The sequence below is a fragment of the Leucoraja erinacea genome, chromosome 1, assembly GCF_028641065.1.
Source record: "Leucoraja erinacea ecotype New England chromosome 1, Leri_hhj_1, whole genome shotgun sequence".
NCBI lineage: Eukaryota > Metazoa > Chordata > Chondrichthyes > Rajiformes > Rajidae > Leucoraja > Leucoraja erinaceus.
This window is the reverse complement of record NC_073377.1, coordinates 25492135-25636313: the sequence shown is the minus strand read 5'-3', so window position 1 is coordinate 25636313 and position 144179 is coordinate 25492135. Positions and strand designations below refer to the sequence as shown.

Here is a 144179-nt window from a genome sequence, read left to right as displayed (position 1 = left end):
AAAATAATATATAACTTTATTTTCTGGAACACAGAGATGAATAGAATCTTTGGTTTACTTAAATTATGCAAATTATTTATTGTTTAATTGTGTATCTTAGACTTGTATAATGAAAAACAGTTGCAGAACCTAACAGTCTGGTGGAGTTGTACAATTTTGAGCCCTGATAAGTTGGTCAGGCCCTTAACTCTTTCCTCAGATGCTGTCTGACCTGTTGAGTTCTTGCAACATCTTCGGTTTTTATTGAGGTTTCCAGCATCTGCAATTTATTTTGATTTTCATTTACTGGGAAACTTGACAAGCCTGATACCATCAAACCTGGACACCAGAGATACTGCTGAACTGATGTCAGAAATATTAAAATCATCATTAGACTTTTGAAAGACACTGTCGTTGAGGTCCCTCAGAAATACTTTTGATTTATTGCAATCTCAGCCCTACTACCATCGCGGACTGGCCGGGTTCGGAGCGGGAGGAGCTGTGGTGGCGCGCTGCTGCGGCCCGTCCTCAGAGATTCGGAGGCTCCGGCCCCAGGTCTGGTGGACGGTGACACCGGGAGCGCGTGGGTCCCTGGTGGGAGACCGCTTTTCAGAGCTTCCGCAACGGCGACTTCTCCTGCCCGAGTTGTGGGGTTGAGAGTTATGACTTTTAAACAATATTTGGACAGATATATGGATAGGACAGGTTTATGTATATGTATCAGTGTTGTGGGTAGGTATTTTATAATTTAAAACAAATCACAATCTCTATTTTGAGGAGACCATTTCTAGTTTCTCCAGTACCTCCGGATAGCCCAAGCCCCTCATTCTTGGAATCATTTTGGTAATGGGCCTGTGTGCCACTTACACGACTTTTTATGTGACTACAAGAGACTATGAGTTCGCTGGAGGTTGCCGGGGTGTTGCCTGCGTGGTGAGGAGTAGTTCCCGCATTCTCGTAACTAGTTGCGGCGTCATTCTGGTCACCGCTAATTTTTCAACATGTTCAAAAATTGGCGGCGACAGTGGTTTTGATGCCATAGGTTGTTGCGTGTGGTTGGTGCTGTTGTGGTAGGTGGCCATGGTGATGTCGGCTGTGGGCTGGTGAGGTAGGCTGACGACGGTGCTCATTGGGCAAAAAAACGTAAATGGAAGTTTTCAGAACAAGGATAACCTACCGGTAATGTTAATGTCCGCCGAGCTTCACAGCCGTGTATCTCTTGCTTCTTAAAAGTTGTCTCCACTCCTCCCTACTCTGTCTCCCCCCCCCCCCCCCCCTTTTAAAGTGAACCCTTCCCGTACACTGTGCTTTCACTGTCTTAATTACAGTGCCAACCTTCCTGTTCATCGTGGTTTGCGTCGTGCTTTGCTCCCGGTGAATTTCACTCAGACAGCGCTCCTCCCACTTGCCCTGTCCCCCTCCTGCATAACCGGCTGGTGAAGGAAGCGATGTGTGTGTGTGTTCCACTCTGACAGTCGCTGTTCCAGTTGCCGTTTTTTTAGCGACCTGCTACGACTTGACGACTTGAAAAATCTAAGTGGGACATGCCCATAAATGCTTTCTGAACTCTCCTAAATCTTCACATTTTTCGAAAGGTGTGGTACCAGATTGGGACACTATTCTCCAGTTGTGGCTGAACCAGACTTTGATAACGTTTCGTTATGTCGTCTTGCTTTGTACTATCCATGTCCATTTAGAAACTTCAGTGTCCACTTTCTCAACCCACTACTCATTACTTTAGAACTATCGTGTTTATTGACACTTGATTTGCATTAAATGGTTTGAATAGTATAACAATTTATATGAATAACGTAACAACATGTTCAAATGTTTAAATTGTCAACATTTGAGTTTGTTTGCAGGAGAGTAATGTTGACAGCTTGGTGTAACGGCACGATTCGTTTGTCATTAATGTCTTGGCATTATCAACACCATCTAATCCATACGTTTGTATTTAATGATAATTTGCACTTTAGTAATTATGCAGCTGTAGATGATAAAATCTTGTACTTTGAATTAATTCATTTGATAATAAATGCTATCATTTTAATGAACATGATTAGGCATAACATGCACTGTTTTCAACGTAGCCATTCAACAATTTATAAAGAGGTAGATGGGTTTCTACCACTGTCTACTTGTGTTGCCACTTTCAGGGAGCTGTGGACATGGACACCCAAGTTCCCTCTGTAGATCAGCGCTATTTAGGGTCTTGCAATTAATTGCATACTCATCCCGTACATTTTTACCTCTCAAAGCGCAGTGCGGCACACTTAGTCGAACTAAATCCCATCTGCCTGTTCTCCTCTCATTTGTCTCGCTTGTCTATATCCCGCTGTATAGTTCAACAGACTTCCCCACAATCCTCAACTCCTTGGCGTCGCCTGCAAACTTACTAATCAACCCGTCTACATTCGTGTCCAAGTCATTTATATAACTTGTATACTCACAAATAACAGAGATCCTAGCACAAATCTGTTTGTAACTTCTCTGGTCACGGGTGTCTAGCTCTTCTATCATAACCCTTTGTCTTCTATTAGCCATCTTTTCCTGAACAATTATATTTTAAAAATCACTAAAAATATTTAATTTGCTTATTCTACTCTTTGCTTCCTGTCTGCCAGCCAGTTCTCTATCCACATCAATACTGAACCCCCAATACCGTGTGCTTTAAGTTTGTATACTAATCTCTTATGCGGGACCTTGTCGAAAGCCTTCGGAAAGTCCACATATAACACATTCACTGGTTCTCCCTTATCCACTCTACTAGTTACATCCTCGAAAAATTCTATAAGATTCGTCAGACATGAATTACCTTTCATAAAGCCATGCTGACTTTGTCCAATGATTTCACCACTTTCCAAATGTGCTGCTATCCCATCTTTAATAACTGACCTAGCAGTTTCCCCACTACCGATGTTAGACTAACTGGTCTGTAATTCCCCGTTTTCTCTCTCCCTCCCTTTTTAAAAAAAGTGGGGTTATATTAGCTACCCTCCAATCCTCAGGAACTACTCCAGAATCTAAAGAGTTTGGAAAAATTATCACTAATGCATCCACTATGAATCCACTATGAATCAGTGAATTTTCAGAGCTTCGTCTTAAATGTGCTGGTTATCTGCTTCAGCAGACCTGGTGAGCTCGGATGGTTCAAAGTTGGGGTTATTTGATTGACCTCTATGGAACAATTAGTTTCATCATGCTATGTCATTTTTTGTATTTATTTTAGATGCAATACCTAGTGCAGATCAAGTCAGGATAACACCATCACTGAAAAGCCAAAAGGGATCTGTTTGGACAAAAAGCAAACTCACCTTTGAAAATTGGGAAATTGAAGTTACCTTCCGTGTGACGGGTAGAGGAAGAGTTGGAGCTGATGGACTGGTAATGACATCTTAAAATATTTGATATTTTTTAATTACTGTGATGTTCACAAACTTAATTTGCTTCCTTTCATATCAGGCGATCTGGTACACAGAAAGTCAGGGCTTGGATGGTCCAGTGTTTGGAGCATCTGACTCATGGAATGGCCTTGGAATTTTTTTTGACTCCTTTGATAATGATGGAAAGGTATGTATAAATAGACAATTTCAGGGAAGATGTTATTTTGACCAGTTGGAGTAAAATCTTGCAAATACAATCGTTGCCATTTTTCTTCCTCTGATCTAGCCTGAAATGTACCATTTCAACAGGGCTTCATAAAAGAAACCCTGAATTACCTTCAGTTATACAGTGCTACCATTCAGTTACATGGCATTTTCCCATCCCACCTTGGTTTCCCTCAATTTTTGTGGTGTCCAAACTATCATTTGCGTTCCCTTGAGATTATGAATTCAATAATGAATGTTTGTTTTCACTCATAATTGGTACAGACAGTTTTACAATCATCCAGCTTTTCCAAAATTTCTGCAATTTTCATCAATTTCACATTCTTTTAGATAAAACAGTATGGCGCTAGCACGTGCCCTTCGGCCAACAATGTCGGTGCCGAATATGATGCCAAGACCAATTCTTATCTGCCTGCACATAATCCATATCCCTCCATTCCCTGCATAGCCATATGAATAAGTTTAAGTTTATTGGCCAAGTATTCACATACAAGGAATTTGCCTTGGTGCTCCACCCACGTGACAACATGACATACAATGACAGTTACGAATGACACATAAAACACTAAACATTTATAATAAAACGCCGTTGATCAAACATGCCAACCAAACAAAATACCAGAGCAAAAGGAGGCTACAGATTTTGGGCTATTGAGTAGAGCTACTCATGAATAAAAGCTGTTTTTATGTGGCAGCTTTGACAGTCCAGATTCGCTTTCCAGAGGGAAGTGATTCAAATGGTTAGAAAACAATGTCTATCCAAAAACTAAATGCCACCATAGTATCTGCATCAACCATCACCCCCGGCAGCACGTACATTATTAATTTTCAAAGCAAAAGTTACTCTTATTGTTGCAGAATAGTTATTGTGCAAAGATAAAATGAGTTTGTTTTGCAACTTGCAGAAAAATAACCCAGTAATACTTGTCGTTGGAAATAATGGCCGTCAACTTTATGATCATCAGAAGTAAGTTTTTAGCCTTTTCCAAGTTTCATCAGCAATTTAGATCATATTTGAATGGAGACGCATAATGTGATTCTGCTGGTAGGTTTCAATGACTCGCGTAACAAGAGTTCAATTTTTCAATATGGGTATATCTCTTATGTAAAAGTAATGTCATATAAATTTGTTTTAATCTGTCCTTTACCTTGACCTTTAATATCTACTAGACCTTTAAACATAACAAAGAAAGAGGGAGGAATTTGAAATACAGTGCCCTCCATAATGTTTGGGACAAAGACCCATCATTTATTTATTTGCCTCTGTACTCCACAATTTGAGATTTGTAATAGAAAAAAATCACATGTGGTTAAAGTGCACATTGCCAGATTTTATTAAAGGGTATTTTTATACATTTCGGTTTCACCATGTAGAAATTACAGCAGTGTTTATACGTTGTCCTCCCATTTCAGGGCAACATAATGATTGGGACACATGGCTTCACAGGTGTTTGTAATTGCTCAGGTGTGTTTAAATGCTTCCTTTATGCAGGTATAAGAGAGCTCACAGCACCTAGTCTTTCCTGCAATCTTTCTATCACCTTTGAAAACTTTTATGGTTGTTTTCATCAACATGAGGACCAAAGTTGTGCCAATGAAAGTCAAAGAAGCCATTTTGAGACTGAGAAACAAGAATAAAACTGTTAGAGACATCAGCCAAACCTTAGGCTTACCAAAATCAACTGTTCGGAACATCTTAAGAAGAAAGAGAGCACTGATGAGCTTGCGAATCGCAAAGGGACTGGCAGGCCAAGGAAGACCTCCACAGCTGATGACAGAAGAATTATCTCTATAATAAAGCAAAATCCCCAAACACCTGTCCGACAGATCAGAAACACTCTTCAGGTGTGGATTTGTCAATGACCAGTGTCTGCTGAAGACTTCATGAACTGAAATACAGAGGCTACACTACAAGATGCAAAATACTGGTTAGCTGCAAAAATAGGATGGCCAGGTTACAGTTTGCCCAGAAGTACTTAAAAGAGCAACCACAGTTTTGGAAAAAGATCTTGTGGACAGATGGGATGAAGATTAACTTATATCAGAGTGATGGCAAGAGCAAAGTATGGAGGAGAGAAAGAACTGCCCAAGATCCAAAGCATACCACCTCATCTGTGAAACAAGGTGGTGGGGATGTTATGGCCTGTGCATGTATGGCTGCAGAAGGTACTGGCTCACTTATCTTCATTGATGATACAACTGCTGATGGTTGTAGCATAATGAATTTTGAAGTGTATAGACACATACTAGCTGCTGAAGTTCCATCAAATGCCTCAAACCTCATTGGCCGGCGGTTCATTCTACAGCAAGACAGTGATCCCGAACATACTGCTAAAAGCAACAGGAGAGATTTTCAAGCTAAACAATGGTCAATTCTTGATTGGCCAATCACCCGATCTGAACCCAATTGAACATGCCTTTTACATGCTGAAGAGAAAACTGAAGGGGACAAGCCCCCAAAACAAGTACAGGTGCACAACCTTTTATCCGAAAGCCTTGGGAACAGACACTTTTCGTAATTCGGAATTTTTCGGCTTTCGGAATGGAAGATTTTTAGCATAGATTGTAACGGCTGGCTCAGTGGTAGAGTGCTCGGCTCATATCCGCAAGGTCGTGAGTTTGCGCCTCGATCCCGGCAGTGTCTTCAATATAGTTTTTTTCTTGCAGAATAGGAGAGAATAGGGAGGGTTAGGCTGGGATCATTCTCTGCGAGATGATCTTAGTGCGGGAGACAAGTGTAGGAGAGGTGTACTGACTGTGGGCAGAACTTTGGAAGTGATTGCCCACCATTCTCAAAAGCTGCTGTGTCTCCCTGTCCCTGGCATAGCAGGGGGCGATCAAACAGCACAATACCCTCCTCCCCCTCCAACTCCAGAGGAATCCGCTCCCCGATGGGCCGCTACGGCGACAAGTGGCAGTTCACCCACACCCCAAGCTGCGCCACCCCAAGAACAAGACGTACCTTGCACACCATCAGCTTCTGCCCCTACGTGTTCCTCTGGAGTTGGAGCGGGGCTGGGCTGGAGTTGCTGATCTGGGATCTCCGTGCTTGCAGTGGGCCTGGGGGTCGGTGTCCCGATGAGGGGGCGCAGCTCGGGCTGTGGGCGAACTGCCACTTGTCGCCGTAGCGGCCCATCGGGGTGCGGCTTCTTGTGGTCCTGACGTATCCGGCCAGTTTGCAGTTTTCCTCTGGAGTTGGAACGGGGCTGGGCTGCTGCTGGCTGTGGGTCTCTGGGATCTCCGTGCTTGCAGTGGGCCTGGGGGTCGGTGTCCTGTTGGTCCTGACGTCTCCGGTGACTGGCACTGACCTGCTGGCATCGCTGACGTGAAGACAGTGCAAAGCCCCCACGCCAGTGCAATGGGCGGGGAGCTGGAGAGGGGAGGGATGGGGTCACACACATGGCCGGGAAGCAGAGGGGTGTAGGTGGGGTGAAACTGAAGGGAACGACAATCTGCTGCAGCCTGCCTGCTGAGTTAAAAAGTTCCCACGCAAGACTCACGATACACTGTGTATCGTGAGTCTACCGTGGGAACTTTTTAACACAGCGGGCAGGCAGCAGCAGATTGTCAATTATTAACCCTCCCGCGCAATATACCCTCACCTTCTCTTTTATTAATGGGGATTTAGTTCCCCTTTCTTCGAGGGCCGACCGGAGGTTCCGCTGTCACCTCTGCGGGCCGCCCTCGGTGAACATCTTCAAGGACCTTTCTTCAAGGACCGAAACAATGTCCGCTATTCGGAGCTTTTCGTTATTTGGAATTTCGGATAAAAGGTTGTGCACCTGTATAAGCTAAAGATGACTGCAATACAGGCCGTGCAGAGCATCACCAGAGAAGACGCGCAGCAACTGGTGATGCCCATGAATCGCAGACTTCAAGCAGTCATTGCATGCAAAGGATATTCAACAAATGAATGAATGAATGAATGAATGATTAAGTTAATTGACCAAGAATTCACATACAAGGAATTTGCCTTGGTGTTCCGCCCACAACTGACAACATGACATAGTGACAGTTAAGAATGATACATAAAACATTAAACATTAATAATAAAACATGTGAATTAAATAAAATACCAGAGCAAAAAGGAGGCTACAGATTTTTGGTTATTGAGTAAAACTACTCGTGGGGAAAAAAAGCAGTTTTTATGTCTGGCTTTGGCAGCTTTGACAGACCGGAGCCGACCTCCAGAGGGAAGTGATTCAAAGAGTTTGTGGTCAGGGTGAGAGGGGTCAGAGATGATCTTACCCGCTCGCTTCCATGACCTTACCCGCAAAATACTAAACATAACTACTTTCATTTACATGACATTACAGTTTCACAAACATTATGGTGTCCTGAAATGGGGAGACTATGTATAAACACTGCTGTATTTTCTACATAGTGAAACCAAAATGTATAAAAATTACCTTTATTAAAATCTGACAATGTGCATTTTAACCACATGTGATTTTTTTTTCTATTATAAATCTCAAATTGTGGAGTACAGAGGCAAATAAATAAATGATGGGTCTTTGTCCCAAACATTATGGAGGGCACTGTACATTGAGAATAATGTTAAATAGTCAACTTCTAAAGGGTATCAATTAACTGAGTGTGTGTATATATTCCAAGAGCTAATTCAGCATAATTGACAAATATCTAATAGATGTAGACTTGGACTTTGAGCTCATGGTTGAATCATTGTCACAAGTGCTATCACTTTGAGTGGACTATGAAACCCACACTCAATCTGTTTCATTGGTTTCAATGAATGTTAACTATTCTATATCACGGTTGGTGAATAGATGTTTTCATAGCAATCTCCAACAAATAAAAATGAGAAAATGACCAGAACATGTTGTATTAAAGTATTGCATAGGCTCATAGGCTTGGTGCAGTGAGCCTAACATGGTTGCTGTTGATGGTGATCTACATGTCACACTAAGCTATGATGCATCACCTGACAGTGTCATTCTAACAGATGATTAAATCATGCATCAAGCAGAACCAGTTGTCAGAACTTTTGTATGTTTAAAAATGTAACATTCATGAGCATTCCAAAAAATGTAATTTATCATACGATTCAAAAACCTCCACTGTGCATAGAAAAATGTGAGCAAGTTATGTCAGGCAACACCTCAAACCTGTATTAAGAAAATCATGGCTAATCCAGTCTTAATCTCAAAGTCACTTTCCCATTACCCCTTGGCTTCTTGCAGTTTAAATGTTACCTTGAAAATATCAAATGACTGCTTCTGCAGCACATTAGGATATGGAATTCTAAAAGAGACAAGACCCTCAATAAAAAATGTTCTTGTAGTAGCCGTTTAGCTTAACTCAACTTTATAACCAGTAATAACCAGTTATCTTTACATTTTATCTGCCTGTAGTTATGTGGGTGGGATTTATACGTAGTCTGAGGCATGTTTGCGGCTGGGATTCTCGTGCAGACTCCCATGGTTTTTAGTTTATTTTGTAGAAGATCGGGGAAGAGACATAGTTGTTGGCCATGCAAGAGCATTACTACGAGTATGATTGAAATGTGTTTATACAAGAAGAAGCCTTTATGATTATCTTACTGTTTAGAAACATAGAAACATAGAAATTAGGTGCAGGAGTAGGCCATTCGGCCCTTCGAGCCTGCACCGCCATTCAATATGATCATGGCTGATCATCCAACTCAGTATCCCGTACCTGCCTTCTCTCCATACCCCCTGATCCCCTTAGCCACAAGGGCCACATCTAACTCCCTCTAGTTTGTACTACTACAATAAAGAAACTATTAATCAAGAGACTGTGTTTGGAAGATTTATCTTTCGATGGCATTGACTGTCTCATGGAGAGCTTGTGAGTGCGTATTAATTACCTTCTGATCCTCGGTCATCAATTAGAGTGACTTTTGAAGAAAGAATCCTTGAGTATATAAAATCTGTCACTACAGTTCTCATCTCACTTATTCTGAAACAACGCCACTTGGCACTCAGTGACCCCACTCAACGAAATATAGTGTCAAAATCCCCCTCAATGTTCAGTGATCACTTGTATTCCAATGAGCATAGGTCTAACTTCTCAACCTTTCTTCATATGTCACATCCCTACTCCCAGCAACCTTAAACTCGGGCACACCCTTCATTGTACGTAGGATCAAAACTCTGCAGTGCTTCTGGTGTAGTCTGGTGAAGTTGCATCAAATCTTAACTGCTATTATATACCACACCCTATTGCAATAAAATCTTATTAATCATTTGCCATATATGCATGATAACTTTGATTCATGTTGTAGGACCCCTGGGTATTGCAGCATTTTGTAGTCTTGCTTTCTTTAAATGACTTGCATGATCTACCAACTTGCCTGTTCACTTAATGGATCTTTAACCCTTTGCAGTTGTTTTGACTTCCTAACAACTTGCAAGCCTATCTATATTTGTATCATTAGTGCATTTGGCTACAGGTCACAATCCTGCTGATTCAGTTTTATCATTATACATTGTAAATAGTTGGCCCCAGATCACTAATTTTAAAATAGAACACGAATAAACACTCTAGTATAATTTATTTTTGTTAACTTCAGTGCTGGCTTGTAGAGCTGCTGCTGCCTCACAGCACCAGACACCCATGTTCAGTCCTGACCTCTACTTTGCATGTTGTACCTATGACTGCATGGGTTCCCTCTGAGCCCTTTGTTTTTTCTCCCACATCTTAAAAATTTGTGTGACTCTGACTCAAATTTTAATTAAGTGAAATTTGCATATTTCTCTTGATGCCATTACAGTTTATTGATACGAGTTGATGAAACTGTTGTGGATTCAGCACCTAAAATGCTGCAGACACAAGTTTTAGATCATACAATCAAAATTGCAGTACTTGGGCAACAGAACAAACAAGAAAATATATAGACGCAAGTGACTGCAGATGCTAGAACCTTGAGCAAAAGGCAAAGTGCTGAAAAAAAAACAGCTAACCAGGCAGCATCTGTGGAAGGCAAAGCAGATGACGTTTCAGGTCGGATCTTTCTTCAGACTGGTTGGTGTGTCTTTTTTCCTCCAATGATGCTGCCTGGCTTGCCTCCAGAAGATTTAATTTGCACAAGAAAACCAGACGTAAATGTTTGGTTAAAAATTCAGAATTAAGGTAACATAAAACTATATCTGAATGTGATCATTGTATGACATTGTGTTTTATGTTTTGATACCAAAATAATTTATTTCTGCAGTGATGGTACAACACAAGCGTTGGGTTCTTGTTTAAGAGATTTTAGAAACAAGCCTTATCCTGTGAGGGCCAGAATAATCTACTACAAGAAAACGTTGACTGTAAGTCTCCTGTGCTTGGACATGTTCCAAATATATTGTAACCTTGTGAGATTATGCACTTAATAGTTAGATGGGAATAACTAACTTCTGTTGTCAACAAGTATTTGATTATTTTTCTAAATATATTGTTCAATAATATGCCCGATTCAAAAATAAATTTAAATGTTTTTTGTAAAAATCTTTCCTCATTTGGAAAATCGTTCCATAGTTGGAGGAAATAACCCTGCAAACTGCTTTTCAGTCCTATGCGTCTTGCACAATGTTCACCTCTTTTGTCTGTTTACAGTTGAAGTTCTGTTATAGTACTGAATACCTAATTTCCCACCTATGTTCTTTCTCAATGTCATTGTTTGCCCTCATTTATTTTTTCATGTTTCAGCATTTTCTAATTATCCATTCTTGCCTTTAATTTAAAGCTGTGAGCTTAATTTGATTGTCCAAATGTTTTATACCTTGACTTTTCTCCATTCTTTGGATGTAAATGTTTACTTTTGTTTCCTCATTTTTAACATTTATATATCTTAAGCTGTTCTAAATTGTCCTATTAAACGTCATTTTTCTTATGACATGGAAAAAGGCCATTCGGTCAACTGAATTTCCAAAGTGTAAGATCTAGGTTTTAAATGTAATAGTTTTCATATTCATCCCCATGCATGTCAATTTGTTGCTGGGAGTGGGAGCGTGCACAAAAGTTTAATCAGCTAAATAATCTTGCTCCAGTCATGCATTGGTACGCAACCTTAAAATATCTTATACATATAAAAAACGTGCTTTTAAAAAAAAAATTCCCCAAGGTAAGCAGTAATGTTTATTTTTGACGATGAATTCACCGGGTAATGTACTGCTGGAGAATGCTTTAAAGTTGTTTTTATTTGGATAGATTCTCAGTGATACATAGTAAGATTCCTAAATGTGTATTTTTTCTTTTGTAGGTCATGATACATAATGGCTTTACACCAAATAATGATGATTATGAACTTTGTGCCAACGTAGAAAATATGGTACTTCCGTTGGAGGGTTTCTTTGGAATCTCTGCAGCAACTGGGGCCCTTGCAGGTATGTTTGTAGCAAACGTGTATAAAATGTATTGCATTTATAGCAAAGTCATGTTAAAGGTGCACATAGCTTAGTTGGTCATAACGATTGAACAAGTTGGTGAAAATATTCAATTTTTCTGTTTCTTGACAGATGACCATGATGTTTTATCGTTTCTGACCTTCAGACTTTTTGAGCCTGGTAAACCAGTGGTGAGTTTTTCTAGTTAATGGGGATAATTAGATGACAAAACAAAGCATATTGTTTAGGAAGATGCTTTTTTTAAAATGAATTCATTTTCAAGCACTGGCAAAATGTAAAATTAGATACTCACGACAGATACTCTTCTTTCCATGCAACTAGGTGATTTGCAATAATACCCTGTTGTTTTTTTAAATGTGTGTGTTCCCAAAGAAGGAACCTTTCACTAAAATGTAGTAGTCTTTTATAAATGAAATATCATGAATTGCCCACAGGAAAATGCAGAGACTATTTTTGATACATTTGTTTTACTCTAGGAGCAAAATAAACCTCTTGAGTGCCAGCATTGATGGCAGCAAGCATTTTAACAGCCAATCTCTTCTTATAAAATGTAGAAACTAGGGAAAATTGTTACGGTTGGATAGCCAGTGGTATGAATCAGCACTGATCCAGCACCTTACATTAGCAGCGAAGTTGCTACTTGTTCATTAGATTGGTGGCAGAAGAGCAAGGAAATATTTTAGTGACGTGGTGCATTACTTGTGCTGAATAAGCTTAGTCACACATGATTGCGTATTACTTGCTCATTAACCTTATTCTGCATTTGAAGTGGTTGTGGATGCACATGATAAAATATCAAATTATATTATTGGATTCTCATTCTGTTAACCAGCAATAAGAAAACAACATTTTAATTAACCTTTGAGAGTATTGATGGTTGATATCACACCAACCTTGTGCAAAATAAGTAATGTATTTTAAAACCTGTTATTTTGAAATATTGATTTGAAAACCATAGTGAGCATAAATTTAGTTTTTTTCAGGCCAAGTATTTTGTTAACTATGCTATAGTTAACCGTTATTTCAAATATTGCACAAAGTGAACGACATCATAGCTGAAGTTGCTGTTGGTTTTTCATAATCCTGTTGAATGCGGATAGTTTCATTGTAACTGGTATCTGGCTGACGGGCTCACTAAAGTGTGAGCAGCTTCAGAGTTGAAACTTGTAACTAAAGGACTATCAATAATGTTTACTAAGCAGCAGTACATGTTCATACATTTCTAGTTCACGTGATTTGAAAAGGTTTAATTAAGAGAGAATTCAAAGCCAGCAAAATAACCTGACCTTCAAAACATTCAAGGCTGACGGGTCTTAAATCTGTGCCAATGGGCAAAGTGTATGCTGGCTCCTACAAATGCAATGTAGTAGGTAAAATGGGTTGACTGCTTCTGATGATAATTGAATTTGGCAAAGTAGTTAATTATTTTTGTTTGTTAAATTTACCTACCACATCGAACAACTCACCATGAAGTTAGACAGATTCTTTACTGATGTTTTGTCAGGGACAGGGGAGTGGGGGGCAGGAGGGATACACAGCCAGCGCGGAGAAGCAGCGCTAGCTCCACGGCTCCGGACTGGTATCCCGTCAGTCCAAGCAGGGCTGAAGATTAACCGGCGAGACGGGCAGAGTTGATCTGGATTTCCCACTGCTTCTCCGCGCTGGCCGTAAGCCTGGGCCGTCGTTTCCGTAATTACCATCCACAGGGCCCACGGCTGAAGCCTCGTGTGTGTAAGTGTGCACATGCGTACGCGGCCGCCATGAAATTGTGGTCCCCTGGTCCTCACCGTGTTTTGATAGCGATCTCCATGCCTTGTGATAGTTTAAGCAGATCCATACCACAACCTATTGCGAGAACTTTATGCAAGTGGTAGATCAATCAATCAATCAATCAAATCAACCTTTATTGTCATCTTGCAAGCAACAGTTGTACAGTGCAAAATTAAAAGACGTTTCCCAGGGAATAGCGGAGCATCGCACATGAAATTTAAAATATTTCACACATGTTTGTGGATAATGTGGATTTTAATAACCCTTTTTGACTATTGCTGTTTGGACATGTACTGTACATATGTAAGCAATGTAAAAGTTACTATAATATTTGCACGCAATATATGAGATTAATTGCATATGGGTAGAAGAACATTTTCATCAATTCTTCTGTTATTGTATTTCAACTACTGTTCCATATTCACAAGGAAGGGTACAAATAACATGGTCTAGGAAGGAAGTAGTATGGAAAAAGTATTAGGGAAAATTAAATGATTTAAAAACCCCAAAATCTGGGGTTTATAAACCTGTATCACAGAGTGCTTAAAGAAATGGCCCAAGACTGGTGTGTGTATTGGTAATTGTTTTTCAATATTCTTTAGACTCTGAAACACTTCCAATGGGTTAGAGTGGAACAATTGTAAACCCACCATTTAAAAACAATAGGGAGAAAACAGGGAATTCTAGACCAGTTTACCTGATCTTGGAGGTGGTGAAAATGCTAGAGTTCATCTTAAAACATTCAAAAGATGCAGAGCATTTAGACAAAGTCCACAATTGACAGAGTCAAAAGAAAGTAATGTTTGACAAATCTACTGGAGTTTTTGAGGATGTAACCAGATGAAGGAAAATAATGAATGTGATGTATTTTAACTTTTCAAAATGTTTTCAATGAGATACCAATACAATACAATACTGTTTTATTCGTCACATTGCACATAAAGTGCCAGTGAAATGAATTAGCCAGCAGCGGTACAATGAGAAAGAACACACAAAAACACCATAAAAATGTAACACAAACATCCACCACAGCATTCTTCGCTGTGGTGGAAGGCACAAAAATTGGCCAGTCCTCCTCCATTTTCCCCCATGGTCGGGACCTCAACCCTCCGCAGTCGCCGCTGCGGGCGTCCAGATGAATGAAAGTCAAAGTAAGTCCTGAATCGGTGCCTCCCCCACCGGAGACCGTGGCTTCAGATTGGTGTAGGCCCCAGGCCATCGGTCGGTGATTTAGAGTTTGCGCCGCTGCCAGAAGCACCACAGGTAACGCAGGCGAAGTCGAAGCTCCCCTCCAGGGATCCCCAGCAAGGGATCCCACTCCTGATGGCAAGTCCATGCCGCGCCCGCGGTTAAAGTTGGCCGCGGGCCGGCAGTCAGAGTGGAAGCATCTTCCTCTCTGGGTCCCCAGCGAGGGATCCCAGGCTGCAGACGCCGCACCAGCTGGAGCTCTGCAGACCACGGCTTTCAGGCTGCCGGCTGCCGCGGTCCAGCGAAACTGAGCGCTCTCCTCCGGCTCGCCCGCTCCACCCATGAGCCCGCACTGCGCCCGCCCGCCGCCGAAGCCCCGGACGTGTCTCCAAGAAAGGCTGCCCGATCCTCGCTGTTAGGCCACGGGGGAGGCGACCTGGAAAAAGTCGCCTCTCCGTGGACGAGGCGACCAAAACCGTTTCCCCCACACCACCCCCAACACCAAACACACAAAGAAACATTAAAAACATACACTAAAAAAATAAAAGTTGAAAAAAACTGACACGCAGCTGGCAGGGCGCCAGGTTGCAGCGCCCCCCCACCGACCTCGACATGAGATTATAGTGCAAAATTAAAGTATATGGGATTGTGCCTAAATTGCTGTAATGGATAGACCAGGTGTCTGATTCAAAACACAAAAGTAAGAATAGATTGATCTGCCTTCATATGCCTCAGCACCTCCTTGTCCATAATATGGACTGTCCTCAAGACATCGCCAGTAACTGTTGAAAGTTCCTATGTCTGTGTTTTTTTTCACAGTAAAAACAGAAACAGAAATACTCGGAGGACCTTGCCCATCTCCTGTGCTCACAGGAGATGGGCGCTTTGGTTTCTGAGGAGCCCTATTACCTCTCTAGTTACACTCTTTTCAGCCCATGGAATAAGCCCAGGCCGTTCTTGCACAAGAGTTTGGTACACAATCAACAAGTTCATCTTGTATGTTAACTTGTTGCATGTTACATGTTTTACAGAACTATGTAACTATTAAAACACTTCCAGTGATGCTTTCTAGATGTTGGCATAATGAGTTTGACATTCCTGCCTTTTAAATTGTGATTGCTAAATTGCAGTAACATACTTTTGGTTTAAACGTTAATTTAAGCTTTATTTGGTATAGGAGCCTGATGATACAACAATTCCTCAAGAAGAAAAGGAGAAATATAGAGAGCAGTATGAAAATTTCCAACAAGCACTTGATAAAAAGAAAGAGGAATTTCAAAAAGATCATCCTGATATGCAAGGGGAACAAGGTTGGTGGAAAAAATTGCCTTACAACCGTTTTAGTTATGTTGTAAGGCTTGGTGTGGGGGGAAAACATCTGACTGGTAAAATTATGGAGCCTCAAAACTTTGCCAACTTTGCCATACAAAATTTGTGGTTTCTTTCATTTTTGCTTTAAGTACCATATCGAGCTTTGTAGATGTGGATGTTGACAACTGAACAGGTACTACGGCCAGTAATATGATGAATATGGTTTGCTGCTAAATTTTTGCATAATGGCCTGGTGTACTTCTGGTTATACCAACTTCAAATTTATTTATATAAATTAAAAACTGGTATACCTCTTCAGTATTTTTAATAGCCAAAACATTGCCAACAAAAATAAAAAACTATTAAACTGAATTAGAAATGATAACTTCAAGCAGGTTTTTTCCTCCTTTGTGTACAGGAACTCAATCATTGAATTACATTCAGTGTTTAATTTCTATTTGTCTTCAAACTAGGTTTGCGTGGATTTAACATTCTTACCTGGGGTTTAGACTTTATAAATTGTATGTTCACTTATATTGTCCAATCCAAGGCAAATTGCAACAAACCCATGGCACAGCATCTTTAATAAAATTTTAAAAGTGTGCTTACAGTTATTATTGATGAACTTTTCGACCATGGGGCCATGTCAGTCATTTGTTTGATCCTTCCTCAGATCAAAATGAAGTACTTTTAAAAGGAATAATGATCAGGAGCACAGAACAATTATGATACTCCTCTGTCATCGCACGTAATTGGGTCAAGATGCCCAAGCAACGATGAAGACAAAGGGAAAACACTGCAATGACTGGAAGCATTCCTCACACAAAGGAAGATGATTGTAGTATTCAGAGGTCAATCAGTCCAGCCCATAATTTCACTGCAGAAGTTCTTCTAGGCAATGTAGTTAATCCAAGCACCTTCAGTTAACTCATCAATGGATCATCAAGGCAAAGGTTCACTGATTTTTACAACATTCAATTCCATTCACAACTTGGCAAATGACCTAGTCCAAACCTGCATACAGATCCTTGCAGCGATTTTTTCCCAAGAGATTATCTAATCACCTATCCTTGTTATTCAGCAGAATTGCTTTTGCAACCACGCCACCATTAATTTCCTGGTAAATTTGAGTAGATCATAAGTGCATAAGCTTTTTGGTGCAGGGCCAAGGCTGGGTACTCTATGGTGGTGACCTGACACCCGCCTGACACCCGCCTGAATGATTGTGGCACGTACAATGTTCAAGAAGCTCTGTCAGGACAAAACAGCCTACTTGATTGACATTCCATCAATCGTTCTGAAAATCGCCAATTTGCAGTGACTCAAGTTGGTTTCATTGAAGTTTTTTGCCATGGTTACTCTAGCATTTCCCAGAGTCTACACTTAGAAATATACCAGTAGTCCTTCATTGTATGGGTTTTACATCTTTTGAACTCCATGCCCATCACCAGTGCAAAATTATCTTTATCAGAAAGACTGCAGTGTTCAAGAAAACAGCTTGCAACCATATTCATATGGGCAGCTTGTATTTGTTTATTATTATTGTCATGTGTATCGAGGTACAGAGATAGGCGATAAATGTTGGCTTTGCTAGCAATGCCCTGGTCCTAAAAATGGATATTGAAGACAAAAGAATTGAATCTGTTTATCACAATACAAAGTAAAGTCGGTTAATACTCCATATCCCACAGAATCAACTTGGAAGTTGCTTCCTCTGTTTAGATTTTTACTGAAGTGAATTCACTGCGAATGAAGGGAAAGTTAATGGGAATCTCTTTCTCCTTCCACTGACCGTTGGCCAATGTCGCCGTGCTAATTAATGAAGAGCTTTCATGTTGTGTGGAGGAAGACTGTGGTCTAAAATTTTATTTTTCCCATAATTTATTATTTAATTTAAGGAATAATTTTGATATATATATCTCTCACACACACACACGTGTGTGTGTGTGTATATAAAAATTATATGCAATCTTATTTTTCGTAATGCTGCGTTTCATAATGGGTATATGTTGTTATGTAGCTGGCCAATATTAATATCAAAAATTATATAAAGACCAAATGGTTTGCTTGCACTTCAGCGGATGACTTATTTGAAAGTGTGAACGAGCAAGAATTGAGACAGATCTTTGAAGGCCAGAATCGAATCCACCTTGAAATTAAACAATTGAACAGGCAACTCAACATGATTCTGGATGAGCAGAGAAAATATGTCTCTCTAGTAAGTGACGAGCTGTCAAAGAAGGGAACTAACGTTGTGCCACAGACAGGACAGGTGAGTACCACATCTGGCTGACATAGTTTTTCAGTTAAAAATCAGTGCCTTGATTTCATTTTTTTTTTTACTTGGTATAAAATGCAATGACTAATACCATAAATGTGAACACACTCCAGTTGTATTTATGTTTTGCTAATCATTTTCAACTCTTAATTAAATAATTTCCAGGATATGGATAATAAAAGATTATTTTAAAAAGGATTAAGGATTAATTCTGTTGCAAACGTACAAGAATCTTCACTCTACATATTTGTAGTCTAGTCTAGGTACTAAATATCATGTCCTGTTGAATTGAGTCACTTAATTTGAACTTAAAGTTGCAAAGGCAAATTGTGGTTGGAAATTATTTTGATGTTCAAGAAAATTAGACAGTGGAATTTACAGAACTTCATTTTAATTTTCAGGAAATAAACTTTAATATTTTAGAAAATAAAAAAAATAATCCCTGTTCTAAATTTTATTTTTATTTACCTTTTATTTTTGAGTGTTAAATATTCCATTTGACTCTTTCTCTATTACGATTAGAATAAGGCTGAACCCAGCATGTTCTAGGTACCATCCGATTCCTTTGTTCATGCTTATCATTCTCACTCATCAACTTGACGACTTCCTATTTGAACAGGTTTGTTAACATCAGTGAGGCATTTGCATTTGCAGGCAAGATATCCTTACAATCGCTGTTCAGCTTTCTAAGGTTTGCAATATTTGGAGCTTTTTAAAAAAAAATAATGTGAATCAATCCTCATTTGGTGGGATGTTGCAATCATCTCAAGTTTTGAATTGCAGCAAATATGAAATGCACCTAAAAGTAATAAAGCAGCTAAGATTGAACCTGGTGAGCTACCCTGTCGTAAATGGGGGTGATGGACATGCCTGAAAAATTGGGATCAGAGTAGGAATAATCTGACAAGAGTGCAGAGCCTTGAATTTTGAAATGGTGAATTCTAGTTGGACTTTTTATTCTATTATCTATTTTCATTTAATTTTATAACAAAGCCTATCAAGTTAAATATTACAGTATTTTTCTGGTGATGTCTGCACTAATATGAGCATTATATGTTTGAGTTTTTGCTTGGTGTAATTTAATTTACTTTTTAAGAAATTGTTCATTGTAGAAATAATATCGTAAATAATTTTGCAGAATTGATAAGTGTACACGTACAAAAAACTGAAGACAATATCAAAGCATCTTATCCGTGTTTATTTTTTATTTGGGTTTATTAATTGATGAATATTCGAAACAATTGATTGTTACATTTCTGTCCTAATTTACTGTAAACCAAATTTCTGTTTAGTTACCCCAAGCAGAACTGGACAATATTATGAGATACCAGCAAGAGGTGCTGAAGCATGTTGGCGAATTGAAGTGAGTTGCTAATCCAACCTTCTGAATGTGAGAGTTGGAAGATACTGTTCAGAAAAGTTGTAACTTTTGAAATCTTTGAGAAATGCTTTTTTAAAATGTTTCTGTGGAGTTAAAGCCTGCCTGTTCTCTAGTCACTCTACCCCAAAAATCAAGATATTTTTAGAAAAAGGTAATCTGCTTGACTTGGTTTTAAATTTGTCCCCTTTCAGCAGGAAGTTATTCTACCAAGATTGGAAATTGGGGAAACCAGTAAATAAATGGATCAAATTCGGAATTCCTCAAATAACAGCAGCTTAAGGTGTTATGAATCAATAAATGAAAAAACAGAAAATTATGCTTAGCTTAGAGATATAGTGCAGAAACAGGCCCTTCGGCCCACCAAGCCCGCACCAACCAGCGATCTCCGCACATTAACATTATCCTGCACATACTAGGGACAATTTAGAATTATACCAAGCCAATTAACCCACAAAGCTGTACATCTTTGTAATGTGGAAGAAAACCAAAGATCTTGGTGAAAACCCATGCGGGGAGAACGTGCAAACTACGTACACACAGCACCCGTAGTCAGGATCGAACCCGGTCTCTGGTGCTGTAAGCATGTAAGGCAGCAACTCCACTGCTGTACCACCATGCTGTCCAAAATGTTTTCCCAAAATTATTGAGGCATTCACTTAGTTGAATGTGAAGCTCTGCTGCAGCAGAGCATTCTGACACCTGCTTGTAAATCAATTCCCTCAGAAATTTTGTGTGCATTTTTCCTTTTTATTGGATAAACAAGACGCATAAATTATCCCAAGGAATTTATTTTTGGGTTTTGTCCAACTTTGCATTGAGCTTCAAAACATGCACCTTTTCAGTATTCATGGTGCTCTATTTGCACCTTTCTGATAATTCCTGTGTTCATCCCTACCTCTTAATTTGCTGAAACCGCTAATATTTTTTTCACCTTGCATCCATCATGGAAATGAGGCCATCCTGAAATGCCTTGACTTTCTCTTGATCCTGTTCACCCATTATATCCATGGACATTGGTCTGTATTGGTTCTTAGTAGTTCAATTATCAATTTTAACATGATGTACATTTTCAAATTTCTACAATTCTGTATCCTTCTCCAGTCCCAAGATCTTGATACTAATTTGATTGTAGCTGCTTTGGACATAAATGTTGTTTAATACTTTGTCAAGTACTTTGGGACACTTTATTACAGGTGCACAACCTTTTATCCGAAAGCCTTGGGACCAGACACTGCGAGATGATCTTGGTGCGGGAGACAAGTATAGGAGAGGTGTACTGACTGTGTGGGCAGAACTTTGGAAGTGATTGCCCACCATTCTCAAAAGCCGCTGTGTCTCCCTGTCCCTCCAACTCCAGAGGAATCCGCTCCCCGATGGGGCGCTACGGCGACGTGGCAGTTCGCCCACAGCCCGAGCTGCGCCACCCCAAGAACAAGACGTACCTTGCACACCATCGGCTTCTGCCCCCCTGCGTGTTCCTCTGGGGTTGGAGCGGGGCTGGGCTGGAGTTGCTGATCTGGGATCTCCATGCTTGCAGTGGGCCTGGGAGTCGGTGCCCCGATGAGGGGGCGCAGCTCGGGCTGTGGGCGAACTGCCACTTGTCGCCGTAGCGGCCCATCGGGGAGCGGCTTCTGGTGGTTCTGACGTCTCCGGTCACCCCCCTGTACAGGAGCTGAGACTGGGAACTGTACCGCCCTTGCAGGTGAGCAGGAGAGTGGGGTTGTTTGCAGTTGCAGAGGGAGGGGGCAAGGGCGCTGCAGTTCCCAGTCTCAGCTCCTGCCCAGGGGGGTGGCCGGAGACGTCAGGACCAACAGGAACGCACTCCCCGATGGGCCGCTACAGCAACAAGTGGCAGTTCGCCCACAGCCCGAGCTGCGCCCCCTCATCCGCAACCCAGGTTCCTCTGGAGTTGGAACGGGGCTGGGCTAGAGTTGCTGCTGGCTGTGAGTCTCCGGGATCTCCGTGCTTGCAGTCGGTGTCCCGTTGGTCCCGACGTCTCCGGCCACCCCCTTGGACAGGAGCTGAGACTGGGAACTGTACCGCCCTTGCCCCCTCCCTCTGCAACTGCAAACAACTCCACTCTCCTGCTCACCTGCAAGGACGGTACAGTTCCCAGTCTCAGCTCCTGTACAGGGGGGTGGCCGGAGACGTCACAGCCCGAGCTGCGCCCCCTCATCTGCAACCCCAAGAACAAGACGCACCTTGCACACCATCAGCTTCTGTCCCTACGGGAAGCGTGTTCCTCTGGAGTTGGAACGGGGCTGCTGGCTGTGTGTCTCTGGGATCTCCGTGCTTGCAGTGGGCCTGGGGGACGGTGTCCCGTTGGTCCTGACGTCTCCGGTGACTGGCACTGACCTGCTGGCTGGCATCGCCGATGTGAAGACAGTGCAAAGCCCCCGCGCCGGTGCAATGGGCGGGGAACTGGAGAGGGGAGGGAAGGGGTCACACACATGGCCGGGAAGCAGAGGGGTGTAGGTGGGGTGAAACTGAAGGTAGCGACAATCTGCTGCTGCCTGCCCGTTAAAACGTTCCCACGCAAGACTCATGATACACTGTGTATCGTGAGTCTACCGTGGGAACTTTTTAACTCAGCGGGCAGACAGCAGCAGATTGTCAATTATTAACCCTCCCGCGCAATATACCCTCACCTCTTTTATGAATGGGGATTTAGTTCCGCTTTCTTCGAGGACCGACCGGAGGTTCCGTTGTCACCTCTGCGGGCCGCCCTCGGTGAACGTTCAATGACCTTTCTTCAAGGACTGAAAAAATGTCCGCTATTCGGAGCTTTTCGTTATTTGGATCTTCAGATAAAAGGTTGTGCACCTGTATATTAAAATAACTTTTCAGTTCAGTTTTACTTTTGTTTTGAAATTATAGGAAAGCGTGATAGGAAATCCACATAAGAGATTAGTATACAAACTTAAAGCATACGGTATTGGGAGTTCAGTATTGGTGTGGATAGAGAACTGGCTGGCAGATAGGAAGCAAAGAGTAGGAGTAAACGGGTCCTTTTCAGAATGGCAGGCAGTGACTAGTGGGGTACCGCAAGGCCCAGTGCTGGGACCCCAGCTATTTACCATATATATTAATGATTTGGACGAGAGAATTGAATGCAACATCTCCAAGTTTGCGGATGACACTAAGCTGGGGGGCAGTGTTAGCTGTGAGGAGGATGCTAGTAGGCTGCAAGATGACTTGGATAGGCTGGGTGAGTGGGCAAATGCATGGCAGATGCAGTATAATGTGGATAAATGTGAGGTTATTTAGTGGCAAAAACAGGAAAGTAGACTATTATCTGAATGGTGGCCGATTAGGAAAAGGGGAGATGCAACGAGACCTGGGTGTCATGGTACACCAGTCATTGAAAGTAGGCATGCAGGTGCAGCAGGCAGTGAAGAAAGCGAATGGTATGTTAGCATTCATAGCAAAAGGATTTGAGTATAGGATCAGGGAGGTTCTACTGCAGTTATACAGGGTCTCGGTGAGACCACACCTGGAGTATTGCGTACAATTTTGGTCTCCTAATCTGAGGAAAGACATTCTTGCCATAGAGGGAGTACAGAGAAGATTCACCAGACTGATTCCTGGGATGGGAGGGCTTTCATATGAAGAAAGACTGGATAGACTCGGCTTGTACTCGCTAGAATTTAGAAGATTGAGGGGGGATCTTATAGAAACTTACAGAATTCTTATGGGGTTGGACAGGCTAGATACAGGAAGATTCCCCGATGTTGGGGAAGTCCAGAACAAGGGGTCACAGTTTAAGGATAAAGGGGAAATCTTTTAGGACTGAGATGAGAAATACATTTTTTACACAGAGAGTGATGAATCTCTGGAATTCTCTGCCGCAGAAGGTAATTGAGGCCAATTCATTGGCTATATTTAAGAGGGAGTTAGATGTGGCCCTTGTGTCTAAAGGGATCAGGGGGTATGGAGAGAAAGCAGTTACAGGACACTGAGTTGGATGATCAGCCATGATCATATTGAAAGGTGGTGCAGGCTCAAAGGGCCGAATGGCCTACTCCTGCGCCTATTTTCTATGTTTCTGGTCCACGTCATGATTTCTGCTGCATCCAGGGAGCCAGCGGCGAATATTTTCATGGCATGCATTCAAGGAATCTAGTGTACTTTTTTTTTTAAAGCAACTGGTGGGTGTGCATTCTATCCAGAATTAGGCAACATAGATGGCCAAATTAGATAAAATCTAAGGTACAAAAGTTTTTAAGCTTTCACATGATCATAAGGTAATCAGATGTGGCTATACTTTGTGAACAGGTTCTATGAAAAATAATGTTGATCAATTGCACATTAAAATGCTCGGGTAGACTAGATTGCCTGGATAAATTAATGCTGTAAAATATATAATAGCACAATTTTTCTTAAGGGCTAGTGCTACATTAGTTTTTTAGAGTCATAGAGCCACATATTTGATGTGGACAAGCTTTTCCTTTGAGAATAGGGAAGATTCAAACAAGAGGACATGACTTCAGAATTAAGGGACAGAAGTTTAGGGGTAATATGAGGGGGAACTTCTTTACTCAGAGAGTGGTAGCGGTGTGGAATGAGCTTCCAGTGGAAGTGGTGGAGGCAGGTTCATTGGTATCATTTAAAAATAAATTGGATAGGCATATGGATGAGAAGGGAATGGAGGGTTATGGTATGAGTGCAGGCAGGTGGGACTAAAGGGGAAAAAAAATTTGTTCGGCACGGACTTGTAGGGCCGAGATGGCCTGTTTCTGTGCTGTAATTGTTATATGGTTATAGAGGGAAACACGCCATTTGACCCTTCATGTTCATGCTGACCAGAATGCCCCTTCTAAGCTAAACCAATTTGCCCGCATTTGGCTTGTATACCTCAACATTTCATAGCCACTAACCTGTCCCAATGTCTTTTAAATGTTTAAAGACACAAAATGCTGGATTAACTCTTCGCTTTTTATTATTATTGCCACATGTACTGAAGTACAATGAAATACTTTTGTTTGCATTATATCTGATCAAAATAAAGACTACATTATTACAATCAAGCCACAGATAAAGGGACCAACATTTAGTGCCAGATAAAGTCAGATTTTAAAAAAGTTCAAATGTCTCCAATGAGGTGGATGGGACTCTAGCTAATGAGAGGATGATCGAGTTGTCTGATAATAGCTGGAAAGAAATTGTCCCTGAGCTGTAGTTATCTATTATCAAAAGTCTGTAACTCTTGCCTGATGTGAGAGGGAGAAGAGAGAATGACCAAGGTGAGATTGGTCTTTCATTATGCTGGTGGCCTTGCTGAGGCCATATAAAGTGCAGATGGAGTCAATGGAAGGGAGGTTTATTTGCGTGATTGGCTGGGTTATGTCCACAACTCTGCAATTTCTTGCGATCATAGATGGAGCTGTTCCCAAACCATGTAGTGATGTGTCGTGATAAAATGCTTTCTACAGCACATCTGTAGAAATTGGCGAGTTGATGGGGACATGCCAAACATTCTTCTTTCTCTGAAGAAAGCATAGGAGTAACTCTGACCTTCTGAAAAAAGGTCTTGTCCCAAAAGATCACTTATTTATGTCCTTCAGGATGTTGCCTAATGCGAGTTGATCCTGCACTTGGTCTTTTTTTTAACCAGCATTTAGTGTCTTTTTTTGTAGGCCTGTATCTGCAGTTCCGTGTGTCTGTCTTTTGAATGTTATTACTGTCAACTCGCATCAAACCAATTCTATTGATTGCATTCCCCTTATTTAATGGTAGGTTTGAAACTTGCTCTTGCGCACATACTTGATCACTCCCTTTTTTGACTCGCTTGCCTCTTATTTACATCAAGAAATAATTTAAAGAACACAGTTAACCTAACCTCTGAGAAATAAGAGGAAAATGAAGAACTTGGTGAAAATGCACAAAATTACTGTTGCAAACTTCATACGCCCAAGATCAAATTTGTGTAATTCATTGTTAGGGAATTTCTGTTCCTCAATTATAAAATGCTACTTTTCAAAATAAGACATTTAATTTTTTTTCTAAAGTTCTGTTGTTTTATTTCAATTTAGATAATAGACAAAAGGTGGAGAAGTAGGCCATTCTGCTCATCAAACCTGCACCACCATTCACTGATCATGGCTGATCATTCACAATCAGTACCCTGTTCCTTCCTTCTCCCCATATCCCTTGACTCCGCTATCTTTAAGAGCTCTATCCAACATTCTCTTGAAAGCATCCAGAGAATTGGCCTCCACTGCCTTCCGAGGCAGAGAATTCCACAGGTTCACAACTTTCTGGGTGAAAATGTTTTCCTCCTGTCCGGTCTAATAGCTTACCCCTTATTCTTAAACTGTGGCCCCTGGTTCTGGACTCCTGGAGTCCAGACCAGGGGCCACAGTTTAAGAATAATGTTTCCTGCCTCAAGCTTGTCCAATCATTTAATAATCTTATATGTTTCAATAAGATATCCTCTCATCCTTCTACGTTCCAGTGTGTACAAGTCCAGTCGCCCCCTCTGCATCTGCCCCCTCACCCAATTTGTCCACGTCACCCTGCATCCTTATCGCATCCTTCTCACAGATAACACTGCCACCCAGCTTTGTGTCATCTGCTAATTTATCTATGTTACTTTTAATCTCTTCATCTATATCATTAAGTATAGTGTTTGGGACAAAGACCCATAATTTATTTATTTGCCTCTGTACTCCACAATTTGAGATTTGTAATAGAAACAAATTGCATGTGTGTTAAGTGCACATTGTCAGATTTTAATAAAAGCCATTTTTATACATTTGGGTTTCACCATGTAGAAATTACAGCAGTGTTTATATGTAGTCCCCCCCATTTCAGGGCACCATAATGTTTGGGACACGTGGCTTTACAGGTGTTTGTAATTGCTCAGGTGTGCTTAAATGCCTCCTTTATGCACGTATAAGTGAGCTCCCAACACCTAGCATTTCCTCCAGTCTTTCCATCACCTTTGGAAACTTTTATTGGTGTTTATCAACATGGGGACCAAAGTTGTGCCAATGAAAGTCAAAGAAGCCATTATGAGACTGAGAAACAAGAATAACACTGTTAGAGACATCAGCCAAACCTTAAGCTTACCAAAATCAACTGTTTGGAACATCATTGAGAAGAAAGAGTTTATGAGCTTGTGAGCTTATTAATCTCCCTTTGACTGGTAGGCCTAGGAAGACCTCCACAGCTGATGGCTGAAGAATTCTCTATAATAAAGAAAAAAACCCAAACACCTGTCTGACAGATCAGAAACACTCATCAGGTGTGGATTTGTCAATGACCACTGTCAGCAGAAGACTTCATGAACCGAAATACAGAGGCTACACTGCAAAATCACTGGTTAGCTGCAAAAATAGTTGCCAGGTTGAAGTTTGCCAAGAAGTACTTAAAAGAGGAACCACAGTTATGGAAAATGGTTTTGTGGACAGATGAGACGAAGATTAACTTATATCAGAGTGATGGCAAGAGCAAAGTATGGAGGAGAGAAGGAACTGCCCAAGATCCAAAGCAGACCATCTCATCTTTGAAACATGGTGGTAGGGGTGTTTTGCCCTGGGCATGTATGGCTGCTGAAGGTACTGGCTCACTTATCTTCATTGATGATCCATCTGCTGATGGTAGAGCATAATGAATTCTGAAGTGTATCGACACATCCTATCTGCTCAAGTTCAAATAAATGCCTCAAACCTCATTGGCTGGCGGTTCATTCTGCAGCAAGACACTGATCCCAAACATACTGCTAAAGCAACAAAGGAGTTTTGCAATGTTAAAAAATGGTCAATTCTTGAGTGGCCCGATCTGAACCCAATTGAGCATGCCTTTTATGTCTGTAGGGGACGAGCCCCCAAAACAAACATAAGCTAAAGATGACTGCAGTATAGGCCTGGCAGAGTATCACTAGAGAAGACACCCAGCAACTGGTGAAGTCCATGAATCGCAGACTTCAAGCAGTCATTGCAGGCAAAGGATATGCAACAAAATACTAAACATGACTCTGACCGACCTCCATTGCAGGTGATAGACTTCTGACCGACATACACTATAAACCCACTGACTCCCATGGCTATCTGGACTACACTTCTTCCCACCCTGCTTCCTGTAAGGACTCCATCCCCTACTCCCAATTCCTCCGTCTACGCCGCATCTGCTCCACGGATGAGGCGTTCCACACCAGGACATCTGAAATGTCCTCATTATTCAGGGAACGGGGGTTCCCCTCCTCCACCATAAATGAGGCTCGCACCAGGGTCTCTTCCATACCCCACAACACTGCTCTCTCTCCCCATCCCCCCCACTCGCAACAAGGGCCGAGTCCCCCTAGTCCTCACCTTTCACCCCACCAGCCGTCACATACAAAAAGTAATCCTCCGTCAGTTTCGCCACCTCCAACGTGACCCCACCACTCGCCACATCTTCCCATCTCCCCCCATATCTGCCTTCCGCAAAGACCGCTCCCTCCATAACTCCCTTGTCAATTCTTCCCTTCCCTCTCGTACCACCCCCTCCCCGGGCACTTTCCCTTGCAACCGCAAGAGATGCAACACTTGTCCCTTTACCTCCCCCCTCGACTCCGTTCAAGGACCCAAGCAATCGTTCCAGGTGCGACAGAGGTTTACCTGCATCTCTTCCAACCTCATCTATTGCGTCCGCTGCTCTAGATGTCAGCAGATCTATATCGGTGAGACCAAGCGGGGGTTGGGCGATCGTTTCGCCGAACACCTCCGCTCGGTCCGCAATAACCAAGCTGACCTCCCGGTGGCTCAGCACTTCAACTCCCCCTCCCACTCCGTCTCCGACCTCTCTGTCCTGGGTCTCCTCCATGGCCACAGCGAGCAGCACCGGAAATTGGAGGAACAGCACCTCATATTCCGTTTGGGGAGTCTGCATCCCGGGGGCATGAACATCGAATTCTCCCAATTTTGTTAGTCCTTGCTGTCTTCTCCCCTTCCTCAGCCCCCCTGCTGTCTCCTCCCATCCCCCAGCCTTCGGGCTCCTCCTCCTTTTCCCTTTCTTGTCCCCGCCCACCCCCGCCCCCGATCAGTCTGAAGAAGGGTTTCGGCCCGAAACGTTGCCTATTTCCTTCGCTCCATAGATGCTGCTGCACCCGCTGAGTTTCTCCAGCTTTTTTGTGTATCCTACTAAACATGACTACTTGCATTTAAATTACGTTGCTGTGTCCCAAACATTATGATGCCCTCAAATGGGGGGACTATGCATAAACACTGCTGTAATTTCTACATGATGAAACCAATATGTATAAAAACGGCCTATATTAAAATCTGACAATGTGCACTTTAACCACATGTTTTTTTTTTTTTTTTTTCTATTACAAATCTCAAATTGTGGAGTACAGCTGCAAATAAATAAATTATGAGTCTTTGTCCCAAACATTATGGAGGGCACTGTATATTGTAAATAGCTGCGGCCCCAGCACCGAGCCTTGCAGTATCCCACGAGTCACTGCCTGCCATTCTGAAAGTGACCCATTAATCCCTACTCTTTGTTTCCTGTCTGCCAACCAATTTCCTATCCGTGTCAGTACCCTACCCCCAATACCACGTGCTCTAATTTTGCCCACTAATGTCCTATGTGGGACCTTATATGAGATTAGTGGGCATTTATTTATGAACAATCGAATGGCACTTACAGCCAATTGGTGGCTAATTTGTCACATAAGTTCATGTTTTTAACAACGTATGAAATTGCCGTAACAACGCAGCAAAGATGATCATCTTTTGCAAAATTATAGATTAAACAAATCTGCAACCTTATTACTTCATTCACTAGATTTCGATTTTAATAATCTTGACTTCATTTAAAGAACACAGATTAGATTTCCTTGCTATTACTGTCTTGTCTCATTCCATCATCTTGTTGTACTATAGAGTGCATGGCATAGATGGCTTGTCTTATCGAAAAACTTACTGGGTTAAAGCAATGCCTGATAAAAATATAACATGTTTAATAATGTTAAATCTTAAGAGAGCAGCTTTTTTGTTTGAAATGGATTTGCTTGAATGTCTCAGAATTATTAATCAGTTTAATCAGAAGACCAAAAATATCTGGAACAAGTTGTAATTTGAAAATGAACATCTCATTATTAAGCAAATATCTTTATCAGAAGGATTAGGAAAATTGTTATTGGTAATACTCCTAAATTGTAACTCCATTGTCCAATAGGTTTGCAGCTTAATTTCTTAAACATCCCCTTGGACTGTACATTCAATCTAATGATTTAATTTCTATGTATCATTCCTATTGGCTTTTTTGGTAAGATGCTGTGTACATGTTGAGGCCATTTATTAATCTCAATATCCTCTTAGAAGAACATAACGTAGAATCATACTTTCCATAACTAACATCCTGTCAGAACAATTTTTGTTCATGGTTGAAGGGTTATATGATTAAAATTTCACTGGTTTAGTAGAGAGATAGAGTTTGGTCATAAATCGAAAAGTGGATTTCCTAAACCAGTCTAAAGATGTATCTCGTACTTTTTAAGATATTAAGATATTTTCCCGTTATTTCTTTTGGCCACTTTAAGCCTCTGAATCAAGGCAATGTGTAGAGACATGGCAGTTGAGTATTACTTTAGTAACTGGGACACTTTTTTTTCATTTAATAACATTCTTGTCAAAGTAGCTTGTTTCATCGTATCTGATAATGTTAAAATAATCTTTGTTATTGGGGTAAACAAAAATGCTGGAGAAACTCGGCGGGTGAGGCAGCATCGATGGAGCAAAGAAATAGGTTACGTTTCAGGTCGATTTGTTTTTGGGGTGTTGGTTGCTGGTGAGTTACAGAATAGTTATTTAGTTAGGATTGAGGAGTTGAAACAAAATTAAAGCAGCCTTGGGAATCTAAGCAGCATTTAAGAACGAAAATATGATACAATTATACAGGCAACAATTATTTTGTTGTGCAGGGAGGGTATTTGCATTCCCAAAAAAGTATCCAAAGTATGATTTTCTGCTGTGCAAAATCTTTATCTAAAGAGCAACTAATTTCTGTAAAGTATATGTCGAGCATCTAAGCCTTCTACACATGTTGGTTAGAAAATTCTATTAATTCATTTGCAAGTGAGTGAAGAAATTTCTTCTCATATCTGTTCTGATTGTCTGGATATCCAACTCCATCGACCTTGTCATGCCCTGTACGAATTTTGTATGTTTCAACAAGTTTACCTGTTATTTTACTAAACTTGTGTGGCAGTGCGGTCTGCTTTATCATTCCTCTCCCAGAATCATCCCAGAATCAATTTGCACAACGTTCACTGCACTTCAGGCCAAATCACTGGATGAATTTAAGAGAGAGTTAGATAGAGCTCTGGGGGCTAGTGGAATCAAGGGATATGGGGAGATGGCAGGCATGGATTATTGATTGGGGACAATCAGCCATGATTACAATGAATGCGGTGCTGGCTCGAAGGGCCAAATGGTCTCCTCCTGTACCTATTTTCTATGTTTCCTCTACTACACACATCCTTAAGTAGAAAGACCAGACCTGCATACTACATTCCAGATGCTGTCCACCTAGGACCTTGTGTAAGATACAAAATGCTGGAGGATCTGTGGGTCATGGTTTGTTGAAGGAATGGACGGATGATGCTTCGTGTCAGGAAAAAAGGCTCCGACCAGAAATAGTTTGTCCATTCCCTCCATGGATACTGCCTGACCTGTTGGGTTCCTCCTGTGGTCTGGGACCAGATAAGATGTTTGAATCTATTGAAGTGTTCCAAAGTGACAAAATATTGACACTCAACAGAGTTGAAATGGATTTAGGTAAAGAAACAATGCTGACAAACCTGCTGGAATTTTTGAGGTTGCAGCTAGCAGAACAAATGGGGACAAAGATAAGGATTTTCACAACATTCACTGCACTTCAGGCCAAATCACTGGATGAATTATGAAGGCCTTCAATAAGATGTAAAGATTATACCCACCGCTATTCACGTTCTATTGACGTTGTGTATGCGTAAATCAAGCATGATTTAGTTGGATTTGCTGATGATACAAATGTGTGAGGCATTATGGGTTCTGAGGACAATGCAGGGAGACTTTTTATTCTATCGATTAATTTCCTTATCAATGCAGGCCCTTTGGCCGACAATGTCAGTACCGAACATGATGCCCAGTTAAACTAATCTTGACTGCCTGCACGTGATTCATATCCCTCCATTCCCCACATACCTGATTGCCTATCCAAAAGTCTCTTAAATGACACTATCATATCTGCCTCCACCAACACCCATGGAACTCAGTATTTTTTTTTATTTTTTTTTATTCCTGCACATCTCTTTAAACCTTCATGCTATGTCCTCTGGTCTTTGATATTTCCATCTTGGGGGGGAAAATGGTCTGAATAATTACCATATCTATGCTTTTTGTAATGTTACATTCAAGCTGATCTCACCTCCGGTGTTCGAATGAAATTAATACATCTGTCCAATCTTTATTCTGCTTATAGCTAATACCCTCTAATCCATGCAGCATTTTGATAAACTGCTTCTGCACCCTCCCAAGCTTCCAATTCCTCCCTGTAACAGAATGACGAGAACTGTGCGCAGTATCCAAATTTAGCCTAACCAAAGTCCAATAAAGCTGCATCATGACTTCCTGACCTGTATACTCAATGCCCTAACCACTGAAAGTAAGCATAACATATGCCTCCTTTACCACTCCATTTGGGTTGCCACTTTTTTGGGGCCTCAGGACTTGGAATCCAACATCCCTTTACATAGAATGTGTTTACAGGATTTTTAGCACTTATTATATTGACCTTATGATCAGGATAGTTGTACAAAAGCTGAAAAAATGTTATGATCAACATGGGAGACCTTTTGAACATCCTGCTTGCTTTGCTGGGCATTTTTAAGTTGCATTTAACTCCAGTTATATTACAGTGCTATTAAGTGAAAAGTCCCAATCTGGTTTTGAAGAAAGCTGTTGTCATTATTTCAGTATCTACCAAATTTTACATGTGGAGTTCCACATTTTGATTGGTGATACGTGCAAATGTCGACTTGGTTTCATTTTAATGGGTAATTGCTAGCAGTTCAATCCAGAACTATTGACATTGGTAAACAAAATCCGGACAGACATTTATGGTTTTAATGGCAAAATCTTTAAAGATTTGTTTCTAACCCCTGGTTTATGTTGAATTTGAAAAGTGTAATGAAGAAAGTGATATTTTTGAAAAACAACAAGCGATACTGTTTAGAAGTTGTTTTTAATGAACCTATCTAGAATACAATAAGAAAAGCATGTTCATTTAACTGCTTACAGATTTATGGCAAGCTTTAAGACTGATTTATTGATGTCAAACACAATACCAGGTTATAGTCGTCTATGACAGAATGCTGCTTTTGATTTTAAATTCAATTTTCTTACCGTTGTTTAGCAGTTGCATTATTTTTCAGATAACAGCCGACTACTTTAAAACTTCACTTGAAGTATATGCCAATGCCACGTCAATTGTTATTTATTGCCATTGGAAATTCATTTCTCATTTGCTTGAACACTGCTGTTTGACAAAGTGTGTAGAGATTTATGAGAAACCAATTTGAATGAAATGTATGGTTTCAGACAGATTAACTGTGGAATAGTTCAAAGATCAAATTCATGATTATGTATTACGTTAACAGACAGGGATTAAAAGGCCCAATAAAATTGCCTCTAGCACTCACTTTAATTTACTTTAGACCATTGCACAACCTCACAATGCTGGTATTTGTTAAAATTGTGCATCTTGAAATAAGAAAAAAATTGTTTAATGGGTTTGAACTGTTTAATGCTATAAAATAAACATTTTATAATTCTCTCTGTAGGTAATTGAGTAATAATTGAAGCATCAGTTTAAAATAATTGGATACGGCTTTTCATTTTCAGAATCCGTTTAAGGTAGTTTTCAAACAAAATTGCCCAAGTGAATCAACATTGCAATACAACTTGAGAAACCAAGATACTGTACTCGCTGAAAATACTCAGAAGCTCGGGCATTGTTCATGGAAAAATAAATGTTTTCTGTTTTCAACTTGAAATGTTATTTTGTCGCTTGTTTTGTTACAACGATTAGAAGTTTGTATGAAGATTGATTGTCGCAGTTCATATAGTTGATATTTATCTGGGAAGTCCTGGTCTTACAAAAGTCTCTGTGTAAATTTGAGCTATTTATCTTTGCAAATTTTGAACATTTTAAAAGTGGCCAGCAGTCTTTAACATCTGCTCTGGGATTTGTGTATCTTTTTAGGAATTCGGTAACTAACACTCTGAGTCAAGTAGCTCATCCTCCTGGGGGTGCAACTGGAGGCTATGAAGTGGCTCAACATTTCAATGACATCAAAGAACACCTTCATATTGTAAAAAGAGACCTTGGTGCATTGGTACAGAGAAATGTAAGTTCTTTAAGTCCGATGAACTAACAAAATGTTTTATTGTTCAATGCCTTTTAAATTCTTTCCAAATGTCTAGGTGTAACAATTTTACATAATATAAAAGTTCATACTATAATTATAATAATCAGATGGAGGTGCAGAAAATTATGAAACATTTTTATTTGGTTCACTTCTGGAGTTTAGCTAAAGTTGCAAATTGGTTTGAAATCTTTTAGCATGTGCATATTGTAAAACACCAACAATGTCTATTGAGCAGTTAATTTTCAGTGGAACAACTTCCTCTCTAATAATTGAATACATTGATGATTTATTGAATGGAATTATTTAACTCCCCTTTATACTCCCTCTGTTCGTTTGAATCTTTCTCAATCTTTTGACAAGTTTTATCTGAAGTTCTAGGCAGTAGGACTGCATTCCCCAATTAGAGGGTTAAATAACCTTCTCTTCTTGCACCTGTATATTTTAGTATGACTTCCATCAAAATCCAAAGTATTATGCTGGGAATTGTTGTAAAAACTAGTAGAGCCAAATACCATATAACCATATAACAATTACAGCACTGAAAACAGGCCATCTGAGGCCCTTCAAGTCCGTGCCGAACACTTATTTTCCCCTAGTCCCATCTACCTGCACTCAGACCATAACCTTTCCCGTCCATATACCCATCCAATTTATTTTTAAATGATAAAATCGAACCTGCCTCCACCACTTCCACTGGTAGCTCATTCCACACAGCTACCACTCTCTGAGTAAAGAAGTTCCCCCTCATGTTACCCCTAAACTTCTGTCCCTTAATTCTCAAGTCATGTCCTTTTGTTTGAATCGTCCCTACTCTCAATGGGAAAAACTTATCCACGTCAACTCTGTCTATCCCTCTCATCATTTTAAAGACCTGTATTAAGTCCCCCCCTTAACCTTCTGCGCTCCAAAGAATAAAGACCTAACGTTCAACCTTTCTCTGTAACTTAGTTGCTGAAACCCAGGCAACATTCTAGTAAATCTCCTCTGTACTCTGTCTATTTTGTTGACATCCTTCCTATAATTAGGCAACCAGAATTGTACACCATACTCCAGAATTGGCCTCACAGTACAATTTTAACATTACATACCTACTTCTATACTCAATGCTCTGATTTATAATGGCCAGCACACCAAAAGCTTTCTACACCCTATCTACCTTCAGGGAACTATGCACAGTTATTCCTAGATCCCTCTGTTCAACTGCATTCCTCAGTTCGCTACCATTTACCATGTACGTCCTATTTTGATTTGTCCTGCCAAGATGTTGCAACTAACACTTATCAGCATTAATCTCCATCTGCCATCTTTCAGCCCACTCTTCCAAATGGCCTAAATCTCTCTGTAGACTTTGAAAATCTACTTCATTATCCACAACACCACCTATCTTAGTATCATCTGCATACTTACTAATCCAATTTACCACACCATCATCCAGATCATTGATATACATGACAAACAACAGTGGACCCAACACAGATCCCTGAGGCATCCCACTAGTCACCGGCCTCCAACCTGACAAACAGCCATCCACCATTACTCGCTGGCATCTCCCATTCAGCCACTGTTGAATCCATGTTGCTACTCCACCATTAATACTTAACAATTGAACCTTCTTAACCAACCTTCCATGAGGAACCTTGTCAAAGGCCTTACTGATGTCCATATACACAACATCCACTGCTTTATCCTCATCAAGTTCCCTAGTAACCTCTTCAAAAAATTCAAGAAGATTAGTCAAACATGACCTTCCAGGCATAAATCCATGTTGACTGTTCCTAATCAGACCCTGTTTATCCAGATGCTTATATATATTATCTCTTAGTATCCTTTCCATTAATTTGCCCACCACTGACGTCAAACTAACAGGTCTATAATTGCTAGGTTTCTTATAGAACCCCTTTTAAACAATGGAACAACATGCGCAGTACGCCAATCCTCCAGCACTATTACAGTTTCTAATGACATTTGAGATATTTCTGTCATAGCCCCTGCTATTTCTATACTAACTTCCCTCAATGTCCTTGGGAATATCCTGTCAGGACCTGGAGACTTATCCACTTTTATATTTTTCAAAAGTGTCAATACATCCTCTTCTTTGAATCTCATAGTTTCCATAGCTACTCTACTTGTTTACCTTACCTCACATAATTCAATATCCTTCTCCTTGGTGAATACCGAAGAAAATAAATTGTTCAATATCTACCCCATCTCTTTTGGCTCTGCAGATAGCTGTCCACTCTGACTCTCTAATGGACCAATTTTGTCCCTTGTTATCCTTTTGCTATTAATATAGCTGTAGAAACCCTTTGAATTTACTTTCACCTTACTTGCCAAAGCAACCTCATATCTTTTAGCTTTTCTAATTTCTTTCTTAAGATTATTTTTAAATTCTTTATACTCCTCATGTACCTCATTTACTCCATGCTGCCTATAATTATTGTAGATCTCTCTTTTTCCTTAACCAAGTGTCCAATTTCCCTTGAAAACCTTGGCTCTTTCCAATTTGTACTATTTCCTTTTAACCGAACAGGGACATAAAGATTCTGTACTCTTAAAATTTCAACTTTAAATGTCCTCCATTTCTCTTCTACATCCTTCCCATAAAACAAAATGTCCCAATTCTCTCCTTTTAAATCCTTTCGCATCTCCTCAAAGTTAGCCTTTCTCCAATCAAAAATCTCAACCCTAGGTCCAATTCTGACCCTCTCCATAATTATATTGAAACTAATGTGTTGTGATCACTGGACCCGAAGTGCTCCCCAACGCATACCTCCGCCACCTGACCTGTCTCATTTCCTAACAGGAGGTCCAGCACTGCCCCTTCTCTAGTAGGTACCTCTATATATTGCTGCAAAAAACTATCCTGTACACATTTTCCAAACTCCAAACCATCCAGCCCATTTACAGAATGTGTTTCCCAGTCTATGTGTGGAAAATTGAAATCTCCCACAATCACTACCTTGTGCTTACTACTAATATCTGCTATCTCCTTACATATTTGCTCTTCCAATTCTCGCTCCCCATTTGGCGGTCTATAATACACCCCTATAAGTGTTGCTACACCTTTCTCATTTCTCAGTTCCACCCAAATAGTCTCCCTAGACGAGCCCTCTAATCTATGCTGCCAAAGCACTGCTGTAATTTCTTCCCTGACAAGCAATGCAACACCTCCACCATCTGCCAAGTGTGAAAGGCTTAATGGATGCTTCATACTTCACCCAGCCTGCACCTTGCTTGATCATTGCAGCTGCACAACCTTTTGTGTCACCCATGCTATAGTCAAAATCGAGTTGTGCTGCCACAACTGTCCCACAAAGCACAGTGCAGAAGCCCTTGTACAGAAATAGGGAGCGCTTCCTGAGGACCGTCCCCATCAGGCTCTTTTTTAAGGATTCTGGATGTCTCACATGATCAGATATTTTAATAACTTTTGAAAATGAACGAAAGTGTGACTGAATTGCCCTATGCTAAATCAGGTGATCAAGCAGGATATAGAGCCTATATCAATAGCCTAACTTCATGTTTCTGCACAGTAGTGCTGGAATGCAGAAGTTAAAGATGTGTAGCAGTCCTGTATGAAATTTGCTATCAATGGCAAATCATCATCTGCTCTGATCTCTTGCAGAAATACTATATCTCATCATCCAGTTAGGTATGGTCACACTTGCTTTTGTCCTTTGACATATCTTGAACCAATGAGCACAAACGTCTATATTACTAAATCTCTGTTCTTGACTGCTTTTAGCCTTCTGTACTGCGATTTCCGAGAGAACGCCGCCACCTACGGCCGTCATTTTTGTCCACCTCGCTCAGAGCCCCCCTCCGCCGCATGTGTGCCAAGGATTTTTCCCGTCAATTAATAATGACAGAGATATTAATGTTATTACAAAATTCCCCATTCTCTCTGCTGCCCCTGCTGGCGGCAGGGGGGAGGGAGGGACTATAAAACCAGGAAGTGGTGTGCCTCAATTAATCTCTGCAAGATGGAGTTCTGTCAATTAGTCTCTGTCACTCTGAGCTCTGAATGACACTGCACAAATGTGTACAGCACTGTGAGTGCCCTTAATTTGGTTTGAAAATGAAAATATGGTTAGAGGTAAAAAAGCACTGCCTGCAAATGGTTCTTTGGGTTGAAGTAAAAAGGCTCTCTCTCTCTCTCTCTCTCTCGTCCCCCTCTCTCTCTCTCTCTCTCTCTCTCTCTCGCTCTCTCTCCCTCTCTCTCTCCCTCTCTCTCTCTCTCTCTCTCTCTCTCTCTCTCTCTCTCTCTCTCTCTCTCTCTCTCTCTCTCTCTCTCTCTCTCTCTCTCTCTCTCTCTCTCTCTCTCTCTCTCTCTCTCTCTCTCTCTCTCTCTCTCTCTCTCTCTCTCTCTCTCTCTCTCTCTCTCTCTCTCTCTCTCTCTCTCTCTCTCTCTCTCTCTCTCTCTCTCTCTCTCTCTCTCTCTCTCTCTCTCTCTCTCTCTCTCTCTCTCTCTCTCTCTCTCTCTCTCTCTCTCAAAAGGAGCAAATTAATAATAATATAATATCAAGGGGGGTAATTAGCGTGAGTGCAGGGGGGGGGATAGTTAGTGTGGGACGCTACATGCCGCCTCCCCCCCCCCCCACAACCGCACGTTGGGGGAACAGACCCTTGGGGCTGCACATGGTCTAGTTTTAGATACATTCTATTGAAAGATTTTCAATACAGGCTCTATGGAAAAACAGGATACAAGATTTGTGATGAACACAGCATCTTACAATCTTGACTGGTTTATTTTTCCTTCCAACAAAGGAGGCAGCCATTTGGCTCATTGTGTCTATGGCTGCTTCTGCACATATTGTGATCTCCCACTTATTTCACTTCAACCTAGTCTCATACATGCCCATTTTTAAAAGAAAAACCCAGATTCTCTCTCTCAGCAGCTATTTAACCTTGCAACCAGTTCAACTTAGGAGTGTGTTAGTTAAGCAGAGCACCTGGAGGGAAGCCCATGTAATCACAGGGAACATACAAACTCCTCACAGAGAGCAAAAGTAGGTCAATCAAACTTGCTTCTAGAGCTGTTCGGTATTGACAAGTGCAGTTGACCAGATCATCCCTTAACATTTCATGAAACTGTGCTACCAGAGAATGATTTCACTGTATATTGGCAAATGTCTTAATTCATCACTATTGTTTTTTTTTTCACAGGTAAATATTGAGAAGCCTAAATGCCCAGAATTACCCCCATTCCCATCATGTTTATCTTCAACACATTTCTTCATGTTTGTGGCCTTTCAAACAGTATTGTTTATTGGTTATATAATGTATAGGTAAGTATAAGTTATATTGATGAAGTAGGTTTTATTATTAGCTTGTAATGCTTCTAAGAATGTAAATGGCGAAGTTTAATTAAGTTGAAGAAATTAATGTGAAGTACACAACATTCACTAGCACTAATTTTGTTTTAGCTAAATGCTGATAAGATCGGTATTATTGTTCTAAGTCAGCATTAGATATGCCATTTATTGTCACTATACATGTACAGTGAACATGAAAGCTGCTCGTACTCAGTGCATACATACAATTTAGCACAAAAAAACAAGAAACAGAAAAAACAAAAAAACAGAAGGGAGAAGGGGGGGGGGGATGGGGGCGGGAATAGGTGCACAATTTCTGCGGCGCTACATACATATATACAGATGGAAGTCCGTGTTGGGCAGTGAAGTCAGTGCATGTGTGAATTAGAATTAATAGTAGTTATAATTCTCGGAAAGCAACTATGCCTGAGTCTATTTGTCCTGGATTTGATGCACCTATAGCGCCTTCCAGAGGGCAGCAGGTCGAACAGTCCAAACGCAAGATGGGAGCTGTCTTTGATGATCTTCTTTGCCCTGCTAAGGCAGCGGGAGGTGTAGATGTCCATCAGGGAGGGGAGAGGGCAGCCAATGATCCTCTGCGCTGTCCTAGTTACCCTCTGAAGCCTCTCCCTGTCTGCCATGGTGCAGCTGCCATACCATGCTGTAATGCAGTATGTCAGCAGGCTCTCGATGGACGAGCGGTAAAAGGTCAGCAGCAGGTTAGAGTCCAGGTTGTGCTTCCTGAGGACCCTCAGGAAGTGCAGCCGCTGCTGAGCCTTCTTGATGACCGCTGTCGTGTTGTCCGTCCAGGAGATATCAGCAGCGATATGGACGCCGAGAAACCGGAAGGTGTTGACCCTCTCCACACACTCGCCGTTGATGTGTAGGGGGGCTAAGTCGGTGCTGTGCCTCCTGAAGTCGACAATGAGCTCTTTTGTTTTCCTGGTGTTCAGAGCCAGATTGTTTTCTGAGCACCAAGTTGTCAACTTCATTATTGCTGTTATTAAAGTTGAATATAATGGATTAATCTTTTATCCACACATTTTGTATTTTTCCTAATGGCATAAAGTTAGAAAAAATGTTGTTAAGTAACTAATACTTCATGATCATAGAAACATAGAAAATAGGTGCAGGAGTAAGGCCATTCGGCCCTTCGATCATGATCATGTTGAATAGTGTTCGCAAATCACATAACATGGTACTTTGAATGAGTTGGTTGAAGAATTAAATGTTTGTGTGAAATCTAGTTAGAAACACAATGTCCAGAACATGAGACGGTCAAGTTTGCATTTTCCAAATAACCTTTAAGATCCTGTTTTAGACATTATCTCTACCACTAGTTTGTTTCTTCAGTGCAATTTTGGTCTCCTAATTTGAGGAAAGACATATTGTTATTGAGGGAGTGCAGCGTAGGTTCATCAGGTTAATTCTTGGGATGGCGGGACTGACATATGATGAAAGAATGGGTCGACTGGGCTTGTATTCTCTGGAATTTAGATGGATGAGAGGGAATCTTATAGAAACATATAAAATTCTTAAAGGATTGGACTGGCTAGAAGCAGGAAAAATGTCCCAATGTTGGGTGAGTCCAGAACCAGGGGTCTCAGTTTAAAAATAAGTGGCAGGCCATTTAGGACTGAGATGAGGAAAAACATTTTCACCCAGAGTTGTGAATCTGTGGAATTCTCTGCCACAGGAGGCAGTGGAGGCCAATTCACTGGATGTTTTCAAGAGAGAGTTAGATTCAGCTCTAGGGGCTAAAGGAATCGAGGGATGTGGGGGGGAAAAGCAGGGACGGGGTCCTGATTTTAGATGATCCGCCATAATCATATTGAGTGGCGGTGCTGGCTCAAAGGGCAGAATAGCCTACTCCTGCACCTATTTTTCTATGTTTTCTATGTAAGCTATAGCAGCTTTAAAAAAAAAAAGCTTGCAACCACTTTCTTGAGGGCAATTAGGGATGGACTATAAATACTTGTGATTTCTTCCTACCACAAAATATTTTAAAACTGTATTTTGTGACAAGTAATTTTTGTCAAAAAATCCTGAAAATTAAAGAACTATATTTTCTCTATTACTTCTGTATACCACCATGCAGAACTCACTGACTTCATCAACTTCACGGCTAATTTTCATCCTGCATTCAAATTCACTTGGACCATTTCTGACATCTCCCTATCGTTTCTGGATCTCGTCATCTCCTACACAGGAGACTGACTATTGACCGACATCTACGACAAACCTACTGACTCCCATAGCTATCTACACAACACGTCTTCCCACCCTGCTTCCTGTAAAGACGCTATCCCTTACACCCAGTTCCCTCGTCTAAGCCGCAATGCGCTCAGGATGAGGTTTTCCATACTAGATCATCGGAGATGTCCTTATTCTTTAGGAAACAGGGGTTCCCCTCTTCCATTATAGATGATGCTCTCATTAGGGTCTCTTCGATATCCCACAGCTCTGCTCTTGCTCCCCATTCGCAACAAGAACAGAGTCCCCCTTGTCCTCACCTTCCACCCCATCAGCAGTCGCATACAGCATATAATCCTCCAACACTTTTGCCACATATAATAACCATATAACAATTACAGCACGGAAACAGGCCCTCTCGACCCTTCTAGTCCGTGCCGCCGAACACATAATCTCCCCTAGTCCCATATACCTGCGCTCAGACCATAACCCTCCATTCCCTTCCCATCCATATAACTATCCAATTTATTTTTAAATGATAAAAAACAAACCTGCCTCCACCACCTTCACTGGAAGCTCATTCCACACAGCTACCACTCTCTGAGTAAAGAAGTTCCCCCTCATTACCCCTAAACTTCAGTCCCTTAATTCTCAAGTCATGTCCCCTTGTTTGAATCTTCCCTACTCTCAGTGGGAAAACTGTCCACCTCCAACAGGATCCCACGCTGGACACATCTTCCCATTTCCACCCCTTTCTGCTTTACGCACAGACTGTTCCCTCTACAACTGCCTGGTCAACTCGTCCCTTCCCACACCACCACCTCCCCATGTACATTCCCCTGCAACTGCAAGAGATGCAACACCTGTCCCTTTACCTCCCCCCCCTCGACTCCATCCAAGGACCCTGACAGTCTTTACAGGTGAGGCAGAGGTTCACTTGCACCTCCTCCAATCTCATCTACTGTATCCGCTGTTCCAGATGTCAACTTCTGTACATCGGCGAGACCAAGCGCAGGCTCAGCAATCATTTTGCTGAACACCTCCGCTTAGTCTGCCTTAACCTACCTGATCTCCTGGTTGCTCAGCACTAACTCCCCCTCCCATTCCCAATCTGACTTTTCTGTCCTGGGCCTCCTCCATTGTCAGAGTGAGGCCCAGTGCAAATTGGAGGATCAGCACTTCATATTTTGCTTAGGTAGCTTACACCCCAGTGGTATGAACATTGACTTCTCTAACTTCAAATAGCCCTTGCTTTCCCTCTCTCTCCATCCCTTCTCCATCCCAGTTCTCCCACCAGTCTTGGTGTCTCCGACTACATTCTATCTCTGTCCCACCTACTCCCCTGACATCAGTCTGAAGAAGCCCGAAACGTCACCCATTCCTTCTCTCCAGAAATGCTGCTTGTTCTGCTGAGTTACTCCAGCATTTTGCGATCTCCTGTATTACTTTTCAGCCTAATTTTTGAAGGAGCATTTGAATTGGTTTGCACAGCATGACTTGCTACTCCTAAACTTATCTGACTACCCTGGAAATAATATCAAGCACTCTCTGGCAATGATGGGTATATGGAATGACCTGCCAGAGAAGGTAGTTGAGGCAAGTACGATAACATTAAAGACTCTTGGACTACGAAAGGTTTAGAGGGATATGGGTCTAGCTTAAATTGAACACCTTTGTCAGCATAGGCGAGTTGGGCCATAGTGCAGAGACATAATTGCAAAAGGACCAGGACTGGGAACTGAATATTCAAGGGTGTATGTCCTATCGAAAAGACAGACAGGTGGGCAGAGGGGGTGAGGTAGTTCTGTTGGTGAGGAATGAAATTCAGTCCTTTGCGAGGGGTGACATAGAATCGGGAGATGTAGAGTCAGTAAGCATAGAATTAAGGAATCGTAAGGATAAAAACACCACAGTGGGAGTTATCAACAAGCCCCCAAACAGTAGCCTGGATATACCCCAGAGGGATGACAGTGGAACAACAATGGCAGGAATTTCTGGGTGTAATACAGAAGGTGCAGGATCAGTTCATTCCAAAGAGGAAGAAAGATTCTTAAGGGGAGTAAGGGGTGACCGTGGCTGACAAGGGAAGTCAAGGACAGTATTAAAAATAAAAGAGAAGTGGTATAACATAGCAAAGATGAGCAGGAAGCCAGATGATTGGGAAACTTTTAAAGAGCAACAGAAGATAACTTAAAAGGCAATACGGCGAGAAAAGATGAGGTACGAAGGTCAGCTAGCAAAGAATATAAAGGAGGATAGTAAAAGCTTCTTTAGGTATGTGAAGAGCAAAAAAATAGTTTAGACCCTAGTTGGACCCTTGAAGACCGAAACAGGTGAATTTATTATGGGGATCAAGGTAATGGCAGACGAGTTGAACAGGTACTTTGTTTGTGTCTTCCTTAGTGAAGACAGATCCAATCTCCCAGATGTACTAGTGGCCAGAGGATGGAGGAACTGAAGGAAATTCACATTAGGCACAAAATTGTGTTGGGTAGACTGATGGGACTGAAAGCTGATAAATCCACAGGGCTTGATGGTCTGCATCCCAGGGTACTTAAGGAAGTGTCTCTGGAAATCTCAGATGTGTTGGTGATAATTTTCCAATGTTCTATAGATTCTGGATCAGTTCCTGTGGATTGGAGGGTAGCTAATGTTATCTCACTTTTTAAGAAAGGCGGGAGAGAGAAAACAGGGAATTATAGACCAGTTAGCATGACGTTGGTGGTGGGGAAGATGCTGGAGTCAATTATATCAGATGAAATCGCGGCACATTTGGATGGCAGTAACAGGATCGGCGTGGGTCAGCATAGATTTACGAAGGGGAAATCATGCTTGACTAATCTTCTGGAATTTTTTGAGGATGTTACTACGAAAATGACAAGGGAGAGCCAGTGGATGTAGTGTACCTGGACTTTCAGAAAGCCTTTATGGACCCACATCGGAGATTAGTGGGCAAAATTAGAGTACATGGTATTAGGGGTAGGGTACTGACATGGATTGAAAATTGGTTGACAGACAGAAAACAGAGTAGGGATTAACGGGTCCCTCTCAGAATGGCAGGCAGTGACTAGTGGGGTACTGCAAGGCTCGGTGTTGGGACCGCAGCTATTTACAATATGCATTAATGATTTAGATGAAGGGATTAAAAGTAACATTAGCAAATTTGCAGATGACACAAAACTGGGTGGCAGTGTGAACTGTGAGGAGGATGCTATGAGGATGCAGGGTGACTTCACAAGTTGGGTGAGTGGGCAGATGCATGGCAGATGCAGTTTAATGTGGATAAATGAGTTTATCCACTTTGGTGGCAAAAACACTATCTGAATGGTGTCAATTTGGTAAAAGGGGAAGTACAACGAGACCTGGGGGTATTTGTTCATCACATTCAGTCACTGAAAGTAACAGTAAGCAGTGAAGAAAGCTAATGGCATATTTGCCTTCACAGCAAGGGTGTTGTATAGGAGCAAAGAGATCCTTCTGCAGTTGTACAGAACCCTGGTGAGGCCACACCTGGAGTATTGTGTGCAGGTTTGGTCTCCAAATTTGATGAAAGATATTCTTGCTATTGAGGGAGTGCAGTGTAGGTTCACAGGTTAATTCCGGGGATGGCAGGACTGTTATATGTTGAGAGAATGGAACGACTGGCCTTGTATACACTGGAATTTGGAAGGATGAGAGGGGATTTTATTGAAACATATAACATTATTAAGGGTTTGGACACGCTAGAGACAGGAAATATGTTCCCAATGATGGGGGAGTCCAGAACCAAGGGCCACAGTTTAAGAATAAGTGGTAGGCCATTTAGAACGGAGATGAGGAAAAACTTTCACCCAGAGAGTTGTGAATCTGGAATTCTCTGCCTCGGAAGGCAGTGGAGGCCAATTCTCTGGATGCTTTCAAGAGAGTTAGATAGAGCTCTTAAAGATAGCGGAGTCAAGTGATATGGGGAGAAGGCAGAAACAGGGTACTGATTGTGGATGATCAGCCATGATCACAGTGAATGGTGGTGCTGGCATGAAGGGCCGAATGGCCTACTCCTGCACCTATTGTCTATTGCATATTTCCACGCTCACTCTCCTGCAATGAATAATAGACCTATAAACCACCGATTAACTTAACTATCTGAATTTATATGATATCAATATTTCTGTTAATTTTGTGTTTATAAAGCTCTAAATATACGAACCAAACATCACAAATATCTTACTGCATGACAGCTGTTTGAAATATCCCAATTAGTCTTGATGTCGTGGAATATTTATCCTTTTTATTCACTAACCTGTTTTTCTATGTTGTGGTTATTCTGTTACGACTGGAATCAGTTGGTGAAGATAAATTAATTTGCCATATATAATATCCTATTTTATCTGTAGTAAAGTTACTGTTCATCCTGTTCTTTGACCTTCTTTCCGCTGTGAATAAAGTTGTGGTTTATATCCCTTTTGCTGCCCTCTGATTTTATCATTTTTCCATTAATGCATTTTTTAGCTATCTCTTTCTTTGCCTTCAATATAAATGTCAATGTTTTTATTTTAGTTTCACTTTATCTTTTTAAACTATTTGAGTTAAATTTGCACGTGAATAATTTATGCAGTACTGTAACCTTGTTGATGAAGGATTTTTGTTAAAAAAAAAGGCCAACTAGTCATTGTTCAATAAAAGTTTAAATTAGAACACTAATTAGAAGATTAGTGGAATTTTTTAAATAGGCACCTGTATATATTTTACAAGGGTACTAGCATACACTGACCCAATTTCTAATCCTAAGAAATTACTAATATTATTTACAGAAAATATGGAAAAAATGTAGCAGGTTTGACATCATCTGTGGAAAAAAAACAATTAATCTTTCAGGTTTGCACCTGTCAGATGCACTCAGGGGCTCTGAGTGGTAGAGGAGAAGCCATAGTTAAAGAAGGAAGGCATTTCAGAAGCACCTGTGCGGAATAATTCCACATCAGTCATTCCGTTCTCTTAATTTTTCCATTGCAATTGCTCTGGTAAAATATTCCACACATGTACCTCTCAAATGTCTTAATTCCTCAACTGTGACTTTCCTGCTATTGTAGTCCTTGACCGCCTCCATTGCCCACACTTTGCTCCCATCCCTTCTCCTAAGTGGAGTGAAATCAGAGTTCCCCAGGCGTTATCCTTTCCACCAGACCAGTTTCTGTATTCTACGAATTGCTATTTCAATTTCTGCCAGTTCCAACAAGATTCCACCACAAGGTACATGTTCCCCTCCCCTTTTAGTTTTTCAAAGGGATCACTCACTCCCTCTGCAACTCCTTGGTTTGCTCTTCCATTCTGCCTACCACTTCCCATCAGGTGGCACTTTCTCATGCAGTTGCCAGATATAGAACACTTGGCCTTTCACCTTCCTTTTACCCCATCCGGAATCCCAAAAACTGTTTCCGGGTGAAGCAGCACTTCACTTGCACTAACAACCTATAGGCAACAAATACTCGGACAGAGAAGCTTAATCTTAACTGCCCCATTCATTGCCTCACCCTATCGGATACATTCCCTTTAATCTTTATTCACCCTCTTCCTACCTTCTCTGGTAGTAAACTAACATTTCTCTCTTTCCCCATGCTGATGAAGAACACAGACACAGTGTTACCGGTTTCTTGTTCCATACATGCTGTCTGACCTGTTTTTTCCCCGGTGTTTTGTTTTTCACATTTGCATTTTTTGTTTTGGCGCAGTAGTAAACTTGCTGCCTTACAGTGCCAAAGACCCGAGTTCGATCCTGGCTATGGTTGCTGTCTCTGCATGGAGTTTGTACGTTGTCCCTGTGACCACATATGTTTTCTCCAGGTGCTCTGGTTTCCTCCCACATTTCAAAGCCTTGTAGGTTTGTAGGTAATTTGGCTTCTGTAAATTGTAAATTATTCTGTAGGATAGAACTATTGAATGGGTCTGTATGGACTCCGTGGGCTAATGGGCCTGTATCCACACTGTATCTCTAAAATAAACTAAATTGGCATCTGAAAACATGAATACAATTTAACTAATTTAGGTCACAACGTCAGGAATAGAACAATTCTTCTGAGCAAGTAAACATTCCCCTTTCAAGCAGCTGCAGGGAACGGTGTGCCTTTTTTTTTCCTACATCGATCAGTTCCGTAGGCTGTACAATCTTACATTTGTTTCATGTATTAATGATTATTCCTTTCTCCCACAGGAGCCAGCAAGAAGCAGCCGCAAAGAAGTTCTTTTGATGCTACTGTTCTTAGTTTTTACTTTGTTAGTGTCCTGGAATGAAACAAAGGAAAACTGTAAATGATTTTTAAAACAAAAAATATTTTTCGACAAACTAAGTTATTGGGGTATGTTTTTCCTTGAATTGCAAAAGTTATTTTGTGCACACAAATTATTTTTCTACAGCTAAAGATGAAGCTGTGGGCAGTTAATTTTTTTGAATTCTGCATTATGGAGTCACAATGTTACAGAAGAATGAAATGGATGTTTACATGATAAGTAAAGCAATAACTAAGAATGGCAATTTATGTTTTCTGGAGCTGTGAGTTAATGAAGGCGACATAAAAATATTTGGGTGCTCATAACCATTGGTTCTTTTTTTTTTTACATGCATGTTGTGTCCCTTGTTTGTGCCTTTTCAAAAGCTTCAATCAAATCACATGATTTTCTGACCTTGTTCATCTCGGCTTTATTCCATGAAGTCTGTTTTGTTCATTGTGATCCTTTTTAGTCATAGTCACAGAGTGATACAGTGTGGAAACAGGCCCTTCGGCCCAACTCTCCCACACCAGCCAAAAATGTCCCAGCTACCCTAATCCCACTTGCCTGTGCTTGGTCTATATCAGTCCTATCCATGTACCTGTCTAATTGTTTCTTACACGATGGGATAGTCTCAGCCTCAACTACCTCCTCTGGCAGCTTGTTCCATACAGCCACCACCCTTTGTGTGAAAAAGTTACACCTCCGATTCCTATTAAATCATTTCCCCTTCACCCTATGTCATCCGGTCCTTGATCCCCTACACTGGGCAAAAGATTCTGTGCATCTACCCAATCTATTCCTCTCATGATTTTGTATACCTCTGTAAGACCTCCCCTCATCCTCCTGTGCTCCATGGAATAGAGACCCAGCCTACTCAACCTTTCCCTATAGCTCACACCCTCTATTCCTGGCAACATCCTCGTAAATCTTTTCTGAACCCTTTCAAGCTTGACAATATCTTTCCTATAACATGGTGTCCAGAACTAAACATACTATTCTAAATGCAGTCTCACCAACATCTTATACAACTGCAACATGACCTCCCAACTGCTATACTCTGACTGTTGAAGGCCAAAGTGCCAAAACCCTTTAGACCACCTTACCTACCTGTGACTCGACCTTCAAGGAACCAAGCACTTGTACTTCGAGATCCCTCTGCTCTACAACACTACCCAACCATTTACTGTGTAGGTCCTGCCCTTGTTCAATGTCCCAAAATGCAACACCTCACACTTTTCTGTATTAAATTCCATCAACCATTCCTCCGCCCACCTGGCCAATCGATCCAGTTCCTGCTGCAATCTTTCACAACCGTCTGCATTATCTGCAAAACCTTTTGTATCATCAGCAAACTTGCTAATCAAGCCCTGTCTGTTCTCATCCAAATCATTGATGTAGATGACAAACAATAACGGGCCCAGCACCGAATCCTGAGGCACACTTAAAGTTGCTTGTAATTCAAATTAAATTGGCTTCATTCTTACATTTATAACCTAGACCCAGTGACTTTTTGCCAATAACTTTCATATGTGAGAAATTTGCCTTTTTTTCCCTCAAATTCAGTTCTCAGTAAAGCCCCAAATATTCTGGAAATGATTATTACTCTTGTATCTGGAAAGAACTTCTGGCACATTTTCTCTCCCTTCTTAATGGGATGCAGGAAAAAAACTGCCCAAAATACATTAGAATTATATATATAATGGAAATAAACCAAAAGTCTGCTTGTCTGTTGTCTCTCTCATCTATGCATCCTGGCTGTTTTTAATTGATGTGCTTAATTTTGTTTTTAAACTTTTCTTTACTTTTCAAATCCACAGTCTTCCCCTGCCCTGTGTCCTCATGTTTTAAAGTCCAGATTAATTTCATGTCATTTGTTTTCAACTCTTTCTAGCTGTTAGTTACGACATGAACTTATTGCCTTTCTGTTGTTCTGCAATTTGTTTTTGAAACTCCCTCCTCTAAACAATCAGATTTTCGCTTGGGCCATCTGTTATTCTGAAAGAACAATGAACATCAGTGGTCTGAAGCTTGAGAAGTTGGTCTCAATGTCTGTCCGATATAAAGTAATTGATTTTGATTTCCATTCTTATGGCCACTCGGGTCTCAACATTTTAGAGCATTTGATGAACAACCAATTACTTCAAAATGTTAACTCAAATGTTTGCAAACAGTAAGGTTCCACAATATTGTTCAAACTTTATTCTTATTTAATTTGCATGGAGACTCATTCCAGTAGCGAATGTTATATGCAAGACCTAAAGTATGTATTTTAATTAAATGCATGAAAGAGGCATGGTCTGATAGTCAAGTGTGCATTTGAATATACAGATCAGTATTGAGGTCAGTCAAGGTGAAGACCCAAAAGTAATACATTGGGATGCTTGAATGCACAAAGTTATCTGATGAATAGGTCTTTCCGCCCCAGTGTGCACATGTAAATAATTGTGAGATTTGAACTTCAGATGGGACTCTTTCCTAAGCTTAACAATTGCATGCTCGTTCTGCTAAACTGGGGATGTACTTTGAATTACAGGGGACTAGAGAAGTTTTGCTTCCTAAGTGTCTTGACCTACCATATGCGAAGCAGTGTAATCCATCCATGCACCAGTTGCTTGTATGGATTGTTGGTTATCTATCATTTCAAAGGTAGAAGATAATTGTTTATAATAATAGGCACTTGACAGTCATCAGCAAAGTTTCCTGAAAATCATGTTTTTTATTCGTCTCTACCAACGGAAAGAAAACACAATTTATATTTGAATGTTGAGAGACTTTAATCACCCAGCTATGAATAATGTTTTAATGAAAATATCTTGTCATAGTAAATGATAAAATGGTTGAACATTATTAAAACTGTTTGTTTGAAATTAAAGTTTAACAAAGGCTTCCAAGATTAATTCCTTTTGCTCGGTTTCTTGAATCATTCTCTCCTTTAAAAACCTATGAACTGCAGCAACAATGTCGGTCTCCCAATTAAATTGGAATTCTCCTGTGAACTCGTAATACAAAGGTTGGATGAACAATACATTTGTAAAATATGATCTGCTCTTGAGGTTTAAGAGGAAAAGAACTTCAGATTCTACAGTGCTAAGCATCCTTTTCATCCTCAATGTCTCAAAGTGAATCAGCGGATATCCTACCCATCATTTATTATTATGGCAGTGTGCAATATTCCAATTATTTATTTAAAAATGCATCTAAACAATTTGTTCCTGCATGTACAGTACATATGCATGTTCCTGTAAGTAAAAAGGCAATTGTGTTGCTGGAGGTGTATGGGATTGAGGAGCATGCTTAAGAAATTTGGGAGTGCAATCAGATATTTGGGTTCAGGTCAGGAAAAACGAGACGTGTCAGTTATAGGTAGCTGGGATCACATGGCTCCCTGGAAGAGTATATGGCATTAAGAAGCCTACTTGAGGAAATCAGGAGGACAAAGGGGGGGCATGGGATAGCACTGACAGATAAGATTAAGGAAAATCCAAAGAAAAGTATATAGAGGGGAAAAATAGTAACTTGAGAGAGAAAAGGGAACTTAGAAAAAACTAAGTGGTAATCTATATGCGGAGCCACAATGAATATTTCACCTGTTTTTACAGTTTTTAAACTGGAAGCAGGTCCTTCGGCCCACCAAGCCTGTATTGACCAGCAATACCCGCATACTAACACTATCCTGCACACAAGGGACAATTTACAATTTTACAAACCCAATTAGCTTATAAGCAATTATGTCTTTGGAGTGTGAGAGGAAACCAGAGAACCAAAAAAAAACCCACGGAGGTCATGGGAAGAACGTACAGACAGTACCAATAGGCAGAAGTTTAGATTACATGGGATGCCAGATTACACTGTTGGCGATTGCTGCCTCATACAGAATTTGCTTCACGACAGTGGTGGTGAATGGCTGTTTTTCGGACTGGATCAGTGCTGGGCCTATTACTGAGTCATTTACTACAACAATTTGGAAGAGAATGTATATGGTGTGATTAGTGAGTTTGCAGGTGACACTAAAATAAGTGGTATTGTAGACTGAAGGTGGTTATCAAAAATGATAGCAAAATATGAATCAGCCTGACAAGTGGGCTGGAGGAACAGCTAGGGGTGGAAGATTGCAACCTTCACGTGATCTGCCCCGTTTTGGCGAATGCAATCAACCCAGCGTGCACAATCAAATAGAACAAGTTGTCCTACAACTTTAGGCTGTGCACGCCATACGCAAGAAGAAGAAGAAGAAGGAACAGCTAAAGGAGATCAAATCAAATAAGTGAATGAATGAATACTTCTGTCACATGTGACAAGCCACAATGAAAAACTTTTACCCAAGGTATGCAAATAGTCACCTATAAAGGGCACTTGCAAAGTACCCTGTGCCAGCCCCCCTCCCCCCCCTCCAAATGGCGGTCCCCCCATGTCCGGTCCACCTTTGTTCCTTCTCCCGGCAACTGCGTCCTCACTTCACCATCCTCGTCCGTCGGTCGACACCATCATCGACTGCCCCACTGACCTCTCCATTATCGCTGTCGGGTCCTCTGCGGCGCCGACCCAGGCTCAAGCCGTGGGTTCCGCAGACCTAGTTGGCCACAGGCTTCATCGACTTGCACTGCGAGGCTCCACCTCCGACACCCCAGAAGGCGTCCGGTGAGGTGTTGCACTTTGGGAGGTTAAACTAGGGTAGGATCTTCACAGTGAATAATAAGACCCTGGGGAGTGTTGAAAGGCAGTGGGCTCTCAGAGTGCAAGTACATAGTTCTATGAAAATAGCATCACAGAGAGATAGGATGGTGAAGAAGGCTTTTACAGGGTTGGCCTTTTAGGGACTTGAGTATAGAAGTCAGGGTGCTTATGTTACAGTTGTGCAAGCCATTGGTGAGGCTTGAGGTATTGTGTTCAGTCCTGGTCACCCTGCTGCAGCTAGATGCTGCCTTACCCACTGAGTTTCTCCAGCATTTTTGTCTACCTGCTGTAGGAAAGATTCACTTTAGTGGAAATGAGTGAAGCAAAGGTGCATGAGGATGTTACCAGGACTCAAAGGCATAAGCAATACACTGAACTAGCCCTCTGGCACACAATGTCCCAGCCAAACATGATGCCAAGGAAAACTAATCTCCTTTGCCTGTGGGCGATCTATTTCCCTCCATTTCCTTCATACCCATGTGCCTATTTAAACAGCTCTTGCATGCCACTATTGTATCTACCTCCACCAACACTGGCAACATGTTCTAGACACCCGCAACTGTGTATATCCAGCTGTCTATCTATATATCTATAAAACTCTGGGGCTATCCGTCCGGCTGCCATCCGGATCCGTTTCTGCCTTTTGATTCATGCCCGATACTCGCAGATGTCCAATGGGAATGGCTGATGCTCGCAGATGTCCAATCGGAATGGATCCATTTGCATGTACGGCTGCCGGCTGCATTTCTTCCTTTGATTCATTGCCACGCCCAATCCAGCCACTCAATCTCCGAGATCTTTTCCATTTCGGTCCGCTCCTCATTACATTTCGTCATGTTGAAGTACATATTTTTAATCAAATCCTTTTCCCCCCCACCCCCAAGTATTTCAAAAATGAACTGGCTTCTCCATTTACATGTCAGCTTCCAACACACTTTGAAACAAAGTTGCAAGACAGGAACACTCTGAACTTTTCACTGCTGCAGCAGGCAGGGGAGGTGCCATTGGATTTTTTTGTAAATCCACTGCTGAGGGAGGCAGGGCAGTGCTGGAATCTTACTTTTGAGAACGGCTTCAGTTCCATTGGAGGAGACGGGTGCATGGAGGAATATTGGGTTGGGGGATCACACCATTGGGGGAGCAGACCCAACGGGTCTGCACTTGGTCTAGTTATTATATAAAAGTCTGTGGCTGCCGCCTGCCGTCTGTCCGTCTGGCTGCCTTTCTGCCTTTTGATTCGTTGATGGCTGCTCCTTCCTATCAGCTTCCAACACACTTCAAAACAAAGTTGCAAGACAGGAACATTCTGAACTTTTCACTGCTGCAGCAGGCAGGAGGTGCAATTGGATTTTTATTTAAATCCACTGCTGAGGGAGGCAGGGGAAGTGCTGGAATCTTACATTTGGGAACGGCTTCAGTTCCATTGGAGGAGACGGGTGCATGGTGGAATATTGGGTTGGGGGATCACACCATTGGGGGAGCAGACCCAATGGGTCTGCACTTGGTCTAATATATTTTAAAGTAAATGCCAGACACATCTTTAAACTTTATCCCAATCATAAAGCAATAATCTCATAATTTTATTTACTTCTATCGGATCTCCCTTCAGTCTCCGCAGTAGTGAAATTAATCATTTGTGTCCAAATTCTTACAGCTAATACCCTGTAATCCAGGCATCATTCTAGTAAACCTCTTCTGCACACCCCCTCTCCCCACCATACACCCAAAGACTTCAGTGTCCTTAACTCCTCCAATTTTGGTGCGATGGGCAAACTTTCGAACCAACACATAAGCATTTACATCAATGTAATCTCACTCCCCATTCCCTCTACACGTACCGCGCTCACTCCCCATCCCCCCACTTCTAACAAGAGCAGAGTCCCCATTGTCCTCATCTTCCACCCAGCCGTCTCATACAACAGATAATCCTCCGACATTTTTGCCACCTCCAACGTGATCCCACCACTGGCCACATCTTCTCATCCCATTCGGCTTTACGCAGAGAGCGCTCCCTCCGTAACACCCTGGTCAATTTGGCCCTTTCCGCCAAGACCACCCCCCCCCTCCCCCCGCCCCCCCCCCCCGGTACTTGCCCTTGCAACAGCAGGAAGTGCTACACTTGTCGCTTTACCTCCCCCCCCCCCCTTGATTCCATTCAACGACACAAGCAGTCTTTCCAGGTGAGGCAGAAGTTCACCTGCACCTCCTCCAACCTCATCGATTGCATCCGCTGCTCTAGGTGTCAATTGTTCTACATCAGAGAGACCAAGCGTAGGTGTGGCGAACACCTCCGCTCAGTTCGCATTAACCAACCTGATCTCCCGGCGGCTCCGCACTTCAACTCCCCCTCCCATTCCAAATCTGACCTTTCTGTCCTGGGCCTCCTCCATGGCCAGAGTGACTCCCACTGCAAATTGGAGGAGCAGCACCTCATGTTTTGCTTGGGTAGTTTACACCACAGCAGTATGACCATTGACTTCTCCAATTTCAGGTAGTCCTTGCTTTCTCCCTCCTTCACCTCCCCTTCCTAGCTCTCCCACAACCTACTGTCTCCGCCTCTTCCTTCTTCCCGCCACCCCCCCCATCCCAAATTCAGTCTGCAGAATAGTCTCGAACCGAAACGCCACCTATTCCTTATCTCCATAGATGCTGCCTCACCCGCTGAGTTTCTCCAGAATGTTTGTCTACCACCATTTATATCAAAGTTGTTTATCTACATGACAAACATCAGGGGTCCCAAACTAAATCTCCACTAGTCACAAATTTCCAGCCAAACTAACACCCACCACAACCCTCCTCTATCTTCTATGAATAAGCCAGTTCTGAAACCAAACTATCTATGACACTCTCATTCTGCCGGACAATCCTATGGTTGTACAGCCACAGTTCCAGTTCCATACATGGCCATTCAACAGCTGCAGCTTGGGACACTTCCCACAAGTGCAATCTATGGGGACCTGGAAGTCGCCCTGACTTCCCACATTCCGCAGAATGTTTCCTTGAAAAATTGCAACATCGCCATTAACTCTTGGAAATCTCAGACACATCAAAATGGAGGAATGCAATACCAAAGGAGTACACCATCTTTATCCACCTCATCAGATACTTTCGAGCCTGCACCGCCATTTAATATGATCATGGCTGATCATCCAACTCAGTATCCCATACCTGCCTTCTCCCCATACACCCTGATCCCCTTAGCCACGAGAGCCACAAGGGCCACATCTAACTCCCTCTTAAATATAGCCAATGAACTGGCCTCAACTACCTTCTGTGGCAGAGAATTCCACAGATTCACCACTCTCCCTGCTCCTATACTCAAATCATTTTGCTATGAATGCTAACATACCATTCACTTTCTTCACTGCCTGCTGCACCTGCATGCCTACTTTCAATGTACCATGACACCCAGGTCTCGTTGCATTCAATTCCCTCGTCAAAATCATTAATATGTATTGTAAATAGCTGGGGTCCCAGCACTGAGCCTTGCGGTACCCCACTAGTCACTGCCTGCCATTCTGAAAAGGACCCGTTTACTCCTACTCTTTGTTTCCTGTCTGCCAGCCAGTTCTCTATCCACATCAATACTGAACCCCTAATACCGTATGCTTTAAGTTTGTATACTAATCTCTTATGTGGGACCTTGTCGAAAGCCTTCTGAAAGACCAGATATAACACATCCACTGGTTCTCCCTTATCCACTCTACTAGTTACATCCTCGAAAAATTCTATAAGATTCGTCAGACATGATTTACCTTTCATAAATCCATGCTGACTTTGTCCAATGATTTCACCACTTTCCAAATGTGCTGCTATCCCATCTTTAATAATTGACTCTAGCAGTTTCCCCACTACCGATGTTAGACTAACTGGGCTGTAATTCCCCATTTTCTCTCTCCCTCCCTTTTCAAAAAATGGGGTTACATTAGCTACCCTCCAATCCTCAGGAACTACTCCAAAATCTAAAGAATTTTGAAAAATTACTAATGCATCCACTATTTCTGGGGCTACTTCCTTAAGTACTCTGGGATGCAGCCTATATGGCCTTGGGGATTTATCGGCCTTTAATCTATTCTACTTACCTAACACCACTTCCCGGCTAACCTGGATTTCATTCATTTCCTCCATCTCATTTGATCCCTGGTCCCCTGTTATTTCCGGCAGATTAGTTAACCAAAGTAGTTATTCAATTGGTCTGCCATGTCCTTGTTCCCCATGATCAATTCACCTGTTTCTGACTGCAAGGGACCTACATTTGTTCTAACTAATCTTTTTCTCTTCACATATCTATAAAAACTTTTGCAGTCAGTTTTTATGTTCCCTGCCAGTTTTCTTTCATAATCTATTTTCCCTTTCCTAATTAAGCCCTTTGTCCTCCTATGCTGGACTCTGACTTTCTCCCAGACCTCTAGTAGGCTGCTTTTTCTGGCTAATTTGTAAGCTTCATCTTTTGTTTTGATACTATCCCTGATTACCCTTGTTATCCATGGATGCACTACCTTCCCTGATTTTTTCTTTTCCAAACTGGGATGAACAATTGTTGTAGTTCATTCATGCAGTCTTCAAATGCCTTCCATTGCATATCCACCATCAACCCTTTAAGAATCAATTGCCAGTCTATCTTGGCCAATTCACGTCTCAGTCCTTACATCAACCTTAAACGTTAACTATGTTTCTCCTTTCAAATAAATGAACTTGCGTAACCTGCTGAGCGTCTAAAGTTCTTTTTAACAGCTAAAAATGTATTGTTGTTACTGCCAGCTAAAAATACTAAAAGCTGTTTGTTACATTGTTTAATAGAGTTAAGTGTCGATCGAAACAATTGCTTGTCCATTTCAATTGCATATCACGGTGGCACAGCAGTAGAGTTGCTGCCTTACAGCAAAATGCAGTGCCAGAGACCAGAGTTCCATCCCGACTACGGGTGCTGTCTGTATGGAGTTTGTACGTTCTACCCGTGATCAGCGTGGATTTCCCCCGAGAACTTCGGCTTCCTCCCACACTCCAAAGACGTACAGGTTTGTAGGTTAATTGGCTCGATAAAATGTTAAATTGTCCAAGTTGCCGATATGCAGAGTACTGCCTTGCCGACTACAAAACTCAGAAGGTTCAGAAGGTATCTATTTTAATGGCCTCCGTATTGTGACTAGCAGCATGTGTTCTACAAGAGATGGTCTGTCATAATCAAAATCTGTCAAATTCTGTAATTATATTTTGTAATCTATTATCTTCGATCTCTAATAACGGGATTTGCTGTACTGAAATCTGAAATAAAAACCTGAACAAATTTCATTCCGAATGAATTAACATTTTATTTTTATGAACACTCAGTCATGGAGTGATACAAGCGTTGGAAACAGGCCCTTCGGCCCAGCTTACCCACGCGAACATGTCCCAGCTACACTAGTCCCACCTGCCAGTATTTGGCCCATATCCCTCCAAACCTGTCCTGTCCATGTACCTGTCTAGCTGATTCTTAAACATTGGGTTGGTCCCTGCCTCAACTACCTCCTCTAGCAGTTTGTTCTGTACACCGCAGATTCCTATTGAATCTTTTTCTCTTCACCTTATACCTATGTCCTCTGATCCTTGATTTGCCTTCACTGGGCAAGAGACCTCTACCCGATCTATTCCTCTTATGATTTTATACACCTCTATAAGATCACCCCTGATCCTCCTCCATTCCAAGGAATAGAGACCCAGCTGACTCAACCTCTCCTAATAACTCAGACCTTCTAGTCCTGGCAACATCATCGTAAATCTTCTCTGTATCCTTTCCAGCTTGACAACATATTTTCCAATAAAACAGTGCCAAGAACTGAACACAATACTCTAAATGCCGCCTCACCAACATCTTATGCAACTGCAACATGACCTCCCATCTTCTATACTCAATACTCTCAATAGTGAAGTCCAATGTGCCAAAAGCCTTTTTGACCACTCTATCTACCTGTGACTCCACTTTCAAAGAAACATGCTCCCTGTCCGGGAGACCCGACTTTTTCCCTGTCGGGTCTCGGCTGTCGTTGGGGCCTAGCACCGTGGAGCGGCCTCCAGCCTGAACGACCCGGGGGCTCGGGAGACTGCGGAGCTGCGGAGCTGCGGACTACTCACCATCGTCGGGGGTGGCCGGCCTCGGAGCGTGGGGAGCGGTGGTGACTCGCTGCTGCGACTCGACTCCTGGGGCTCGGAGGCTCCAGCAACGCAGCCGCAGGTCCGGTGGACTGGGACATCGGGAGCTCGCGGGTCTGGGAGGAGAGAGAGAGACCGCTTCCCGGAGCTCCCGCAACGCGACATCTCCAGCCCGTGTCACGGGGTTGGAACAACCCGGACCGGGACCGTACATCACCCGGCACGGCTTCATGGCCGTGGGACTCACCATCGCCCGTGGGGGTTCCAACCTTGTACTTTCAGACCGGGAGCGGGGCCGTAAATCGCCCCGCGCGGCCTAAAATGGCCGTGGGACTCATCATCGCCCGCCTGGGGCTTGGACATCGGGAGAGACACGGAGAACAGGGGAGAGAAAAGACTTGCCTTCCATCACAGTGGCTTCACTGTGATGGATGTTTGTGTGAATTTAATTATGTGTATGTCTGTAAGACAGTGTCTTTGTTTGTATGGCTGTGGAAACAACATTTCGTTTGAGTCTCACTGGGGCTCAAATGATAATAAATTTGTATTGTATTGTACCTGTACTCCTAGATTTCCCTCTGCTCTACAACATTTCCCAGAGCACTACCTGTAGTGGCCATTTGGCCTGTTTTACATGTCATTGAGGATGGCATGTGCCTTTAAATGTTAGACTGCCCGTCATATTGTGGGTGGGATTTATGTGTTTGGAGCTTAGATGCTTGCACAGAAGTTTCGTTTTTAGATAGTTTGGAGAGATGATGGAGAAGGTTAACCCTTCTACCATGTGAGATCATGCGGGTCTTGCCAGTGTTACGGAGACACGAGGAGTTTATTAATGTCTAATGTAATAAGGTGGAGTTCGAAGAAGATTATAGTAACGAGTCGGAAGAAACTTGGATGTATTTCACTGTTTTCTATCAACAATAAAGCATTTATTCATCAAAAGACTGTGTTTTTAAGCCATATCTGAGAAGAAGCTCTGGTCTCTGTGAGTGAGCTTGCATGCGTTTAGAAGACACCCCCTTCAACCATTCTCATCCAATAGCGGCTAGGGTGATAATTACCTGAAAGATATGATAATCTGCCGCTACACTACCATTCACTCTGTATGTCCTGTCCATGTTAGGCTTCCCAAAATGCAACACCTCATGTTTTTCTGTAATAAATTAGAAAGATTAAACAAGAACTTATGGTTTGAAGTTTGATCTTTATTTTATGAGAAGTTTAAGTGAGGGATTACGTGAAGAAGCCTGCCAGCCCACATGCGCATCAATCTTCAAAGCAGCTGTATGAAACCACAGGATAGTTGCTGACCTAAACTGCAGGAAGATTACTGAGATTAGAACTACCGAATGATCTTTGTGAGAAGTTGGGTTGAGAGTGGAGGGCACGTAATCCCTCACTTTAACTTCTCATAAAATAAAGATCAAACTTCAAATGGTAAGTTCTCGTTTAACCTTTCTATTTTATATCAAAGTCACGTGAGTGGCTACGTGAAGACTTCAAAGCTCTGTGGTTTCATGCAGTGATCCAATCTGTGTGGGAACACTTAAACAGATAAACCATTAATGGTAGGAAAAAACATGAATTATTAATATCATGATGCTTAACTTGCATGCATGGCCATTGTTCTTAACTGGACCGTAGTCCTAATAGACTGTTGAGTTTAGACAATGACTCATGCAACACTGTGCAGAATTTTATCTGCAAATATCCAGACATATTTAACCAAATTTTATAATTTACTAACCTGCACTATGTAAACCTCATGCTGTATGATGAAAGGGAAAATCCATTCTATTGGCTGCTAATGAGCCATCAGCATATCTTGAGACTATTGAATAACAAAGGTTTCATAGGTACTAGCAACTGAGTGCACTTAGAAACATAGAAACTAGGTGCAGGAGGAGGCCATTCGGCCCTATGAGCCAGCACCGCCATTCATTGTGATCATGGCTGATCGTCCCCTATCAATAACCTGTGCCTGCCCTCTCTCCATATCCCATGACTCCACTAATAGGACACTTGTATTCCTAATGGCATCCCCGATCTCTGCTCTGGTGGGTATGTTGTCAAATTCAAATGTACGCAATCCTGCTCATTTGCTTATGAGATCATTCCCAAAAAAACAAGCTGCCCGAATGTCAGTTATGACATAGAGACCAAGCCAGAGATTAAGTAAGGGCTGTGTTCTTTATGCTGAGATCAGTTGCTGAAAGCATAATTATCTTAAACTGGTCCCATAAGGAAGAAATGGAAGAATATTTGCATAATAATGTACTGATATACATCGCACACTACAATCAGTGTAGGCTATTAGAGTCATTATATAAAAGACACCTGCATAACGTTAGTGAACAGTGGGTGAATAACCAATCATTTATTGTCCCACATATGGTACTACAGAAAATGACAAAGCAGCACAAGCAATGTCAATTGTGCTATCACATAAACACTTCTCTAGGCTCAAACTGGAAGTCACACAAAACCTCTGTTGCTTCCTTTTAAAATTAACTCACATATGTTGTTTATTGGAACCTGTGCCTCATGTGTATAGATATAGCAGAGTATGCAACTACAAGATCGATTCTCTGAATCAGTAAAATTGCAGAAACCCAATCATCTATCTTAAACTGGGTAAGTAAACCCATGATACGATTAGCCAAATGCTAACTCGATTCGGCCTGCACCATATTTCTATAATTTTGAGAAGTATCAGAAAATATACCCTTCTAATCCTTGGCCAGACCACTCGTCTTCGGATGAGCTGTCACTGGTTGCACTCGGAACCCCTGTCCCTCTATTGATCCTACGGACGGAAATTTTTTGGCTTTTCTACCCACGGAAGATGCATTATCTAGTTATTCATACATTTTGCTGATAACATATAGTCAGAACCTAATGACTAGACCTGAAACCACAGTCTCCCTTTGATGTGGGAATACGAGTTCCCTGTCAACTCTTGACTAAGAGTCACCACGAATATGCAGCGTTTTTCCTTAAAGTGGAAAAAGTATAATGCAAAGCTGAATCAGGAATTACCTCGCAATCCTTTGACTGAAACGACATGTCTAAGTCGCCAGAGTGCACAACACAATCTCTTCGACTCGCCACTCATATACTGGAATACTGGTATTGAGAGCCTATGGATTATTATCAATGCATTGTTGATTCACAACATGAACCTGCAGGTCAGATAAAATTATATTATATGCTCGACCAGCTTCCTGCTGATAACTACCTAGACCAGAAAGGATGGTAATAATGATTCCAATGAACCAGCAACTCTACTAACTGAGGAAAAATAAACCATATGTTGAGGAACACTTCAACTACTTCATTCTACTGAGCAGTATGATAACCTCATTCGCAGATGATGATGCAGTGCTTCCTTGGTCATTATGATCCCCTATAGCCAGTCAGTTCCATGATGGTCTACCCTGACCAGGGTAACCAAACTGTTCCTACTTGGAGCTTACAGAGGTTACTATGCAACCCTGAGCCAGGAGTTGCTTCAGGCATATGTCCATATAATTTGGCACCATCTCCACCACTCCTTACTTCCAAGTGGGAGGGATATTGCAACCCTGAGCCAGGAGCTGTTGCCTGACATGCCTTTGTAACATGGATCATTTCTTGCGCCACCATCAGATGTTCTAATTTAGACAGACGCACAATCATATCTGCCATAGATGTCACAAATCATTCGACAAGACTTGTCCCACAGACTTGGCTTTGACTTTGCCCCGACTTGGGTTGTCAGGCTGCTCCCTTCAGCAGCTAAACCGGGACTTGCTGTGCAGATCGGTGCTCTGTTGGTATCATATTTAACTTACCAGACAGTTTGCACCTGCTAGTGACTCCGAGCCTTACTCCCTTCTGGAACCCCAACGGAGCATTACAGGGAAGGACTGGAGAGCCTCTGGCCGCCATATGCCTCGGATAAGCCGGTGTTATAATCAGAGTCATCTCTACCGCTAGACAGAGTTGGAGAAATACTGCAACCCTGCCAGGTGTTGTCATAGACAATTATGTTCATATGATTAAAAGAAGCATATCCCCATAAAATCAGAGATTCTACTGCTTTATCGATATGCAGATAGTTGGAATCTCCAACAGTCCCCTCTAGTGAGCGGAAATTACCATGAAGCCACCATGTGTAGCTCCCACGGGTCTCTGATAGGCACAGCTGAAAAAATGCTTTCTAAACCAGGAGCTCTGGACTGCAATGGCAAGACCAATTAAACATTCAGGTAAGGACTGTTTGTCATACTCCATAGATAGGTGAAATATTGGGTTGTGACTCTTCAAGAATCCTGACAAATGTTGCTTAGCCATATCCTCCAGTGATGCTGCCTGACCTGCTAAGTTATTACAGCACTTTGTGTTCTACACTAATTTTCCAGCATCTGCAATTTCTTGTGTCTCTCTCTTCTATTCAATATGAACCAAGGTATCATCTATTCATTCCTAGTTTACTGGTTCTGGATGGTCCTTGGTTTCAACTGGCTATGCCATGTGCATGTTAATAGTAAGATTAAACGAGAACTTACCAGTTTGAAGTTTGATCTGTATTTTATGAGGAGTTACGATGAGGGATTACGTGAAGAAGCCCACCACGACGCATGCGTGTCATTCTTCAAAGCAGCGGTGTGAAATCACAGATAACTGTAATGACTAAACATAGTAAGGTTAGAGGAGAGATACCAGTTAAGTATATGATCAAGGGTGGGAGCGGAGGGCATGTAATCCCTCATCGTAACTCTTCATAAAATACAGATCAAACTTCAAACAGGTAAGTTCTCGTTTAATCTTACTATTTTACTTCGGAGTCACGTGAGTGACTACGTGAAGATTTTAAAGCTCTGTGATTTCATGCCTGGAAACGAGTCCATGCATCACGTCTGCCTTGATGACTGTAGGAGGAATTGTGTTAACATAATTTGGACATGAATTCGACATTGAAATCATAAAATTTATTAACACAAAATTGTAACCCCTTTATATGGGTTTAAATTAATTTACAGAACTTAAAATTGTTTCTGCAAACGTTCCAGGTTTCATTACTGGTTTGTTGTAAAATAATTGGAATGTTTTTTCCCCAGACCATCCTGCTGCCTTGAGGATTTGGTCCATTGGTACATCCAAATGTATCGCTGCCGATATAGCTGCAGCCCTGGTGGAATGAGATTTTAAAATATTAGTATCCACCCCAGCCTGTGTTAGCACCTGTTTCAGCCATCTTGAGATGGTCTGGACCGTCACTCTTTTGTTTGGTTGCTTGTGGCTGACCAAAAAGTGCCTTCTCATTGCCTCTTAGGAGTTTCGTTTTCTCCATGTATAACGACAGATGTCTTACTATACACAGACGGTCATCTGTTGGGTATGACCTAATTGTATATTGAGGCCTGCTGATCCCTGTCTGTTCTGCTTTACTAACTCATAGATATGAAACGTAATATTTTCTGTTGAGGAAGTCATGTTGTCCAGTCTTAGTTTATGCAGTGACTTTACCCTCTGTGCCGTGACCAATGCCATTAGCATGACTGTTTTTAATGTCAGTCTGTGTAGGGACAGAGCTGTTGCTGGAGACCAATTCCTGAGCATCTTCAGCACAATACTTACATCCCATATTTGGGAGTACCTGGTTCTTGGGGGATTAGTATTAAAAATTCCCTTCATAAGTTTTGTTACCAGTGGGGTGAGTCTCAACAGAGTAACGCTCTGTCCCCTGCCATAGGTAAGTCGATAGGGCACTTCTGGCGCAGTTGATGGTACTGTAACTGAGTGCCTCATCATAGTGGAGGCCTGCCAGATATTCCAGAACAGACGGGATGTTCATGTCTCTGTAGGTGATGTTGTTTTTATGGCAGTACATCTCCCACTTCCTGATATAGACCAGTTACTGTTTTTTGGTTGACTGTCTTTGGGCCGCCGAGATCATGTTCACTGTTCGGTCCGTCAGTCCCAGTTGTAGTAGAGGTGTTTTTAAATTCTACAAATTAATAAGTTCAAATGTTTATGGCATGGGTGGCTATCCCTTGTTATGGGATATAGCAATAAATCTGGTCTATGTGGGATGGTGATACATGGTTCTAATACCATGTTTAATACCACTGGGAACCATGGTTGAGTAGGCCAATCGGGTACTACCAAAATACCAGATGCAGAGTCTTGTTGTATTTTCCTTAATACCCGACTGATGAGGCAGAAAGGAGGGAATGCGTAAATAAACAATTTCCCCCCAATGCAGCGAAAATGCATCTGTCGCCGCTGCCCCAGAGTCTGGTTCCCATGAAACATAATTTGATAACTGGTGGTTAAGTCTGGATGCGAATAGATCGATATCCGGTGTTCCATATTTTGCTGTAATATCAGCAAATACTTTTTTATTCAACATCCACTCGGTGTTTTCATTAAATTTTGCATCACCTGGTGTCTGCCACTAAATTTAGTCTTCCTGGTAGGTAAGTGGCTGATATCCAAATATCTCTCTGGATACACCATTGCCAAATTGTATTAGCCAGATTGTCACATGATGTTGATTTGTTTCCACCCATGTGGTTAATGTATGCTACCACGGTGGTATTGTCTATCTGTAGTCTAACATGCTGGTGATATGACCCAGTACAATATGACTTTAGGCCATGGAATGCACCCAACATTTCCAGGTAGTTTATGCCCAGTGTGAGTAATAATGATGCCTCCTGAGCAGTTCATCTACCTCCACAGCTGGTGATGGTATTGGTGGCTCCACACCGAAGTGCACTAGCATCAGTTTGTTGTATCATGGAAAGGTTACTGACAATGGTTGGATTGGAACAAAGCCAGATGTTATCTATCCACCATTTTAGTTCCATTTTAGCTTTGATTGGTAGTTTCATAGGTCTGTCAAAGTGACCTGCATTAATTTAGAGTGCTTGGATTTTTGTTCTCTGTAAATTCTGGTAATGTAAAGGTCCAAATTGTATGTCTGGAAAGGCAGCCACCATTTTGCCAATTACTTTTGCTACCAATCTGATGGATGGTTTGCTGATGTCAATGAGGTTATTGCAAGCCTCTATTAAATCTCTAGCCTTTCCCTTAGGCAGAGTCACCGACATGTGAACTGAGTCAATGGTGAACCCCAAATAGTCCATAGTAGTGGAAGGTGTTAGTTTAGATTTAACTGGATGGATAATAAATCCCAGTTTTTCAAATAACTGTTTTGTGGCTGTTACAGTTTGTTTGGCCAATTCCAAAGTTTTGGCCACAATGAGTATGTCATCTAAATATGCCATGACCATGTGTTTACGTTTACGTAGAAATGCTAGGGCTGGTTTCAAATTTTTTGTGAACAGCCTGGGGCTAATGATAACCCATTTGGCAGTGCTTTATACTGCCAGGTTGTCCCATCCAGTTGAATTTTAAGTAACATCTGTGGTCACCTCGTATAGGCACTGAATAGTAGGCATCTTTTAAATCAATGCTGGCCATGAAGTAACCTTTGGAAATTAACTGTTTAGCAGTAACAAAGGTTTCCATTTTGAAGTGAATATATTGTACAAATGTATTCAATTTTGTCAGATCTATGATGATGCGACAACCACCATCTTTTTTGTTTTTGGTAAATATATTGGACACAAATTCTAATGGTTCGTGTTGAGTTTTCTCAATTACACCTTTTGCGTTAAACCACTCCAGTTCAGCTTGCACTTTTGATTTTTCTTTATCAGAAAGCACGAACATTCGGTTCGGTATATGTTGAACTGGAGGGCTGTACTTGTGTATGAACTCTATTGTATATCCCTGGATACTGATTAAGATGTAAGTATAGAAACTTACAAAATTCTTAAGAGGTTGGACAGGCTAGATGCAGGAAGATTGTTCCCGATGTTGGGGAAGTCCAGGACAAGGGGTCACAGCTTAAGGGTAAGGGGGAAATCCTTTAAAACCGAGATGAGAAGAACTTTTTTCACACAGAGAGTGGTGAATCTCTGGAACTCTCTGCCACAGAGGGTAGTTGAGGCCAGTTCATTTGCTATATTTAAGAGGGAGTTAGATGTGGACCTTGTGGCTAAGGGGGTCAGGGGGTATGGAGAGAAGGCAGGTACGGGATACTGAGTTGGATGATCAGCCATGATCATATTGAATGGCGGTGCAGGCTTGAAGGGCCGAATGGCCTACTCCTGCACCTAATTTCTATGTTTCTATGTTTCTATCGGTTGTTAACATGCTCCATGCATTCAGAAAAGAGTGTAATCTCCCCCCAACCTCCATGCTCCCTGTATTTTGTAGGGAACCAGACCCACCTACCTCCATAATTACCAGTGACAGGTTTACTTCTTTTTGTAGGTTCTTCGCTGCTGTTGTTGCGCTGGTGTCTGGATTTTCGGTTTGGTTGGCGTTGAAGGTCCCCGCATCTTCCAAGAAGGCCGGCCTGGGCCATGGCCTAAAAATGACTCATGTTTTGAGTACCGGGCCTTCGAGCTTGCACCAGTTCTGCTGGTGGGTGCGTAGGGGTGCTGTCTTTGGCTGTAGTGGGTTTTTGTTGGAGTCCCTTTTATTAGTCCAGTAGATTCTCTCGTTCCTGCACCCCTTGCACACTTGTCTTTCCTTCTGCGGGCCCCTCTTCCAGGTTAGCCCAGAACTGACCCGCAGTGCTCCCCTCTGATGAGGTAGAAGCACTGTGCAGCCCTTCAAGAGGTACTGCTGTGGGTTTATCATAGGGCCCACTGTGACCCGACTCCATCTCCCGGAGTCTGTCACGATGGAGCAAATGCTCCACACACTGCTCCATCCGGCTCCTGCGCTCACGGTCGCTGGCCGCCCGCGGCTGCTCAAAGTCAGACTCCTCTGAGTCCACGACCTTGTTTGTTTTTGTGTCTAGCCTTACCGCCCGGCCGCGTGGATCTGGCCGGTGCGGAGGCGACATCGGGCACAGCTGATCCCACTATCGATGATCTGAGTGCCACTGGCTGCTGCTGGCTGCCCGCTGCTCCGCGGTCCTCCCTCACCAGCTTTGTCGCAGACCTTGTCTTCTTTGTTTCTCCACCTGTAATCAGCATGGGAAAACACAAAAAGACCGCAGTTCTTACCTGCAGGTCCTGTTTTGAATTATCGCTACGGGGGAACGTCATTCCACCCCGCCTCCTGTCGCTTTCGACGTCAAAAGTCGACAGGCCCATTCTGAATAGTCTCCCGCCCGGCCGTGGTGTTTTGGCCGGCACGGGACCAAAAGTCGGCACAGCTGATCCCTTACGGGGCTTGTGCCTTCAGCTGCTGCTGGCTCCCGCAACTTCGCGGTCCTCCCCAGCCAGCTTCACTCGCAGCACTTGTGGACACTATTTTGTCCAGTTCCCCCCCATGTAAAACAGCGCGGGGACAAACACTACCGCAGAGTAAATCACTTACCTGCAGGTCGCGGTTTCAAACTTACCGCTGCGGAGGAACCCTCCACCCCGCCTGTCGTTTCGCAAGCGTGAAAGCGATATGACACGCATGCATCGTGGCGGGCTTCTTCACGTAGTCACTCACATGACTCCGAAGTAAAATTGCTCCTAAACTCAAATCCTCTGACAATGAAGGCCAACATCAGCTTTCTTCACTGCCTGTTGTTTCTGCATGCTTACTTTCAGTGACTGATGTACAAGCACACACAGATCTTGTTGCACCTCCCCTTTTCCTAATCTGAAACCATTCAGATAATAATCTGCCTTCCCGTTCTTGCCACCAAAGTGGATAACCTCACATTTATCCACATTATACTGCATCTGCCATGCATCTGCCCACTCCCCCAACCTGCACGTCCCCCTGCAGCCTCATAGCATCCTGCTTGCAGCTCACACTGCCACCCAGCTTTGTGTCATCCGCAAACTTGGAGATGTTACATTTAATTCCCTTGCCTAAATTGTTAATGTATATTGTAAATAACTGGGGTCCCAGCACCGAGCCTTGCAGCATCTCACTCGTCACTGCCTGCCATTCTGAAAAGGAATCGCTAATTCCTACTCTTTGCTACCTGTCTGTCAACCAGTTCTCTATCCATGTCAATACCCTACCCCCAATACCATGTTCCAATTTTGCACACTAACCTCTTGTGTGGGACGTTGTTAAAGGCTTTTTGAAAGTCCACATATACCACATCCACTGGCTCTACCTGTTACATCCTCAAAAAATTCCAGAAGATTAGTCAAGCATGAATTCCCCTCATAAATCCATGGTGACTTTGACCGATCGTGTCACTGCTTTCCAAATGCGCTGCTATAACATCTTTAATATTCCATTTTGAAGGTACATTCTTTCATTCTGAGGCTGTCCCCTTTGGTTCTAGACTCTACCATTACTGGAAATATCCTTTTCACATCCAATCTATATAGCCCTTTCATTATCCGATAGATTTCAATGAGTTCCCTCCCTTATCCTTCTAAAGTCCAATAAGTACAGTTCCAGACACTCCTTATACGTTAACCTAATGATCCCCGAAATTATTCTTGTCATCCTCCTTTGAACCTTCTCCAAAACCAACACATCCTTCACCAGATATGGGGTCCAAAACTGCTCACAATATTCCAATGTGGCCTCGCCCTCATCTGATAAAGCCTCAGCATTACATCTTTGCCTTTACAATTTAGTCCCCTCGAAAAGATTGCTAGCCATCTCACTCTCCATCCATCCCGTACATGTGGCCCACTTGGAGAGATACAAATCCAAATAGAAAGTTAGTCTAATTTAGGACTGCTGGAAGTGGGGGAAGAAACATAGAGGCATAGAAACTATGAGCTGGAGTAAGAAGAATATTTAATTGTCATAAGCACCAAGTGAATTAAATTCTTACTTGCTCTAGGTTTACAGACATATTACGTAGCAACACAACAGTTAAATATTACATATGATAAATATGAAAAACATAAATTATCAAATATTCCAGATATCATGAATAGTGCAAGCTACAGTGCAGTGCAACCTTATACAAAGTCCATAGTGGTAGGTGCTGAAGTGGGCTTGTTGCTGAATACGGTGTGGGAACTTGACAGTTGATGGGAAGAAGCTATTCTTGAACCCTGAGGTTAATGGTTATCTGGCTCCTGTGCTTTATTCCAGGTTGTAGCAGCAAGATGAGAGCCCAGCCAGCTTGATGTATGTGTTGATGATTTTTGATGATTTGATGATACCTCCCGCAGATCCCTTTGGTGGCGAGGTCAATACCCATTACGCCCGGGCTAAGTCACTTTCTGCAGCTTCTTTTGTTCTGAGGTGTACATTGTTCAGGCCTTTCAGCATTCTCTGCCATTTAATATAATTGTTGTTGACTATCAACCTCAATTCTACTTTCCCCTTACATCTTTGTGTGTACAAAATCCAGCAACTTGCTTTCCAGCCTCCTCAGACATTGATATGTCTTTGCTATATCTATCCTTTTCATAGAAGTGGCCTGTGTCCCAGAAAGAAATAAGTCCTGCTTTTGAGTGAAATATTGTAGTTGGATTTTTAATGGGCCAATCTCTTTTTCATTTCATGAACACGAATACTGCTTCATGTCTTTCTAACTTTCTAACTTTCTAACTCTTGAAATTGAATTAAGTTAATTTTTGGAAAGAGTCAACAGGGCCATGAGAAACAGAACTTTAAAAATAAAATTTAAGGTGTACAACATCAAACAATTAAAATGCACAAGAACATTACAAACATTTTTCTTCAAAGTTGCAGTAGTTCCAAATGTGAAGTGGATTGAACCCATTTCTCAAAATAATCTCATTATTTATCTATTTTTGATATGAAAGGTTTTATGCCTGAATTACATTATACAGTGTATATTAGAGTAAGTCAAATCTATGTCATGTTCCTCAAAAGTTACATAACTGGTCTTTCATATGAACAAATTTAATCAGGAATTATGAACTTTTTTTGTGATTACCTGCACTACCAGACAAATGTAACATTAATAGTTAAGAATTGCATACTGTATCGAGATTTTCACACTTCTCAAAGGCTTTAAGTAGCAATGTTGAAACTATTTGTCCTTTCCCAGAATTCTTAATATCCTTATGAATAAAAACCTTTTGGTTTTAAATCCATTTCATCAAATAATACCACATTAAGAACATAACCCTTCCATAATGAAAATGTAATCTGCTGCACTTATCAGTGGTTTGAAATCCGTGGCTTTGAAAAATTAAACTGGTTCTGTACTGAAAATAAAAAAAAATTAAATCTCAATATGATGTTTTGACTTTGTATAAGTACAAAAACTGAAATGGATGTGAAGTTATGGAAGGCACGTGATCAGCTATATTTCTTTTCTTTTGTTCTACTGTTTTTAATGTAACATATTACATTCAATATACCAAATTTATGCTCCATTCATCATGTAAATGGGATTAGTGAATGCCACTGATTAGTTTGGGTCATTAACCTTTCCTAGAATGACAAAAATGCCATAATATCCTAACATATTGTGCTGTGGAATTTACTTTCCTTTATTCATCGTTGGTGGTCATCTGAATACAGCTCATATCATTCATGATGTATTTTTATATAAACCTCTCTTTTGACCTGCATTGTTTTTCGACAACAGCTGCAATCTGATTAAAGGCGAATCTGATTAAAAAGATATACTTGGTTGAATTTCTCTGAATAAAATTTCAAATTCTGATGCAATTTAGTTTTTTCATTTCATTTATTTTTAATCAACAAGAAAACAGGATTCTATCGGCAAAAAAACAGTTGCTCACGCATTACGTAAATATCAATAGAAATAGATGGTGAGCAATAATGAATGCACAGTGTGATCTGAACCATCTGCCTTTGGAAGATTCATGAGATCAGTGGTTTAATCCAGATTACTAAATGCAAACCATTTTCTCAAAGGCACCTTAATGTAAAAACCAGACAGACTGACTGGTTCGCTCTTCATTTTCCTCACAAACAATTTTTTTTTATTTGTGACTTAAAATCAAATTATTTTCATGATAAAATGTCTTTCTTGTTGAAATCGATGGTGAGTAGCCAGGTAAAGAATTTGGGGCTTGGAGGTGGAAGTGAAGAAAGTAAAGAAGAAGGAGGTTCCTCGGATCCTGCAGCTGCAGCAGGCATGACAAGAGAAGAATATGAAGAATACCAGAAGCAGGTGGTGGAAGAAAAGTAAGTTTGACAAAGACTCGTAACAATAATTTGAATGACTTTAAATTTATACATTCCCATTTCCAAGAATAACATCAATCCATGCAAAATAATTGCACAGAAGTTACAGTATGAAATATTGTTAATAGTACATTTTTGACGATTTAATATTTTTTTACACTGGAAAATGAAAAACTTAATGCTCAATTATTTATTTGGGGAACCTTTTTGCTATCAGTGTGTGGATCTCAAGTCAAGTCAAGTCAAGTCAAGTCAAGTTTATTTGTCACATACACATACGAGATGTGCAGTGAAATGAAAGTGGCAATGCTCGCGGACCTTTGTGCAAATGTAATAAATTATCTGATGTAAAAGAATCAATAAACCCTTCCCTATAGCTCAATGTGAACAGTTATTATGGAACCAATTATTTCTTGAGTAACCTCAGATAAATTCGTCGAACAACCAAAAAAAGACTATTCTGTAAAATCTCGGAAACATTCTTGTAACTAAATAAAAAAGCTTTGAGTTTGTTGTCAAAATTGCATCATCCCCAAATATATTCTCTGGTTGATATGATTATTTCCATGTGTCAAGCAGCACGCTTTTAAAGTTGTTGAAGGCAATGACATATTCGATCATATTCATATTCAGTAAAAGAGCAAAGGAATTTCTTTATTTTACAGTTTTGAAAGTTCAGTAAATTATCCTAATTGGTGGTGGAAGGAAAGGAAAGTAAGATCCCCTACATTTTAATGATAGCTCTAAATTGCCTGCTTTTACCAAACATTAAAGAGATGTGCCATTTGATTTTAGCTAATATTTGGTTAAAATGTCAAATAAATAAACAAACAAAAAGGGCAGCAATTATTATGAAGCAATCACAAATCACTCATGTACCATGCCATTACTTTTTTTAAGAGGTCTAATAATGTGTGTGCAAGTTTATTATGGAAACACTACTTTAGATTTGGTACCTACATTAAATTCTATAGAAGGCATAAAATCTGCAAAATATGCAGGCCAACTTCCCCACTTGATTTATTATTTTTCCAAGAATAAATGTAAAACATTTATCTTCTCCTAAACTAATTCACCTTGCACTTTGCAAATTTAGCTTGTAATAAATTCACCCATTCCATAAGTCTTTTCCTGAATTTCCATATTATTAGCAGACTTATTAAACACCAATTCACAGAGGCTCCCAGTTAAAAGAGAAAGTTCCTGGTCGCTGCTTTGTCTCAGTCACTAATCCCATTCCATTACCTGCATAAATTCTACATGCATTGATTTTTCTCATGATTCTTTCAAAATATTCCTTGTCAAGAAAATCTACATCCAAGAATGTAAATATATATATATATATGAAGTCGAGGTAGAAGTGGGCCTTTTGGTCCTTTGCGACCACTGTTGCTTCTCAAGACCGTAGGTGTTCTTCAAGCTCTAAAGCATATTTGTGCAATATCCCCATTACTTGTCATTCCCATAATATTCAGAAATCTATTAATCCCTGTTTTGAATGAGCCCCCATTACCAGGGTAGAGAATTCCATGTGTATGAAGAAATTTCTCCTCATCTATGTCCTGCTCAGATACATATTCCTTATATTGAGTATATTACGTTATCTCAGTGATATAGTCCATGGTCTTCTCATAATTCAACTAGCTTAGTTTAAAAAATGATGATTAGTTTGATTGCATTTAAATCTCCAGATGTATTATCGCTAGATGTGAACGAAAAGACATCATCACTTTAAATTTGTTATCTCCCGCATCTTTAATCGCTAGAATTTGTGTGGTTGAAAATGTTATTTTTCTTCTGTAAATAGTAAAATTGTCAAAAGGGAATCTTTGTGGCTCCCTAGTTACTCTAAGTTATGAAAATAGATTGATGACACATTACAGCAACGCTGCAGGCATTAACATTGATATGTTAATCCATACAATAAACTTTACGCAATGTAACAAATTACTCAGAAGATTAACTATATATAGTTGGCACAATATTGCCCAAAGAGTTTTACATTAAAAGGATACCTATCTCATCAATTTACCCAGATTTGCCAGCATCATCAAGGACCCACACACACTCCTGGCCACTCACTCAGCTCCCCGCTGCCTTCAGGTAGAAGATACAGGAGCCTGAAATCTGCAACATCCAGGTTCAGGAATAGCCACTTCCCCACAGCCATCAGGCTATTAAACTCAACCCAAACAAAACTCTGATCATTAATACCCCATTGCACTTTATCTGTTTGTTTATGTGTATATATATGATCCTTGGTATATAGTCACACTGATCCATTCTGTTCTTTATTGATACATGCCTACCATATTCTGTTGTGCTGAAGCAAAGCAAGAATTTCATTGTTCTATCTGGGCCACATGACAATAAACTCTCTTAAATTTCTTGAGAAACAATACTGACAGGAATGTTACGAAGGACTGGTGTTATAAACTGTCTCTTTAAACTCAGTTTTGTTTAAACTTTTAACTTCTCATGAAAGAAAGGTCATTGACTATTTTTTAAAGATTTAATCAAATGGTTAGCTTAGTTCAGTTTAGAGAATCAGCTTGGAAGCAGGTCTTTCAACCCACTCTGATCATCGTTCACCCATTTACACTACATAATTCTACTTTCTCATCTACTCCCTGCACATTAGGGGCAATTTGCAGAGCCTAATCAACCTGCAGACCAACAAGTGTTTGGGATGTGGGAGAAAATCAGAGGAGCTGGGGAAAACCCATGTGGCGACAGGAAGAATATGCAGCCTCCGCACAGGCAGCACCCAAGATCAGCATCAAACCCAATTCTGTGGCATTATGAGTCAGCAGCTTTATCAGCTGCCCCACTGTGCCACCACCTCAGGATATCCGAAATTAAAAAAAACTACAAATGCTGGAAATCTAAAACAAAAACCAACAAAGATGGAAATTCTCAGCAGTTTAGGCCACTACAATGGAAAGAGAGACAGAATCAATAGCTGTGACCCAGTGTCAGTGACCCAAGTAACATGTTACTTAACATTAAAAAAAAATGCTGATACTGAAAATCTAAAACTTTTAAAAAAAGGGTCCACAGCTAAAAATGTTAACTCTGTTTCTTGCATGAATGCAATGTGATCTGCTGATATTCTTTAGCATTTCTGTTACATGTCTCTGCTCAAATTGCCACAACACAATATTTGTTAATATTTCAAATCTAAATACTAAATCTAGAAACATAGAAAATATAGAAATTAGGTGCAGGAGCCTGCACCGCCATTCAATATGATCATGGCTGATCATCCAACTCAGTATCCCGTACCTGCCTTCTCTCCATATCCCCTGATCCCCTTAGCCACAAGGGCCACATCTAACTCGCTCTTAAATATAGCCAATGTACTGGCCTAAACTACCCTCTGTGGCAGAGAGTTCCAGAGATTCACCACTCTTTGTGTGAAAAAAGTTCTTCTCATCTCGGTTTTAAAGGATTTCCCCCTTATCCTTAAGCTGTGACCCCTTGTCCTGGACTTCCCTAACATCGGGAACAATCTTCCTGCATCTAGCCTGTCCAACCCCTTAAGAATTTTGTAAGTTTCTATAAGATCCCCTCTCAATCTCCTAAATTCTAGAGAGTATAAACCAAGTCTATCCAGTCTTTCTTCATAAGACAGTCCTGACATCCCAGGAATCAGTCTGGTGAACCGTCTCTGCACTCCCTCTATGGCAATAATGTCCTTCCTCAGATTTGGAGACCAAAACTGTACGCAATACTCCAGGTGTGGTCTCACCAAGACCCTGTACAACTGCAGTAGAACCTGCCTGCTCCTATACTCAAATCCTTTTTGCAATGAAAGCTAACATACCATTCACTTTCTTTACTGCCTGCTGCACCTGCATGCCTACCTTCAATAACTGGTGTACCATGACACCCAGGTCTCGTTGCATCTCCCCCTTTCCCAATCGGCCACCATTTAGATAAAAGTCTGCTTTCCCGTTTTTGCCACCAAAATGGATCTCACATTTATCCACATTATACTGCATCTGCCAAACATTTGCCCACTCACCCAGCCTATCCAAGTCACCTTGCAGTCTCCTAGCATCCTCCTCACAGCTAACACTGCCCCCCAGCTTAGTGTCATCCGCAAACTTGGAGATATTGCCTTCAATTCCCTCATCCAGATCATTAATATATATTGTAAATAGCTGGGGTCCCAGCACTGAGCCTTGCGGTACCCCACTAGTCACTGCCTGCCATTGTGAAAAGGACCCGTTTACTCCTACTCTTTGCTTCCTGTTTGCCAGCCAGTTCTCTATCCACATCAATACTGAACCCCCAATGCCGTGTGCCTTAAGTTTGTATCTACTACTAGTATACTGAACAAAAATTTGAAACTTTAGAGGAAACTGGGGCACTCAGAGGAAACACACTCAGAGGGAGAATTTGCAAACTCCACACTGGCAGCAGCCGAGGTCAGGATTGAACCTACGTCTCTGGCACGAGTGGTGGTGGTGGCGGCGCCTTGTGGCAGCAGCTCGACTGCAGTCCGTCTGTCTTTTTTCTTTGTTTTTGTCCTGTTAGGAGTGTGTTATTTTTAGCAGTGTATATGTGGGAGGCGGGGAGTGTGGGGGAATCTTTTTAATCTCCTCCTTGATCGGGGGACGCAACTTTTTCCTTGTCGTGTCTCCGTTGTCGATGGGGCCTAACATCGTGGGGCTGGCGGCCTCCAACCGGAATCGACCCGAGGGCTCCAGCCATTGGGCCTGTGGACTCACCACCGCGGAGCTGGCTGACTTCGGAGTTGTGGTGGCGCTGGGGCTGTGGCTGCCACCCGACTTCGGAGCTTCGGCCGTGGGCCCTGTGGACGGTGGAGTCGGGAGCTCGCAGGTCCCTGGTGGGAGACCCGGGACTTTCCCTGGCAGGGAGCTCCTGCAGCAGCAACTTCACCCGCACGAATCGAAGGGTTTGAATCAGCCCGGAGCATCGACTAGCGCGGCTTAAATGGCCGCGGGACATACCATCGCCCGCCGGGGGCTTTAACATCGGGTTCCCCAGTCACCTCGACGTTGCAGTTTGGTTGCCTGAGAAGAACAAAGGACAGGGAAGAGATAAGACTTTTGCCTTCCATCACAGTGAGGAGGTGTTTGGAGATTCACTGTGATGGATGTTTATGTGGAACTGTGTTAATTGTGGGTGTTTTTTTTTTGCTGTTATTTCGTTCAAACCTCGCTTGTTTGAATGACAATAAAGGGCAATTGAACTGAATTGAATTGCATTGAATTGATGGGGCAGCAGCTCTACTAGCTCCTGTTCTGTTCCTATTAGCAGTTGAAACATTGTTTTGCGCATATTGTTATTGTTAGCAATAATGAATTAATGCATTTTATAACAACTCTGCGGGACAGGCAACATCTCTGGATAGAAGGAATGAGTAACATTTCAGGTTGAGAACGTTCTTCCATGCTGTATTTCTCATCGGTCCTCCAAGTCTGTGCCCGCTTTCACCAAACTATTTTCACTAATCTATCATTAATCCCATTTTGTTTTAGTCTCCACAAAGTCTCAACAACTCTCCAGATCGTACCACCCACCTACATACTAGGAGCAATTTATAGTGGCCCTATTAACCTGCCCACACATGTAAAGTGGGAGGAAACCAAAGCACCTGGAGGAAACCCACGTGGTCACCGGCAGAAAGTACAGACCCCTCACGGACAGTACGGTGCATCAGAAGGCCCAGCTCCTACCCTTTTGTTCCATTCAAGCTATTTAAATTGCTGCCCAAGATGTATTAGTTTAGAGAATTCCATTGCTTGATCTAGTTTATTACCACTGAAGCCAAAATAATGGTGCAAATACATCAGAACAAGTATAGATTTTCAGGGGTAATATTAATCTTACATCATTGTAATAATTTATATAGTCATACAGCACAAAAACTTGACCAAGTTGACATACATCTACATTAGTCCCACCTGGCTGCATTTTGGCCCATATCCCTCCAAATCTTTCCATAGAAACATAGAAAACAGGTGCAGGAGTAGGCCATTCGGCCCTTCGAGCCTGCATCGCCATTCAATATGATCATGGCTGATCATCCAACTCAGTATCCTGTACCTGCCTTCTCTCCATACTCCCTGATCCCTTTAGCCACAAGGGCCACATCTAACTCCCTCTTAAATATAACCAATGAACTGGCCTCAACTAACTTCTGTGGCAGAGAATTCCAGAGATTCGCCACTCTCTGTGTGAAAAATGTTTTTCTCATCTCGGTCCTAAAAGATTTCCCCCTTATCCTTAAACTGTGACCCCTTTCCGATCCATGTATATGGCCAAATATCTTTAAAATGTTATAGTAGCTGCCTTAACCAACTTCCATATACCACCAAAGATAAAAACAATCCAGCATCTCTGGATAGAAGGAATGGGTGACGTCTTGGGTTGAGTTTCACAAATTCACTACATCACCCATGCATTTATCCAGAGATGCTACCTATCCCTCTGAGTTAATCCAGCATTTGTGTCTATCTTTGATGTAAACCAGCATAAGCAGTTCAGAATCAGAATCAGAATCAGATTTTATTCGCCAAATATGTTTTACAGCATACGAGGAATTTCACTGGCCAGGTCAATCATACAATTAAAAACAACAGACTCAAAAACACATTTTAACATGAACATCCACCACAGTGACTCCTACACATTCCTCATTGTGATGGAAGGCGAAATAAAGTTCAAGTCCTTCCTTTTGTTCTTCCTCGGTCGAGGGCCTCGAGCCCTCCGTTGACGGGACAGTCTTGACTCCCGTAGCCGGCGGCGTTCGGGCGCTCTGCGTCGAGCGTTCAGCTCCAGCATAGGGGGGTTGTCAGCTCCCCCGCGCCGGGCAATCGAACCTCGCGTCGGGGCTGGTCGAACCTTCTGTGGTATTGGAGCTCCCGACTAGCCTCTCCTGAGACTGCGAGTCCTTGATGGTAAGTCCGCAGGCCACAGTTGGAGCGATCCCAGGCAAGGGATCGCAGGCAAGCAAAGTCAGTCAGTGGGGTTCACGACAGTCCGAGAAGGCCAGCTCCAGCGATGTTGGGCCGCAGAGCCCGGAGAATGTGATCCGAAAAATTGATCACATCTCCGGAAAGGTAGGAACTTGAAAAAAAGTTTCCCCCGATCCCCTCCACCCTCCCCCCACATAAAACAAACCGCAGTATATTAAAACAAACTTTTAACAAATGCTAAAAATAACAAAAAGATGAAAAAACGACATATTCCATCTGCTCCACTGCAAAATCTCCAAGGTATACCTACTTTGAAGAAGTTCTCTCTCCGATGAGAATTCTGCAACATCCTTTCTTGTTGCTCCCCCTCTGTGATTCCTCCTGCTCTCCAGCTCTACACCAAACAGTTTTACTGTCCTCCTGATTGAATTTTACCGATTGTATGTCTCATTGTCATCTTTCACTCAGATAACAATGATCCAATCCGCATTTTCCGTGATCTTTGTCCCCTTTGATCTCATTTTCATAGAAAAATAGACAATAGGTGAGTAGGACATTCGGCCTTTCGAGCCAGCACCGCCATCCAATGTGATCATGGCTGATCATCCACAATCAGTACCCCCTTCCTGCCTTCTCCTCATATCCCTTAATTCCGTTAGCCCCAAGAGCTCTATCTAACTGGCTTTTGAATACATCCAGTGAATCGGCCTCTTATTCTTATTTGGTCTTTGGTCTTCTTGTACCCTTGGTCCAACAACCTCATTGTAAGTCCTGTCCAGGAAGCTCTTGTTTTCCTGGATGGTCCTGAGATCATCCAGCTGCTGCTCCAGTTCCCTAACACGGTCTTTCAGGAGCTGCACCTGGACACAATTTTTGCAGATGTAGTTGTCAGAGGCATCAGCAGTGTCCATGACTTCCCACATCCTGCAAGAGACACACTCTAACAACTTGCCTGCCATTATTTCAGTCGACAAATCCCAATTGTTTGTGCCTCTCAACTTCTCTTTCTCCTCGCCTCAGCCTCCTCGCCGAAGACTCGCACTTTACTCACCAAGGCACTTCACCTGAACAAGGTCCGCACCGCGACAGATGCACTTATTTTTATCTGCTACCTAATCCACTACTTTAGGGCTAATTTGTAAATTACTTGAAACTTTGGCGCTCTTTATAAATCTCCGTTCCCTCTGAGTTGCCTTCTTTCAGCCAATACACTCTTCTGGCTGCTGCTTCTCTCTGACCTTCACACCTTACCCTTCCATATCTCTATGTCTCCCTCACCCCAAACAGTTTGAAGGAGGGTCTTGACACAAAACATCACCCATTCTTTCTATGCAGAGATGTTGCCTGTCCCACTGAGTTACTCCAGCATTTTGTGTCTATCTTCCATATAACACCACCCTCTGTGTGAAAAAGTTGCCCTTCAGGATTGTATTAAATCTTTCCACTCTTACCCATATCTTCTGGATTTGATGACCCTACTGTGGGTAAAAAGACTGCATTTTCCCTATTTATTCCTCTCGTGATCTTACACCTCTGTCCAACCACTCCCTATAGCTCAGGTCCTTGAGTCCTGTCAACATACTCTTAAATATTTTACACTCTTTTCAGCTTAACAACATTTTTCCTGAAAAAGGGTGACCAAAACTAAACACAATACTCCAAATGTAGCTTTACCAATGTCATGTATAACTGTAATTTAACATCACAACTTATACACTCAAGCGCCCTGACTGATGAAGGCAAATGTACCGAAATACGTACTAACATATCTACCTATGACACCACTTTCAAAGAAATACATATCTGCACTCCGAGATCCCACTGTTGTACAAGACTTAAGGGGTCCAACTTAAGGGGTTGGACAGGCTAGATGCAGGAAGATTGTTCCCGATGTTGGGGAAGTCCAGGACAAGGGGTCACAGCTTAAGGATAAGGGGGAAATCCTTTAAAACCGAGATGAGGAGAACTTTTTTCACACAGAGAGTGGTGAATCTCTGGAACTCTCTGCCACAGAGGGTAGTTGAGGCCAGTTCATTGGCTATATTTAAGAGGGAGTTAGATGTGGCCCTTGTGGCCAAGGGGATCAGAGGGTATGGAGAGAAGGCAGGTACGGGATACTGAGTTGGATGATCAGCCATGTTCATATTGAATGGCGGTGCAGGCTCGAAGGGCCGAATGGCCTACTCCTGCACCTAATTTCTATGTTTCTATGTTTCTATGTTTCCCCAGGGCCCTGCCATTCACTGTGTAGATGCTGCCCTTGTTAGACTACCCAAAGTACAACACCGCACACTTATCTACATTAAACTCCATTGATCATTCCCCAATTTTTTATAACAATCTTTGCTATCTGTGATATGACCCATTTTGGTGTCATCAGCAAACTTATTGATTATGCTTTCTAAATTATCATCCACATCAGCGATTTAAACCCCAAACAGCATTGGCTCCAGCATGGTTCCCCGGGGCACACCACTAGTCACAGGCCTCCTCTCTGAAAATCAACCTTCTGCCATCATTCCCTGCCTCCTATCTAGTTGTCTAGCTCTTCCTGGATCTCACTTTATTGCATTCCATTATATTGTCAGCTTTTATGGAAATTGGTTCAAATTAGCTTTAAAATTATTATGGATAAGGCCAAGGCTGGTGCCCAAGTTAAAGGTCTTAATATTTTTTAAATGTTGTCAAACATTGACAATTTGATTGATTGACAGATACAGGATTTGAAACGAGCACTTTGGTTAACTAAATTCACAGTATTAACTAGTATTAATTAGTGCACAGCGAGAGTATGAACTAATGCACAGCATGGATCAGCTGGTTACACTAATTCTATGTTATCCATCTCTCACATTCACTCCCAACACACGAGTAGCAAATTACAGAGGCCAATTAACCTACAAATCTGCACATCTTTGGCATGAGGGAGGACATTGAAGTATTACAGGGTGAATGTGCAAACCCCCATATACATAGCAGGATCCTGAGGTCTGGATCAAACCGAGACTCTACAAACCCAGATCAACAGCTCCACCAGGTTTACTATCGTGCTGCCCTGGTGGTATTAGGCTGGAGTTGGCAAAAATTCAATTGGAGCAGAATGTTTATTGGGCAAAGAGTCGTCTGGAAAGTGGGAATGTTTTTAAGATACAAGATACATTTAATTGTCATTTGGACTCCTTGAGGTCCAAACGAAATGCCGTTTCTGCAGCCATACATTACAAAACAAATAGACCCAAGACACAACATAATTTACATAAACATCCATCACATCGCTGTGATGGAAGGCCAAATAAACTTATCTCTCCACTGCACTCTCCCCTCCCCAATGTCAGAGTCAAAGTCAAAGCCCCCGGCTGGCGATGGCGATTGTCCCGCGGCCATTAAAGCCACGCCGGGTGGTGCGAGGTCGCACACCGGGTCTTGGTGTTAGAGCCCCCAGCGTGCGCTCGCAGAGTCCCGCGGCCATTCCAAGCCGCGCGGGACGGTGATGTTAGGCCCCGCTCCAGGAGCTCTTCGCACCCCGCAACTCGGGCGGGAGAAGTCACCGTTGCGAGAGCCCTGAAAAGCGGTCTCCCTCCAGGGAGCCGAGGGCTCCCGGTGCCGCCGTCTGCAGACCTGCAGTTGAAGCCTCCGACTCTCCGGTCGGGCCGCAGCAGCAGCAGCAGCAGCGCTCCTCCACCGCTCCACCCGCTCCGGACTCGGCCAGCCCCACAACGGTGACGGTGAGTCGTCAGCACCAGAGTCCCCGGTCTCTTTCTGTTGGAGGCCGCTCCTCATTGCAGCCGCAACGATAACGAAAACCCGACGAGAAAAGGTCGGGTCTCCCGTGCAGGGAGAGATTTAAAAGTTTCCCCCTCCCTCCAACCCCCCCACACACACACCCCAACAAAAAATAACAAAAACTACATAAAAACATAGACAGAAAATAATAAAACGCGGACGGGCTGCAGAGGCCGCTGCTGACAAGAGTCGCGCCGCCTACCGGAAGTCTTAAGTACTTTTAAAAGTACTTAAGTGAAAGTTGAAGGTATGCTTGTTCATGTTAGAGTAAAGGAAACGTAGGTAGGAATAGCCTGAATGACCAGAGAAATAGAGGTTGTGGTCAGGATAAAGGAGAAGGCATGGGTCAGGTATAGACAGCAGGGATCGAGTGTGGGGAATTAAGGAGGAAATAGGATAGAAATAGGGCTAGAGATATCTCTGGCAGATAAGATTGATAATCCAAAGAAACATTATAAGAATATTAAGCAAAAAAGGTAACAGGAGAGACAATAGTGTCCCCCAGATATCAAAGTGATCGTCTATACATGGACAGAGGAAATGGACAAGGTTCTCAATAAATATTTCTTCTCTATTTTTACTGCGAGGAAAGATATGAAGACTGGGGATCTTAGGAAAGTTAATAGAGTCTTGAGGACTGCATTACAGTTGAGGAGGTGCTGAATGTCCTAAGATATATCAAAGTAGATAAATCAGCCAGAATTGATTAGAAATATCCATGGACACAGTGGGAAGATTGAGAATGAAGTGCATGAGCTCTGGAAGGTTAGTTTGCATGGGATGCAAAGAGAGCTTGATAACTGGATGGTAGACACAAAATGCTGGAGTAACTCAGCGGGACAGGCGGCATTTCTGGAGAGAAGGGATGGATGACGTTTTAGGTCGAGACCCTTCTTCAGACTAGTTAGGGAAAAGGGAAATGAGCAATATAGACGATGATGTAGAGAGATAATCACAGAGGGGGAGCAGTGAGAGAGGATGTTGCAGAACTGTCATCGGAGAGAGGATGAGAATGTCTTCAAAGTAGACATACCTTGAGGCGATTTCACAGTGGGGCAGACAAAATGTGTAGGAAGCAACTGAATTGTTATTTGTCTGTGTTATTTGTCATCTATATCAATGATTTAGACGAGAAAGTACAAGGTGTGATTAATAAGATTGTAGATGATGATAAAAGAATTGGTCTTGCTGACAGTGAAGATGGCTATCAAGTATTACAGCAGGACCTTGATCCTGGAGAAAACCCACGCGGGTTATGGGGAGAACATATAAACTCCGTTTATAGTTAGAGCAGGAACTATCACCACATTTAAGAAGCAATTAGACAGGTACATGGATAGGTCAGGTTTAGAGGGATATGGGCCAAATGTAAGCAAGTGAGATTTGTGCAGATGGGACATGTTGGTGGTTGTGGACATGTTGGACAAAGGGCCTGTTTCTCCACACTGTTTGACTCTATGAGTCCATGACACTATGGGTATGTATGTCCAATCTGCTAATCTCCTTTCACACTGCAAGCCCCATCCCAGGAACCTATTGACTGAACCTTTCCCACATCCACTGTAGCATGTCTAATCATCTATTGGTATAGGCAGACAGGCCAGACCTACACTCGGTAGCCCCGGTCTAAGAAGGGCCTTGCATAATTACAATAATGTGACCTTTCTCTGGAACTCAAATGTTTTAGCAATAAAGGTGGAAGCTGTGGGAGGGTCTGCCTGTCAAGGATAGGCCTAGTCAGCCACAGCAGGAAAAGCAACCATAGATGATACATTCCCCTTCCCATGCAGGACGACATCAAAGCCACACCCTCATCTCTCGCAGAGAGATGGGTGCCAACTACAGACTACTAAAGGTCATCATGTCATGAATATAATATTCCTCTTGTATTAATCTAATTTCTTGATGCATACTGAACTCCACACTGCCGCTATTTAGTTTAGTTTAGAGATACAATGCAAAAAATAGGCCATTCGGCCCACCGAGTGTGCACCGACCAGCAATCCCCGCACACTAATACTATCGTACACACACTAGGGACAATTTACAATTATACCAAGCCAATTAACCTACAAATCTGTATGTCTTTGGAGTGTGGGAAGAAACCAAAGATCTTGACGAAAACCCATGCAGGTCACGGGCAGAATGTACAAACTCCGTACAGAGAACCATCTGTAGTCAGGATTGAACCTGGGTCTCTGGTGCCGTATGGCAGTAGCTCTACTGGTATGCAATCGTGCGGTCCCAATTGTTTGGAGGGCTGGAGCAAACTCTCACAATCTCCCTTTCTGTTTCTTAATTTCACACACACGTTGATTCTAAATGTTGAATTTCCAAGCGATGATTCTTTTTCTCTCCTACACTTTTCTCATCTTTTGCTTAACAGCCTATCCCTGCTTTCCCTCCTCATTATTTGACCTCCCGATGGGTGGAAATATTTTCTCCTCTCCTACACAATTAACTCTTAAATACTGGATTATATCTCAGCCCACTCCTTCCAAGGCATATATATTCAGCAAAATACAATATTTTTGGCCGCATTAATTCCTTAAATAAAGGAAGTAAGATTGTACTACTCAGTCATTACAATGTTATTGCTTGGCTGTTGACAGAGCAGAGCATCCATCAGTTGAAAATTTCATTTAAACTCTTCTTGTCAGTGTAATACATTCTGTTCTATGCCTAAAACATGTTTGAGCTATATTGTATTCTTACTTGTTTATGTCTCTCCATAGGCAGTCTGTCCTTTCGTGACAAAGTAGGGAACAAAAATTAACCGTAGTTTTAACGTTAATATGTCATAAAAGATATAGTGGAAAATAGTAAGATTAAATAGAACTTACCAGTTTGAAGTTTGATCTTTATTTTATGAGGAGTAACGTTGAGGGAATACGTGAAGAACCCCGCTAGGACGTATGCGTGTCATTCTTCAAAGCAGCGGTGTGAAATCACAGATAACTGTAATGACTAAACATAGTAAGATTAGAGAAGAGATACCAGTTCAGGATATGATCAAGGGTGGGAGCGGAGGGCACGTATTCCCTCAACGTTACTCCTCATTAAATAAAGATCAAACTTCAAACTGGTAAGTTCTCGTTTAATCTTACTATTTTACTTCGGAGTCACGCGAGTGACTACGTGAAGATTTTAAAGCTCTGTGATTTCATGCCGTGGAACGAGTCCATGCCTCACATCTGCCTTGATTGTGAGGAGAAAAGTGTTAACATCATTAGATATCAATACGATATTGAAACAATGAAAACAATTTTATTAACTCCAAATCATAGCCCCTATTTATGGGGTAAAATCATATTACAGAACTTAAAAGTGTTTCTGCAAATGTTCCAGGTTCTATGACCGGTTTATTTATAAAATCGTTGGAACGTTCTTTCCGTTGACCATCCTGCAGTCTTGAGGATTTGGTCCATTGGAACATCCAACTGTATTGCTGCTGATGTAGCTGCAGCCCTGGTGGAGTGAGATTTAAAAATGTTAGTATCTACTCCTGCCTTTATTAGGACCTGTTTTAGCCATCTTGAGATGGTCTGGACTGTCACTTTTTTGTGTGGCTCTTTGTGGCTGATTAACAGTGCCATTTCTTTCCCTCTGATGATTCTTGTCTGTTCCATGTATAATAGTAAGTGAGTTACTATACAGAGGCGATCATCCGTCGGGTAGGCCCTAAACTCTATTTTTTGCCCTGCTGTTCCCTGTCTATTCTGTTTAATTAATTCATGGATATGAAAAGTCAAATTCCCAGATGAAATAGTCAAGTTGTCCAGCCTTAGTTTTTGTAGCGACTGGACCCTTTGTGCCGTAACCAAAGCCATCAGCATGACCATTTTTATAGTTAGTGTCTGTAGGGACAGAGCTGTAGGTGGAGACCAGTTTCTCAACATGGTCAATAAAATGCTCACATCCCAAATTTGGGTGTACCTGGTTCTTGGGGAATTCGTATTGAAAATGCCCCTCATGAGTTTGGTTACCAGGGGGTGTGTCCCTACAGAATGCCGCTCTGTTCCTTGCCACAGGTAGTTTGACAGAGCACTCCTGGCGCAGTTGATGGCACTATAGCTGAGCCCCTCATCGTAGTGTAGGCTGGCCAGAAATTCCAGAACAGACGGAATGTTGTTTGATCTGTGGTTGAGGTTATTGTCGTGTCAGTACTTCCCCCATTTCTTGATGTGCACCAAGTACTGTTTTTTGGTGGACTGTCTGTGGGCCGATGCAATCATGTCCATTGTTCGGTTCGTCAGTCCCATGTGTTGTAGAGGCGCTTTCAGACTCTACAAATTAATAAGTTGGTATGTTTATGACAGGGGTGACTTTCCTGTGTTACTGGATGGGCCAGTAAATTTGGTCTATGTTGGATGGTGATGCACGGTTCTAATACCATGTCTAGTATCACCGGGAACCATGGTTGCGTAGGCCAATCGGGTACTATCAAAATACCAGACGCAGAGTCTTGTTGTATTTTCCTTAGTACCCGACTGATGAGGCAGAAAGGAGGGAATGCATAAATAAACAATTTCCCCCAATGCAGCGAAAATGCATCTGTAGCTGCTGCCCCAGGGTCTGGTTCCCATGAAACATAACTTGGTAACTGGTGATTGAGCCTGGATGCGAAAAGATCGATATCTGGTGTTCCATACCATGCTGTAATTTCAGCAAATACATTTTTATCCAACATCCATTCAGTGTTTTCATTGAATTTGCGTGACCTGGTGTCTGCCACTAAATTTAGTTTACCTGGTAAGTAGGTAGCTGATATCCAAATATTTCTCTGGATACACCATTGCCAAATTGTGTTGGCCAGATTGTCACATGATGTCGATTTATTTCCACCCATATGGTTGATATATGCTACCACGGTGGTGTTGTCAATTTGTAGTCTAACATGCTGGTGATTTAACCCAGAACAATATGACTTAAGGCCATGGAATGCACTTAACATTTCCAGGTAGTTTATGCCCCGTGCTTTTAATAATGATGCCTCCTGTGCATTCCATCTCCCTCCACAGCTGGAGATGGAATTGGTGGCTCCCCAACCAAGTGCACTGGCATCAGTTTGTAGTACCATAGAAGGGTTGCTGATAATTATTGGGTTGGAACAATACTTGATGTTGTGTTCCCACCATTTTAGTTCCATTATGGCCTCTGTAGGTAGCTTCATTGGTCTGTCAAAATGGCCACCATTAATTTTGAGTGCTCTTATTTTTGCTCTCTGTAAATTTCGATAGTGTAGAGGTCCGAATTGTGTGGCTGGAAATCCGGCCACTATTTTCCCAATTATTCTGGCTACCAGTCTAATGGATGGTTTGGTGATGTCAATGATTTCGCTGCAAGCCTCTTTTAGGGCTGTAACCTTTTCTTTCGGCAAAGTCACTGACATGAGAACTGAGTTAATGGTGAACCCCAGGTAATCCATTTTTGTTGAAGGCGTTAATTTAGACTTAACTGGATGGATGATAAATCCCAGTTCTTCAAACAATTGTTTTGTGGCTGTTACTGCTTGTTTTGCCAATTCCAGAGTTTTGCCAACAATAAATATATCATCTAGATATGCCATTACCATGTGTTTTTGTTTTCGCAGTAACGCCAGGGCTGGTTTCAAAATTTTTGTGAATAACCTGGGGGCTGATGTTAGCCCATTTGGTAGTGCCCTGTATTTCCACTTCTGTCCCATCCAGTTGAATTTTAAATAACATCTGTGGTCACCTCTTATGGGTACTGTATAGTAAGCATCTTTTAAATCAATGCTTGCCATGTAGTAGCCTTCGGAAACTAATTGCTTAGCAGTAACAAAGGTTTCCATTTTGAAATGAATATATTGTACAAAGGTATTTAAAGTTGTCAAATCGATGATGATGCGGCAACCACCATCTTTCTTGTTTTTTATAAAGATATTGGACACGAATTCCTGTGATTCGAGTTGGGTGTGTTCAATTACTCCTTTTTTATATAGTCGTTGTAGTTCAGCATGTGCTTTAGATTTTTCTATGCCTGTGAGCACGAACATTCAGTTCGGTACATGCTGTACAGGAGGGTTATGGTTTAATATAAATTCTATGGTATAACCCTGGATACTGCTTAGAATGTAAGCGTCTGTAGTTATCTTATTCCATGCATCCAAATAATATCGTAACCTCCCACCAACTTTCATGCTCCCTTTAATTCTTAAGGAACCAGACCCACCTACCTCCATGGTTACCAGTGGTAGGTGTGTTATTTCTTCGGCATCCTCCGTGGACGTTGAGGCGCCGTTGTCTGGGTCTGTTGTTGGGTTGAAGGCTTGCGCATTTTCCAGGGCGGTCGGTCTGGGCCATGGCCTAAAAAAGACCGCTGTTGGGTGCTCCTGGTTTTTGCGCTTGCTCCGATTTGTGTTGACCGTCTGGGGGGTCCGTAGGGTTGATATTTTTGGCCGTAGTAGGTTTTGGTTGCTGCTTTTATGAGTCCCAGTGTTTTCGCCTCTTCATCAAGTTCCTTGACTTGTTTAGGTAAATCCCCTCCAAACAATAGAATTGGCGGTTTGGAGGTTCCTGGTTTACAGAGGCCGGCAAATTTGGGGTCTAATGCTGGTTGGATTGCACTTTTTCTAATGTTGTTCAACTCATATTGTGAGTTGCACAGTAAAGCCAGTGCATCCTGGTGGATCTGGGTCATGTTTTGCTCCTTCAAAGTGTGGGCAAAAGCTGTTATTCCTGCCGTTAAGACTTTTAGGACTTTTTGAATTTTTTAAATCACTGGTTCTAATTGATGACCCTACATGTTTCCAGATGCACTGGTTTAAACTGGGAACATTTAGTGACTTGCAGTTCCCTGGAGGTAAATGTCGTGCCATGGTGTCTGATAGAGCCAGTGCCTGTAGTTGATTAAATGACATACAGTTAATGCTAGCCGCTATTTTCGGCTCCAGTTCTTGGCCAGTTTGGTCTGGTTGGAAAAACTGGGACACCATGTCCAGCATGTCTTCTTTCACCCCAGGCGTATGTTGTTCACTGCCCTGTTCAGGGTCAGCCCAGAATTGATCCTCCGTGCTCTCCTCTGATGAGGGAGAGACACTGTGCAACCCCACAAGGGGTACTGCTGTGGGGCTTATTAATTGCCCACTGTGGCTAGCCTCCATCTCCTGGAGTCTGCCACTTTGGAGTATTTCCTCCAGCAGCCGCACCAACTGGCTCTTATGCTCTCGGGCATAGGCCACTCGCGGCTGCTCCAGTTCCTGCAGCCGCTCCAACCGGCTCCAATGCTCACGGGCACTGGCCGCTCGCGGCTGCTCGTCATCCTGCAGCCGCTCCAACCGGCCCCGGTGCTCACGGGCACTGGCCGCTCACGGCTGCTCAAAGTCAGACTCATCAGAGTCTGGCATTCGGTCCGTTTTTTGCTTCGCTTTCCCGCCCGGCCGAGGAGTGGATTTGGCCAGTGTGGGAGCGAAGTCGGGCACAGCTGTTCCCATTTCAGGAGATTGGCGTGCCGTTGGCTGCTGCTGTTGCTGCTGGCTGCCCGCAACTCCGTGGTTCTCCCCCTCCAGTTTTTTGCAGCCTTCCTTCTCGTCGCTCTGTCCATCTTTCCACCTGCAAGATAAGTTGGAAAAACACAGAGTCCCTTACCTGCTGTTGTCAGCTTTTGAATTCTGCCGCTTAAGGGGACATCCTTCCCCGTTGTGACTCGTGCAATGCGTGTAGCGATATGACACGCATGCGTCCTAGCGGGGTTCTTCACGTAGTCACTCACGTGACTCCGAAGTAAAATAGCTTAACATAGCAGCAACAGCTCCTTAAAGTGACCATTCTTTGCTTCATCCATGGGATGAAGCAGTATGTGCCCCTGACGAAGGCAGCTCTCAATGCCCTTCTCGCGATTGCCCTTGGGGGAAAATGGTGGTGAGTCATAGTTTACAGCTTCTGTAGTCTGGGTGGTCTCAATGCTCATTTGTATTAGTTAATGAGTTACTAGATTTCAACCCAGGAACCGTCAAGAGATGGGAAGATATTTCCAAGTCATTTGGAATGGAGTCGAGGAGGAATTTCTTTAGCCAGACGGTGGCAAATTTGTGGAATTCATTGCCACAGATGGCTGTGGAGGGTAAGTCGTTCAGTATTTTTACAGTAGAGATTAATAGGTTCTTGATTCGTAAGGGCATCGAAGGTTACAGGGAGAAAGCAGGAGAATGGAGTTGAGAGGGAAATATAGGTCAGCCACGACTGAATGATTGACGAAACTCAAGGGGCCAAATGCCTAATGCTGCTGCTATGTCTTATGGTCTTATGCTTGTTGCAACTAGATGGGCAGAGGCTCTCCCATATTCTTGCTGTCATAAACCTTCCAGGGGACTTTGGGAGAAGTTGTTGAAGGAACTTCATGAATCAATTCAATTCAATGATACTTTCAATTAAAAATATTTTGTGGTCACATGCACCTAGAACTGTGAAATTCTCTGTTTTTGCATACAATCCAGTAAAGTCCATACAGCAGACTTCACCTAGGTAGTACACAAAGAATGGCCATGTTTCTGGCACCGACAACGTTTCCAAAGTCCTCAGTGCAGTCTTACCTACTCGTTGCACCCCTCCCACCCCCCGCTGGGTCCCACTTTGCTCTCGGTTGCCCCTCCACCAGATTTTCCTCGATGTCCCCCGACGGGTCCCTCTTTGCTCTCGGTGGTCCATCTGCCAGTCGCTCAGTGCTTCCCAGGGGCCTTCAGCAACTGCATGGTGCATCCTGGGAGCCTAGTTTGGCCTTTGGCTGATGCTGAGCTAATGACATTGTTTGGGTTTGACTTGGTGTACATAAAACAGTTAGATACTGTTTTATATTTCCAGAAAAAGGCTATTACAGCAGCTAGAATGCAAGAGCTTGGTTACTTCATCAGCCATACAGCTGGGAAGACGATGTGTTTTGTAGCTTTTACTGTAATCATTGATCTTGGCCATTTCTTGCTCTCACATGGTGTGAATCACATTGGCTGAAGGTTCAAATCTGTGTTGTAGAGACTTGGCCTTAGGCATTTCTAAATGATGATAGAACCATAGAAAATAGGTGCAGGAGTAGGCCATTCGGCCCTTGGAGCCTGCACCGGCATTCAATACGATCATGGCTGATCATCCAACTTAGCATCCTATACCTGCCTTCTCTCCATACCCCCTGATCCCTTTAGCCACAAAGGCCACATCTAACTCTTAAATATAGCCAATGAACTGGCCTCAACTACCTTCTGTGGCAGAGAATTCCAGAGATTCACCACTCTCTGTGTGAAGAATGTTTTTTTCATCTCGGTCCTAAAAGATTTCCCCCTTATCCGTAAACTGTGATCCCTTGTTCTGGACTTCTCCAACACCGATAACAATCTTCCTGCATCTAGCCTGTCCAAACCCTTAAGAATTTTGTAAGTTTCCATAAGATACCCCCTCAATCTTCTACATTCTACCTATTATCAATCAATCAATCAATCAATCAATCAATCAATCAAGCACTTTATTCATCCCCGAGGGGCAATTTAAAAGGGCGCATTACAAGCCGACATCCCAGGAATCAGTCTGGTGAACTTTCTCTGTACTCCCTGTATGGCAAGAATATCTTTCCTCAGATTAGGAGCCCAAAACTGTACACAATACTCCAGGTGTGGTCTCACCAAGACCCTGTACAACTGCAGTAGAACCTCCCTGCTCCTATACTCAAATCTTTTTGCTATGAATGCTAACATACCATTCGCTTTCTTCACTGCCTCTGCACCTGCATGCCTACTTTCAATGACTGGTGTACCATGACACCAGGGTCTCGTTGCATCTCCCCCTATCCTAATCGGCCACCATTCAGATAATAGTCTACTTTCCTGTTTTTGCCACCAAAGTGGATAACCTCACATTTATCCACATTATACTGCCATGCATCTGCCATGCATTTGCCCACTCACCCAGCCTATCCAAGTCACCTTGCTGCCTCCTAGCATCCTCCTCATAGCTAACACTGCCCCCCAGCATCCACAAACTTTTGTCATCCACAAACTTGGAGATGTTGCATTCAATTCCCTCGTCCAAATCATTAATATATATTGTAAATAGCTGAGGTCCCAGCACTGAGCCTTGCGGTACCCCACTAGTCACTGCCTGCCATTCTGAAAAGGACTCGTTTACTCCTAGTCTTTGCTTCCTGTCTGCCAGCCAGTTCTCTATCCACATCAATACTGAACCCCCAATACCATGTGCTTTAAGTTTGTATACTAATCTCTTATGTGGGACCTTGTCGAAAGCCTTCTGAAAGTCCAGATATAACACATCCACTGGTTCTCCCTTATTCACTCTACTAGTTACATCCTCGAAAAATTCTATAAGATTCGTCAGACATAATTTACCTTTCATAAATCCATGCTGACTTTGTCCAATGATTTCACCACTTTCCAAATGTGCTGCTATCCCATCTTTAATAACTGACCCTAGCAGTTTCCCCACAACCGATGTTAGACTAACTGGTCTGTAATTCCCTGTTTTCCCTCTCCCTCCCTTTTTAAAAAGTGGGGTTACTTTAGCTACCCCCCAATCCTCAGCCATTGAGGATGATACATGATGATTGTAGACATTTGTCACTTGTACAAACATCCTTGTGTACAGTTGATTGGAGGGTGGTTAATGTTGTGATTCTATGTATGAATGTCTGCAAGGACAAGCCTGGAAAGTATAGACCCATGAGCCTAGCATATGTCATAGATAAGTTCCTGAGGGATAAGCTTTACCTTGGAGCAACTTTACAAACGGCAATTAATTTACAAACTTGTAAATCTTTGGGATGTGTGAGGAAACCAGAGCACCCGGAGGAAACCTACAATCACAGGGAGAACGTGTAAACTCCACACAGACAGCACCTGTGGTTAGGATCGAACCCGGGACCCTGGCACTGTGTGGCAGCAGCTCTGCCAGCTGCTTCAGTGTGCCGCCCTTAAAGAATAGGTGACATTTAAATTCATGAAACGATGCACAATTTGTATTATCCCAAATGGGCTGCCACTGCTGGACTGTTCAGAAATGTGTTATTGGGACAAATCTGCAAGCTTTGTTTGTTGCAGCTCTATACTCAAGAAGGAAGGAGATAAATTCTTCTAACTTTGAACACTTGTTATCTTTGCAAACATCAGTTTGCAAAGATAACGATACTTTCCAGGCTTTTCCTTGCAACCATTCTTACATGAGGATGAGGGGAGATCTTATAGAAGTATACAAAATCATGAGAGGAATAGATCGGGTAGTCTTTTACCCAGAGTGCGGGAATCGAGGACCAGAAGACATAGGTTCAAGGTGAAGAGGAAAATAATTAATATTAATCTGAGGAGTAACTTTTTCACATAGAACAAGCTGCCAGAGGAGGTGGTATGGAACAAGCTGCCAGAGGAGGTAGTTGAGGCTGGGACTATCCCATTATTTAAGAAACAATTGGACAGGTGCATGGATAGGACAGGTTTGATAGATAGATATGCCATTTATTGTCACTATACATGTACAGTGAAACTGAAAGCTGCTCGTACTCAGTGCATTGGAGGGTTATGGACCAAGCGCAGGCAAGTGGGACTAGGATAGCTGGAACATTGTTGGCCGGTGTGGGCGAGCTGGGCTGATGGGCCTGTTTCCACACTGTATCACTCTATGACTCTAAGCCTAAACATTTCTGGGCCACTCTGCCCTTTCCCAGCACAAGGAATCTGGATCAGGCTGGAACTCCACCTATGGACCTACCATCTACCTCATTGGAGACCCTTGGACTATCTTTAATCTGCCTTTACTTGACTTTATCTTGCACTAAACTTATTCCCTTTATTATGTACAGTATCTGTACACTGTGGATGGCTCAATTGTCTCTCAGCTGACTGATTAGCAGGCAACAAAAGCTTTTCACTGTACATCGGTACATGGGACAATAAACTAAACTAAATTAAACTTCAATGATCACCTCCTTTGGAAATCATAGTCTCTTCATTCAATGCTTCTCTGACAAGTGCCATATTCATTGCTGCTCTGGTAAGTGATGATAGGAGAATCGGCACTTTGTATGAATTTCACTTTGTTAGTACTTTGCACATCTGACAATAAAGGCATTTTAGAACATTGTTCCTTGGAGATTGTCGTGAGATTATGCCCAATATCCAGTTGAAAATTAAGCAAAGATTATAAAGAGAATATAATAAACTCATTGGAGGTTATCCAAAACGTCATGCAAATAAGTAGGCAAGAGAAGATTTGTAAGAAATATGTTATTTTATAAAGCAAATAACTACCAAAAGCCATGATCATGTTCAGCTTAATTTTCCATGGCATCATGATAATAAATCTGTCATAAAATCTTGGATACAACAGGTAATTACTAGTCAGCCATATCCAAAGAACATCTCATTAAACGTGATTATCTTAGATTGCTCTTGCCTTGCTTCCCAAATCTCTGCAGGACAGATTGCATCCATGTTGCCACGTATATCTTTGAAGAAGGAAAGCATTTGGAATAACAGGAATAGGGCAGTGCATTGGGTTAAGCACATGATGTGATTATGAGTTTTCATTATCATGTCGTGATTTCTACACACGATCTAATTCTGGCCTGGGCTGATGTCGTTTGGCTGCAGGAAGGCGTCTCATAGTTCCGCAAGTCTCTTTGAGTTATCATAGAATATATCACACATCTTTACACTTTCCTGCACTATCTTGAAAACCATTTTGCATTTGACTCAATTCTGCCATCCACCCAAATTTTTAAACAAGAAGAAATGCCATCAATGTATCTCCAATTATGCGATGGAACAAGATGAGGTGAAAAAAACAAATTAGTTTTTATTACTTGAATGGGGAAGAAAAAAATGTTATGCTCCTTGTAAGTGGTTAGAGAAGTCTTAGGTATGATTTAGGTAAATCTTAGGGCGGCACGGTGGCGTAGCGGTAGAGCTACTCCCTTACAGTGCCAGAGACTCAGGTTCGATCCTGAGCACTGGTGCTGTCTATGTGGAGTTTGTACACTCTCTCCGAGACCTGCGTGGGTTTTCTTCAAGATCTTCTCCACACTCCAAAGACGTACAGTTTTGCAGGTTAATTGACTTGGTTGTAAATGTAAAATTGTATCTCGTGCGTGTCGGGTAATGTTAATGTGCAGGGATTGCTGGTTAGTGCAGACTCAGTGGGCCGAAGTGCCTGTTTCTTTACTGTATCTCTGAACAATACATTTCCTCTTGTTGATGGAGAGTGTGTATGTGTTGTCAAGGCTTAACTGTGAATAAAGACCAGATGAATGTGGATCTGCCAGCTATGTTACAATACTCCTCTAGTGCTTACATTTTCAAAGCAAGGTTAACACAATTGGTTAAGGATGCATTAGTGAAACTCTATATACAACATTGAAAATTCAATAGCGATAGGTCACAATGAAGAAAATAGCTTAATACTAGACTAAGTGGGACCCGTTGGGTCCCAGCATCACACGGGTGGGCTGGTCACCCAACGCAATATTCCACCTCTCCACCAATTCCAATATTGCTGGCCAATGGAGGGGGGTGGGGGGATTTCTGTTGCGCTAGTATGGATGTTGTGGGACGAAGGGACTGTTTTCTAGAGGGTTAGTATGGACATTGTGGGCCAAATGGATTCTTGGGCTGGCAGCTCAGTCACTGAGGCCAGGCAGCTCAGTTACTGAGGCCTGGCAGTACAGTCACTCGGACCTGGCAGGCTGGCAGCTGAGAAACTGCCAGAAATTCTGCCCAAAACAGGTGGTTCTGTGTGAGAGAGAAGGGGGAGAGGATGGACTGAATGGATGATTGGGCTGGCAGTGCAGTCACTCACGGCTGGTGGGCTGGCAGTTCACTTACTCACAGCGGATGGGTTGGCAGTGCAGTCATTCACAGCTGGTGGGCTGGCAGTTCACTTACTCACAGCTGATGGGCTGGCAATATCCTTAAAAAAAAATCGCAAACCGTACGTGGGTTTTGAATTCCCTATTGAAAGGGAGTGGGTGTTTAAGCTGTCAGGACATTTTATTATTTGCCAAAATATACATCTCAGTACCATAATGATAGATAACTTACTTTTCCACACACCACTCATAAGTCTGGAGATTTTTTTAATGATAAATTTAGCTTCAGAAGCGTTTTCTTTTTGCATGTAAAAACCCACTTCAGAACCATGGGCGATTTAAACATTTTACAGCCTGATTTATCACTTCTGAAACTTTTTAGGTACCAAAGGAATCAAGAAAAAACACAAATAATGCCTTACTGTTGATGAAAATGCAAACGCGATAATTCCTATATTTTCAATCTCGATATCTGCACGGTCAATGTTCGGCAAGCACTTTAGCTGTTGTTGTCCCTTCAGCTCTCGCTTCTCTTTACCTTCATTTCTCTTCACTTTTGGAATTCGGAAGTAGGATAGATTCTCACGGTTACCCTGACTTCCACAATTATTTACAGTGGGAAAAATTCACCTTTTTGGCGGTTTTTAACAGGTAGGAAAGTACGCATTTCGTGTATTAACAACATATACCGGAAGCTGCGATGTCCTCCAGATGGATTGAGCAGTTCCGTTCGTCAAGCCCTTTCACCCGGAGACCTTACGTGCAACCCTTATACACACACACACAGATTCTCAAACACACACTCACACACAGACTCACTCCCACACAGACACAGACTCACACAGACTAACACAGACACACACATACACAGGCTCACACACACACACACAGACTCACTCACACACAGCCAATACTAAAATGCCAAGTAACTTCAGAACATGGTGAACATACAGTGTATAAACCGAATGATTCAAATTTTAAAGTCTCCTTTCGAGGCTGCTGCTGAAGCAAAAACATGCTTTAAATAACTTCCAACAAACACACAACCATAGACAGAGCAGTAAGCTCTCTTGAATTATTAAACTATGTCTTCACTCTGTGCCTTCTGCAGTCAGCGCCATCTTGCCCGTACCGGAAATTACGCACTCAGCGCCATCTTACCACTAACCGGAAATGGCGTCAATGGCGTCATCTTACCACTAAGCGGAAGTCACGGAATGAGTGCTAATTTTGCAATTAAACACAGTCCTGATCAAATAAAATGTTTATCCAAGCTTTATCCATCCGAAAACTGTTGCAAGCATGCCCTTTAAAAGCCAAGCCAATTGGGCAAGCACTTTGCAAGCCAACAAAACATATTTTCTGAGAGCCCTTTAATAGACAAGCCAATTGGGCAAACACTTTGCAAGCCAACAAAACACTTTTTCCGAGAGCCCTTTAATAGCCAAGCTAATTGGGCAAACACTTTGCAAGCCAACAAAACACATTTTCTCAAAGCCCTTTAAAAAGCCAAATAGCCAATTGGGCAAACACTTTGCAAGCCAACAAAACACATTTTCTCAAAGCCCTTTAAAAAGCCAAATAGCCAATTGGGCAAACACTTTGCAAGCCAACAAAACACATTGTCTGAAAGCCCTTTAAAAAACCAAAAAGCCCTTTAAAAAGCCACAAAGGTAATTGGGAAACACTTTGCAAGCCAATAAACACATTTTCTGAAAACAACATCCGGGTGACTCACTGTGGAGTAGCTAGAGAGAGGTAGAGCCACCTGGCAGACACTGTGAACCACGACACTTCTGGGTTTTATAGTCCCTACCCCTTGCCGCCAGCGGGGGCAGCAGAGAGAATGGAGAATGTTTTAAAAACATTAATAACTCTCTGCTTTTTCATCTATGGGAAAAATCCTCTGGTCCAGTCTGGCGGAGGGGGGCTCTGAGTGTGGTAGCCAAAAATGACTGCCGTAAGTGGCAGCGTTCTCTTGGAAATCACAAAATAGTACGTCAAAAGTGGTTGAGGGTTTAGTTTTAGTAATATAGATAAAATTCCCCCCTTATCCTTCTAAACTCCAGTGAATACAAGCCTACTCTTTTCAATCTTTCCTCATATGACAGTCCCGCCATACCAGGGAGCAAACTCGTGAACCTACTCAATCACTGCCTCAATCACAAGGATGTCCATCCTCAAATTAGGAGACCATAAACTCTACGCAATACTCCAGATGTGGTCTTACCAGAGCCCTATACAACTGCAGAAGAACCTCTTTACTCCTATACTGAAATCCTCTTGTTATGAAGGCCAACATTCCATTAGCTTTCTTCACTGCCTACTGCACCTGCACGCCAACGTTCAGTGACTGGTGTACAAGGTCACCCAGGTCTCGCTGCACCATCCCCATATCTAACCTAACCCCATTGAGATAATAATCTGCCCCCTTGTTTTTGCCGCGAAAGAGGATAACCTCACATTTATCTATATTATACTGCACATGCCACGCATCTGCCCACTGTCCAGGTCACCCTGCAACCTCCTAACATCCTCTTCACAGTTCACACTGCCACCCAGCTTTGTGTCATCTGCAAACTTGCTAATGTTGCTCCTAATTCCCTCTTCCAAATCATTTATATGGTTTATAACAGTTGCAGCCCCAACACCGAGCCTTGCAGCACTCCACTCGCCACTTCCTGCCATTCTAAAGCCCGTTCACTCCTACTCTTTGCTTTCTGTCTGCTAACCAATTTTCTATCCATGTCAACAACCTACCCCCAATACCATGTGCTCTAATTTTAGTCACCAGTCTCCCGTGTGGGACCTTATCAAATGCTTTCTGAAAGTCTAGATACACTACATCCACTGGCACCCCTTCATCCATTTTACTTGTCACATCCTCAAAAAACTCCAGAAGATTAGTCAAGCATGATTTCCCTTTCATAAATCCATGCTGACTTGGACTAATCCTTTTACTGATATCCAAATGCCCCATTATTACCTCTTTAATAATTGACTCCATCATCTTTCCCACCACTGAAGTCCAGCTTTCCCCATTTTCTCTCTCACTCCTTTCTTGAAAAGTGGAATAACATTAGCTATCTTCCAATCCACAGGAACTGATCCTGAATCTATTGGACACTGGAAAATTATCACCAATGCGTCCACTATTTCTAGAGCCACCTCCCTGAGCACCCTGGGATGCAGACCATCTGGGCCAGGGGATTTATCATCCTTCAGTCCCATTAGCCTACCCAATACTATTTCTCGCCTAATGAAAATTTATTTCAGTTCCTCTACGCCCTTAGATCCTCTGTCCTCCAGTACATCTGGGAGATTGTTTGTGTCTTCCTTAGTGAAGACAGACCTGAAGTACCCGTTCAACTCTTCTGCTATTTCCTTGTTACCCATAATAATTTCACCCGTGTCTGCCTTCAAGGGACCCACATTTGACTTTGCTACTCTTTTTCCCCTAACATATATAAAGAGGCTTTTACTGTCCTTCTTTATATTCCTGGCCAGCTTCCCCTCGTACCTCATCTTTTCAGCCCATTTTGCCCGTTTTGTTTCCTTCTGCTGTCCTATGAAAGTTTCCCAATCCTCTGGCTTCCGGCTACTCTTTGCTGTGTTATACATCTTTTCTTCTAGTTTTATTCTATCCCTAACTTCTCTTGTCTTCCGGATTATGCATAGAAATTCCTCCCATTGCTGTTCCACCATCATTCCTGCGAGGATCCCTGTCCAGTTTACCTTGGCCAGCTCCCCTCTCGTGCCTTCATAGTCCCCTTTGTTCAACTGCATCACTGACACTTCCGATTTAACCTTCTCCTTCCCAAATTGCAGATTAAAACTAATCATATTCTGATAACTACCTCCAAGCGGATCCTTTACCTCAACTTCTCTTATCGTATGTGGTTCATTGGACAACACTAAATCCAGAATTGCCTTTTCTCTGGTCGGCTCCATTACAAGCTGCTCTAAGAATCCATTTCGGAGGCATTCTACAAACTCTCTTTCTTGGGGTCCTGAACCAACCTGATTTTCCCAGTCTACCTGCATATTGAAATCCCCCATCACCACAGTGGCATTAGCTTTGTTACATGCCAGTTTTAACTCCTGCTGCAACTTACACCCTACATCCGGGCTACTATTTGGGGGTCTGTAGATAACACCAATTAGTGTCTTCTTGCCTTTACAATTCCTCAACTCAATCCACAGTGAATCTACCTCGTCAGTCCTTATGTCTTCCCTCGCAAGGGACTAAATTCCATCCCTCACCAACAGAGCTACCCCCCCCCCCCCCCCCCCCCCTCCTCTGCCCACCAGTCTGTCTTTTCTATAGGATGTATAACCCTGAATATTAAGTTCCCAGATCCGATCCTCCTGCAGCCACGTCTCGGTAATCCCCACAATTTCGTATCTACCAACCTCGATCTGAGCCTCAAGCTCATCTACTTTACTTCTTATACTTTGCGTATTCAAATACAATACTTTTAATTCATTGCGCATCTCACCTTTCACATCGATCCCTATTACACTTGGCCATACTCTCCTATCCCTTTGTGAGCTTCCTTTCCGATTAATTCTGGGGTCATTAACTACTATCCATTTACTCTATTTCCCTTTAACTCCATCCTTGACTTTCCCAATTGAAACCCCCCCCCCCCCCCCCCCCCCCCCCCCCCCCCCCTTATTCAGTTTAAAGCTACCTGTGTCGCAGTGGCAAACCTGCCTGCCAGAATGCTGGCCCCCCACCTGTTACGGTGCAATCCGTACCTTTTGTACAGTTCCCCCTCACTCCAAAACAGATCCCAGTGATCTAAGAATCTAAATCCCTGCCCCCTGCACCAGTTCCTCAACCACACATTCAGGTCCTTTATCTAGCAATGTTACAAAATTTTGAGATTTAAAAAATCAAGTCTGCAATTTATCCCATCAGATAAAGCATAACAATAAGTTTAATTTGACACCTAATTCACTTTCATATCTCAAGTAATAAAAAAGTTATGGCCATTTTCATACTCTGAAATTAGCATCTTGTTCCCTATTGATTTTCTATGGACATAACAAAAAAGCTGTGATCGTGGACAGTCAAAAGCCCATAACCTTCTTAAAAATTATGAGAACTGAATGAAATTTTCAGTTATCATAGATTGAAGCATTCTGAAACAAATATAAAATAATCTTACTTGGATGACCTGAAATTAAAGCATATAATTAGTTAGTTACCCAATTGTAGCTAATTTCAAACTTCAATTACTAGATCTAAACATCTGTCCATTTCTTAATAAATGATTAACATTTTTAAATAGCCCAAGTGTCCAAATAATATTCACAAATAATTCACAATAAAACATGATTTTTAAATCTCATTTACATCAATTTATAGGCCAAATGGAAGGAATTTAGTGTTCATTTGCTGTAAATTAAAGTCAATTTAAATCGGCTTTCTAGTGGGTTCCTGTGAACGCGCTGGTTTAGAACGTTCACATTGCGCTGGATTTGTGCCCTCAAGTGCCCAGAAAAATACTGCGGGATATAAAGAGCCCAAAATGAACTACTCGCTATAGAAAACTTTATATACAGGGTTATTAACAAGCCCCATTTAATGTAAAAATAAGGTACATACCTTTAATTGTTTGCTTTATAAAACCCTGGGGCTGCGAGAGGTTGCGGAGTGAGAGAGTGATTTTTAAACTACTATAAATATTATACAAGGCCATAAAAACTAATAATACCTTTTGCGACGGGGTCTTTCAGCGATTTTCCGTTAATGATTTACTAGGCTGAACATTTTCGATTGGAACAGCCTAGTAAAAATCGCGTTTTAAACCCGCCCCCTCTAAACAGCGCCAAAATCACACACACGGGGTAGGGGCAGATGCTCAGCCACGATTCAGGTAGGTTTTGTAACATACCTACTTTATCTCCCTGTTCCTGTTCTCGCCAGCACGAGGAACTGGAAGCAAACCGGAGATAACAACCCTGGAGGTCCTGCTTTTCAGCATTTTTCCGAGCTCTCTAAAGTCACGCTGCAGAATATTCATCCCCTTCTTTCCGACATCGTTTGTGCCAACATGCACTACCACTTCCAGATGTTCACCTTCGGCCTTGAAGATTTTCGGTGACATCCAGGATCCTGGCACCAGGGAGGCAGCACACCATCCTCGAATCCCGTCTGTTGCTGCTGAAACCCCTGTCTGTACCTCTCACAATGGAGTCTCCAATTACCATGACGTTGCCTGACGTCGGCCTCTTTGGTTTTGGCTCAACAGTACTTTTTGCTTTGCAAGCCAGTCCGCCGCTCAGTGTGTTAACATCTTCTGTCCCGACAGCTTCTAAGTGGGTGAACCTGTTCACAAGATGTACAACACCCGGGGACCTTTGCATTCCATGTTTCTTTCCCTTTATTGACTATAGGTCTGCCTTGGCAGCACGTTCTATACAACCACCACTGTCAGGTTCATATTAAATCTTTGCCCCTCACCTTAAACCTTTGCCCCGTGGTTCTCGATTACTCCTACTCTGGGCAAAAGACAATAGACAATAGACAATTGGTGCAGAAGTAGCCATATGGCCCTTTCGAGCCAGCACTGCCATTCAATTTGATCATGGCTTGATCATCCACAATCAGTACCCCGTTCCTGCCTTCTCGACATATCCCTTGACTCCACGATCTTTCAGAGCTCTATCTAAATTTCTCTTGAAAGCATCCAGAGAATCGGCTTCCACTGCCTTCTGTGGCGGAGAATTCCACAGATTCACAACTCTCTGGGTGAAAATGTTTTTCCTCATCTCCATTCTAAATACCCTATCCATTGTTCTTAAACTGTGGCCTCTGGTTCTGGACTCCCCCCCAACATCAGGAACATGTTTCCCGCTAAATGTCCAATCCCTAAATAATCTTTTATGTTTTAATAAGATCCCCTTTCATCCTTCTAAATTCCAGTGTATACAAGCCCAGTCACTCCATTCTTTCAATATATGACAATCCCGCAATCCCGGGGATTAACCTGGTGAACCTACGCTGCACTCCCTCAATAGCAAGAATGTCCTTCCTCAAATTTGGAGACCAAAACTGCACACAGTACTCCAGGTGTGGTCTCACCAGGACCATGTACAACTGCAGAAGGACCTCTTTGCTCCTATACTCAACTCCTCTTGTTATAAAGGCCAACATGCCACTAGCTTTCTTCACTGCCTGCTGTACATGTATGCTTACTTTCAGTGACTGATGTACGTCCCCTTTTCCTAACTTGAAACAATTCAGATAACAATCTGCCTTCCTGTTTTTGCCACCAAAGTGGATAACATTTGTACACATTAAACTGCATCTGCCATGCACCTGCCCTCTCACCCAACCTGTCCATCACCCTGCATCCTCATAGCATCCTCCTCACAGTTCACACTGTCACACAGCTTTGTGTCACCTGCAAATTTGCTATTGTTACTTTTAATCCCTTCATCTAAATCATTGATGTATATTGTAAATAGCTGTGGTCCCAGCACCGAGCGTAGTCACTGCCTGCCATTCTGAAAGGGACCCGTTAATCCCTACTCTTTGCTTCCTGTCTGCCAACCCATTTTCTATCCACGTCAGTACCCTGCCACCAATAACATGTGCTCTAATATTCCCACTAATCTCCTATGCGGGACCTTATCAAAGGCTTTCTGAAAGTCCGTACACTACATCTCCTAGTTACATCCTCAAAATATTTCAGAAGATTAGTTAAGCATGATTTCCCCTTCGTAAATCCATGCTGACTCGGACCGATCCTGTTACTGCTATCCAAATGTGCCGCTATTACATCTTTTATAACTGATTCCAGCATCTTCCTCACCACCGATGTCTGGCTAATTGGTCTAAAATTCACTGTTTTCTCTCTCCCTCCTTTCTTAAAAGGTGGGATAACATTAGCTACCCTCCAATGCACAGGACCTGTTCCTGAATCTGTGCATTTACCCAATCTATTCCTCTCATGCTTTTGTACACCTCTATATGATCACCCCTCATCCTCCTGTGCTCCAAGGAATAAAGTCGTAGCCTGCTCAGCCTCTCCCTATAGATCAGGCCCTTGAATCCTGTCAACATCCTCCTAAATCTTCTCTGCACATTTACCAGTTTGACAACATCTGTCCTATAACATGGCCCAGAACTGAACATAATATTCTAAATGTGGCCTCATCAATGTCTAATATAACTGCAACATGACCTCCCAAATTCTATTCTCAATACTCTGACTGATGAAGGCCAATGTAGCTATTTAGTTTGAAAAATGATGTCCATCCTTTGTCATTACAATCCACACTGGTTTAGTGGATTATTGACTCACCTACATCATTAATGACATTACTTGAAAAATCATCCTGAATATTTGTGTATGGCAATGAGAAAGGATTATGCTGAAATTGGTAAAATTCCAGTTTCATAATGGAGGTTTAGTCTCTATTTGGAGATTTTAAAAGAAAAATCTATGCTGGCATTGCAGTGTATTACACTGAGTTACTCCAGCAGTTTGTTTATTTTTTTGAATAAACCAGCATCTGCAGTTCTTTGACTTGCAGAAATTGGAGGAACAGCACCTCATATTCCGCCTGGGTTGCTTGCGTCCGGATGGCATGAACGTTGAATTCTCCGAGTTTTGCTAGCCCTTGCTGTCTCCTCCCCTTCCTTAACCCTCGAGCTGTCTCCTCCCATCCCCCCGCCCTCGGGCTCCTCCTCCTCCCTTTTTCCTTCCTTCTCCCCCCCACCCCCCATCAGTCTGAAGAAGGGTTTCGGCCCGAAACGTCGCCTATTTCCTTCGCTCCATAGATGCTGCTGCACCCGCTGAGTTTCTCCAGCATTTTTGTGTACCTTCTGCAGTTCTTTGTGTAGTCCTAAATCAGGTCATGTGATTATAATTACATTGTTGTCTTTCCATATTTTTTACAGCATAGAAGGAGGCCATTGTGGCCAATTAGCCTCAAGAAGCAATTCCATTATTGTATTCCCTGTAACTGATCTCCCGACATTGCCATTAATTCCTCTCTCCCAAAGATTGCAGCATTCACATACTGATTAAGGGCATTTAAACTGACCAATTTGCTTACGCTACCCACGGGTCTTTGGTATGAGGGAGGAAACTAAACCAACAGGAGGATACACACATGGCTACAAGGAGAGTGCAAACTCCACCCAGACAGCACTGGAGCTCAAGAATGAACCCAGTTCAATAAAGCTGTGAGGCAGTATCTCTACTAGCTGTGTCACTGTGCACCACTGTGTTATTCTTTAGTTTTATCAATAAAGCCGGAAGAGAAAAAGGTTAGTGAATTTGGCAGTGAATAGGTTTTGGAAGTATGGACATGATGAGTTCTAATAATAGGTTATGGCATATGGCATGACAAGGATAAGAAGGTGATTTAAAACTAACAAATCATAATTCACTCAGAAGCAATGGATTAAGAATGGACCAATTATGATGGGAAAGGAATATGCCAAGGAAGCTGACTAACTTGTGGTAAAATATGTGAACTGAGATTTATTTAAGAAATGTAATGAAGATAAGATATTTTATGTCAGAGGTTAATGATACTGGAGGGATTACAATACCAAAGCAGAAAATTGATTAATTATGAATTTACTAATGGGACTTAACATTAAAATTAATGGCCAACAGGATTCATTACCGTGTACATTTAGATTCCAGTTAATATTTTAAGGAATCAAAGACTGGCACAGACTAGGCTAAGTAGAAACAAAATAACTTTAAGCAGTTTACAGGAAGGATTAAGGATCCATTAAAGAAAATGAAAATGGGATTTATATACTATATTTAATCTCATAGCTCTGTAAAGTAGGGTAAATAAAAATGAAAATGGCAATCTCTCTGAGCAAGGCAGCAAAATCAAATCTACTAATTTATTATTTTTTTAATTTGACTTAGAAAGCAAATTAGTGTCCATATTCCACATCCTTAGATACTGTGCAGATGCATTCCCATGGAGCATTGCATGAAAGCAGAAAAATCTGTACAGAAATTCAACAGATTTTGTTTGATCAGAAAAAGTGTTAATGAAGACAAAGACACGTATCTCCAAGAATAAATTGTGTATGGTTCTATTTATGGCATACTTTGTGGGGCTAGTGTGTGACAGCAACCGTTTACTAAATGTGCACTTTCCCTTGGCTATCATAAGCTCTTGCACTGAAAGTTCACATCAACTATGGCACCCTCTACAGGGTGATCTGGGAGAAGAGGGAATGTAACAGTCATTAAACATTGCCATGAAATTTGTATCAGGAAATATAAGAGACAGGATTAAGAGATAGAACACATTTAAACAACATATTTTGCAAGGCTCTAACAATCATTTAAATCCTAAAGAATGATATCCCAATAATAGTCATAGAGTTATAGAACATGGAAGCAGTCTCGTTAGTCTCTTATCTATGCCGGCCAGGACGCATAGAAACATTAAAAAATAGGTGCAGTAGTAGGCCATTCGGCCTGCCTTTTCCCCCATTTCACTGAATTCCTTTAGGCCTAAGAGCTAAATCTAACTCTCTATCGAAAACATCGAGTGAACTGGTCGCCATTACATTCTGTGGCAGAGAATTTCATAGATTCACAACTCTCTGGGTGAAAAATAATCCTCATCTCTGTCCTAAACGGCCTGCCCCTTATTCTTAATCTATGCCCTATCTAAAATAATCTCATTTGCTGTGTTTGGTCTATATTCCTCCAAATCTTTTCTATCCACATACTTGACCAAATGGTTTATTAAATGTTGTACCTGCCTGAACTACTTCATCTGGCATCTTGTTCCATATCCACCCTCGTTGTGAACAAGTTGCCCCTCAGATTCCTGTTAAATCTTTCCACTCGCACCTTAAGCACATACCATCTAGTTATTGATTCCCATAACCTGGCAAAACGACTCTGTGCATTCACCTTATTTATTCCCCTCATGATTTTACGCACCTCTATAAGATCAGCACTCAGCCTCCTGCACTACAAGGAATAAATGCATAACCTGCCCATCCTGTCTCTATAGCTCAGACCCTTGAGTTCTGGCAACATCCTCGTAAATCTTCTCTACACTCTACACACTTCATGGCATGTTTCATTGCATCATTACATCAGTACCCCGTCCTGCCTTCTCCTCCATATCCCCATGAATCCGCTATCTATAAGAGCCCTATCTAACACACTCTTGAAAGTATCCAGATGACCGGCCTACACCCTACTCTGAGGCAGAGAATTCCACAGACTCACAACTCTCTGTGTTAAAAAAATTGTAACCATGTTCTGCAGGATTTGCCTTGTTATTAATAACATACATGAATGAATATTTTATTGTCACATGTGGCAAGTCACAGTGAAATTGTTTGCTTGTACACACTAGGTATGCAAATAGTCACCCATAAAGGGCTCTTACAAAGTTACAAAGTACCACCGCGCCAGGTTCCCCTTTGTTTCCCCCCCCTCTTCACACCAGTCCCCCTACGCCGGGTCCTCCTTTGTTCCTTCCCTCAGCAGCGGCGTTCTCACTCCACGTTGTCCGTTGGTCGGAGCCATCATCGGTCGCTGCACCGACCTATTCTCTATTGCTGCCTCCGTGACACTGTGACACTGACCCAGGCCCCAGACGCAGCTTCCGCAGACCCAGACCTGGCTGCGGGCTTTGTCGACTCGCGAGGCTCCATCTCTGATCCGCGAGACTCCGGCCCGCGCGGCTAAGGCCTCGGCTTCTCAACATCCCCCCGTAAGGTGTCTGCCGCAGTGGCCCTACTATCCTATAAACTAATATTATTTTGTATTTATAATGACACAGAAGAAGGCCATCTGCTTCATTGTCTCCACACTGGCTTCCAGAGGAATAATACTTTTTTGTCTCCTCTCCTTATTTCCCAGCATCATTGCAACATGTCCTTGCACATGTCAGTCACCTCCCCTTTGATTTGTTTTTGCCATTAATCTACTCTAATAGACAATGAACAGTAGTTCAAACAGCGCAATTTGGAATGCGTGAGGAAACTGGAGCACTTGAAGGAAACCCATTCAATCATGGAGGGAACATGCGAACTCCACATAATCAGCACCCGAGGTCAGGACTGAACCTGGGTTCCTGGACCTATTTGGACCAGCATTCACCTCAGCTCTACTGAATCACCCACCTGTGCTTCTAAACTAGCTACACATCTACCCAGACTTCCCCTGTACGGTTATAACTCTGCTGCTAAACTGACAATATAGAAAACGGCACAAAATCTAGGAGTAACTCAGCAGATCAGGCAGCATTTCTGGAGACCATGAATAGGTGACGTTTCAGGTTGAGATCCTTCCTCTGACCATCAAAGAGGATAGGGTAACTTCTTTAAAGTAGGCATACCTTAGATTTCACATTGGAGCAGTCAAAATGCAGAAACAAAGAAGTGCAGATGGTGGTTAATACACAATACATGATGTGTTTGAATCTTCCAGTCCACCGGATCGGTTCTGGTAATTCATCAGATCAGCTATCAGGCCAAACTCTTGGTTTTTCCCCTAATTCTTTTAGTATTTCTCTTTTCAAACAAATAATCAATTTATTTTCATAAAACCGTGTAAACTCTGCCTCAACAATAGTGTATGAAGAGTGTTACACCTTTTAGCAACTCTATTGTTGAGAAATACTTCTTAAAATCCCATTTTGTCATTACTGTGGTCCTGCTATCCAGCCTTTTACCAGCTTTACAAGATTGTTGCCAGGACCTGAGAGCTAAAGCTATAAGGAGACGTTGGGCAGGCTAGAACTTTATTCCTTATAGTGCAGGAGGATTAGAGGTGATCTTATAGATGAGTATAAGATTGTGAGTGGAGCAGATAGAATAGACGTACAGCACCTTTTAGCCAGAGTAGGGGATTCAAGAACCAGAGAACATGGGTTTAAAGGACATTTGAGCAGATACATGGACAGAAAAGGTTTAGAGGGATGTGGGCCAAATACGGGTAGGTGTGACTAGTGTAGATGGGGCAGCTTGGTTGGCATGGGCATGTTTGGGCCGAAGGGTCTGTTTCCATGTTGTATGACTATGACTAACTATCATCACAGGCCTTCATCAGTACAACATATTCCTTTGGGTACAACAACCATCTTGAGCAAATCACCCAACGTTTCTAAAATATAAATATCGAATTAAAAAATTTTTCCTGAAGGTTTGATGGTTCAGATACTCACCTTACTATTTCATTCTGATGGTCAGATGGCACCACTGCTAATCAATGTGTATACATTAAAATTGCAGTACCATTCCCTGATCGACTTGGCAACTGTGTGTTAATTTCACAGGACACCAGGGTTTGGAGGTATAAACAAAATCAAAAAATAGACGAGAGTCATTTGAAAGCTGCAAGATTAATACTGAATCAATGCATTTTTCAGTGTTTTTCGTTTCTCTGGTTTCAGTCCTTCAGACATTGTGCCGGTATAAATTCATATTCATCATCTGACAATTTTGAACCAACCTCATAACTGTTTGGTCTTTTATAATGTAAACTCAGTCGTGGCACTTCTCTTTGTTGCTGGAGAAAAATTGATTCAAATCGAGTCCTTAATGAAATATTGCATTGTTCCTTTGAGGAACAAGATATAGCCTTGAATCTTGAAGCTTTTAGCATTAATGGTGTTTTGCAAATGCTCATTTCCATCAATTGAATGATTGCCTTCAATTGTTTTCAAAGGAGGGATTACATTTCATAATATTCTGCTTTTACAGTTTGCCTTTTATGGACTGCCTTATCACAATGTGGCTGCTTTAATGGGCATTTCTTAGAGAACCATGCAGGTCTCTCCATTTTATCCAGTTCAGTGTTGGGTATTTATGTTGAAATAATCCCATGCCAATTCAATTCAGTTACTGTGAATCCAGAAAAAGCCTTCCACATACAAGTCTATGAGATGATAATAAAAGCTATGAAAAATAGAAATAAGTGGCATATCAAGACAACTAGTAGTGTCTCTGCTTCACACGTTCCAAGACACGTCCAATATCAATGGATATTTTTAAAGCAGAGATTATTGATTAGTACGGGTGTCAGAGGTTATGAGGAGAAAGCAGGAGAATGGGGTTAGGAGGGAGAGATAGATCAGCCACAATTCAATGGCAGAGTAGACTCGATGGGCCGAATGACCTAATTCTGCTCCTATCACATGAATTTTTGAACCTGGGTTTAATCCTGACCTTCAGTTTCCTCTCACAACCCAAAGATATGTATTTTATTAGGATAATTTACCACTGTAAATTACCCCGTGTGCAGGTTAATGGTAGAGTTTGGGGGGTGGGGAATTGATGTCAATGTATGGAGAACCAAAACAATTTGTATGAATGTAGAATTAGTGTAAATAGTTGGTTCATGGTTGGCACACAGCAAAACAAAGGGCCTGATGTATCTCTCTATGGCTGCAATAGTTCACCTGCTCCATCAAGCCTGCTCCACCATTCAATAACATCACAGCCGTTCCTCTTATCTCAATATCATTTATAATTCTCCCCCATAACCCTTTTGTGTCAAGTAATCTATCCAACACCTTGTTGTTGATATTCAGAGACATAGCACCCACAGTTTTCTGTGATATTGAATTCCACAAGTTCACCACCCTCTGAATGAAGACATTTCTTTTCATCTCAATCTTGATCATCTAACCTCATATCCTGAAACTGCTATTCTGGTCCATGCATCTACATTCAGCCTGTCAAGCCCCGTCAGAATGATGTACATTTAAATGTGATCTCCTATCAACCATTTAACATCTAGTAAATATCACATAAGTCGTTGGAATCATCTCCAAAAATCTCTGTTGCACTTCCTTTATGACAGGTTCAAAATTGAAACTCCAGGGTTAAAAAACATAGTGCTGGAGGAACTCAGTGGGTTAGGGTTAGGCAACATCTGTGAAGGGAATGATCAGGCATGTTTTGCATCAGAACCCATCTTCAGGCTGGAGATCCGAAATGTCGTGTGTCCCTTCCCTCCACAGATGCTGTTTGACCAGCTAAGCTCTTCCAACACATTGTTTTCTCTCAACATGCCAGAATCTATGACTTGTAAGGCAGATTATTATCTGAATGGTGTCAGGTCAGGAAAAGGGGAGGTGCAACGAGACCTGGGTGTTCTTGTACATCAGTCACTGAAAGTAAGCATGCAGGTACAGCAGGCAGTGAAGGAAGCTCGGCCTTCATAGCGAGAGGATTTAAGTGTAGGAGCAAGGTGGTCCTACTGCAGTTGTACAAGGCCTTGGAAGACCATACCTAGAGTATTGTGTGCAGTTTTGGTCTCCTATTTGAGGAAGGACATTCTTGCTATTGAGGCAGTGCAGTGTAGGTTCACCAGGTTAACTCCCGAGATGGCGAGACTGACATGTGATGTGAGAATGGGTCAACTGGGCTTGTATTCACTGGAATTTAGAAGGATGGGAGGGAATCTTATAGAAACATATAAAATTCATAAGGGATTGGACAGACTAGATGCAGGAAAAATGTTCCCGATGTTGGGGGAGTCCAGAACCAGGGGTCACAGTTTAAGAATAAGGGGTAGGCCATATAAGACTGAGATGAGGAAAAACCTTTTCACCCGTAGAGTTGTGAATTTGTGGAATTCTCTGCCACAGAAGGCAGTGGAGGCCAATTCACTGGATGTTTTCAAGAGAGAGTTAGATTTAGCCCTTAGGGCTAATGCAATCAAGGAATATGGGGAAAAAGCAGCAACGGGTTATCAGACATAGATGCTGGCTCGAAGGGCTGAATGGCCAACTCCTGTACCTATTGTCTATGTTTCTAACCACAATGCCCCTGACAAATCAATCCAAGTTTGTCCAACCTTCTTATGATTTATACTCCACAATCCAGGCAACATCCTGGTAAACCTCCTCTACACCTTCCCCAAAGCCTCCACATCCCATCACGGGGCAACCAGAACTCCACACAATACTTCCAACTGCATCTTAACCAAGGGTTTATAAAGCTGCTCTATCTCAACTGCTTTTACACCAGCATGTTTTCTTTCAGTGACTGCTGTACAAGGACAATCAGCTTTGTAATATTTTACAATAGGATTTCCCAATCTATGACCATTTGGCAAAAACCCTGCTTTGTGTTTGTCCTACCATAGTGGATAACTTCACATTTATTCACAATATGCTACATCTGCCAACTCACAATCCCATTGAGTTTTGTATTGCTGACAAATGTAGAAATATTATATTTAGCTCCTCATCTAAATCTTTAGTGTTTGGAGATACAATGTGGAAGCAGACCCTTTGGCTCACCAAGTCCAGGCTGACCAGCGATCACCCCACATATTAATTCTATCCAACACACTGGGGACAATGTACAGAAGCCAATTGAGCTAAAACATGTACGTCTTTGGAGTGTGGGAGGAAGCCGGAGCACCTGGCGAAAACCCATGTGGTTACAGGGCAAATGTACAAACTCTGTACAGCCAGTATCTTTAGTCAGGACTGATGCCAAGTCTCTGGTGCTGTAGGGCAGCAACTCTACCACTGTGCCACTGTGCCATCCAAACTCATTGAAATATATGCTGAATAACTCCCCCTTATGTAAAGAGTTCTGGATAACATGTAGCTGCAGAATTATGACTCACTTGAATAAAAACAATTAGTTCTAAGGCAGGGCGGCACAATGGCCTATTAGTTGAACTACTGCTTACAGCGCCAGAGATTCAGGTTCGATCCTGACTACAGGTGCTTGTCTGTACGGAGTTTATACGATCTCCCCATTTTCCAGAGGTTTGGTTTCCTCTCACACTCCAAAGGCGCACAGGTTTGTAGGTTAATTGGCTTGGTATAAATCTGAAATTGGCCCTAGTGTGTGCAGGATAGTGTTAGTGTGTGGGGATCACTGGTCGGTGCAGACTGTGGGTCAAAGGGCCTGTTGGAAACATAGAAACATAGAAACATAGAAAATAGGTGCAGGATGAGGCCATTCGGACCTTCGAGCCAACACCACCATTCATTGTGATCATGGCGGATCGTACCCTATCAATAACCCGTGCCTGCCTTCTCCCCACATCCCTTGACTCCACTAGCCTCTAGAGCTTTATCTAACTCTCTCTTAAATCCATCCAGTGAATTCGCCTTCGCTGCCCTCTGTAGCAGGGAATTCCATAAATTCACAACTCTCTGGGTGAAACATTTTTTCTCACTTCAGTCTTAAATGACCTCCCCTTTATTCTAAGACTGTGGCCCCTGGTTCTGGACTCGCCCGACATTGGGGACATTTTTCCTGCATCTAGCTTGTCCAGTCCTTTTATAATTTTATATGTTTCTATAAGATGCCCCCTCATCCTTCTAAACTCCAGTGATTACAAGCCTAGTCTTTTCAATCTTTCCTCATATGATATTCCTCCCGCCATCCCAGGGATCAATCTCGTGAACCTACGCTGCACTGCCTCAATCACAAGGATGTCCTTCCTCAAATTAGGAGACCAAAACTGTACACAATACTCCACATGTGGTCTCACCAGTGCCATATACAACTGCAGAAGAACCTCTTTACTCCTATACTGAAATACTCTTGTTATGAAGGCCAACATTCCATTAGCTTTCATCACTGCCTGCTGCACCTGCACATGAACTTTCAGTGACCGGTGTATATGGACACCTAGGTCTCGCTGTACCTCTCCCTTACCTAATCTAACCCCATTGAGATAATAATCTGCCCCCTTGTTTTTGCCGCCAAAGTGGATAACCTCACATTTATCTATATTATACTGCATCTGCCATTGCATCTGCCCACTCGCTCAACCTGTCCAGGTCACCCTGCAACCTCCTAGCATCCTCTTCACAGTTCACACTGCCACCCAGCTTTGTGTCATCTGCAAACTTGCTAGTGTTGCTCCTAATTCCCTCTTCCAAATCATTAATATATATGGTAAACAGTTGTGGCCCCAACACCGAGCCTTGCGGCACTCCACTCGCCACTGCCTGCCATTCTGAAAAGGACCCGTTCACTCCTACTCTTTGCTTCCGGTCTGCCAACCAATTTTCTATCCATGGCAACTATTTGGGGGTCTGTAAATAACACCAATTAGCGTATTCTTGCCTTTACAATTCCTCAACTCAATCCACAGTGACTCTACCTTGTCAGTCCCTATGTCTTCCCTCGCAAGGGACTGAATTCCATCCCTCACCAGCAGAGCTAACACCCCCCCCCTCCTCTGCCCATCTGCCTGTCCTTTCTATAGGATGTATAACCCTGAATATTAAGTTCCCAGGCCCGATCCTCCTGCAGCCACGTCTCAGTAATCCCCACAATGTCCATGCTGTTCCATGCTGTATCTCTAAATTAAACTAAACTAATCTAGACTAAACTAAACTAAACTAAACTAAACCAGACTAAACTAAACTAAACTCAGTCTGAAGAGGCTGGGTATAAATGTAAAAATGTCCCTATTGTGTGTATGATAGTGTTGGTGTGTGGGATCGCTGGTCAGTGCAGACTCGGTGGGCCCAAAGGCCTGTACCACGCTGTACCACGCTGTATCTCTAAAGTAAACTTCAACTAAATTTGAACAAAAGATACTGGCTTTGCCAGCAATGCCTATGTCCCAAGATGAATTAAATTAATTCACAGGTCAATAGACTGTGAAAATAATAAGGCTCAAAAAGATGCAGCAGTCAAATGGGTCAATGATAAATCAATTATCAAAAGGTGTTTAAAACATTATGATCTATTTAGACATGAAATTGGAAAAGAGACAAATGTGTTGGTTAGAAACACATAACGGAAATTATGAGCATGCGGTGTTCAATTAATCCCATATGTCGATAATGTGGCCTCATTATGTAGCTGCAAATCAGACATTGGGTACAACCAACAGCTTACATTGTAAGCTTAATTTTGAATGTAATATTTTGTAAGTCTGTACAGGGCCCTTCTGGTCAGACAGACCTGAAATTATTTTTGTTTCAGTATGTTTTATACGCATGCCAAGGACTATTTATTAATTTGCTATTTATCACTGAGTTGAAAGCTTTCCCGGCTTTTCACTCAAACAGATCCACCAAATCATCTATTTGCCAATTTTGTCTTTTAACTGCAAAACAATTGTGTTCAAAGATCAACACATGCCAAAAAAAACCTCTCATCTCTGCAGTAAGCACATTTTGTCTAGTTGTGATTTCATTGCATTTACGTAAGTTTTAGTCTGAGGTAATTTGGCCCACAATCATTCTTCCTTGTACCACACTCACTCCATAATCATTTTGCCTGCTTATTTGAACGCTTTAACACTTGCTTCTTAAAAGCTTACCTGCTGCATCTATTCAAAGGCTAATATTTATAATAGTAGCCTGTATTAGACAAGGTGTATACCACCACTCAGTGAAAGCTTCTCCTCTGATATCGGGCTCCAGAATCGTCCTTCCATTAGTTTGGGTACTGTTCTATTCACCTCTACCCCATTGAGGACATTGAGGAATTGATGTGCTACAATACACTATAATGCTGAGAACTATATTCTGCTCTCTACATCTTCCTCTTTGCTCTTGATTGTATCTATGTATGATATATCTGATTTGTTTGGATAGCATGTAAAACAAAACATTTTACTGCATCTCAGATCATTCGCGTGTGATAATAATAAATCTAAACCTAAATCAAGGCATAGAATATCAGTGGCAATGTTATAGTATATAATGTATAAAGCATTGTTAATATTGGAGATAGACACAAAAAGCTGGAGTAACTCAGCAGGACAGGCAGCATCTCTGGAGAGAAGGAATGGGTGACGTTTCGAGTCGAGACCCTTCTTCAGACTGGTTAGGGATTATGGAAACGAGAGAGATAGACGATGAAGTTGCAGAACTTTCATCGTCGAGAGGAAGTGAACTTCTTCAAAGTAGACATACCTTGCGGAGATTTCGCAGTGGAGCAGTTGAAATGTGTAGGATGGAAAAATATTGGTATTGGTTTATTGTTGTCACTTGAATCACCAATGCATAGAATACTATGAATCATGTCTGGTAAATGGGTTGAGTAAGGTACTTAATGCTTGACATAGACTTGTTGAGAAAAAATATCTGTTTCTGTGCTCGATGCCTCTATAACATTACTCGCAGCAGCAATTAACAATAATATGATTGAATTTGCTAACCAAAAAGTTCAAATTTGGCAATGGGCTGTTTTGTGACATATAACCATATAACCATATAACAATTACAGCACGGAAACAGGCCATCTCGACCCTTCTAGTCCGTGCCGAACACATAATCTTGTCCCATATACCTGCGCTCAGACCATAACCCTCCATTCCCTTCCCATCCATATAACTATCCAATTTATTTTTTAAATGATAAAAACGAACCTGCCTCCACCACCTTCACTGGAAGCTCATTCCACACAGCTACCATTCTCTGAGTAAATAAGTTTCCCCTCATGTTACCCCTAAACTTCAGTCCCTTAATTCTCATGTCATGTCCCCTTGTTTGACATGGTGAGGAGAAATGTGTTGTAAAAGCTGAAGGCAGTGTAACATTCACTTTGAGTCTGAAGAAGGGTCCCAACCACAAATGTCACCTATCCATGTCTCCAGAGATGCTGCCTGATCCACTGAATTACTCCAGCACTTTAAAACATTTTAATTCACTTTTTAGCTTTGTTTTTGAAAATGGTTCCACTGCTAGAAGATTTCTACAACCAAAACCTACAAAAAAAGCTGGTTTTCAAAGTCAACTCAACCATCAAAGTGTATTTTAGGAGTCGTTAAAATAAAATAGTCGTTAACCGTTAAAATAAATGATTTTTCTTGATTTCAGAATGGAACGTGATGGCATTTTTGCACAGAAGAAAGCAGAAAGAGCAACTCTCAGGGTCCACTTAAGAGAAAAGTACAGGCTTCCAAAGGTGACACAGACATTTTATTGACATATCATGTGAAATGCTAAATGATCATGATAGAATGGTGTTGCACTTAGTTTAGAGAATTATTTTTGCACTACTTTGACCATTTAGCAATGTGTTACACTGTATCAAGTTTTATACCAACACCCTCATCTTATGTGTGAGATCTTGCATGGAATTACCATCAGCAGGAGTTCAGTTGGATCTCCTCTTCTTGGCCAAGTGTGTGGAAATAAAGTTGGAAGTACCATACTTTCATTAATGAGCCTATCTGGAGTTTCTGCCAATTTTCTACACAAGTCACTGTTGTTGACTGTAGGCTCCAGCGACACAATGATTCAGTTACTGGATCAGTGTTGTGATACAATGATGACCATTTGAATTCCACCACAGCAATTTAAATTCAGTTCATGAAAATAAATCTGAAATAAAGCATCAGATCAGTAATGTGATCATGAAAGTCCACAGTTCATCAGTGTTCATAATTATATAAATTCATAAGATATTGGAGCGGAATCATGCTATTTGGCACAAGGAACCTACTCCACCATTCAATCATGGCATAGCTATCTTTCCTTCAGGGCTGATCTATCTTTCCTTCATCTATCAGTGTCCTTCAGTGAAGAACATTTTGGCTTGTATACAACACCCACTCATCATTGTTGTCGACTCTTAGCTGACATCTATCGACAATAGACAATAAACAATAGGTGTAGGAGTAGGCCATTCGGCCCTTCAAGCCATTCAATGTGATCATGGCTGATCAATGTGATCATGGCTGAAGTGGTCAAGCAAGCTACTCAGTTCAGCGGTAATCTTGGATTGACAATAAATAGTTGGCTGCTCAGAAATATCCTGTGTGTGAATAGATAAACAGTTGATTCAAATAAACTGAAAGGAACATATTAGGATTGAGTACAGAGAACATGGATTTATGAAAGGAAAATCCTGATTGACTAATATGCTGGATTTTGCTCAGAATATGACGAGCAGATTAGGCAAGGGGAAACCAGTGGATGTGGTGTGTTTGGACTTTCAGAAGGTTTTCAATAAGATCCCACCCAATAGTTAGTTGGCAAGGTATGTGCAAATATAAATTGGAATAACATGCTCTCATGGACTGTCTCAGGCTGTAAGGCTGTTACTTGTGGGGCCTAGCAGAGATCAGTACTGGGCCCACAACTATTCATCATCATCATTGTTGAAAACATCAATGGGCACGGTGCCTTACAATGCTATGTACCACAGTGATCACAACTTCTACTGAAGTGTGGATGGCCGTTGGTTCGCTAGGATCTTGTTTTTGGTCCTGCTGGGGGTCCGCAGCCCCCTCCTCACCTGACAAACCAGGTGGGAGAGACGGTTTAGTCGCCGACTATCCGACCATTGAGCAGGTAGCATGGGATTACATGGTGCCCGTACATACATAAAAATTCAGACCACGGAACCCCTGAAATATTCACAGCTTGAAAGGATAGATAATTATCCCCAGCTGAGGAGCCTAGAACCAGGAGATATGGTCTCAAATTAAAGTGAAAATGTAGGATTGAGAGAGACACAAAAAGCTGGAGTAACTCAGCGGAACAGACAGCATATCTGGAGAGAAGGAATGGGTGATGTTTCAGGTCGAGACCCTTCTTCAGACTGGTTAGGGATAAGGGATAAAGAAATAGACGATGATGTAGAGATAAACAACAATGAATGAAAGATATGCAAAAAAGTAGCAATGAAAAAGGAAACAGGCCATAGTTAGCTGTTTGTTGTGTGAAAATGAGAAACTAGTGTGACTTGGGTGGGGGTGGAATAGAGAGAGAGGGAATTAAGGGGCTACTTGAGTTAGAGAAATCAATATTCATATAACTGGGCTGTAAGCTGCCCAAGAAATTGTTCCTCCAATTTGTGTTTAACCTCACTTTGACAATGGAGGAGATCTAGAACAGAAAGGTCTGTGTGCGAATGGGAAGGAGAATTAAAGTGTTTAGCAACCAGGAGATCTGGTAGATTCGGGCGGACTGAGCGAAGGTGTTCAGCGAAATGATCGTTCAGTCTACGTTTGGTCTCGCTGATGTATAAGAATCCACATCTTGAACAACGGATACAGTAGATGAGGTTGGAGAAGGTGCAAGTGAACCTCTGCCTAACCTGAAAGGACTGTCGGGATCCCTGGTAAGAGTCGAGGGAGGACGTACAGGGACAGATGTTGCATTTTCTGCGTTTGCAGGGGAAGGTACCTGGGGACAGGGTGATTTGGGTGGGAAGGGATGAGTTAACCAAGGAGTTGCGAAGGGAACGGTCTCTGCGGAAGGCGGAAAGGGTGGAGATGGGAAGTGGTGACTCGTGTTGGGATTCCGTTGGAGGTGGTGAAAATTTCGGAGGATTACATGTTGTATGCGATGGCTGATGGGGTGAAAGGTAAGGACTAGGGGGACTCTGTCTCAGTTGCAACTAGGGGGAGGGGGAACAAGGATTGAGTGGCTGCTCTGGTATTTTCTGCTCAGTGATTGAATATACACAGAGATCAATATTTTTTTGACATATTAGAGGAGGCACAAAGGTGCTCAATGAGGATAGGGTGGTAGATGTTGTCTACATGGATTTTAGTCGGCTGATCTGGAATATTAATATGCACAGTATTAATTGTAACTTGGCCTTATGAATTCACAACTGGCTCACAGAAAGTTGTGATGGAAGAACAATATTCAGACTGCATATCCCTGACCAGTGGAGTTCATAGGGATCTGCTGTTTATCTATATGAGGAAAACATTTTTCACACAGAGAGTGGTGATTCTCTGGAATTCTCTGCCACAGAAGGTAGTTGAGGCCAGTTCATTGGTTATATTTTAGAGGGTGTTAGATGTGGCCCTTGTGGCTAAAGGGATCAGGGGGTACGGAGAGAAGGCAGGTACTGGATACTGAGTTGGATGATCAGCCATGATCATATTGAATGGCAGTGCAGGCTCGAAGGACAGAATGGCCTACTCCTGCATCTATTTTCTATGTTTCTATGTTTCTATATTACTAAAAGTCTGATCTTGACCACTTCCTGGTGTTCTGTATATTGATTTTAGAAAAAACGTTGCCACTTATGGCTGTGATTTTTGGGAATTTTACTCAGTCCCCTACCGCTGCGCAGGACAAGAGGATTTTTTCAATCGATGAAAAATAATAGAGTTATTAATGTTTAAAAAATGTTGAGATTCTCGCTCCTGAAGGCCACGCCCCTTCCGGAGGAATTATAAAACCCGGAAGTGTTGAGTGCCTCAGTCAGTCTCTGCAAGATGGGGAGCGAGAGGGTCACATCTCTCAGTCAGAGCTGTGAATAACAATGAACACATGTCTACGAAACAGTGAGTGGTTTTACTGACCTGTCAGTGCCCTTAATGTGGTTTGAAAATATAGTTTGGAAATGCTAAAGCTGTGTTGCCTTTGGTTTGGAAATGCTAAAGCTGTGTTGCCTTTGGTTTGGAAAGGCTAAAGCTGTGTTGCCTTTGGTTTGGAAATGCTAAAGCTGTTTTGCCTTTGATTTGGAAATGCTAAAGCTGTGTTGCCTAATTAAAGTTGCCTTACCTAAGTAAAGTTGCCTTGCCTAATTAAAGTTGCCTTGCCTAATTAAAGTTGCCTTGCCTAATTAAAGTTGCCTTTCCTAATTAAAGTTGCCTTGCCTTCTATATAATTAAAAGTCTAATCTTGACCACTTCCTGTTTGCGCTTTATATTGATTTTAGGAAAAACGCTACCACGTTTGGTTGTAATTTTTGGCCATCTTACGAGTCCCCCTCCGCTCATCAGGTGCCGAGGATTTTTCCCATTGAAGAAATATAAAAGAGTTATTAGTGTTTAAAAATTGTTGAGATTCTCTCGCCTGTCAATCACGTCATGAAGGCCACGCCCCTTCTGGTGGGAGGGGGGGGGGGGAGGGACTATAAAACCCAGAAATGTGGGAGTGGCTCAGTCCCTGCAAGATTGAGGAGGGAGAGCTCATGACTCTCTGTCTTTAGTGGCCTTGCACCCTGCTTGAAGTGGTAAGAAACTGCACTTGAATTAGGTGGCCTTGCACCCTGCCTGAAATGGAATCTCAAGGAATAGCCGTGAGTCAACTGCTACCCCACCAGCCGTGAGTGAGTGAGCTGCCAGCACAACAGGGTTGAGCGACTGAGCCACCAGCCCAAGAATCCATTTGGCCCACAATGTCCAGACTAGCTTTCTGGAAACCAGTCCCTTCAGCCCTCAACACCCATACTAGCGCTCCAGAAATGGCAGATGGAGTTTAATCTGACCAAATGTGAAGTGTTGAACAGTGGGAGATCTAATGTAAGGGGAAAATATACAATTAATGCCAGAACCTTAACAGTGTTGATGTACAGAGGGATCTTAAGTCCATAACTACCTGATAGTGTGGTAAAGAAGTCATATTGTATGCTTACCTTCATTGGACAGGGGGTCGAGTATATGAGTCTGGAAGTCATCATGCAGATTTATAGGACTTTGGTGAGGCTGCATGTGGACTATGGCGTGCAGTTCTGGTTGCCCCATTACAAGGAGGACGAGGAGGGTTTGGAAAGGGTGCAGAGGAGATTTACCGGAATGATGCCGGGATTAGAGGGTATTAGATACAGAGAGATTGGACAGACTTGGATTGTTTCCACTGGAATGCTGAAGGTTGTGGAGCGACCCGATAGAAGTATATACAATTAGGAGAGGCACAGATAAGGTGGACAGTCAGAACCTTTTTCCCAGGATGGAAGAATCAAAAACTAGAAGACTTCGCTTTATGGTGAAAGGGGCAAAGTTTAAAGGAGATGGACGAGGCAAGTTATTTTTGCACAGAGGGTGGTGAGTACCTGGAATTTGCTGGAAGCAGATATGTGGCATTTAAGAGGCTTTTACATAGGCACATGGATATGCAGGGAATGGAGGGTATGGAATTTGTGCAGGCAGGCAAGAGTTGGCCTTGGCATTATACTCAACACAGTCATTGTAGGCACAAAGGCTTGCCCCTGTGCTGTACTGTTTATGTTCTATGAGCTGGTTATAGTAGGGAAATGCCTTTGAGCTAGGTGATCAACCATTATCTTATGAGTTGTGTAATATGTAACGTGTAACAAGAAGATTGAGGGGGGATCTTATAGAAACATACAAAATTCTTAAGGGGTTGAACAGGCTAGATGCAGGAAGATTGTTCCCGATGTTGGGGAAGTCAAGAACAAGGGGTCACAGTTTAAGGATAAGGTGGAAATCTTTTAGGACCGAGATGAGAAAAACATTTTTCACAGAGAGTGGTGAATCTCTGGAATTCTCTGCCACAGAAGGTAGTTGAGGCCACACAAAAAAGCTGGGGAAACTCAGCGGGTGCAGCAGCATCTATGGAGCGAAGGAAATAGGCAACGTTTCGGGCCGAAACCCTTCTTCAGACTGATCGGGGGCCAGTATCTGATCTAGGCCCCCGATCAGTCTGAAGAAGGGTTTTGGCCCGAAACGTTGCCTATTTCCTTCGCTCCATAGATGCTGCTGCACCCGCTGAGTTTCTCCAGCTTTTTTGTGTAACATTCGATTCTCCAGCATCTGCAGTTCCCTCTTAAACACAGGTAGTTGAGGCCAGTTCATTGGTTATATTTAAGAGGAAGTTAGATGTGTCCCTTGTGGCTAAAGGTATCAGGGGGTATGGAGAGAAGGCAGGTACTGGATATTGAGTTGAATGATCAGCCATGGTCATACTGAATGACGGTGCAGGCTCGATGGGCCGAATGGCCTACTCCTGCACCTATTTTCTATGTTTCTATGTGCAAGGGACAAATACTTCTGCTCATATTTCTTAAATTTTTACATTTTAAATGTCAATATTGGGCCAGACCAGAAGAAGGAAGAGGAAGAGGACTTTATATTGATACTTGAAGTTTGTTCTAAGCCATTAGCCTGCTTGGTGTTTATGATGGTTCCTCTTACAATAATTCACCATAAGGAAACCTAGTACAGGAACATAGTGGAGCTGTGGTGCTTAGTGCTGTGGCAGTTAGTGCCGCTGCCGCCAGGGACTCGGGTTCAATCTTACCCTCATGTGTTGTCTGTGAAGTTTTCAAGTTCGTCCATGGGTTTCTACCTGGTTTTCTCCTACAAAGACCCGCTGATGGGTTATTTGTCTTTTATGTAAGGAAGTAGCAAAAGAATCAAAGGACTTGTGAGAGAGAATATCCTCACAAGGAGAGAGGAAATAAGGAGAGAGGAAATGGGACCAATGAAGTTGCTCTGCTGGAAGTTGGCATTGATTCAGTGGGCCAAACTTCCTCCTTCTGTGTTACATTACGTAAAACTATTCCATCAAAATGATTACCATAATTACTGTGACAGCTTCTTAAAGTTGTGCAACTGAAATTGTGTTTTGCATCCCTAAACACAACTTTAACTAAAGAGACCATGTTAATTCTGCTCTCAGTGTCTCAATTTTACTCTCAGTTTTCTACTGATGATTTTTTTTAACATTAATTCTTCAGTATTATTTCTGAAATCTAAAATGTTCACCTTTATTGCAAGAAAAAAACCCATTTACCATTAATTATTCACCATGTTTACAATACTGACCAATTTTAGGCATGAGCCAATTTAAAAGTTCGACTGGGAAAAAATTGATGTGGTCACATTAGTTGCAAGATTAAAGAGGAAAGGAATCTGTCAACTGATTACTGGCAATGGTTTCCTGAACACATTAGCACCTTGGTAATGATGAATTCATTTATGAAACCTGATGAGCTTTAGATGAAAACCAGGCTCCAAATTAATGCTGGTAAAACAGAATGAAAATAGGAATTTGAATTAGAAGTGACTTTATTTTACAACTAATTGTGCTACAGAGATGACATCTTGCTTTATTTGTACCATAGGAATTGGAGAAACATTTTATTTTGAAGCATGTGGAATAGTTGAGTGAATTTCCTCTATTACTGTAATATTAAAGGGGGCAGCCACCATGGAAAATAGTATTAAATTGATCTACAATTGCACACCAAGTAATACATTTCATCAAATACTTCAGCCGATCACTTCTAGATATTGTTAGGCATATTCAGTTTACTTTTCTCCACAAAAAGTGCTGTGTATTTTCATGAAGCATTAGTAAGGGTGTCAGGTGTTATAGGAAGAAGGCAGAAAAAGTGGTTTGAGAGGGAAAGATACATCAGCCCTGATTGAATGGTGGAGTAGACTTGAATCAGAATCAGAATCAGATTTTATTCGCCAAGTATGTTTTGCAACATACGAGGAATTTCACTGGCCAGGTCAGTCATACAATTAAAAAGCAACACTCAAAAACACATTTTAACATGAACATCCACCACAGTGACTCATACACATTCCTCACTGTGATGGAAGGCAAAATAAAGTTCAAGTCCTTCCCTTGTGTTCTTCCTTGGTCAGGGGCCTCGAGCCCCCTGTTGATGGGATGGTCTTGACTCCTGTACCCGGCGGCGTTCGGGCCCTCCGCGTCGAGGCGTTAAACTCCTGCATCGGGGGGTTGTCAGCTCCCCCTCGCTGGACGATCGAACCTCGCGTCAGGGCTGGTTAAACCTTCTGCGGCGTTGGAACTCCCGACTAGCCTCTCCCGAGACTGCGAGCCCTTGATAGTAAGTCCGCAGTCCGTGGTGGGAGTGATCCCAGGCAAGGGATCCGCTCCGATGTTAAGTCCGCGTCCCGCGGTGGGGCTCACGAAAGTCCGAGGCGGCGTCCAGCTCCATCGATGGAAGGCCGCTGAGCCCAGAGAATGTGATCCGAAATATTATCACATCTCCGGGAAGATAAGAACCTGAAAAAAAAAGTTTCCCCCAATCCCTCCCCTCTCCCCCCACATAAAATAAACTGAAGTACATTAAATCAAACTTTTAACAAACACTAAAATAACAAAAAGATGAAAAAACGAACAGACTGCCGGCAGGGTTGGCCATCTCCCCGGCGCCCCTGGTGGGTAAATTCATCTTGATGGACTGAATGGCCTAATTCTGCTCAAACTTATGAACTAATGAAGCAGGCACATTTCATCTATTGTAATACGTAATCTTCATTCCACAAGCTATTTTTGCAAAAAGTTTGAAGTAAACTTCTATTCCGCAGCATTATGTGAACATAAGACTGTCTAAAAATGATAGTGTATGTGACTTTTACCTTGCAAGCAAATAAAAATGCGGCTCTGTCATACTTTATGCCCCTCTGTATTGTTGCCCCTTCTGCATAGGCATCTGATTTTACAACGCTGTCTTCAAAGATACTTTTACTTCTGCCTCTTGAGTTTGACATTTCAACATTCTTCATTTTTTGCATATTGGTGTTAAAATGTCGAGATTTAGAAAATACTAAAGATACAGTCATTATGATTTGAACACAAATAAGTAAAAATCAGAAGCTTATTGCACATTATAAATATATAAATTATATCGTATTAATTTCAATTTAATTTAATTATTTGTGCATTTGTGCTTGTGCAGAGCGAACAGGATGAAAATGAGATACTGATGGCCGGAGATGACGTTGAGCTGCCCGAAGAGCTGAAGAAGATGGTAACTGAAGATCAGGAGGAAGAGGAAGTCAAAGAGTCTTTTATTGGACAGATTCAAAACCTTCAGAATATGGATGTAGACCAAATAAAAGAAAAGGCTCAGGCAACAATTAGTGAAATTAAGCAGGCTGCAGAACAGAAGTGCTCCTTAATGTGAGCCATTATTTTTTTTTCCAGTTTTGATCGATTGAAAGATAATGGAAACAGACCCTTTGATGCACCATCCATGCCAACCATGCCGTTCACATCACACTAGTTTCTGTTATCCCAGTTTCTCCATCCACTTACAGAAGCCAATTAACCTATAAAACAGTACGTCTTGGGAACATTGGGGATGGGGGGGGGGGGGGGGGGGGGGGGGCGGAGCTTCCGCAGGAAACTCATGCAATCACAGGGAGAACGTACAAACTCCACACAGACAGCACCCAAGGTCAGGGTCAAACTCTTGTCTCTGGCACTGCGAGACAGCAGCTCCACCAGCTGGCAATAATTCTGATAAACCTTTGCAATCGTGCAATTCACACTGCATGCAGCAGTCTTGTGGGCAAATCATGAGAGGAATAGATCAGGTAGATGCCCAGAGTGTCGGGTTATGCTTGTAATAAGGCTCGTACGACGACGTAAACGGAGTATCTCTTTATTTAACAACTCTGTACAACAGCAGCAACAGCCTCAGCCTCGTGTGCCAGCCCAGGCAATTCCCTAACTGCCACACCCCAGGGTTCCAGTCACATCCGGTTACTGGAGCCTGGCTTCTGTCACACTGGGTCCTAGTGCCAGTCTGCCCAGCCTTACACTATTATTGCATAATACCACACAGAGTAGGGGAATCGAGGACCAGAATACAGAGGTTCAAGGTGAAGGGGCAAAGATTTAATAGGAATCCGAGGAGTTTCACACAAAGGGTGGTGGGTGTATGGAACAAGCTGCCAGAGGAGGTAGTTGAGGCTTGGTCAATCTCATCGTTTAAGAAAAAGTTAGACAGGAACATGGAAAGGACATGTTTGGAGGGATATGGACCAAGCACAGGCAAGTGGGACTAGTGTAGTTGGGACATTGTTGGCCAGTGTGGGCAAGTTGGGTCTGCTTCCACACTGTATCACTCTATGACTTTATGAGTGATTTTCTAATGAGTGAGATGACTTACCCAACTGACACCACAAACATAAAAGCACATTTCATACTCTGATAAAATACAAGTATGGATTTAAATAGTAGGGGTTAAATGTTGTGTAATATTGGGTCAATATATTCCATTGAGTTGTTCAAGGAAATGATTAGTCTACCTCCAATGATTTTTTTATTGAAATTTCTCATTTAACTTCCTTTTGAAGATATTCCTTAATACAACCACCCATTTACTTAATATTTAAAATCAGAAAGAATCAAAGGTACTGAAAATCTGAGATAATACTGAAAATACTGGAAATGTTCAGTAAGTCAGGAAAAGGGGAACTGAATTAAAGTTTCAGATCGAAGAAACTTTGAATATTTGTCAGAATTCACAGGACCTTTGAAATGTTAAATCTGCCTCTCTCTCCACAGATGCTCACTTTCCCTCCATTTTAATTCAGATTTCCAGTACTTGCGTTATATTGCTTTGGCATAAGTGATCTGGGGATCATTATCTTGCACCATTTCATTTTTTATCTTGGTACCAGTCATAGGAGGGAAAAATATCCTCACTGCAACATGTAATATCCGATCCGAGAAAGAAATGCCATGAAAGTTGCATTTGAAAGTTTTTCATAAAATTAGTCATGTTTAGGACAAATCATGCTTATTGACACATCATTATTGATTCCTTGTTTTTATGATCTGATAGCATGATTGTTTCGTTACTAGTATAGCAATTGCAGGGCCAATAATTCAGAGATTTGGGTTTGATTCCTGCCATGCCCTGAGGAGCTTAAATTCAAGTATTTAGATCAATCTAATATAACATTGACAATTGAGTAGTAGAATCTGGGGAGGTTTAAGGGAACGTGGGAAGAATAAAGTAGGAGAGACGAGGAACTGCAGCTGCTGGAAGAGAAAAAAAACAAAGTAAATAAACTGGTCAGGCAGCATCTTTGGAGAACATGGATAGGCAACGTTACGGGTTGGAACTGACAGTATGAAGAAGGGTTCTGACCCATAATATTCCTTATCCATGTTTTCCAAAAATACTGACTGACTCGTTGAGTTACTCCAGTACTTTCTGTTTGTTGCTCAAGAACAAAATGGGGTCAGTGTAAGTGGGTGTTGGATCATTGGCATTTACACAATTGGCCAAAGGGCCTGTTTTCGGTCTGTATGACGTTGAAGAGCAAGTTAGTTAAATATGACACACTTATTTGTTCCATATATTGTAGCATTCAACTTGTACAAATTCTGTACAGAATGATCAATGGATTAAAAAAAAGCAATAAAAAAACAATGCACTTAGCAAATTAAATAAGGAATAACTTGTGCGTGTGGATTATCAGCAGTACAACTCCACCAAATAAATTACCTTCTCCAGTTAGTTGCAATCACCGGTCATCTATCTTGAGCCAAAGTTGGCTATGTGAACAGTAATAAGATAAACAGCCTGCAGATTGCAAGAATTTATGGTTGGAACTACCCAAATTGATGAATGATTTTGTGCTTTAAAGTTTTAATGATTCATTTTATGATTGCCTGCAACAAGGTGTGAATCTAACCTAAGAATTCTCATCAGATTAGTAGAGTTGCTGCCTTACAGCGCTTGTACCGCCAGAGACGTGGGTTCGATTCCAACTACGGGTGCTGGCTGTAGGGAGTTTGGAGCTCTCCCCTTGGCCTGCATGGGTTTACTCTAAGATCTTCGGTTTCCTCCCTCACTCCAAAGACGTACTGGTTTGTAGGTTAATTGGCTTGGGTTTGCATACTTGGTATAAGTGTAAATTGTTCCTAGTATATGTAGGATAGTGTCAATGTGCAGGGATCGCTGGTTGGTGCGAACTCGGTGGGCCAAAGAGCCTATTTCCATGCTGTATCTCTAAACTAAACCAACTTTTTTTTACTGGTTTGTTGCCTCTGAGAACCCTTCAATGTGGATGGTTGTGCTCTCAAATCAATGACATTACAATGTTAGGCAATAGGGATCTTCTGGATTGATAGTAAATAGTAGCAATGTTACAAAATTTTGAGATTTTAAAAATCAAGTGTAATTTATTCCATCAGATAAAAATAAGTTTAATTTGACACCTAATTCACTTTCATGTTTTATGTGATTGAGGACAGTCAAAAGCCTATGACTTTCTTAAAAATTAAGAGAACTGAAAGAAATCTTCAGTTATTATAGATTGAAGCATTCTGAAACAAATATGAAGCAATCTTACTTAGATGCCTTGCAATTAAAGCATAAAATTACTTAGTTACCTAGTTGTAGCTAATTATAGAATTCAATTACAAGATCTAAACATCTATCAATTTCTTAAGAATAGATTAACATTTTTAAATAGGCTAAGTGTCCAAATAACATTCACACAAGAATTCACAATAAAACATGATTTTTAAATCTCATTGTCATGGATTTATAGGCCAAATGGAAGGAGTTTAATGTTTAATACCTGCAAATTAATGGCCATTTAAATCAACTTACGAGTGGGTTTTTCTGGAACGCGACCATTTGGAACGTTGCGGTTTGCAGTGAATTAGACACCCATATCGGCATGAAAAATACTGCCGGTTCATATGAGGACTAAATCACTGTTTCGCAACTTAAAATGTGAACTAAAGGCATCTTAAGAAACACTTTTATACATAAAAATAAATGGCTTTCTTTTGTGTCACCCATGTGAAATCTGTCCCCGTTGTCAGCCTTGACGGCTTTAGAAGCTGATTTTAAAATGACTCCAGCGCTGAAATTGTCGGGCGTTTTTTTAAAAAAAAAAGACACAGAACGGCCGTCGGAACAATTCTTCAGCAAAAACTTGCACTCTGACAAAATATAATCCAGGACAAGGTAGGAGAAAACCACGTTTTAATGAGATCTCCTCTCATCCTTCTAAACTCCAGAGTGTACAAGCCCAACTGCTCCATTCTCTCAGCATATGACAGTCCCACCATCCCGGAAATTAACCTTGTAAACCTATGCTGCACTCCCTCAATAGCAAGAATGTCCTTCCTCAAATGAGGGGGCCAAAACTGCACACAATACTCCAGGTATGGTCTCACTGGGGGGTCTGAATGTGTGGCTGAGGGGCTGGTGCAGGGAGCAAGTATTTAGATTTATAGACCACTGGGATCTCTTCTGGGATAGGTGTGACCTGTACAAAAGTGACGGGTTACACGTTAACTGGAGGGGGACCGAAATTCTGGCAGGCAGGTTTGCTAGGGCTACATGTGTGGGTTTAAACTAAATAGTGGGGTGGGGGGGGGGGGGGGGGGGGGGGGGGGGGGGAGGCATTGACAAAATGGGAGTATAAAGATGGAGTTGAAGGGGAAGTGGCTACAGGAAAAATGACAAAAGATTCTCGAATTAATGGGAAGGAAAGCTTGAGAATGGACAACAGAGTAAGGTCAGGGCCAATTGTGAGCGGTGCGAGGGGGGAAGTGAATACGGAGGTCAAAGTGTTGTATATGAATGCGCGAAGTATAAGGAATAAAGTGGACGAGCTTGAGCTCAGTTAAAAACTGGCTAGTATGATGTTGTGGGAATTACTGAGACATGGCTGCAAGAGGGCCAGGGCTGGGAAATGAATATTCAAGGGTATACTTCCTATTGAAAAGACAAACAGGTGGGCAGAGGGGGTGGGGTTGCCCTGTTGGTGAGGAATGGAATTCAGTCCCTTACAAGGGGGGCCATTGAAACAGGAGATGTGGAGTCAGTATGGATAGAACTAAGGAATTGTAAGGGTAAAAAGATCCTAATGGGACTAATCTACAGGTCCCCAAATAGTAGCCTGGACATAGGGCGCAAATTGAATCAGGAGTTAAAATTGGCATGTAGCTAAAGCAATGCTGTGGTTGTTATGGGAGAATTCAACATGCAGGTAGATTGGGAAAATCAGGTTGGTACTGGACCCCAAGAAAGGGACTTTGTAGAGTGCCTTTGAGATGGATTCTTTGAACAGCTTGTATTGGAGCCTACCAGGGAGAAGGCAATTCTGGATTTAGTGTTATGTAATGAACCGGATTTGATAAAGGACCTCGAGGTTAATGAGCCACTAGGAGGCAGTGACCATAACATGGTCAGGTTTAATCTACAATGGGAGAGGGAGAAGAGTAGTTCGGAGGTGTCAGTGTTGCAGTGGAATAAAGGGGACTATGGGGCCATGAGGGAGGAGCTGGCCAAATTGACTGGAAAGATACACTAGCAGGGATGACAGTGGAAAAATGGCAGGTGTTTCTAGGAATAATACAGAAGGTGCAGGATCAGTTCATTCCAAGGAGAAAGAAAGATTCCAAGTGGAGAAAGGGATGACTATTGCTGACAAGGGACGTCAGGAACAGTATAAAAATTAAAGCAAAGAAGTACAACGTAGCAAAGATGAGCGGGAAGCAAGAGGATTGGGTAATGTTTAAAGAACAACAGAAGATAACTAAAAAGACAATACGGGGATAAAAGTTGAGGTACGAAGGTAAGCTAGCCAAGAATATAAAGCAGGATAATAAACGCTTCTTTAGGTATGTGAAGAGGAAAAGATTAGTTAAGACCAAAGTTGTACCATTGAACACCGAAAAAGGTGAATTTATTATGGGGAACAAGGAAATGGCAGATGAGTTGAACAGGTACTTTGGATCTGTCTTCACTAAGGAGGACACAAACAATCTTCCTGATGTAGTAGTGGCCAGAGGATCTGGGGTGACAGAGGAACAGAAGGAGATCCACATTAGGCAGGAAATGGTGCTGGATAGACTGATGGGACTGAAGGCCGATAAGTCTCCAGGACCTGTTGGTCTGCATCCCAGGGTACTCAAGGAAGTGGCTCCAGAAATTGTGGATGCATTGGTGATAATTTTCCAATGTTCTATAGACTCGGGATCAGTTCCTGTGGATTGGAGGGTAGCTAATGTTATCCCACTTTTTAAGAAAGGCGGAAGAGAGAAAATGAGGAATTATAGACCAGTTAGCCTGACATTGGTGGCGGGGAAGATGCTGGAGTCAATTATAAAAGATGAGATAGCCGCACATTTGGATAGCAGTAACAGGATCGGTCCGAGTCAGCATGGATTTACGAAGGGGTAATCATGCTCGACTAATCTTCTGGAGTTTTTTGAAGACGTAACTAGGAAAATGGACAAGGGAGAGCCAGTGGGTGTAATGTACCTGGACTTTCAGAAAGCATTTGATAAGGTCCCACATAGGAGATAAGTGGGCAAAATTAGGGCACATGGTGTTGGGGGTAGAGTGCTGAGATGGGTAGAGAAGTGGTAGCAGACAGGGAACAAAGAGTTGGGATTAATGAGTCCCTTTCAGAATGGCAGGCAGTGACTAGTGGGGTACCGCAAGGCTCGGTGCCGGGACCGCAGCTATTTACAATATATATCAATGATTTGGATGAAGGGATTCAAAGTAATATTAGCAAACTTGCAGATGACACAAAGCTGGGTGGCAGTGTGAACTGTGAGGAGGATGCTATGAGAATGCAGGGTGACTTGGACAGGTTTGGGGGAGTGGGCAGACGCATGGCAGATGAAGTTTAATGCGGATAAATGTGAGGTTATCCACTTTGGTAGCAAAAACAGGAAGGCAGATTACTATCTAAATGGCGTCAAGTTGAGAAAAAGAGAAGTACAACGGGATCTGGGGGTCTTTGTACATCAGTCTATGAAAGTAAGCATGCAGGTACAGTAGGCAGTGAAGAAAGCGAATGGCATGTTGGTATATAGGAGCAAAGAGGTCCTTCTGCAGTTGTACAGGTGAGGCAGAGGTGAGGTCAGGTGAGGCAGAGATTCACTTGCACTTCCTCCAACCTCATCTGCTGTATCCGCTGTTCCAGGTGTCAACTTCTGTACATGGTCGAGACCAAGCGCAGGCTTGGCGATCGTTTCGCTGAGCACCTCCTTTCAGTCCACCTTAACCTACCTGATCTCCTGGTTGCTCAGCACTTCAACTACCCCTCCCATTCCCAATCTGACGTTTCTGTCCTGGGCCACCTCTTGGGTCCAGCCCAAATTGGAGGAACAGCACCTCATATTTCGCTTGGGCAGTTTACACCCCAGCGGTATGAACATTGACTTCTCTAACCTCAAATAGCCCTTGCTTTCCCTCTCTCTCCATCCCCTCCCCTTCCCAGTTCTCCCACCAGCCTTACTGTCACCGACTACATTCTATCCCTGTCTCGCCCACTCCCCTAACATCAGTCTGAAAAGAGGTCTCGACCCGAAACATCACCCATTCCTTCTGTCCAGGGATGCTGCCTGTCCTGCCATTACTCCAGCATTTTGTGTCTTCCTTCAATTTAAATCAGCATCTGCAGTTCTTTCGTACACATCAAACTATGAAGCTCCACTGCTCACTGTGCATGTCATACAGCACAAAAATAGGCCCTTCAGCCCAACTTGTTCATTCTGACCAAGATGTTCCTCATGCCCACTTTTGGCCAATATCCCCCGAAGCCATTCCTATCCATCTACCTGTCCAACTGCCTTTTAAAGGTTTTTATTGCACCCACATTCTTTGGAAGCTCAGGTTGCAAATAATTGAATTTTCAACACCAGAGAGCAATGGAGGCGGAATCATTAAATATATTTAAAGTTGCGACAGGCATATTGTTGGTTTTCATTTATCCGATTGAATAGTGGAGCACGATCAAGAGGTTGCATGATCTACCATTTAGTTATATTCTAATATTACATCATGTTTCTTAACCAGGATGTATAATGGCATCTTTGATTTAGGATTATTATCATATATACCGAGGTACAGTGAAAAGGTTCGGTGGGCGGCGCGACTTTCGTCAGCAGCGGCCTCTGCAGTCCATCTGTTTTTTTATTATTTTCTGTTTCGTTTAAATGTAGTTTTTAATTATTTTTTGTCGGGGTATGTGTGTGGGGGAAACTCTAAATTCTTTCTCCTGCACGGGAGACCCGACCTTTTCTTTGTCGGGTCTCCGTTGCCGTTGGGGCTGGGCAATGTGGAGCGGCCTCCGGCAGGAACGACCTGGGGCTCCAGTCGCGGAGCTGCGGACGACTCACCTTCACGGAGCTGGCCGAGTCGGGAGCGGGTGGAGCTGTAGTGGAGCGCTGCTGTGGCCCGACCACCGGAGTTTCGGAAGCTCCTACCACAGGTCTGTGGACTGAAATACCGGGAGCCCCGGGTCCCTGGTTGGAGACCGCTTTTCGGGGCTTCCACAACGGCGACTTCTCCCGCCCGAGTTGCGGGGTTGAAGATTACCTGGAGCGGGGCCTTACATCCCTGCCCCGCGCTTCTTGGAATTGCCGCGGGACTTTGTGAGCGCCCGCCGGGGGCTCCAACACCAAGAGCCCGCCGGGGCTGCAACACCAAGACCCGGTGCTTGGCCTTGCATCACCCGGCGTGTCTTTAATGGCTGCGGGACATTTAACATCGCCCGTTGGGGGTTTTGACTGTCTTTGACTCTGACATGGGGGTAGAGGGGAGTGCAGGGGAGAGATATGTTTTTTTTTGCCTTCCTTCACAGCGAGGAGAAGATGCGCTGTGAAGGATGTTTGTGTAAATTGTGTTGTGTCTTGGGTCTTTTTCGTTTTGTATGTATGACTGCAGAAACGACATTTCGTTTGGACCTCAACGGGGTCCAAACGACAAATAAATTGTAATGTATTGTATTGTATTGTTTTGTATGGTATTTTGTATCCAACCAAATCAGATCTTACTATACACAAGTCCAATCAAGCCAAACTCAAGTACAATTGGAGGAGCAAAGGGAAAGATACAATATGTTCATAATATAGTTCTCAGCATTATAGTGCAACAATTCCAAAGACAAAGTCCAATATCCATAATGTACTGCAGTATATGGAAGGGCCATGCAGAAGCCTGATAACAGAGGGGAAGAAGCTGTTCCTGAATCTGGTGGTGCATCTGTATCTTCTGCTCAATGGGAGCGGGGAGAAGGAATGTCCAGAATAAAAACAAATGGAAACCATCCAATTTTTACAATTCTTCTGAATTATATTTCAATCTATTGAAAATTTGTAAAGGACTAAGCATAAGAAATGGGAGTAAAGCATGACGGACAGCAATACCCAACTCCAGACTTTGGCAAGTGATTCTATCCTTTTCCGGCCACCATATTTGATTGACTAGAAATGTTTACCATCATAACATCCCATGGAACGCCAAGCTAAAATTACAGCCCATTACATATTAATTACACCACACATTCTCTTCTCTGTGAGTATTCTGAGGGATATGATATATAGGCATTTGGATGGGCAAGGACTGATTGGGGACAGTGAGCATAGTTTTGTACGTGGGACATCGTGTCTCACATATCTGATTGATTTTTTTGACGACGTGAGCAAAAAGGTTGATGAAGGCAGAGTGTAGATGTTGTGTACATGGACTTTTAGTAAGGCATTCGACAAGGTGCCACTTGGTCGGCTGTTCTGGAAGGTTAGATCTCATGAGATCCAAGGAGATAGCTGAAATGGCTCCATGGAAAGAAGCAGAGTGTAATGGTGGAAGGTTGCTTCTCATAATGGAGGCATGTGACCAGTGGTGTGCCACAGGGTTCGGTGCTGGTGCATGGTTCCATGAAGGTCGATTCGCAGGTAGGTAAGGTGGTCAAAAAGGCTTTTGGCACTTTGGCCTTCTTCAGTCAGAGTATTGAGTATAGAAATTGGGAGTTCATGTTGCAGTTATATAAGATGTTGGTGAGACCGCATTTAGAATATTGTGTTCAGTTCTGGGCACCATGTTATAGGAAAGATATTGTCAAGCTTGAAATAGTTCCGAAAATATTTACGAGGATGTTGCCAGGACTAGAGGGTGTGAGCTATAGGGAGAGGTTGAGTAGGCTGGGTCTCTTTTCTATGGAGCATAGGAGGATGAGGGGAGATCTTATAGAGGTATTCAAAATCATGAGAGGAATAGATCAGGTACATGCACAGTCTTTTACCCAGAGTAGGGAAATCGAGGACTAGAGGACATAGGTTCAAGGTGAAGGGGAAAAGATTTAATAGGAATCCAAGAGGTAACTTTATAATGCAGAGGGTGGTGGGTGTGTAGAACAAAGCTCCCAGAGGAGGTAGTTGAGGCTGGGACTATTCCATCATTTGAGAAACAGTTGGACAGGTACATGGATAGGACAGGTTTGGAGGGTTATGGACCAAGCACAGGCAAGTGGGATGAGGGTAGCTGGGACATTGTTGGCCGATGTGGGCGGGTTGTGCCAAAGGGCCTGTTTCCACACTATGACTGTATAACTCATCTCCAGCCCTCTCTCGGTTCATCTCTGCTTTTGACAAGCCAAGTCTCCTGTCAGTTTCAATGTAAAGAAGGAAGGATGAATTTGCATTGATGCAGTATACTTGTGGTACTGATGGCCAACAAAGCATCTTTGAAATTTTCCAAACATTATATATCAATTCTAGTGTGATATTCTTGAATGTATTATAGAACCACCCATCCAGATGAATCACTATTCATGGAAATCTAAACAATAGTGTATTCCCTTCGATATCACCAACTTTTCAACTCATCAATATCATAACTTAATCTTCACTGATGGTCTTTAATACTCCTGTGAGATTCACATCACCATGCAGAGTGCAGCAATTCTTGCTATCCTATCTAAAAGAACAAATGGCAAGATTATTCATGGCGATGTTCTTTCTCTGGCCTTGGCTTAGTAAAACAAGACAATGTTACAGGTTAGACTACATCCAAGCAGAATTATCAAAGTGTTTCTGTGTTATTTACTACTAACAAAACGAGAGTGATAATAAGAAAAATAATAAATAGTAAGTGCAGAAAGAATGCAAACATGAGAAAAAACACAGAAATATATTGAGAAATGAGACGGGACAGGTGGCGGAGGTATGCGTTGGGGAGCACTTCGGGTCCAGTGATCACAATACCATTAGTTTCAATATAATTATGGAGAGGGTCAGAACTGGACCTAGGGTTGAGATTTTTGATTGGAGAAAGGCTAACTTTGATGCGATGCGAGATGATTTAAAAGGAGTGAACTGGGACATTTTGTTTTATGGGAAAGATGTAGAAGAGAAATGGAGGACATTTAAAGGGGAAATTTTAAGAGTACAGAATCTTTATGTTCCTGTTCGGTTGAAAGGAAACAGTAAAAATTGGAAAGAGCCCTGGTTTTCAAGGGAAATTGGACATCTTGTTCGGAAAAGAGGGAGATCTACAATAATTATAGGCAGCATGAAGTAAATGTGGTGCTTGAGGAGTATAAGGAATGTAAAAAGAATCTTAAGAAAGAAATTAGAAAAGCTAAAAGAAGATATGAGGTTGCTTTGGCAAGTAAGGTGAAAGTAAATCCAAAGGGTTTCTACAGCTATATTAATAGCAAAAGGATAACAAGGGATAAAATTGGTCCATTGGAGAGACAGAGTGGACAGCTATCTGCAGAGCCAAAAGAGATGGGGGAGATATTGAACAATTTTTTTTCTTCGGTATTCACCAAGGAGAAGGATATTGAATTATGTGAGGTAAGGGAAACTAGTAGAGTAGCTATGGATACTATGAGGTTCAAAGTAAAAGAAGTACTGACACTTTTGAAAAATATAAAAGTGGATAAGTCTCCAGGTCCTGACAGGATATTCCCTAGGACATTGAGGGAAGTTAGTGTAGAAATAGCCGGGGCTATGACAGAAATATTTCAAATGTCATTAGAAACGGGAATAGTCCCCGAGGATTGGCGTACTGCGCATGTTGTTCCATTGTTTAAAAAGGGTTCTAAGAGTAAACCTAGCAATTATAGACCTGTTAGTTTGACTTCAGTGGTGGGCAAATTAATGGAAAAGATACTTAGAGATAATATATATAAGCATCTAGATAAACAGGGTCTGACTAGGAACAGTCAACATGGATTTGTGCCTGGAAGGTCATGTTTGACTAATCTTCTTGAATTTTTTGAAGAGGTTACTAGCGAAATTGACGAGGGTAAAGCAGTGGATGTTGTCTATATGGACTTTAGTAAGGCCTTTGACAAGGTTCCTCATGGAAGGTTGGTTAAGAAGGTTCAACTGTTGGGTATAAACGCAGGAGTAGCAAGATGGATTCAACAGTGGCTGAATGGGAGAAGCCAGAGGGTAATGGTGGATGGCTGTTTATCGGGTTGGAGGCAGGTGACTAGTGGGGTGCCTCAGGGATCTGTGTTGGGTCCTTTGTTGTTTGTCATGTACATCAATGATCTGGATGAAGGTGTGGTAAATTGGATTAGTAAGTATGCAGATGATACCAAGATAGGGGGGGTTGTGGATAATGAAGAGGATTTCCAAAGTCTACAGAGTGATTTAGGCCATTTGGAAAAATGGGCTGAAAGATGGCAGATGGAGTTTAATGATGATAAATGTGAGGTGCTACACCTTGGCAGGACAAATCAAAATAGGACGTACATGGTAAATGGTAGGGAATTGAAGAATACAGTTGAACAGAGGGAACTGGGTATAACCGTGCATAGTTCCTTGAAGGTGGAATCTCATATAGATAGGGTGGTAAAGAAAGCTTTTGGTATGCTAGCCTTTATAAATCAGAGCATTGGGTGTAGAAGCTGGGATGTAATGTTAAAATTGTACAAGGCATTGATGAGACCAAATCTGGAGTATGGTGTACAATTTTGGTTGCCCAATTATAGGAAGGATGTCAACAAAATAGAGAGAGTACAGAGGAGATTTACTAGAATGTTGCCTGGGTTTCAACAACTAAGTTACAGAGATAGGTTGAATAAGTTAGGTCTTTATTCTCTGGAGCGCAGAAGGTTAAGGGGGGACCTGATAGAGGTCTTTAAAATGATGAGAGGGATAGACAGAGTTGATGTGGACAAGCTTTTCCCTTTGAGAATAGGGAAGATTCAAACAAGAGGACATGACTTCAGAATTAAGGGACAGAGGTTTAGGGGTAATATGAGGGGGAACTTCTTTACGCAGAAAGTGGTAGCGGTGTGGAATGAGCTCCCAGTGGAAATGGTGGAGGCAGGTTCATTGGTATCATTTAAAACTAAATTGGATAGGCATATGGATGAGAAGGGAATGGAGGGTTATGGTATGAGTGCAGGCAGGTGGGACTAAGGGGAAAATAATTTGTTCGGCACGGACTTGTGGGGCCGAGATGGCCTGTTTCCGTGCTGCATTGTTATATGGTTATATGGTTATATGGTTATATTTTTGAAAGAAAACTTGGGATAATGTTATTCTTTGGGGAAAGGTTGAATGGATTGGGTCTATATTCTCTGATGTTTGGGAAATTTGTATCTGATTAAAACCAAAATATTTCATTGAGTAAATATCAACTCATTGTTTATCCTTGTAGTAACATCCAAAATTATGTCCAGGATAGAACGTCTGATGTTTAGGATTGACAAAATATTGGCATCCAAATTTGTACACCTTTTGGCATATGATTGTTTACTAACAAGTTTTAAATTGTAGGCTACTTAAATATGCCAAACATCTGGCATATAACCTTAAGATTATATATGAAATGGACCAAATAGTATAGCAGCAAAAAGATAATATTATATTATTTTACAAGATGAGATATAAAACGTTTAGTCCAAATGTTACCAAATCATTTTATTCTATTCTACACAAAATGAAACTAAAGCTCACATTATTTTAAAACATCAGGCCATAAGTAGTTGCATTCATTTTTTTTTAGTAAACACTTAATATTTAACACTTAAAAACGCGCAATAGGCAGTCACAGGTAACATCTGCCATATGATAGATAATGTTGAACTAGGTCATCTATTCTTCTGATCATCGAAGGTGTGGTTGATCATTCAGTCTTAAGCGCGTTAAGGGGTTGGGTTTACCACAAGCCCGAAATAAAAAACAAAAAATGCTGGAAATGCTGAAGAGTAAACACGACCCAATGGAAGAAGAATCGGCTGGAAACTCTTCTTGCATTCTCCTTGTTTCTCCTCCCACATTTGCAGAGTATTTCCCTTATTTTCTGCTTTAAAGGTTTCCAGCATTTTTTTTAAACTGTCAATGTTCGTCGATTGACTATCAAATCGAAAGCTGGAGAACATGACTCACCTCCCGAAACTTCCAAAAGCCGATTTACTACCTCTATGTTTGCCAGGCGCGCGAAGAGAATACCAACCACTCCAAATAGACACACAAAAAAACTGCTGGAGTAACTCAGCGGGACAGGCAGTATCTCTGGAGAGAAGGAATGGGTGAGATTTATTCAGACTGAAGAAGGGTTCAATGAAGAAGGGTCTCGACCCGAAACGTCACCCATTCCTTCTATCCGGAGACGCTGCCTGCCCTGCTGAGTTTAACTCCAGTGTTCTGTAACTACCTTCGGTGTAAACCAGCATCTACAGTTCCTGCCTACACCAACCACTCGAGTACTTTGCCGTATTTCAGGACATATCGGATTGCTAAACCAGCACCCAACTCAATATACACCCTCTCCATCACTGGTATGTGCTGCAACAAGGTATCATTCACCGAAGCCAATTTCACATCAATGGCCTCATACGGCGGCAGGCGCGGGCACACCGCGACGCCCTGTGTCTCCCTTTCAAGGGAGATGCTAAAAATGCATTTCGTTGTCTCTGTACTGTACACTGACAATGACAATAAATTGAATCATTTCATTTTTTTTTTTCATAAACTAGAAATCGAAGCGGAAAGCAAGGTTGTGTGCAAATCACAATAGGTATCTCCAAGACTTCCTGCAAATCATGTAACAGCCGGAGTAAAATACAAAGTGCTGGAGTAAGTCAGCGACTCACACTGGCAGCATATCATTTGAGCTGATGGATCGGCGACGTTTCGGATCGGGGGGCTTCTTCGGGGTTGCCTATCGATGTCCTCCAGAGATGCTGCATGACCTGCTAAGGAACCAAACGTTTCATGTTCTACGCAAGATTCCAGCATCTGCAGTTCCTTATGTTGAAATTGGATGTGGTGGTTATTTCTTCACTACTGGTTACATACAGTTCTAGATTTCCTTCACTTAAAGGTCCAACATCACGTTTGCAGATCAACTGCAGATGTGAAATAAATGAACCTTTCTAGTGCCTTTTTGAAGCGCCGCCCATTTATTACTAATAGTGTGTGTGTTATTCGCAAATAATAACGATTATTTTATTACACTTTGCAGTGTGTACTGGCAGTGTATTGTCTTTGTATTTGTTTTGAAGATGAAGGATGATATCGATTCCAACTTAATTGTCAACGTGAGCACAATCCATTAGACAATAAGACCTAGGACCAGAATTAGGCTATTAGAAACATAGAAAATAGGTGTTTGCAAGAGTAGGCCATTCGGCCCTTCGAGCCAGCGCCGGCATCCAATACGATCATGGCTGATCATCTAAAATCAGTGCGCCGTTCCTGCTTCTCCCCCCCCCCCCCCCCCCCCCCACCCCCACCCACCCCCATATACTTTGATTCCTTTAGCCCTAAGAGCTAAATCTAACTCTCTCTTGAAAACATCCAGTAAATTGGCCTCCACTGCCTTGTGTGGCAGAGAATTCCACAGATTCACAGCTCTCAGAGTGACATTGAATGTGCTCCGCCATTTGACCGTGGCTGATCTATTTTCCTCTCCCCTTATGACGTCCTTTCGCTCCGTTCCGCTACAGCAATGTATCCTAGCCCCGGCGTTTTAAAACATCGCTTCTTTTAGCCGAAACGTCGGCCGCCCTCGCTGGAGCACAAAGTGGTTTACATGTTATTGGTCCCGAGTTCAAATCCTAGATCGAAAGAAAAGCGACAACAGGTCGTCGTTTAAATGGGGAATTCAACAAGTTATTACTAATTGAAAAATATACAGGGAAAATATTATGTTTGAAATGTTACTCATTATTATTCGTCATGCCAAGCTCGTATTTGATAATTAAAATAATAATTATCCTTGAATAGCGGAAAATATACAAAAATGTCATTGATTTTATTTTAGTTAAACAAGTGTAGCAACTGAATCGTAATGTCCCATCGGTTCAATACAAATTAAGAGAATTCGAGCTCCTAAATAAAATTGCCTTTTCGCCTTTATTTTCTGCCTCCGGATCCTAAACTAAGGAAAATCCAATAAAATCCATCTGACCACCCTGATTGTGAACGAACTGATTCGGATTTATCCCAACCATTTATTCAGCTAAAGACACAGAGAAGCTGACACGCAATTAGCATTAATTGGTGTTCATGTAAGGGAATCTCACAACAACAAAGTCCACTCTTCTGTGGGTTACGTACAACTATTTCAATAGACCGCAAAAATAGGAAGACATTAACTTTTAATTGTGCTCTCTGAACTCGAAAGGCAACCGACTGACAAGCACGTATCAAGTTTGAAACAAATTGTTGAAATTTTGGGGACGCCTCTTCTATCAGGTTCCTTACCTTGGACTCATCAGGACATTGGCCCATGATTCCGGATTGCTACATAATAAAGCTCCCTTCTCCGTACTGATAATTACCTTAAAAAGGTTTATTAACAGGTTCGGGAATAGGTTAAGCCAAGCAAATGATTTCCTCAAGTTTTTTGAGTTCAACTTAAATTACAAGCAGATCTAGATGGGAAGTATCAGGACGCCGGCAAGACCATTAAGCAGCGCTAGCTGGTAGCAAGCGAAATATACGTGTTATTGAGGTTGGACAATACAACTTCGCCGAGTGCTGGGAGGGCGCACCGTCAACTCACCCAACACTATTGACTTACTTTTTAATTGCTCACAATAGCCATCTCTGGACCTTTTATGCCTGACTTCACCCTGTTACCGTGACAACATGTCATTGGCTGTCAGGAAATTGTATGCAGAGAAAGCCGAGTTCTGGAATAATTGTAAATAAAAGATAACACCGCCTCGTCATTAGAAACGCTCAGCCGTTCTAAACTGTCTTAAATTGGAAAATGCCTTAATCCTCTTAGCAGCGTGTGGGCATTGGACTTAAGGCGCAGCCACTCTGTTTAGCTCTAATTGCAGTGATCACTTTAACCTTTGTTTGCTTTATTTACAAAGTGGGACGGATACTAGTGTATGCCGTAACTTAAATATTAAGACAATTTCAGTGTTGTCATAAACGCGGAGACGTGCAAGTAGTTAACAATTAACAGCGACGGTTCCTTTATTTGGCTCAAGTGAAAGAAAATATCACATATGTTGAATCTGTTCATTCTGTTCGTCTAAATTAGTGGAAAGAAAATCACACCATGAAAAATGGCCACTGAAACTCAGGCCCCATTCCTTCGCCAGAAACATTAATTTCACAAGAAATGAAAAGCGCGGCGCAAAGGATTTGTTCTAGGAGATCCCTTTAGGAATTAATAAATAACTATTTGCATTCTGAAAATAAACCGACACCATTTAGTGTGAAAGGACCCGTCGTTAATTTTAAATATATAATCGATATCAAGAAATCCATCGGTTAATGCGTCTCCAAAGTAGAAACTTTTCAGCAATAAACTTGAGGAAAGAGCTATAGTGAATGTTATGGACGCGCAAACGAAAAAGCAACTTGATGCCAGATTTTCTTCTTATGGATAAACTAATTAAAGATAAATCCCATTAAATCATTAATTAATATAATAGACATTTCAATGGACCCAAATACACGACCTAACAAGCCCTCGTTGGCACACATGTCACACTTGAAGTAGATTACTGGCAACGTCTCCTTGAAACACAGTTCCCAGTCATTGTTACTCAAGGGATCTCTTCATTTTACAAAGCGTTCCCCAAATGTCCCTTAACATAATTCTCCGTTTCAACAAGCAACAGGCGCTCAGGCGTATTTGGAGTAATTACGAGATGGCACCATTCTCTCCAATGTACCGAGTCTGACAGAAGTTTTCAATGTTGAGATTGGAGAGACAAAAAAGAAGAACACGCACGCATACAGAAGCTAAATAACTGAACGAATATGAGCCAAATAATTCTTATTGGATAATTACAAATTATGAAGCCATTCCGTCACTGAATTTAAATAATAGCACGGTTAAACATTACATCGCATTCGTATTTTCTATCCTAATTTAGAACAGATACAACATTCACTAAGGCTATTTACCATTTAATGTACGGGACCAATGAGGATGTGTCAGAAGGATATATAATTTTACCCTTCACAATTCCTTATTAATATCAGCTAATAATTATACAACTACTTTTG

At 42.1% G+C, this 144179-nt stretch overlaps 2 protein-coding genes across 2 annotated transcripts in view; both read left to right on the top strand.

The window, feature by feature from the left end:
- lman1 (lectin, mannose-binding, 1) overlaps nt 1–50924 on the top strand; it is a 68776-nt gene extending 17852 nt beyond the window's left edge. Inside the window, exons 2-13 of the mRNA XM_055631053.1 lie at nt 3209–3363; nt 3442–3549; nt 4493–4554; nt 10783–10882; nt 11815–11938; nt 12071–12129; nt 16095–16227; nt 18307–18500; nt 19799–19869; nt 34120–34264; nt 39452–39573; nt 47981–50924. Of these exons, the coding sequence (XP_055487028.1) occupies nt 3209–3363; nt 3442–3549; nt 4493–4554; nt 10783–10882; nt 11815–11938; nt 12071–12129; nt 16095–16227; nt 18307–18500; nt 19799–19869; nt 34120–34264; nt 39452–39573; nt 47981–48017 (1310 nt within the window). The 3' untranslated portion in view covers nt 48018–50924. The remainder of the gene's footprint in view (nt 1–3208; nt 3364–3441; nt 3550–4492; nt 4555–10782; nt 10883–11814; nt 11939–12070; nt 12130–16094; nt 16228–18306; nt 18501–19798; nt 19870–34119; nt 34265–39451; nt 39574–47980) is intronic.
- A 20695-nt stretch (nt 50925–71619) lies between these two features.
- On the top strand, nt 71620–126084 carry cplx4a (complexin 4a). Its single transcript, XM_055630964.1, has 3 exons — nt 71620–71967; nt 117303–117390; nt 125857–126084. The coding sequence occupies exons 1-3, from the start codon at nt 71801–71803 to the stop codon at nt 126082–126084; spliced, it is 483 nt and encodes a 160-aa protein (XP_055486939.1). The 5' UTR covers nt 71620–71800.
- Nucleotides 126085–144179: the final 18095 nt, after the last annotated feature.

Bases quoted from the DNA above. Each gene is read 5' to 3' on its own strand.
- cplx4a (XM_055630964.1), top strand. From the start codon at position 71,801: ATGTCTTTCTTGTTGAAATCGATGGTGAGTAGCCAGGTAAAGAATTTG. The intron at 71,968-117,302 runs GTAAGTTTGACA...TCTTGATTTCAG, and splicing joins AAGCAGGTGGTGGAAGAAAA to AATGGAACGTGATGGCATTT. The intron at 117,391-125,856 runs GTGACACAGACA...GTGCTTGTGCAG, and splicing joins AAAAGTACAGGCTTCCAAAG to AGCGAACAGGATGAAAATGA.